General features: G+C 44.5%; 2 protein-coding genes, 1 long non-coding RNA gene and 2 pseudogenes across 5 annotated transcripts; 4 read left to right on the forward strand and 1 right to left on the reverse strand.

The window, feature by feature from the left end:
- Window positions 1-6,378: 6,378 nt before the first annotated feature.
- Window positions 6,379-95,339, reverse strand: C5H10orf67 (chromosome 5 C10orf67 homolog). Of its 2 annotated transcripts, none has more exons than XM_090047321.1 (16): window positions 94,317-94,518; window positions 88,796-88,916; window positions 86,355-86,498; window positions 84,456-84,530; window positions 73,571-73,717; window positions 65,250-65,394; window positions 63,962-64,020; window positions 52,275-52,340; window positions 46,564-46,632; window positions 32,615-32,791; window positions 30,650-30,741; window positions 30,480-30,545; window positions 20,187-20,274; window positions 18,133-18,213; window positions 14,917-15,022; window positions 6,379-10,978 (listed from the first exon to the last, which is right to left on the reverse strand). In XM_090047321.1, exons 1-16 carry the CDS (start codon window positions 94,439-94,441, stop codon window positions 10,812-10,814), a joined length of 1,728 nt encoding a protein of 575 aa, XP_089903447.1. In that variant the 5' UTR covers window positions 94,442-94,518; the 3' UTR covers window positions 6,379-10,811. The 2 variants fall into 2 exon arrangements, with proteins under 2 accessions (XP_089903447.1, XP_089903448.1); XM_090047322.1 differs by lacking the exon at window positions 94,317-94,518 and adding an exon at window positions 94,786-95,339 and having other exon boundaries at window positions 10,836-11,153.
- LOC149864991 (uncharacterized) lies at window positions 94,998-97,543 on the forward strand. The gene is made up of 3 exons (XR_016442334.1): window positions 94,998-95,118; window positions 95,527-95,573; window positions 97,158-97,543. It is a non-coding gene; the product is annotated as an uncharacterized LOC149864991 (long non-coding RNA).
- A 16,573-nt stretch (window positions 97,544-114,116) lies between these two features.
- LOC149864992 (syncytin-2-like) lies at window positions 114,117-122,011 on the forward strand (annotated as a pseudogene). Its single transcript, XR_016442694.1, has 2 exons — window positions 114,117-115,382; window positions 118,010-122,011. The product of XR_016442694.1 is annotated as a syncytin-2-like (transcript).
- Window positions 122,012-124,291: 2,280 nt separating this feature from the next.
- On the forward strand, window positions 124,292-127,139 carry OTUD1 (OTU deubiquitinase 1). The gene has a single exon (XM_090047323.1). The coding sequence runs from the start codon at window positions 124,746-124,748 to the stop codon at window positions 125,916-125,918; it is 1,173 nt and encodes a 390-aa protein (XP_089903449.1). The 5' UTR covers window positions 124,292-124,745; the 3' UTR covers window positions 125,919-127,139.
- Window positions 127,140-134,161: 7,022 nt separating this feature from the next.
- LOC149864994 (U2 spliceosomal RNA) lies at window positions 134,162-134,285 on the forward strand (annotated as a pseudogene).
- The last annotated feature ends 9,894 nt before the right edge of the window (window positions 134,286-144,179 follow it).

Below are 144,179 nucleotides of genomic sequence, written 5' to 3' on the forward strand. Positions count from 1 at the left end.
GGAGACCCGGCCGCGCCCGTCACGCATCTGGGGGCGGCGGACGCGGGCGCAGGGCAGGGGAAGCCCGTCGGGGGGCGGCGGAGCTCCCCCAGCAAGTGCCTCGGGAGACGAGCGGGGGCTGCGGGAGCGGCCAGCCCGGGCTGCCCCGCTCCGTCCTGGGGGCTCGGGGCGCGCTACAGGCGGGGGCGGGGGCGCCGGGCCGCGCTCCGGCCGTGGGGGCGGCAGCGGCCTTCCCGCGGGGGGAGCGCGGCTGCGGCCGGGGCAGCCCGAGGGGCGCGGCCGGCGCCCTGCGCCCCTCCAGCCCGGCCCGCGGCCGCCGCCCCGTCAGGGCTCCCCGTGACAGGCCCCGCCGATGCGTCACTGTCAGGGCCGCCGTGATGGATGAGCGGGAGGCGCCGGGCCCTCTCCCAAGGTCAAGTTGAAGAGTCTCGCGTGCTGGTGAAGCGGCGCTGCTGAAAGCGCGCACAAAGCCCGCCCGCGGCCGGGGCGCTCGGGGGGCAGCGGCGCGGGGCCGGCCCGATGCGGGGGTCCCCCGTGCGCCTCCACCGCGGCCGGCCGAGGCGGGCGGGGGCGGGGGCGTCGCGGGGCGGGCAGCGCCCTCCCGCCCGGGACCCGCTGTCGCCCGCGCTCTGGGGCCGAAACTTTCCGGGGGGAAAAAAGCTGAATTTGGGGCCGAGCCGCCTGCTCACATGGAGTCTGGCTTCAGCAAGCAGGTTCCTCCCGCTCTCCACGATGATTGATATTTTTTATTCAGGCAACTTTTATTTACCTTGCAAAAATGTTCGGGACAAATGTGATAAATTACAGATATGCAAATTTCTTTGAATGGCGTTGTAAGTGTGTCTCGCTGGAGCTGAATAACTCCTTGCAAGCCGGTCTGTGCGCACTCAGGACCCCAGGGAGCTGATCAAAGCACCCATTCTCTTTCATCCCCGGTATTCTCCTCCAAACTATTTCGATACAATATGTTTCCATGATGCACTTCATGTGCCGCGGACACAGAACTCATTACAACCTAGCTAGTTCTGCCGACCCCTTTGTTCGGGAGCAAAACGTTCAAAAAAAAAAAAACCCTAGGGGCGGGGGGGCCCTGCCAGTTGCCAGCTTTCTGAAATGCTAAAGCATGCGTCATTTTTCACCAGGTCTCGTCTCGATATCCTCAAAAGACAAACTATGAAACCGGCCTCAGCCCTTTCTGGCATTAATTACGCTGCTGTCCAGCCGATCTGTTTTTCCTATTATATGCATTTCTCAGCGGGGATTTTTTTTTTTTGCAAGACTAATGCAGCTGCGAGTCAAACTATGAATGCATTTTTATCAGGACAGAAAAATAAGTGCAAAGGCTGCGAAGTAGGAAGAGAGGGGGATTTTCTCGCCTTAATGCCACGCTTTAGGGCAGTGGGTTTGGGGAAGAGCTTTGCAAGCTGCTGGCTGTTAAGCTCTTGTCCCTGCCTCGCGCGAGGAGCGGTACGGACAGGGGTCCCCTCTGTGGGAGCCGGGGCTGCTCTTCAGCCGCGAGCTGGCGGAGCCGGCGAAGGGGCTCTGGCGGGGCTTGCCGAGTTTGGACATGAGCAGCCCTCAGTTCAAAGCCGCGGGCTGCGGTGGGAGGGCGCCGCCGCCGCTCTCGGGGCAGATCGCTGGGGAGGGATGACAGTAAGAATATAAACTCTATTTCCCTCCGCAGCGCATTTGTTTATGGGCTTGATTGGTTGACGGAAATGGCTGGCAGCCAGTTCTGGGAAAGATTCCAGACCTGACTCCGATTAACCCTCTCTGGTGAAACTCTGCTGGAAACCAACTCACCAGCAATTGCCATTAATCTACTTACTAATTAAGCCAATTCATTTCTAAAGGAGAAAAATTCCTTTCTTTGGCCAAACTGATGGGAGGAAATTTGAAAGAAGCGCCAAACTGTGTCACTGTAATTCAGCCAAGGACTGCTAAAACAAGGTGTTGATATATAGCGGGAGGCTTAAAACAAGTTTCTAGGGCAACAATCCTTTGCAGGCGGTGGTACATAGTGCCTAGGAGATGAAGCTCGAATAATGGTGGGCTGCCGTGTGCGCTTCCCAGCGCAGCGCCCGCCTCAGGCGCTGGCCGCGGGCTCGGCCCCACGGAACAGCCCTGCGCGGCGGCCTCCGCGCGGCCGGGACGAGGAGCGCGCTGAGCCCGCGGCTCGGGGCGGAGCCGGGCGCGGCACTTGCTCCCTCGCGGGCGGGGCTCGGTCCTTAGTCGCTCTTTAAAGCCCTGGGCTGGAGCGCTGCGTTTGCGCTCGGGCCCTGCCGGCTCCCTGCGGGGGTTAAGCTGGGAGGGGAGGGCGGGGGTCGGTTTCTGGGCCCCGGGCTCGGGAAAGCCCCGCTGCTCTGAGAGCCTCGCGCCCCGGACTGGCCCGAGGGCGCAGCGCCCGGGCAGCGGAGGCCCCGCTGCAGGCGGCGGCGCCCGGGAGGGCTCGGAAAGGGCGGCCGCCCCTCGCCAGGCTTTATTGCGGGAGCCCCGCGCGCACGGGCAGGGCGCCGGGCCATCCACTCGGCCGGGCCCTGTCAGCTCCGCGGGACGGAGGCGGAGGCGGAGGCGGAGGAGGCGCCTCGGCGAAGCCTTGTCTGTCCCCGGGCACTGGGAGAGAGAAGACACAGGCGTGAGGCCTGGGCCGGGCCGGGCCTGGCTGCGCTCCCCCGCCCGCGCCTCCCGCACCCCGGGGCCCGGTGCTTTCCTCGCCCCGGCCGCCCCGTGGAGCGAGCGCTGCCGGGCCGAGGGGCTGTGACACGGGGAGCTGGCAGGATGTGCCGCGCCCGCGCTGGCGAGCATGGGAGCTTGCAGGCAGGGCCCCCGAAGGCGGCAGCAGCCCCTCGCCCTGCCCCCGCCCCCGGCCCAGCTCCGCGCCGGCGCTGGTGGGGCGGCAGCCTCAGCCGGTTTGACAAAGGCGCGGCCGGGCCCGGGCCAGCGAAGGCGAGAGCGCCTCCCGCAGGCAGCCTGCCTCGGCCCGAGCTAAGGCCGGGGCCGGGGCCGGGGCCGGGGCCCGGGCCGGGGCAGGGGCCCAGCTCAGCGCGGGAGGAAAGCACGCGAGATCCAGGGGAGGCCCAGGAGCGGGAGGGACCTGCCCAGGCCCGGGCCGGCCCCGCACGGCCCCGTGGAGGGGCCCTTCCCCGGCCCCCGAGCAAGTGGTTACGCAGCTGCAGAGAGCCGCTGAAAAACACCCGGGAAAGATGGCCCCAAATATCCGAGAGCAGAACGGGCTCCGCCACAGGCCCCGGCACGATTTTTATTCCCCTCACAACGCGGCACCGAGTATCTTCACATTTAGTCTCCCTCTCTCAGATCATAAAAAATAGGATGTGAGGCTCCTGGAAAGACTAATGACATTTCACAGGTAATGCAATTTAGAAAGCAACACTTCCATGTTTTCTTTTCCAACAATGTGCATTTTTGTAAACTGCTATAAATTGCAATTCAAAAGCACTGATCTCGCCATCCCCAATCATTTTTTATACTGATCAAATGAATGCAGATACTCCCATTTGGGAGGGGCGACATGACATTTCACTTGGCAGTTCTAAACAGGTCACGGACCTTTCACAGACCCTAAGGCAGTGGGAGGGAGCTCTTTACGAAACCGTGTAACCAAATCAAACCAATGGTTACCCCTTTTCAATACCATTGGAATGGTTTGCACAATGCTATTCACATCGCAGCAGAGGAACTGAAAGGATGGTCATCCAATGGAAATTTCTTTTCCTTTGTTTAAACTTGCAGCGCTCAAAAATACTAGAAAACAATTACATTTGGTGTGACAAAAAGAGCAACGCTCCATCTAGATGCGCGTTTGTATATCACGGGCCGCCTTGCGCCGAGGAGTTTATATGCATGCAGGCACACACATGGGTGTGCATGTGCACGTTTATTGGAGATGGTGCTTTGTTTGAAGCCATCGGCACAAAGACACAACATGGCTGCCCTGGAGATGACCTATAGCTTTCAAGTTGCTTGAACACATCAGAATTTCTATTGTTAAGGTTGATTAATTGAAACTGATAAGTTACCATGAATAAAGATTGTTTTTCTGTTTAATGTGGTGGGCCTGATTTGGTAAATGCTTCATTCATGTAGCCTTGCAGTGCAGCATATGCGCCAGATTCATTCAGGATCGCAAACATATACAATTCATTCCGGCCACAACCAAAGGGCCTTTCTATTTTAATGACAACGTTTGAATGAAAAATCCCACTTAAAGAGTCACTAACATTACACGTGATGGTATAATTTATTCTCGCCTTTGGCTCCCAGCGGATTAAACCGATTGGAAAAGTAGGGGCGTTTCATTCAGCGACACAACTGCGTGCGCGGGAGCGGGCGAGAGGCTCCGCGCACGACCCGCCGCCGCCGGGCAGAGGCGCTCCGGGCCGGTGCCCCGCGTGTCGCGCCCGCCCACAGACGTCTCCCACCACGCTTCCCCGCGGCGCGGGGGCTGCGCGGCGGCGGAAACCCCCTCACCCCAGCCACGGGCCCCCGCGTTATACACCTGCACTGAGCGCCTGGCCGCGCCGTGGCAAAGGGCACGCCCGGCTCCCCGCCCCAGGCAGCCGCGCCGGGCGCCGCGCTGCACTCAGCCCCGTGCCCCGCAGGTCCCGCGGAGCCCCCGCCGCGGGCCGCCCCTCGCCTCGCCCTGCCGCCGGACGCTGCGCAAGGGCCCGCTCGGGCCCCTCACCCCGCCCGGCCGTGCCCTCGGGGCCGCAGCCCGCACTCGCGCGGGACACGGGGCTGCGCCCGGGCGGATTCGAGTTCAGCGGCTCCAGCGCCGGGACACAGGAGGGAGCCGCGCCCCGCCCGGCGCTCACCCCCGCGCGCAGGCCCAGGGCCCAGGCCCGACTCGGCCCCGCCGGGTCCAGTCCGAAGCCGCTAGGTTGCGTGGCCTGGGCAGGGGCAGCAAGCCCAGGCTGCCAGGGGAAGGCGGGCTTCGGGGAGGCCGCCTTTCCTCGGGTCAGGGCCCGGAGCCTGCTCTCCAAGGGCTGCGCTGAGCCTCCCCCCGGCGGAGCTTCGTGCTGCGCGGGGCCGAGGTGGGCACTGCCAGCCGTGAGCAAGTGGAACAAGGTTGTGGGATCTGGGCCGGGAAGGGGCTCTGGCCGTGCGGAGATCCTCAGCCCCCTCCACACTTCGTCCCCGGGCTCTGCATGAGGGAAAATACCAGCTATCCCGTGTGTGCCCTGGGTGTGGGCATGTCTGGCACTACATGGGTGCCCTTGCTAGCACCCTTACGGCAGGGATCCGCCTCGGGCAGTGCTGGCGGCAGCTCTGGCAGCCCCCCGGGGCACCCCAGGGTGCGGCTCACAAGAGGTGCGGACAGCTGCACTGCGGGGCGGGGTGGGGAGTGCAGAGGCTGGCAGCTGCCCGCACCTCGCACTTGACTGCAGGGTTCAGCCAAGAAAGAGCAAGTTCACTCCACACGCTCTGGCCCCGCAGAGCTCCTCGCTGGGCGCTGTGTATAGGGAAGGAAGGGCTGGGGAGGAAACACAAAATAAGCAAACATGACATGTCTCCGAAGTGCTCAAGAATGTATTGATACATCAATAAGGCCCAGTCTTGAGGAGGCCGAGCATCTCAAAGTGGCTCCGAGCCCATACCTGCTGAAGTCAATGGGAGAGGTTTTGTTGCCTGAAGTCGGTGAAGGATCAAACCCTTGGATTTCAAGGGCCTGTGGCACTCCAAAAACTTTTCACAGGGTGCTAAAGCACCTCGCAGGATCTGCCCCCCTAGTGTATGAGTGTGCGCGGATGTGATTGTTGTAGGGCTTAGGGCACAGCCCCATGGCTGGCAGGAATTCCCAGCAGCCTTGAGCTTCTAGTTAGGCACAAGATAACCAGGGTCATGGGGTAAGAGACCAGAGCTCCCCCTCCCTGTAAGATCTGAAAATCATAAAGGGGGGCGGTGTCCTTCGACGTGATTGCTCCTTCCAATGAACTGGTTTAATTATTTTTTTTGCAGACCCCCCCCTTTCCTCCAAGAGTCAAAGTGTAATTCTAGCCCTGAAGATGACCATACTTTCCTCCTGTGCTTGGGCATTTACAAGTACATTAACCTACTCAGATTCCAAATTTGAAAGGTCCTCTTCCTAATATCTGTTTCCCGAAGTCTACACAGTTTTCTGTTTTTCCCCATTCCCCCCAAGAGGAAAGCAAGCAAACCTTTACCACGAAAGCTTAAAAAATAATAAATTACAGGAATGTAACAGAAACATGCAACAGTAAACTTGGCTACTTGGTTTTAGTTCAACATGCAAGGATCCTACTCCTATAAACATTAATAGAGATATTGAACTGGTGTTAACAGAAACAGGATAAGTCTTTTATTCTGATAGGGAAACAGTGGTTTTATGTATCTAAAATACTGTTACAAATATAGATTTGAAATTTATGAAAAATTCCTTGACAGTGCCCTTTCAACCACTTTTTAAACTGACCTCTTAACCCCTTCATCCTGGATTGACAGAGTAATTTGAAACAGAAACAAACAATGTAATCTAGCAGAATAATTTGCGCTGCTTCTGTAAATCAGATATTTATGTTTGCGCTTTCTCTTGCTGACAAGTCCTAAAGAATCACTGTTATTCCGAGTTTTTATCTTTGAGATTCATGTCTTTTCTACTCATTAAGAATGTGTCCAGAGATTACAAAGTCAATAGTATCCAAATACCAGACTGTGAGAAAAGTCTTCTTGAGTACATAAAATCAACTCCAGTGCATGTCATACAATGGAAGGTAAAGATGTTCTTAGCTACCCAATTTTATCACTGTTAAACAAGAAATAGAATAAATATCCTTGCAAAATTTTACTTATGAATGTCTTATCCCTGCTCATGCAAACTTTTAAATGCTGACAAACATTCTTTCTTTCACTATACTTACTACTGCAAATTTATCTAATGATCTAGTTAATTTAAATATAATGTCCATAATGCAGAGCTTTAATGCTTTTGAAATAAAATTTTTTTTCTCATATGTCTATTCCTTTGGTGTATTCTTATTCAATATAGATAATTACTATCTTATTGTTAGATTAAAGTATAATTGTTAGAACATTATTGCTTCTTCATTTTCCAAATATCAAAATATTAGTCTTTGAGAGAAGTTACATTATTCATTTGACTGAAGTGCAAGCTACCAAACCAATGCAGCACTGGCCACACTGACTTTACAGTTATCTTAATGCAGTAGTGCCCAAGCAGTTCTTTTGGTTCCATTGGCCAGATGGGTGGTGTGGGGTTGGCTCATGGGCCAGATCCATTCTGTCATAATGTCCAATCCTGCACACTATATTGCAGATGTGGCCACAGCCCCAGCACTATGCTGGATCAGGCCTGCCACCCCAGCCCCAGCCCCAGCCCCGGCATGCCACATTAGGCCCCTCTGCTCCAGCCTTGTCCCTACGTGCACCTAATTGGTTCTCTACTGCCCTAGCCCCAGTCCTGTGCATACGGCATCAGTCCCGCATCTCCAGCCCTAGCCTCAGATCCAGCCCCATGTGCATTGGATTGGGCCCTGCTGTCTTGGTCCCAACTCCCTGCATGCTAGTGGAATCTAGTTATTTGGCCTGTGGGGCTTGGAAATCTGGCAGTGGGGGAATGGTGACAGCATTAATTGCCCACACTCGCCCCCACCAAATTTACAGACCTATGGGAAGCCATGAGGGCTGGATCACATGACTCTGTGGGCCGGGGGTTGAGCACCCCTGTCTTCATGGGTCATTCTCTAGAAATCTAAAAAAAATTACTTAGTGAAGTCAATTAATTTAAATTTCTGGATATGGTCCTATGGATCTTACTCATGCAGAACAGTCCTATAAAAGACAGAGATCCCTGAAACATGAATGGAAGTCCATCACTAATTATGAATGATGTGGAATCCTGGCTTCTGAAGCCTGGATAGGTTGTTACCAAGTACCATTCTTGCTAGGAGAGTCTACTTTGCTGACAGAATGCATGAACTATGTGCAGTGTCTATGGTGCTGAAAGGTAACAAGTGGGTGGAGATCAATACAGAAGTACGAATGAATCCTGCACCACCAAAACTAATAGAAACTTTGCAGTGGCTGTGGAATCAGGCACATAGAAGGGTGAACTAGTGATAAAAGAAGAATAAATATGTGATTGTCTGTTTGTGTGTCTGCCTAAAATTATCTGTCTTTTCTCTTGATGAGTCAGCCCTAATTGGAAATCATTCTAATTTTAGAACTATTAATTTGCAGAAAAATGTGCAGAACATTCTAAAATATACATTTTAATGAAAAATACGTTTCATGTTGTAGATCATGATGATTTTAATTTTGCATTTGTACAATAGGAACGCTTCCAATTACATGTGATAAAATTATAGTTAAGCTTTAGATATTATTGAAGTCAACAGTTTTTTCATGGTAATTCCTTGGTGCAACACCTTTTTTTGTTTTGATGTATCAATTTAGTTTCAGAACAGAAATGAGAGATTTCAAACAGGCTATTTCTTGGTAATAGCTGTCTTTCCGGCATAGTTATATTTCCTTTTTTTGTGGTGGATGCTTTGCAGCTGAGAGATAATTTAATACTTCTGAAATTTCTCCTTAAATTGTTTAATGCTGTTATTCACTATACTGTACATTCAATTATGCAGTGCTCTTCATCTTACTGTACAATAGTTAAGAGATAAATTAGTCATTACTCTAAAAACTGGAATACAGTCACTAGTGGGGCAGAACTTTTAAGCTGTAGCCAAGCACAGCAACACTGCAAAATGAGTGTTTATTAATTATTTGATTGCATTATACAAGAAGTTAGACTCTACAGTAATAATTATAATAATTTTTCCTAATTTTTCAAAGCCTAAATTTTAAACCAATCTTCATATTCAAATAAAGCACTTGTGCTTATTTATGGAAGGCAGTGCTTATTTCCATTGAAAACCATTTGTATTTCTAATTAGACTTCAAAAGTAAAATTGGGGGATTGAAATGACTTTTGCTTCCTGAACTTTAGGGACTCCAATAGTAAATAAAAGAAAAATGAGTTTGAGACAGAGGCTTTTTAATCTCATTTTGCTAAAAGTGAACAAATTTAGCCATGGCAAAAATCTACTTGTTAAAGTACTACTTTTTAAAACTTGAAAGGTTAGTTTTCAGATCTCAGAAAGTTCATCTTGGATGTCTTACTGTGAATTCTTCCAAATATGTCAGCTATAAGTAATCAGTTTTGCTCTTGTGTTCTTATAAAATCCTACACATGATTTTTCCATTGTGCATTACAGCCATGTATAATTACAACTACTCTCACGTACAGCAATGGCTGTCAGTGTCACCAAAGTAGTCGTTATCAATTTCACCACTTTGGAGAACATCTGACATTCAGTTTGGCTGAGTGAAGAGAAGTATTTATGAACTGACTTCAACCATTCTTTCTATAAGATGACACTTTACTTGCAATTAATACAGGTTAGTAATCAGATGATCATGAAATTGAAACCATAAACCCAACATGTATCTTGAAATTACATTTCTATTATGTCTGCAGTTTTTATGGATGTGTAAAGATTTTGGGGAAGTTTTGGAGTCTCTTCAAATTTTGGCTGAATATTGGCCACCACAAATCAATTCCTTCCAGTAGATGTACTTATGCAACTTCTTTGATGAATCTAGGTGTCCCTTATTTACATTTTCTTGGGACCTTTTTCATCCTTGGAAGCTCAGGCTTCTTGACATTCTCCAGTTTTAAACTTTTCTAATAGATTAGCTACCAGAATAGAGCAGAAGTTTTCATTGTATTGGATAGACTAAATTGTCTTTATTATAAGAGTTGTTTGCTGAAAAAGTTACTGTTACTGAAATATCCAACACCTACAGACAGGCTATGGTTAATACTTTAGCTTCCCGCAGTACCACAGAGAAAGTTAAACTTTTCATCTGAGCTGCTATATCCCAATTCAGCTGATCTATATCTTCTGCTGCATCATTTAAAACCTCCCAAGTTTCCCAGTGCACAAGTAAGCTCTCAGAAATGGATGCCAATGCATCTGCATTGAGGGTCCATCTTGTTGGACAGATACAGGTGCCTAGTAATGTACTTAAAACCCCATATATTATGCCCAGAAATATGGCATTTTGTTAATCTGATTTTAAAATTAAGGTTTCCTTTTTGTAAGCAAAAGCAGGAGTATAGTACCTTTTCATAAGGTACTGTCAAACGTAAAGCATGTCCATAGCAAAATGTAGTTGCTGTTGGTGGTTACTTCCATTACAGATTGACTGCTGTGCCTGGCTGTGTCAACACCAGATGTTTACTGTGCAGTACCTCATTACTGCTGTGGAATAGCTCATTCATACTGCACAGTAGCATTGTAGGGTATGAACTGTGATGCGATGCTACAGCGCAGTCATAACAAGCTACTGCGCAGACAGCATCTCCTCGAAGCCATGCAGAGATGCTACTGCCGGTTACTGCGCAGTCATTTAGTACTTGGTTACGCAAGCGTCTCACGTAGACACGGCCCCTGATACTAACCTTTACCTATTAGTGATCTTCATAGCATATCTGCAATAGTTGTCAATGCTTACATTTCAATGTTCTATTATAGCTTCACTTATTGATATGATTACATTTGCTTTACGTATGCAAAGCTACATTGCATAATCCAATGTGTAATTTATGAACATCCATGTCACCAAGATATCATGGTCATAAAAACACTCTATTTTTGGAGAAGCTCTTTTTTTCATTTATCATAATTATGTATCATTATCCAAATTTTTACTCAGAAATATTTTTCACAATTTTAAGAGGCATATTTTCCATTATTTCATTTTACATAGCTGGATTTGTGAATTTTTTCTATGTAAGGGCACATTTTCAATGTGTTCATGGCAGCGGCCTTGAAGTAGTGTTGTCCGGCAAAACAACATTTTCTTCTTTCTTGCTTTTGAATGTCACCATGGTTCTTGTAGTTTTTGAAGCACATCAAATGTTCTGTGGTGATAAGCAGCAACTTTCAAAATTTGTCTGAAGCCTTTTCCCGAGTTAACAATAACAATCTTATGGAAGTTTCACTTGCTGAGTTAAAATAGTTTGTTCCTTGAAGCAGTACAGCAACAGAAGCAAAATGTCTATATATGCTATCACTAGCTCCATCATAATGGGACCGCTGAAAAGCATCAAAGTAGCATGAGTAGAACAGCTTTGCAAGACTAGCCTTGTTTTTCAGTTATACATAGGGAAAAACTTAGTCATGGTTGATGATGTGCCTTAGAAATGCTGGCAGAATCAAATACTGATATTTAAATCCTATACAAGGCAATGGTGAACACCACTCAGTATTAAAACCAGCAGATTGAAGTTCCTCAATTATTAAATAGCCACATTTAAATTATTTAATTTTAGTACCTTGAAAAATGTCCATTTCGTTTTTGTACCTCATTCAGTCACTACTCAGTAAGAATGGCTTAAATTCAGTACATACACATGTATTCTATGGGAAACTGAAATATGTAGTTTGCCTTTTGGTTTTAAATATACTTGGTATTAGTATTAGTATTGGTATTCTTTGTGGAACAATGTAGATTGTGGAAGAATGAAGAAAGGGAACAGCCTGCATCTGATTTGTTGATTACACTTGGGAATGACTATTTTTATGATTTGCTTATGTAACTCTTTGACTTCTCTTTTACTTAGACAAAGAAAAGGCTAAAAGTAAGATGGCAGTGGGAGGCCTGCTAGCCCCCAAGCATGATGGAGTGGTGTCAGAGTTTGAAAAGAGACAGCCAAAGAATCATGGTTCTGTGATATCTGTCTCCCCACTCCCCACACACACCCTTTGTAATAACAGCACATAGAATTTGTGTATGAATGGAGGAAGAAAGAAGAAAAGACCAGTCATGAGGCTTTGGGAGTCAGTCCCAGGTGAGAAGAAGCAGAATAGACCTGTCATTGGTCCCATGAGATAGAGGGGATCAGAAGTCCTTCTGTAGAGATAGAGGAGGAGGCTCCATGACAGGGGGTCGGACTAGATGATCTGTCTAGGTCCCTTCCGACTCGTTGATTCTATGATTTGATGATTCTAGTCTCTCAAAATGTCCTATGCCTCTTTTTTAAAGTCCATTTAGTTGTGCCTCATTAAGGTTCCCAACTGCTTCTTTGCATTTAAACATTATCTGTTGAGTATGCCAAGTGGACTCAAATGTCACTTCGTGCACGTTTAACAGTTTTACAAATAGCATGCAGGCCTGCTATTCAGAAAGTTTTGTCTCTAATGTGATATGTGAGGCATTATGCTTGTTTCTTGCAGTGAGGAAATTCCCTCTTTGGCCAAAGCAATTTCTAAAGTTGGCAGAGTTGCACAGAAACATGGGTGTTTACTAATAAATAATGTTACTAACCGATCAATAAAGTTACGGATGCTATGGAGACCATCAGTTTCCTGCTTCATCAGTATCTGAGAAATGTCTGTACATATCTCAGATAGTCTGTGATCAAGTGCACAGAAATGAAACTAATTCTCTTTTCTGAGTGAAATTTTTGGGCTCCTTGCTGGTGCATGCTGTTTCAGTTTGCTCTAACCAGCATTTCATCTCTGTGGTACGTAGCACACAGAGAATTACTTGCAACTACAGAGGAATGCATACCCACATACACACACATGCACCCACCAACTTACCCCCTCACCCTGTGCAAAATGTCTGTACACAAGGATTCCTCAAAGGTTCTTGATCTTATACTCAGGGATAATAGACTTCATTCCCTCTGGGATAATGACTTCTGAATTTAAGAACTAGGGATATTGAGTTCAGTTCCTCCAGGAGGAAGAAAAATAGTTCTCTGGGTCAGACCTGATTGAGAATCACCACCAAAAGGAAGCCAGATTCAAGCCTGCACAGATTCAAGTCCTCTTGAATACAGCACTTCTTAGGTTCAGAGTCTGGCATTTCCTTTACCCTCAGTCATGAAGAAAACCCTCTGGATAGTGATACTGCAAATCATGCTATAGAGATCATTAGCCATGAAGAGAGAAGTTAGTTATTTGAAAGTTTAGCATCAGTTCATAGGCCTGAAAGTTTAGCATCAGTTCATAGGCCTAATAGATGGTAGTATGTGAAATGGGACACAACACAGTTTTGAGTTACTACCTCCAGGGTACATAGTAATAACATGCTCAATGGTATTATTTCAGTAAATAACACAGAATAAGCTAATGCCAACACAAACAACAAAGGAGACAGGAGGTTTTCAGTGACAGGACTAGAAGCCTCTGAGAACAATGAGCATACTCATGTAAGTACTTTGCAGATCCTATGAAGTAATGTTCCACAGGCAAGCTGGCAACATTACTGACTTGGAAGCCTACAAAAGACTTGCAATGCCACTTCTACACAATTGACTTGACAAGATTAACTTCCAAAACCGTATGCAGGTTTTCTCTGCACTTACGAGCATCAAAGATGGAAACGGTGTGGAGTTATGAAAACATAATGAAAGAGCAGAACATTGCCAAATGTAAACGTTTTAATCAGGTTTTTTTTGTTTGTTAGTCTACTACCACCCAAACAACCAAATGACTGACTTATTTTCACAAACGGTAAGGGTGGTATCTAGTTTCAGTCTCCACACTATCAATGAGATGTATGCATACTGTGGCTTTGGTCTAACAAAGCATTTAAACGTGCTTAAGTTTAGACAAGTGAAGTTTCTGGATTTCAGTGGTGTTACCATATTTACCCAAATCCAAGATGACTTCTAATTTAAGATGACCCCTCCACATAGTTAGATGCTAGACAATGGAAAATTATATCTGTGATTTATAATTTATAATTTTTCATGTCTTGAATCCAATTATTGGAAAATTGTCTTAAATTCATCCCACCTCAGCCACGGTAGCAGGGAAAGCAGAAGCAAGGGGGGTGGGTGGTGGTGGTGCAGGTGGCAAGGGAGTTAAGTGACCTGATCCGTGCCCTGTCTCCTTTGTACCTTGGCCCCAGCACTTGTCCCTTCTGCCACCTTCCCCCCCATGCCTGTACCCCCTGGCTCCAGCTGCAGCCTGTGCCCACCCAGGCAGCAGTGGTTGTGGTGGTGACAGCTCCAACCACTGCCTGCCTGGTCAGGGCCTGGAGCCACAATGTCTTCCTTGTCTCTAGCTGGAGTGGACTAGAGCAAGAGCCACAACTGCGTGATGGGGGGAGGAGGGGGAGGGCGGGAGTTGAGAAGGTGGTGTCGGGGCAGAAGCAGCTGCAAGGGGCAAAGAAGTGATGGAGCTTGGCAGTGGCTGTGGCTCCAACTCCTATCCTGAGGCCAGGGTTGGGGTCAGAGCTGGAACCACAGCAGCTGCTTGCCACCCTGCTTTTTACTGAAATCCAAGACAAGGGGCTTTCCCTCCTATGTTGACTGGGGTAAAAACCTTGTCTGAGATTTGATAAAATACAGTACTGACCTGTATAACATTAGGGACATGCTTAAATGCCTTACTAGATAAAGGACCCTGAGATTTCATTAAACAAACTGTTAAATTAGATAATAAATACAATTCATAATTCTCCTAATGCTTATAAAAGAATTAAAAGTGTTTTGCCTTTCATCAGACTGTTGCATTACTTTTAAAATATCACATATTCACACTTGTCTGATAATAAGGTGTGCTCATAAAAACACTATGGAAGCCCTTCAGGTGTATCTTTTCAGAAGAGTATGGATGGAATTAAATACAGGGTTCTTACATATTAAGAATCCTGTACTCATAAATGTTACTGAAAATGTACCACTGACTATTGGCTAATGGGATAAACTGGATTTCAGATTCATGCCATATCAAAGACAGAATATAGAAATAAAAAGGTTCACACTAAACTGTAAGCTATGCAGCTAGAAATACATAACGAAATAACAAAGTACATTATTTCCCCCCCAAATTTTGTACTCACCATCTTCATACAAATTGTACATTTCTGTTCCAACTGTAATCTGAACATCTGTAACTCCCCCTTTCTTTTCTTTTCTCTCTGTAGATGATTGGGAAGGTATCTGTGGCTAGTAGGGGAACATTTTCTGGTTAAGGCTGATCATAAGCTGATTAAGTTGATTTCATTCAATTCAATTTCTTAGGGATTCTGGCTGAAAGCCATTCTCCCAAAAACAACATAACATAGCAACATAACAGACACATAAGCATAATATAAATTTAAACAAAATTAATAGAAATGCAAATGTAATAATAAAACAGGGCCAATCATTATAAAAGCATTATTCCTACTCCTAGAATTAACATAACCAAGTACAAATACGGTGATAAATCAGATCATGAAGTTATAAAAATATTATGCATAGTCCACAATTAACACAGTAAAAAACAAATATAGTGATAAAGTTTATTGGTCATATCAACAGTAAAGGTTGTTTAGCTTTGATTGCTTCAGCCTTGTAAGCAAAAACTGCAAGATGGTTTACTAAATATGGATCTGTTTCCTGGAGGAGCCATATTAATTTCTCTCTGTTTGAAAAGTATGCCAATTTCTGCAAGAACCGTGATAAATGCTTTCTCCTTAATTCATTATATAAAGGACATTCTAAAACATAATGAATAGTATCTTCCAAAACTCCTAGACAGGCTGGGTAACATCTTTTAGCCCTTGGAATAGAAAATCTACGAACAGCCAAAACAGCTGTGGGCATCTGTTTGGTCCTAAGTCTAGTCAAAGAGGTTTGCCATTTATTGTTGAGATGCAGCTGTAAATACCTTTCTCCACCCCCAGTCTCCCCAATCTAATTTCCAAAGAATATACAGAGGGGCAATGCGAGTAGTCCTAGCCACTGCAAAATCATTCTGCCTGGCAACATCTTGGGACCTCTGGAAAACCTGAATCTTTTCTATGGGGGAGAAGAGTCTTTCATTGTCTTTGACATAGTGTCCTATTCTGGAAAATGCAAAAGTGTGGGGAGAAAAGCTAGCCAGGGAGGTTGAAGAGAAGGGGGATTATTGATATCTTCTATATAGCATAATTTGAGCAAGCAAGACAGTAGAAGAGGCAGGATTTTAAACCAGAATCCTGCCATTCTAATAATAATATTAGTTAAAATGGAATCTAATCCCATCTCTAATCTCAAGAAGGATGTGGGAGTTGAAGAAGGAAGACCTAAAAGAGCCCTAAGAAACTTATTCTGAGGTATGTCTACATCACTACTGGTGGCATAGCCCCACACATCAGCACCATACAGGTTCTGGGACGCAACTTTGGCTTTATATGTTAATATGAGAGCTTGGACTGATTGTCCTGCTGTGGTGTCATAAAATTTCTTTCTAGCCACTGCTGATTGGGCTGCCTTAGTTTTAACCAACTGAACGTGGTGTTTCCATGATGGAAAAGCTGTAAACATCACACCCAGGTACCTATAGGTTTTAACAACTTCGAGTTTGATTCTCTCCATATTCCATGGGTATTTCATCAAACATTATTTTGGATTTATCATGATTTAACTTTGTTATTTTGTACACAAAGATGCTTAAAAGTTGTAATTGATCTATGTAATCCGATGGGAGTTCTTGACAGTATGATGGTGTCACCTGTGTACATTAAAATAGGGATTGGGGTTGCTAGTAATTTTGGAGAATGAAAACAAGCATCCTGCATGTTTCCAATAATATCATTCATATAAAGTTTAAATAGCAAGGGGGCCAAAATATATCTTTTGTCTAGCCCCTTTTTGTATCTGAAATTTCTGTGGAAGTGCGCCCTCTCAGGCCCCACCTAACTTGGGCCCATATATCTCTATAATATTCTATCAGCAGATGCAAAAGAGAAGGGTCAATCCCATAATTTAACAATTTTTCCCAAAGTTTACTTCTATCTATACCATCAAAAGCTCTTGATAGGTCAACAAATGCAACATACAATGCTGATTTGTACATTTGCATGTATTTGTGTCTGAAAAACCAAAGGATAAATATGGTATCAATAGCGGAATATCCCTAAATCCAGTCTGATGTTCATATAATATGTTTTCTCTTTTTACCCATGCTATGAGATGGTGTAACAAGTGGTGCCCAAAGATTTTAGCTGAGACATCTATTAAATTTATTATATTATTTGATTTGGTAGAATAGATATAATTCTATGGAAGAACAGATCATTCACAATCTCTGTATAAATGTGATTAAGGTGTTTATATTTTCACATACAGCTTTCTGAGAGAAAGCTATGTGACAGATGGATACCATTCAGACTTTTTTTACTTATTGCTAATCTTTTCTTTTTCTTTTAAAAATTTGTGTAAGCTAATTGCATTTTTAGATGGAGAGCTAGAGTTGTTTTTATAACCTTGATGTGTATTCTCTTGAATTCCATACAACAACTCTAACAAAATGTTTGGTATTACTTTTTCATTTTTTTTAAAAGGCATCAACAATGTTTTATTTTCATTAAACTTCAATACCATGCTGGTCCCGGCTCTTAATATTCCATTTCACTCTGTTTAACTACATCTATTTTATTGTCATCTTAAGTTTTAATGTTTAAATGTCTGTCATCCGGAAGTCTAATCAACAAACCCACGGAACTGACAGAAACATTTGCCAAAAAACAGTTACTGTGGTCCCAAATTAAGTGCATGATTCCTATCTATTTTAGTCAGAGCTGACCCTTATCAGGCTCATACAGTTCTTGTTTCATACTGTTTATGACAGTTATATCAATTCATACTCAGAAGGCAATATCTCCAACCATAAAAGCCTAGAATTGTTTGTAAATAATACCTTATAGTTAAAACAGAATCTTGTATTTATTATCAAATGCATACAATAACAAGACAATATAAGAGTAGCCCTATTACACAGTCACTATTTAACACTGAAAATTTTGTATTGTAAAAATCCCTGCATTCATGTAAAAGTAAACAGTGCTTGTAAAGGACTATTAGCGTGTAGACCAGCACAGAGAATTTTCAGATTTGTACAACAAAGCATTGGCCACTATTAAAAAAAAAAAATCAGCAAATCAGTCTTTCATTGTACAAACCATAGATTTTGATTCTTACATAAAATCTGATCCCATACTTTTCAAAATTGTCAAAAATTGTACTATGCACATTAATCACAGAAAAAATTAGAACATAATTTACATTTAGTGAAAAATTAGGTTGCATACCAAATGTGAGGGCACATATAAACCACCTCTATCCATCTTCATTTCGCTTGAACCAGTTTCAATACAGAGAGGAACAGCAACCTGAAAGTAACATATCAACTACAAATTAAATATGTTTAAAACAGTCTTTGCTCAAGACCCTATATACTGGCATATAAGTAAGTAATATTAATAAAATACTGAAATGGTATATGTCTTATTCATCTGATTACATAGGGAATACGTAGAATAATGACACAGACAACTGACACACTTAAAAAATATGTGGTTTCATATATGGTTGAATTAAAACATCTCTTTCATAACTAGGAGAATGGAATATATCCAGAGCTGCATTTGGTGTGAACTTAGTAAAAAGTATGGATTAATACAAAAATATGTAAATGCAACATTAATATTTTAATTTAATTTCATCATTATCAAGAAATTCTACATTTGATTCTGCAACAAATGGACATTTTCTGCAGCATATATTCTGCTTTTATGCATTAAAAGTCTGTTCTGCAAGGCATTCAAATACATGCTTAAATTTAAGCAAAGGGGTAGCTCTCTTGATGATATTTTTTCTTTGCAGGTACAATCAGAATTAGAATAATAAAATCATAGAACATTAGGGTTGGAAAGGACCTCAGGAGGTCATCTAGTGCAACCCCTTGCTCAAAGCAAGACCAGCCCCAACTATATCATCGCAGCCAGGCCTTTGTCTCCCCAGGTCTTAAACTGTTTATCTGGGTCTTAAATTGCTATATCACTTCTTGAATGACCTCTCAATCTGGAATGATTTTACTGACTTTCCTTTTGAACTATAAGTTAGGGGAATGTAGGGTATTTTATGACTTCACTCATTTCCTTGGAGCCAACTGAGTGTGGATGTATATCTTTATTCCTTAGGATAGGCATCTGCAGTTAAAATAAGTTAGATCCAACAGAAGTACTCTTTGACACAGTCTTTGAATTGGAAGCATTCAACTGCAGGTTTTATAGACTTCTTTTGTTATGTCAAGTTCTATTGTGCAGGTGATAAAAGTCTAGTAGATAGAAGAACTGTGGCCCACTACAGCTGTGACCAACCTGAAGCAAAAGGACATCAAAACACTGCCCTGACATCAAAATGCAAGCACCTCTGCTAATAAAAGTTTTTTTTTCTCTGGATAAACTCAACTGCCATGTAATAAATATGTTTAATAAACTCTCAAGTTCTATTTTACCAAAATTTCCACCTTAAGTGCTCGTCTAAATAGAATGTATCTATCCAATTCCCTAGAGTTACATTGTAAGAATACAATTTGTCTTGAATATAGGGCAGTAAGTATTTGTGCCAGGGCAGAAGTGGACCAGGGATTGAACTGTGATTCTTCTGAAATCTAGAGAATTGAGATTTAATTTAAGACTCAAAGGACTCATAAGATTGACCCTCTCAGTCTTTTTTTAATCCAAAGGCGAATTATCTGTGTGGGTACCTAGCTTAGATTACTTCCTCCTTAAGACATCTCAGCTGTAATGGCAGCTGTTTTGGAGGAGAAGAAAAGGCCAGAATTAAAACTTCTCTCACTCTGTCATCCCACCCACTTCTGTAAGAAGTTAATGGAGACTTAATGGCTCCTTGAAGACTGCTGTTCCTTAATGTGTTGTGACACAATGCAAATAACTCCCTGAGCAAAGGAGCTCCTTACCACCCCTTTCTTTCCTATATGGGTACCTTGGGCAAACTACAGTCATGCTCTTAGTTCTCAGATTAATTGAAGATTTTAAAATAGTATTATTTGTGGTGTACAAGACACTGTGATTTGCCTAAACTTGCCTCCCAACAAGAGCACCCATCCCTGAATTTCACCTACAATTATGTACATAATTAGTGTAAGCAACACGGAATTGTGAACGTGCAGATAAATATACACTATATTTCAAGCACTGCCTCATAAATTTTATACTGCTTACTTTCAAATTTGTCTGACTTTATGCTGTATTTAAAAAGTTGAAAGAATTTCCAACCCTCCCATCCTCTCCCAAACCACTAAAAGGAACAAAACAATTGCCTAGTTGTCTTTACATACTGTTTGACTGACGGTCGCATGGTTAAATGATGCTGACTGACGGTGTAGAGATTGCCTAAGAAACATCTCATTCTTAATGGCATGGAGGCTAAAAAAAAGGGACAATGTGTTAATTCAAATCATAAATATGCTTTTATAGAGATTATAAAATGTAGTGATTTAATATATTTTTGAATCGTTACAATGAATTAATTTTAAAATATTGTTATTGATTTTCAAAATATTAACTAGGAAAAAAATGAAGTAAAGTAACCTTTTTCTGACATAAGAAACTGGTTGCTACTTAATCTAGAGTTAAGCTGTACACAAAATATAGACCTTACAAGAGCCTCAACTTCTGGATTGTTTAAAAACATGGATTATAATTCCATGGCCACTGACTGGTAACTTGAACTATCTCATATATTTTGTAGGACTATTAAGATTACAGCTTGAGTTTTAAGGCATGTTCTTTAAAATCCTACTTATATCTGTAAGCACTCAGCACAACTCAGGTCTTCAGTTCAACTCTTTTCTTTTAAATTACATTTTAAAACTCTATTCTTTTAAATTTTGACCAGGAGTTCAAAAATACTGTGGCTAAGCTTCTCTCATTTAAGGGAACTGAGCAAGCCCCTTATTTGTATTTGTTGTCCTTCAGTGACTTCCTCCTCATCTCTGGACTCAGTTCAAAACTATTATTTCTCCTTTTCAAAAGTTGCTTGTCCTCTCTAATTTCATGTCCATTGACTTTTTAGCTAATTTACTCAGGTTACAAACAGATACTGCATTTGTCCTGGGAGGGAACTATTTTATCCTGGGACAAAGTTCAATCTTTCAGACATATGCCTGTTATTCAAGGACAACCCCACAAAAGAGTTCTTGGAATAAGAAGTGCTAACAGCTTGTACCACAACATTGTGAAGTGCATCTGAACAGTTGCTCCAAGATTGCATAATTAAATCAATGGCAGAAAAGCAGCAGTGTATGTAGCTGCTCACTAAACCCTGACTGGAAGACTGCTGTGTATATATGCCAATCCCGGGACAAACACAGGCACAACTTAACCCAAGACAAATGCAACATCTAGTTCCTCTAATTTTTTCTCTCTTGACCTTCTTCCTCAAATCATTACATAACCACTTCTCAGTGGTTTTGCATTCCAAAATTTTCATTTTGTTGTAGACTACAAATGACAGACTAAGAATGGCTTTATGTTTTACATTAAAGGTATAATGATGAATAAAAGTATAAATACAGTAACTTTTTTCTAGTATCTTAAGTCTTGTTTCATAAAAGAAAAAAACAACAATTCATAAAGAACATTTGATGATGATGAAAGACATCTTATTTTACTGATATAACCTATGATAGACTTTCAGGAACACAAATGAAAACAATAAAGGAAAGAAAAAAACTAGGTTGAAAGCAGCAATGAAAAGCTTCTGTGCATCCTATATTACTGAAGAAATAAACTACTGCATTTACTTGAATCTCAGACTACAATGAATTTAAGATGACCCCCCCAGTAATAAATCTTATAATTTTCTGTGTATACAATCTAATTATTGGAGGGTCATCTTTAATTTATCTCCCCATTGCTGCAGTGGGGTAGGCAGTGGGGGGTGGGAGGTATCAAGCATCTTGTCCCCTTCTTGTGCCTGCCCCCCCTTTACATTTCTGCCTCCTGCCTGTCCCTCGTTTCAGGCCCCTCCTTCCCTCATTGCTCCCCCTCCGTGCCCCTTCCCTCTCCTCTCTTTCCCTGCAGCCTCTGCTTCCCATCCCCACTGCTCCTTCTCCCAGCCTAGCTGGAACCCAAGGGGCACTTTTACATTTGTTCCTACTCAATTAATTGAGGCTGCTGGAGTGTTCTAATCAGAACGCTCCAACATGCTGCAGTGTCTCATGTATTCAGTGTCTCCACATTTTAAAATGGCTTGTTGAACAAGCTTTAGTTAAAGCACCCCTCCTGTGATTTTGAAATTTGGGATGCAGGATGCATGAGATGCTGCAGGTGTTTTAATTAGAGCGACTTCTGACAGCTGCTCTAATTAAAATGTCCCTCCTCCCCATCCCAGAGCACATGTACAGATGCCCCAAGAGTTTCCCTAACCTGTTGGTTAGGGCACTTTCCTGGGAAGTGGGTTTTAATACCCTCAAAATGAGGAGGGCCTAGACCCCAGGTCTCCTACTTCCCAAATTAGTACTCTAGCTATTAGGATATCAGACAAAAGGCAGATACTTCCACTTCCTGCTCCTCCTCTGCTACTGAACGGCAGGTATGTTTCCAGTGACTTTAGGTGCCTCCCCAACTGATTCAGGTTACAAAAGCACTTACGCAGGAATTAGTCACATTGCCAACTGATCTGGATCACTTCTGAGTATGTGCAGTTGCCCAAGCATAGGCACTTAGGGATGTTTCCAGGACAAAATGGAATCAATAATTAATCTATGCACATAGCCAGTTTTGCAGCTGCTGGAGTGGGGTTGATCTTAATCATTTTTTGTGGCTTGTTCCTCAGTATTCTGTTTAAATCCTATTTATGTGCCCACAAGGCCAGTCTGGTTTGGCATCCATGGCACTGATACTGTAATCGTGTAGAACTGAAAAATCTTTGAGGAATGCAACACTTGCACAGCTTCGTAATACAGCTCTTCACCTGTTTGAAATCTACTGAATTTTAACTCCAGTGTTCTAACACTCTATTTTAGCAGTGAAAACTGCCAGCTAATTTCTCAAAGTCCAGCTCAGTGCTGTACTTCAAACAGCTGTTAGGATTTTCAGTTTTTTTGCAAGGACTGCGTGCTACAGAAAAAAAACTTTTGAGATCTAAACATCCTAAAACGGTTCACATTTTAGAGTAAAAGAGGAGAAATTTACAATATTTTTCATTCTTCCTTCTGCATTTTCCTTCTTTCCTTCTGGTATTTATAAGTTTCTCCCTTTGATTATAAACTCTTGGGACTTGGGATTGTATCCTTAAATCAAAGGGATACATGCTATTTATATTTAGACACATATATTCCACTACTTAGGAACTAGTGTGTTAAGGTGATTAGAAAGGAGTACTAATTTGGTTGGAGTTTTAGGAAACAAACTTCAGTCAAACTGCTAGTCTGAGGAAAGGCTGTACAAATGGTGGCTCATGGGTTGCATGTAGCTCATGAGGGTTTAAATTGCATCAGATAACTTTTGAATTATGAACTTTTTGAGAGAGTTTTAAAAAAATGAAAACTTTGGAGATCTTCAGGCAGAGTCACAGAAGTGCTAAAATATTTTAACTATTTTAGAAATCAGGCCTAGTCAGCTCTGGGCTATTGCAACCAGCCAGTTTTGAAGCCTGATTAGATTGTTAGTAGCAGAAGAAATGTAAATAACCTCTCATCTACTGTGAAAATTAAGTGGAGAGATCTGTAAGAACAGCTTTATTAAATGAGGAAATTAAATGAGATGTGTAGGGCTAATTTGACTACCTTTTGCTAAGACCCATAAAACCACAAACAGAATTCTGAATGGGGTGGAGTAGAAAGAATCAAGTAAGCAATATACTACAGTCTGACTGTCTCAGTAGTCTTACCCTTTTCTGAATATACACCAACTGATTTTTAATGAATGTTAAGAATTATATATTTAGATGGGTTTTCAATTGGCTTTTATTACTTGCAAAAAGTTCTGCTTCAAGTTTTTTTTTCCCCTTTCCTTCTCGGGATATAGAGTCTTCAGTCCCAAAATCACCAGTCACGATCTTGCCCCAAGTCCTAGTGTCTGAAAAACCATTCTCTCTGATAACTATTTGGTGGGTTAATCAAAATAAAGTGTTGGTCCAATGATAGTTTCTAATGACGTAAAAGTGTCCTCATCTAAAAAATCTGCATCACAATTAATGCTATCTGGTTTCTTTCATGGCAGTCCTAGCAAATGGGTAAGGAAGTCTGTATTGCTATGTTGCTTGTGTCTGTAAATTAAACAGGTTTTCAGTTTCTAGTATTATGGTGACACTTTTCATGAGCATGAAAGTCACAAAATTGAAAAAGAATAAGACAACTGATAAGACTTAATATATAATTTATTTGATGGAAAAAAGTTAAAAAGTAACTACAAGTACAAATATGATAGATATTAATATTCGCAAAATACTTGCAGATACTTCATCCATTATAGGAATTAATTTGGCCACAAGAGGGCTCCCATATTTTACAGTTAAATGCAACAGAAACAGGAGCGTTATAAAGAATAATTGTAATTTATAAAATTAACAACATTGTGAAACTAAAACAAAGTGTGCTTTCCAGGCAGTCACATTTCCATGGGAAACAAAACAACATAAGGTTTCACTATGTGCAATACTTCAGTAAATTCAGAAGAAACTGAGGCAAAACAAGAAATTTCCTACAATCTGGCTATACAGCTCGCCATAAACAGAACATTTCATCAAACCAAATTAGTCTTTATGGTCTGAAAATAATTAGATTTAGATAAAAAGATAACACATTTACCTTCAACTGATTTAGATGCAATTTACTTTACTTTAATTGCCTCTGGTAGTTAGCCATATTATCCAGGCAGTAAGTGAAATTGCACCTCAAGTCAAATTTGAGATTGCACTCTTCTCTCTTTAACATAGCTTGGGTTATTAAAGAAAGACTTCAAAATGTTGGTAATACTGCCTTTATATCACCATTCTCGCAGGGTCTGTGGCTTTGGGGCAAGGCCCCTATACAGGCTGCCCATGCTGGGGAAGCCAGAATTTCTCAACTCCCAAGGCCAGGCCAGGGAGTTCCCAGCTCTTGGCTCAAGGCTCTAAATTGTGGCTCCACAGCAGGGAGTTTGGACATCTAAGAGCCCTGGTTAGTTGGATTCCCAGGCTACCTAATGCACAGCTAAGAAATCCTGGTGTGGCTGGCTGCCTAAGAATTGCAAATATGGAAGAAACCCTGGTCCTGGGGCAGCTCACACTGTGGGGATACTATTGAGTCAAAGACTTTTGGATCCAGTCCCTGGACTTCCAATTTCTAAATCACAGCTCCATAGGAGGAATCCTAGAGGCCTTGAGAGCCCAGTTAAGGGGTTCCTGGTTCCCAGGTTCCCTGCAGGAGACTGAGAATCTACTTTTGATTACTGGTGTGACTCTCTGGGAGTTCAGATTCCCAGCTTCATGGCAATGGGTCTGTTGAAAGTTTCTGGGTTAAGGTTAGAGGGGATAGCAACAAGGGTGATGCCGTAGTGGGTGTCTGCCATAGATCACCAGGCCAGTAGGATGAGGTAGATAAGGCTTTCTTCAGACAACTAGCAGAAGTTTCTAGATTACAGGCCCTGCTTCTCATGGGGGACTTCAATCACCCTGACATCTTCTGGGAGAGCAGTACAGCAGTGCGCAGGCAATCTAGAAAGTTTTTGGAGAGTGTTGGAGACAACTTCCTGGTGCAAGTGTTGGAGAGACCAGCTAGGGGCCATGTTATTCTTGATCTGATGCTCACAAACAGGGAAAAAATGGTGGGGGATGTAGAAGCAGATGGCAAGTTGGGCAGCAGTGGCCATGAGATGACTGAGTTCAGGATCCTGACAAAAGGGAAAAAGGAGAGCAGCAGAGTATGAAACCTGGACTTCAGAAAAGTTGACTTTGACTCCCTCATGGAACTGATGGGTAGAATCTCTTGGGAGACCAGTTTGAAGGGGAAAGGAGTCCAGGTGAGCTGGCTGTAGTTTAAAGCAACCTTACTGAGGGTGCAGGAACAAACCATCCCAATGTTTAGGAAGAAGAGCAAATATGGCAGGTGGCCAACTTGGCTTAGCAGAGAACTCTTCAGTGAGCTGAACCACAAAAGGGAAGCTTACAAGAAGTGGAAACTTGGACAGATGACTAGGGAGGAGTATAATAATATTGCTTGGGCATGCTGGGATGAAATCAGGGAGTGTTTATACTCGTGCTCCAGGGGTGAGGAGGAGGTGCTTTAATTAGAACGGCTCTAAGAGCTGCCGTAATTAAAGTGCCCAGAGTGTCACATATACCAGTGTCCCCACACTGAAAAATGGCAGCGGGGTGCTTTAACTAAAGCTCATCAAATGAGAAGAATTAACCAAGTCTGCTTCAATGTGCTGTAATTACAGCATGTCACAGCAGCCTTATTGCACATGTATAGGTGCCCAGAAAGACCAAAGCGGAACCGGAGTTACAGCTAAGCAGGGACATGAAAGGTAACAAGAAGGGTTTCTGTAAGTATATCAGCAACAAGAGGAAGATAGGGAAAGTGTGGGTCCCTTACTGAATGGGGGAGGCAGCTTAGTGACGGATGATGAGGAAAAGGCTGAAGTACTCTATGCCTTTTTTATCTCAGTCTTCACAGGCAAGGTCAGCTCCCAGACTGTTACACCAGGCAGCACAGTTTTGGGTGGAGGTGAGCAGCCCTCAGTGGTAAAATACCAGGTTCGGGACTATTTAGAAAAGATGAATGTGTACAAATTCATGGGGCTGGATGCAATGCTTCCAAGGGTGCTGAGGAAGTTGGCTGATGTCACTGTAGGGCTTTCAAAGACAATGGTCTTTGAAAACTTGCGGCGACTGGGGGGAGTCCTGGACAATGGGAAAATATAGTGCCCATCTTGAAGGAAGGGAAGGAGGAGGATCCATGGAACTAGGCACTCCCCTCATCTCAGTCCCTGGAAAAATCATGAAGCAGGTCCTTAAGCAATCCATTTTTAAGCAGTTGGAGGAGAAGAAAGTGATCAGGAACAGTCAACATGAATTCACCATGGGCAAGTCATGCCTGACGAACCTGACTGCCTTCCATGACTGGCTCTGGGGAAAGTAGTGGATGCGATATACCTTGACTTAAGTAAGGTTTTTGATACCATCTCTCAAGCATTCTTGCAAGCAAGTTAAAGAAATATGGGTTGGATGAATGGACTGTAAGGTGGATAGAAAACTGGTGGATTGTCAGGCTCAACAGGTAGTGGTCAATGGCTCTAAGTCTATTTGGCAGCCAGTATCAAGTGGAGTGCCCCAGGGGCCAGCCCTAGGGCTGGTTTTGTTCAATATCTACATTAATGATCTGGAAGATGGGATGCAGTACACCCTCAGCAAGTTCTCAGATGACACCAAGCTGGGGGGAGTAGTAAATATGTTGGAGGGTAGGGCTAGGATTCAGAGTGACCTCGACAAATTGGAGGATTGGGTCAAAAGAAATCTCATGAGGTTCAGCAAGGACAAGTTCTAAGTCCTGCACTTAGGATGGAAGAATCCCATGTACTTGAGGAAGGCCTTTGACATGGTTTCCCACCACATTCCCTAAAAAAAAACTTGGTGACTGAGGCATTGATGCCTACACAGTCAGATGGGTGGCAAATTGGCTAGATGGCTGTACCCAGAGAGTGGTGGTGGATGGGTCATTTTCAACTTGGAGGGATGTGGGCAGTGGAGTGAGTCCCCAAGGTCTCTGTCATGGGGCCTGTACTGTTCAAAATCTTTATCAGTGATCTGGATGTGGGTGTGGAATGCACGCTGTCCATATTCACTGATGACACCAAGTTGTGGGGTGAGGTGGGCACACTTGAGGGAAGGGATAGGATCCAGCTAGATCTAGACAAATTACAGAGGTGAGTGGATGAGAATAGGATGGAATTCAATGCAGACAAGTGCAAGGTGCTGCATCTAGGAAAAAGGAACCAGCAACCAACCTATAGGCTGGGGAACACCCTTCTTGTCAACACGGTGGCAGAAAGGGATCTTGGAGTCATTGTTGACTCCAGGATGAACATGAACCGCCGAAGTGAGGAAGCAGTCAGTAAGGCTAACTGCAACTTGTTATGCATCTACAGATGCATCACAAGCAGGTCCAGGGAGGTGATCCTTCCCCTATATTCAGCATTGATCAGGTCATGGTTGGAGTACTGTGTCCAGTTCTGGGTGCTGCACTTCAAAAGGGATGTAGCTAGCATTGAGAGGGTCCAGAGAAGGGCCACTTGCATGGTCAAGGGGCAGCGGGGTAGGCCCTACAAAGAGAGGCTAAAGGCCCTGAACCTATTCAGCCTCCACAAGAGAAGGATGAGAGGGGATCTGGTGGCCATTTACAAACTCACCAGAGGGGACCAGCGGGAATTGGGGGAGGCTCTGTTCCCCCGGGCACCACCGGGGGTTACTAGGAATAACGGCTACAAACTGTTAGAGAGAAGGTTCAGGCTGGACATCAGGAGACATTACTTTACAGTTAGGGCTGCCAGGATCTGGAATGGGCTCCCAACTGAGGTGGTACTCTCTCCTTCCTTGGGGGTCTTTAAGAGGAGGCTGGACAGGTATTTGGCTGGGGTGATATGACCCTGGCACCTGTTCCTGGCCAGGCAGGGGGTCGGACCTGATGATCTGTTAAGGTCCCTTCTGACCCTAAGTACTATGATACTATGATGTATCCCTACAGGCTTGGGACCAACTGGTTAAGCAGCAGCTCTGCAGAAAAGGATCTGGGGGTTATAGTGGACAATAAGCTGAAGGTAAGTCAACAGTGTGCCCTTGTTACCAAGAAGGAAAACAGCATACTGGGCTTCATTAGTAGAATTGTTGCCACCATAGGTGATGCATAGGAGGAGCATGGAGGGGCACGTGCCCCCCTGAGATTGACCCCCGATGGCCAGTGCCCCCCCTGAGATTGTGGGGGTGCTGAGAGAAGTGCTGGTGGGTCTTCCAGGTTTGCCACTGGTACTGCCACGGGCAGTGGTGATCGGCTGCTGCAGGACCCCCCCAGTTGGTGATCAGTTGCTGGTGCCCCGCCAGTATCAGGAGGCATCAGTTGCCCATAGTTACCAGCAGATCGAGAGAAGTAATTATTTCCCTCTATTCTGCACTGTTGAGGCCAAATCTGGAGTACTGTGTCCAGTTTTGGGCCCCTCACTATAGAAAGGATGTGGACAAGTTGGAGAGAGTCCAGCAGAGGGGCAATGAAATGGTTAGGGGTCTGGGGCACATGACTTATGAGGAGAGGCAGAAGGGACTGGGTTTATTTAGTCTTCAGAAGAGAGGACTGAGGAGGGATATGATAGCAGCCTTTAACTACCTGAAGAGTGGTTTCAAAAAGGATGGAGATAGTCTGTTCTCAGAAGTAGTAGATAACAGAACAAGGAGCAATGATCTCAAGTTTCATCAAGGGAAGTTTAAGTTGGATATTAGGAAAAGCCTTCTCAGTAGGAGGGTGGTGAAGCACTGGAACAGGTTATCTAGAGAGGTGGTAGAATCTCCTTTCTTGGAGGTTTAAGATCCGGCTCGGCAAAGTCTCGTCTGGAATGATCTAGTGGGGGATGGTCCTGCTTTTTGCAGGGGGTTGGACTAAATAACCACCTGAGGTCCCTTCCAACCCTAATTTTCTATGATTCTATGATATAATTAGAGGAGATTAAATTAATCTTTGGAATAATATTTATATCCCTAGTCCATAAGTTATGAAAATATAGCCAGATTAGATATTTAGATATCAGACGAGGCATTTTCCATGTTTAACCCCAATGCTGAGTGGATAGGGCATATATGCTCAGGAAGTGGGAGGCATGACTTTCCAGCACAGTGTTATAACCAGAAACTACCTTAGGTACTATCCAGTTTCTTCTCCAGTCCTTTTTTCGAAGCTGAGCCAATGCACCTTATATTTAATAGTCATTGGCTAAAATGGATACAGAGCAATGCAGAGATGAAATCTCTACCATATTGGGAATCAGAAAGTCCCCGATTTACACATGTGCATCCACAATGAGTCCACATATATGCCTTGCCAGTGTGCAACTTACTGTGCATAATCAGAGTATGTGGGCATGTTTACATACCAACACCACAGGGTTAACAGAATTTCAACTTGTGCATAGGTGCCAAAAAACACTCGTGGCCAGAAAAATGCCATCTGGGCACCAAAGAGAAACAGAAATATACCCTAAGATTCTGTAATAGGCTTAATAATGTAATATGACAGACAGTGGTAAATAATGCATATCTTAATGACAATGATTTTAGAAACAGATTATTATTATTATTATATCTTCATGGTTCCTCAACTGTCTTGATTAATATTAAACTAATTATAAAAATTTGCCTGCCTCTAAAGAGGGCTGGCAAATTACAACCAGGTCAGCATTATGTTATCCAAACAGTTACTTATTTCTTTTTATTCAGTTTCTGTTCATTTCAAGACCACTCCATGCAAGGCAAATGTCTGGGTAACCATATTAAATTATACTTTGCTATACGTGAAATAGATATATACCTTTATTTTTTAACTTACAGTGTAGGCAAAATTAAGAACTATTTTATTAATATGATTAATGCTGTAATACTATACCTTTTCTTTAGGATTTCAAATTTCTTTGCCCAACTTCGGTTGACTTGTTCAACTTCCTTTTTAAGACTGAAATGCAAAAGGAGAGAAAGAGAAAGAAAATAAAAAGGAAAAAAGGTTAAAATATGTGCAGAATTCCTAAACGAGTATGTCTGAAAATTTCTGACCAATACCTTTCTATGTGTTGCCTCTCTCGACCTTCAGACTTTCTCAGCTTCTCAATTTCAGCAAGCAATGCTCTCTTTTCATCTCCCTTTTCAATTATCTTTTCAATATGTTACAAAAAATAAATAGAAGTATTATTCATTTTGTATGTATAATATGAAAAAAAAAAAGTATAAAGTTTTGTTCTTGGTATCAGTTTTCCTATTTTTGGTTAGTCAAAAGGCAGGGCAGTGACCCTAAATAGACCCTAAATATCTACAGACACCTTATAGACTGTGTCTATAACCTTGGGCTAATGTAGCTAACTACTTCTCTCTATTTTTGGTTGTTAGGGTCAGAAAATAATGTGTTTCAAGAAATTAGTTCAAGATACAAAATCTTCTAACTCTGTAAGTCGGTAGTTCAGAGTTATCCCTGGTCTGGAGTACCCAAGAATAATTAATGTTTGACAGCTGTTTGGTGGCCTATACTGTATAATACAGATCACAGAACAAACAAGAATATCTTACTCTTATCCTATATGTCATATGTATTGATCATGCTTGACTGTGAGGGATCGCCATTGTCAATGTGCCATATTTGCCAGATTCTGATTCCACTGATATCAAAATGGTAAAGTACCTATTGCCTTGAAAGACAGATCAAGACCCCAAATCTTAAATTCTTCAGGGGAAGGATGGTGTTGTCCAGTCACAAATGTATGGTCTAGTAATAGAGTACAGAACTGAATTAATGATTCTTAACTCTACTCCTGATTCTGAAAGGCGCTGCTACTGTGGAGGAGAGCACTGAGCCCCGCGCAGCGCAGGGGCTGTGTGACCTGGCAGAAGCTTGTGCAGGGAGGCTCCACTGAGGAATAAAAAAAAGTCGTGAGGAGCCTGATATATATATATATTTCCTCCCAGAGCCTGCCTGCCCACCTGAGCTGCGCAGGACCCGGTGCTTCACTATGTGGCAGTGGCAACCCCTGGGTACCACCCAGCCACTAGCAGCCCACCCAGGTGGTCCCAGGGGATGCTGCAGCTATGGAGGGAAGCACCAGGCTCTACGCAGCTCAGGCAGGCAGGCAGGCAGACTCTGGGAGAAAAATAAAAATCAGGCTCCTTGCCACTTTTTTCCACGCCCCCCCAGTGAAGGCTGACTGCACAAGATACCACTGGGTTGCACAGCCCCTGAGCTGCGCAGGATCTGGTACCCTTTGGGGTAGTGGTACCCTCTGGGACTGCCCGGGCCGGTGCTAGTGACTGAGTACCATCTGGGGGGTGCTGCTGACATGGAGGGAAGGACTGGGTTCCTTGCAGCTCAGAGACCACTCGGCCCAACAGCAGCTTGTCACCCCCACCACGAGAAAGGTAGGTAGGCTACAACACCATCCCCACTGCCTTCTTGCCGCTTGGGCCTGCCTGGGAACAAGCTGGCTTGCCCCTGGGGCAGAGCAGCAAGGTGGCAGAAAGGTGTCTTGTGTGCTGGCAGTGGGAGAAGGTGGCAGGGACAGCACATGGGCACTGGAAACCTGCCAAGCCTGAGCTTCCCCGAGCACGTTGGCTTCTTGTGCTCTGTGCACTGTTGCGCTTTGTTACATAGCAAACTAAAATACCTCAGATGGGTTTTTCCTTTCTACATAACAAAGCCATTTAAAGAGAAATATGCCACCAAACATGAACATCATCATAAAATTAAAGCGGAATATGTCACCAAACGTGTAAATAGCAATGCCATTAAAGCGGTGCAAAATGGCAATTGAGGTGCTTTAAAGGCCAATTTTATCGCATGTACAAGCACCTTTTGTATTTAAAGTACTGAGAGATCCTTGGATGAAAGTGGCCACCAAAATGCAAAATATTATTATTATAGCAACTGAAAGCTTAAATAGGCAATCATTCTGTTTGGTCCATACACTGGCATCAAAGGACTGGACATGACAATCCAATGTTTACAGAGAATTTGTTGGATTACAATAATAAAAACTCTACCTTCTCACTAGGAGTCTTCTTTGGTTTCTTGCTTATTAGCCCCTTTTGAGATTCTCCTTTTTGTGGTTCTCTCTTTTGCAGTTCTTTTTTCTCAAGAGACACTATATTTTCATGTTCACTTTCCACTACTTCCTTCAGCTGTTTTGTGTCTTTTTCTTCTACTTGCAATGCTGCAGTCTGAGAAGTAAAGAAACTGACATGAATATACACACTATAAAAACCAGTTTTACTTGCACTATATCACAGTAACTGCTACAGCTACTGAACAACATACAAAAAACTAGAACTCTTGGTTCCAAAATGATGCCTTTTATTAGACCAACTGGAAAATGACAAGAAAACTGTCCTTTTCTGCAAGCTTTCAGGATCGAAGTCCCTTCATCAGGCTCTGGGAAGACTGTAGATGGTACAAGATGGTAAAAAGTCCCCATAGGTAGGAAATAAACTTCATTTTTGCACACAGGGAGCTGAAGATGGAATTCTGTCCCTTTGGGTCCAGCTACTGAACATGCATTCACATATTCATTGTACTTTATACATTTATAGTATATTCTCAGGTAAACAAAATACTAGCTTCAAAATCATTAAATGGTATACCTAAATTGAAACAACGCTAACCTGTTCTTCCCCACTTTTTGCAAAAGTTTATCTATATTACAATATTTACGTCTGTAAATTAATATTATATTAATACAGTGGCAGTGCAGCTTAACAAAGACCAAACAGTTTTATGAAAATGCATACATACAAATCCCAGGAAACAATTCATTTCTGTTATACCACTGCAAAAGTCTATATACCTATACAAGAGATGACTCTAGTCCACCAGGTGTATTATCTGACCTGTTTAAATTGAACTTTCAGCTACCATTTGCATATTATACTGATGTGGAGAGGGAACTTTTCCCTTTCAACATCAGGCTATTATTTTGTTTTGTCAGCTGCTGATACATTCCACGTTCTCTGGAATACACATATGTGGTATCTATGTGGTTCACTGATAGATATAAATACTAGAAAGATAAAGAATAGATAGTGAAGATAAATTGCAATATCAGGTTCTTTTTAAATAAAGAAAAACAGTTTAATGAAAATATTGTAAAAAATTGCAAATTAAATTAACTGTAAAGATTAATTATAAAATGACTGATCAACAATTGTAGGTTCTGCCTGCACTGGCTTTTTACTTATGCAACCCTCAGCCTCACTGCAGCTAAACTACAGTAAATGAAGAATCGGTAAAAAAAAAAAAAAAAGTATCAGGTTTGCTCTAATCAGAAACATACTGGACCAGGTCTTGGGCTTTGCTGCATTGGAGGAAAGTGGCTTTAAAGCCAAGGGGTTTGGCCTCCAAAAGATTTCTCTTATTCAGGTGAATTCTCTTGTACTAATCCTCTTTCTGTCAGCAACAACGAACATAGCTGGATAAAAAAGAAGATGGCTATAGATTCTCTGCTTGATAAAGGGAACTGTTAGGACCTTAACTAGTAGAACATTCCCTATGGAGAAGCAGTGTCCAGGACACCCTAGCAGCCGTAAAAATGGTTGAATGGCTATGGCTGTGCCACCTTATCTAATCTTGGGAGACGAAAGTCAAGATTTTCATGCAAAGTCATGGAGTCTGTTTTTAAGAAACTTTTGTTATTTTAAGTCACTTAGATTTCATACATTTCTTTTTTTAAAACTTCCTTTTTTAAATAAGTCTATTCATTCCACCTCCATAATATAATATACAACCACCTGCACCAGGTGTTAATTTATATTCCTTTTACCTTTGACACTTTCTTTCTCCTGATCTTATTGCTTTTACCAAAATCTCTTCACGTCTATGCCTCACAGACAACCTTCTGGCCAAAGAGGATTGGAACAAACCTCTCTGAAGTGTGTGAAAGTCAATCGTAAACTGATTAAAAGTATAACTTTTGATTTATTTGTGAAACTCCCTCTTTATCCATAGTAAAGTTGATTAGGGAAGTAGTCGTGGTCAATACACTTTGACCAGAAAGAATTAAGAAAAAATTTCACTAACACTAGACACATGATTGACAATTGTTCCAAGAAGCAGCCACCACTTGGTGTAACCATTCACAATCCTATTATCTTGTCTTCCCATTTTGTTCTCCTAAAATTCCCAAATGTATCATTTCTACTAATTACTTTCGGTCCCATATGTCATTAAAAAAATTATGTACACAAGCAAACAAACAAGCAAACAAACAAACAGATAAATGTCATGACCTCCTTAGGTTAAAGTTAACAAAGAAGTTTCTGCCTCCTAATGATCTATTCAACTGAACCCTGGTCAGCAGCATAACTAAGAGTGGGCTAAATGGGCACTCACCCTAGACGCCAAGTTAGGATGGGTACCAGAATTGCCTCCCACCCACCTAGAGTCCATGCCCTGGCAGCAAGAGCAGCCCTATGGCTTTACCCATGCCAGGAACTCCAAAACAATTGCTGGTGGCTGCTGCTATTTTAAGAGCAACAGCCAGGGTGGGCACAGCACATGGTGGCAATGGCGGCTGCAGCTCAGTCGGGGACTGATTTGGAGCTCCCAATATGTGTAAACCACAGGGCTGCTGTTGTTGTCACAGCACGCCCTGCCTCTCAGAACATGTGCATACCCCCTGCTCTCCCACAGGGTTTGCCTAGGGCTCCATCTCTACTTATTTTGACTCTAACACTGACTAGTTGTTTGATAGCTTTTAACCACAGAATCATAATAAGGTTGGAAGGGAGGTCATCTAGTCCAAACCCTACTCAAGGCAGGAGCATCCCTGACTAAACCTTCTCAAATGTTTGTCTAACCTGCACTCAAAAATGTCCAAGGATGGAGATTCCTCTCTGGGTAGTCTATTCAAATATTTAACCACCCTCACAGTGAGAAAGTTCTTCCTAATATTCAACCTAAATTTCTTTTTCTGCAATTTAAAACTTGCTCTTTGTCTGGTACACTGCACCCTACTACTGAAAGCAGTCTATCTCCACCCCCATATAATGGCCGTTTAGGTATTTGAAGCCAGTTATCAAATCCCCACTCAGTCATTTCTTCTCCAAACTAAATAATCTTAATTTTTTTTCAGCTTGCCCTCAGAAGTCACATTTTCCAGGCCCACGATTATGCTTATTCCTGTCTATTGGACTTTGTCCACATTTTTTTTGAAGTGCTAAATACAGCGGGAAAATCACTTCTCTTGATTTACTAGTGATGATCCTGTTAAGGCCACCCACAATGTTACTGGCCTTTTTTTGCAACAAGAACACACTGTTGGCTCATATTTAGTTTATAGTCCATGATGACTACTGGGTCGTTTTCTGCAGATCATCCAGACTGTATTTGTGTATGTGATCATTCTGTCCCAAGTGCAAGACTTTGTAATCCTCCATGCTGAATTCCATCCAATCAATTCTGGACCATTCTTAATCCTACCTTGACCAGAGCATCTATGACACCACCCAACTTGGTGCCATTTGCTAAATGGGCATGCGGCCTCATCATCCAAATCATTAATGAAGATATTAAACAATACCAGGACAGACCAACTTGCCTTTTTCTTTCTACCCAGTGTAAGTAGGGCAAAAGTTTTATGTGCCTACAATTTTGTTTTATATTAAATATTATTATATTAAGTATTGTTCAAATGAGGGAACATCCCTTACTGAAGGAACATCCCTTAACCATAAGCTATTTGAAGGTTCTCTACTGGGAGCAATCAACAACAGTACTTGGTACAGATGCATGGTCTTTAGACTACCTAGACACACAACCATCTGTCATGATAGCATGGTGCTTCTTTGCAAATGGGTCGGATCCTTGCCTGAGGGCATTAGGTTCCACACAGTGTTAGTTTAGATGAACAGTTTGGATAACACTACAAGGGCCATCTGTTCTACGGAAATCCTTTCTGTGTCTCAACAATGAAGTATTGGCAGCACATAACTCAATATACTTGTCTATTTATGAGTCTTTATGCAGTAGGATTTGTTAAGGGCATGTTACTTCACACTTGTAGAGAAGGGTTAGCAGAAATACCATATTTTATTCAAATACTTTTATTTAATAGGCTACTGAATTATTACAGATAAAAATCAGTTCAGTATTTAGCAGAGGAAATAATTCATTGCAGATTAGATAAGCATGGTCAAAACAACTCTGCATCTCAGGCAATATATAAAGACACTGAATCTTCCTTTAAAGCTTTCTAAGGAAGTCTATCATCTCCTGGAAATGGAATTATTTATCCTACAGACCAAGATCACAAAATGTAACTACGGTGAGAGAATCTGGACTATCAAGAACCAAAAAAGCCCCTCCTGTTCTTTACCACAATGCACACCAACTTCCTCCTTTGCAACAACACTCCTATTTTTAGAAAAGTGGTTTTATACATTTTGGGCATGTCTACATGTGACACTACACTGTTGTAGCAATGTGCTATGGAGACATTACGTCCACGGGTGTCTACATGTGACCGGCAGCTACTTTGCCGTAATGGTGCACTTTCCCATTGTGGTGTGCTCCTCCATTATAGTGTGCCACTACGGCAAAGTATCTGCTAGAAATAACCATGCGCCAAGCATATGGCACAGTATGGTCAGTTACTGCACCATGCTTTAGTACTTCCAAAAGAAAGTACTAAAGCACAGAGCAGTAATATTGCCATAGGGCCCTTCAATTATTTAATTACTAATAAAAACTTTTAACAACTAAAATATGGCCCATGGGCAGATCCAGGATGTTGAAATGGGGGGAGTATGGAGGCAGTGACTGATAATACAGGGGTGACTCCACCTTCAATCCTACCTTCCCCCTTCTTAGAATGAGCAGACCATGCCATGGGAGCAGCAGCTGGAGACTTTTTAAAGTTCTTGAGTCAGGTAAGAATCCCCCTACCCCATTGCACACTCTTCACACCTCTTTTTTTCCTCTCTGTGTTCAGTAGCACATCTCCTCCCTCTTCCCTCCTATTCGCCCCCTCACCTGCCTACCACTGCTGTAGTCCCTGCTATTTCCAGCTGCCAAAGGGGCAGGACAGAGCTCTAGAGCCATTCTTGTCCTGCTGCAGCCAGGCTATGTAAGAAGCTGGGCTCAACGGCAGCAATAGGCAGCATAGGCACTGACTCTGTAGGTGCTCTAAGGCTCAAGCACTCACAGAAGATTTAGCATGTGCTCAGCACCCATGGAGCTGCTTCCAGATGTTTAAAAACAAAAAAAAGTGCTTTACTGGAAGAAGCAGTGCATGACTTCAACCAAGCTCTGCAGCACCTGTAAAGATTAGGCACTTCAGCAGGGCTTTTTGGCACTTTTAGCTAAACCTTATTCAATCAGCTATTAGATAAAAGCGACAAAAAAGCCCAGCTAAAATGCCTGATCTTTATAGATGCTGCAGAGCCGGGTAGCAGTAACGTGTTACCTCTTCTGGGAATGCACAGGGCTTGGCATGGGAACACAATGAGTTAAAGGAAAAGTGATGTTTCATTATTTATTTATTTTTATGCCTGCAAGCATCCACCAGCAAGAAAAAAAAGTTGGCATCTATGGCAGGCCCCCTGCCTGTTCCTCCCCGAGCAGGGGGAACAGGCAGGGAGGAAGAACACACCCATTGCCAATGCTGTCCCCAGATGAGCCTGGCTCTTCATGCAGCCAAGCTGGAGTAGAAAAGGAGTGGCTCTGGAGCTCCTATCCATTGCCAGAGCAGATGGAGACAGTGGGGATAGTGACACCAGTAGGTGTGGGAGGGGAAGAGATGTGCTGCTGAGCCTGGAAGGGAAAGAGGATGGAATTCTTTACCTGCCTCAGAGACTTAAAAAGTCTCCAGCTTCTGTTTCTATGGCATGGTCTGAAAGGAGCATACAACCATGCCAATGTACTCTCTCTGGATATTCCCCTGGTGTGACCAAAGGCATTATATAGTTTTGTAGTTGACTGTGATTTCCCACACAGACAGATACACACACAACTACTCCTCTCTACAGCAGCAGTAAAACTAGTTTTTAGGCATTTGGTGTCATTACCAGAAAGAGAAAGGCAGTTAACTGAGTTACAATGAAGTCGGGCAGGAGGCGGGGCAGGGTGACACCTTAGAGACTAACTGGTTCAGGGAGACATAAACTTCCATAGGCAACAACTTACTTTTATCAGGTGCATACTTCTGAATACCTCAGATGATGAACTAGAGTGTCACCGATGAATACTTAAACCTCTCTGAACCAGTTAGTCTCTACGATGCCGTTCTGTCTTGCCTTGTGCCTGAGTTACCTGAAAAGAGGTGGGAAAAAAGAGAGAGAAGAAAGGCCATGCAAAAATCCAAGTTTTTTTGTAGCCCAAAAAGAAGGAATTAAATACTTGGCTCCTTTTGCTCCATCCTGCCCTGAATGGACAAAATACCACAAAATATTCCATAACATAAAATCTTTTATTGGCAAAAAAGACTAAAGAAACTGGTCTTTCCATATACAATTAAATGTGTGCAATGCTATTCTTCTTTCATATATCTCTAATTGTCTATGCTAGGACCTGATTTTGAGTAAAACTAATTTGCCTATACAGTATCACTGTAACACAGGAATCCTATTATTTTCAATATCTTCTTCCATAACAAAGGAGATTTTCTTGTGTAAATATTATTCCTATATATACACACATCTTTAGAAAATCTATGAAATGAACACAGGTGTCCAGAGCTTGTTCTCCCTAGAATAAATTACTCAACCAAATTTCAGCCATAGTGTAAACACTGGACAAAATATCAGCTAACATTTTGTGTGTGCTTAACGCTGATAGTAGATTGTTTCCTTTAAGTTTACTGAATGTACTACAGTATATGTCCGTCATTTCACCTAAAAATTAATAGAAAATCCCAGCTCCTGTTATTTACTGTTTTTTAAACCATAGGCAGATTATATCTCGAGTAAACTTGAATTTTGCTTATCACAAATTGAACTACCCTCAACCAGGACTACATGGCTGAGGGTAGTTCGACTTCTGAGAAGCATAATTCTTTCTTGAACTCCAGAGTACTGGATGTATACTAATTTAGGAATGCACAAATAGGCACCTCTGATCTCTGATGGCAGTGAGGAGGGATCAGTGAGACAGAATAGTCTTTTTTCTGTCTGATGGGCTTGCTCAGTGAAATGAAGGGACTGTATTTGTGCCTGGGTCTTGTGTTGGAGGTTAGGGAGATGAATGTTCTTGTACTCTCCCCTCTTCTATATACACAGGTAGGATCAGGCAAAAATACAGCCCTAATAGCTTAAATTTTCAATTCAGTACATTGAATACTGATGTCCTTGCTCTGTTTTGAATCACAACAGAGAAAATGAGGGGCTACAAGCATTGGATATTAAGTTATCACAAAGAGAACCATGTGAAAGATAATAGAAGCATTAAGGAATTATAACTATTATGGATGGGATCATAGGAAAGTAGTGTAGGAAGGGATCTCATAAGGTCATTTAGTTCAGCCCCCCACACTCAAGGCAGAATCATCTCTGATTAAACAATCCTAGCTATCCAACTAGAATGATCCATCCAACCTGATCTTGACGTTTTCTGGGGATGGAGATTCCACAATTTCTCTAAGTGGCCTGTTCTAATGCTTGACCACCCTCACAGTCAGAAAGTTCCTCCTAGTCTCTGACCTAAATTTCATCTATGTTGATTGAGTTCATTTCTCCTAGCCCTGCCCCCTATAGCCACACAGATAAGCCCATCTCCATTCTTTGTAACTGCCCTGCAGGTATTTGAAGACTGTTATCAAATCCACCTCAGTCTTCTGCAGACTAAATTCTGGAATAATTCTGGAAATACAGCAAATAGAAGAAGAGAAGGTGGAATAGCAATAAAATGTCAAAAACAGGATATAGTCAGGCACAATAGAACAGTAAAGCAATAAAGGTTGCAAGTAGAATGAATAAATAAGAGATTATTGCTAAAATCCATTGCAGACAAACAAATCTGAGCAAAGGAGGTGTGTTTAATGAAGAGAGGCCTCAGAGTACTAATGTGGTGACTACAATAATCAGACCTCCAACTATCCTGATATTGGCTGGATTTCAGAGAGGATAGCAACTTGACTATGATTCCAAAGTTAATACCTTTTTAATAGAAAAATTCTGAGCAACTAAACTTAGAGACCTGTGAGGAAATGCTAAAACAAGGGAAAAGAAACACTTCAGGGGAACAGCGACTACACAGAATTACATGAATGAAACTGAAATGCTTGTTTTTAAGGTTTCAATTTTAATAATGTGCTGTTTTATAATCTTATCCTTCAACTCATTAGCATCACCTGTTACTTCATAAGTGAGGTTTATGATAAGTGGAAAATGTAAATAGATAAAAAGAACTGAATTAATTTTTAGTACCCCTCCCTTCCATAGCCACTGACCTTCTTTTTTAAAGCCTGCAGTTCTGCCCTTTCTTAGATGCACCAGTTTTATACTAGAAAAGTTTTGGTAGTCTTCCATGAACAAATTTCCCAAATTAAATAAGCTAGACCATAAAAAGCACTTTTATACTGGTACAACTGCATCTACTCTTGACCTTTTGCCAATATAGCAAATGTCACAGAAGTCATATCTCTAAATTATATTATTCTACTGGAAAAACAGTTCCTGATGTAGACCTAGTTTCCAACACTTTCATCATCATTATTAGGTCACTATGGCATTATCTATTCAACTAAACCTTGGTCATCAGTGTAACTATGGCATTATCTATTTAGGTTGAAGATCTGTACTTCCTTCCTCAAAATACAATGTGGTGAGGTGCGCAAAAGATCCTTCCCTGTTTACACAAAGAGGAGAGAAATGTAGAGCTATCCTCCTGTGGGAGGACTCATAGACTGTACTGTGCCTGACACTTTTAGTGTAGGTGCAAAGGGTTCAAAGGGTCTTACCCAAATTCACAGCAGATCCAAAGTTTTCACTGACATTTTAACCCTCCATGATTTCAGTGGGAGTTTTGTCAAAGTCTAAAAAGGCTGTTCTTTAAATCTTTTTTCAGATTTTGTTTGGAGATTGGAAACTATGGTTTAAAACTGGTGTGAAGGACAGCCTATTATCTCCTGTGCTTTGCAATTAGGGCTCAAAGCTTCTGTTAGAGAAAGGGACCTTTTTAATAGTCCATCCTTAGAAATTAATGGAACAAGAAAGTTTTTGAAGAGCCATGTGAGAGACTCTAGATACACTATAGGACCACTTTCTTGGTGATTTGTAGGGCATTATCATTCTCTTTTGCTCTTCATTTCTGAAGAAGTGGATCTGCAGCATCATTTTCATTCTCCCAGGTCACCCTAGCTTGTGGAAGACCAGTGGTAAATGAAGAGGAAAGATGGCTATAGCACCAATCCTAGGTAGCTTGTGGCCCAAGTATAGATTTTTTAGACCATTCTGCTAAGGCAGAGAAAAAACATTATTTTCCTTCACTATCAAATCCACAAAATCTCAGACAGCAGGTTAATTTTGTTAGTCTGGTAAATCTGATAGCTGATCAGAATATTTCCTGCTGTGAAGAAATTGCCTGTTGTTTTGTGCACTGGCTTGATCATATTTAAGCAGGGTTGTCTGTTTCTGTTTTGACAGATCAAGAATGAGGGAACCCAACCTTGTTAAAGTAATGATATTCACTGAAATACTGGAAATGTTAAGAGAAGTTTATCCAGTAAGTGAAGTTTTGGATCAGTGTCCTTTTAAACTGATAAACACCACTGGAAAAAATAACCTGCCTTGTAGAGGTTATAAGGCATTGTGTAAAGCAGGTTGTCTATTACTTTGAAGGAAACATTAGTGCACCCTTTGCTGAAGAACTTGTTCTTTGCTTATATAATCTAAATATTATCTGTAAACATCATATCTTTCCTTCTTGGATGACACTGTGGAGAAGGTTGTGGCATAATACAACTAACAGGGCATGTCTACATGAGCACTTTAATGTGCATTAGTTTATTTTAATGTGCATTAAAGTGTCAATAAAAATGTGCAATTAATGCACATTAAAGTCACCTAATGCACATTAAACATTACTTAAAAACTATGCTTTTTAGTTAATGTGCATTAAGACAGGCTAATGTGCCTTTTGCTAGTACCTGACAATGAAGGGTATTTTTACACATGCTCTGGGAGTTGGTAAGGTGGGGGAGGGCTTTAATTAGGATGGCTCCAAAAGCCACCCTAATTAAAGCCCCTGAAGCATCTCGTGTATCATCATCCCTGCACTTCAAAATGGTGGCAGGGGTGCTTTATCTAAAGCTTGTTAAACAAGATTTAGTTAAAGTGCCCCCGCCACCATTTTGAAGCACTGGGACTCTGGTACACAACACATGGAGGCTGGCTGAAACGTAGTAATTACCACATTCCAGCAGACTCGATTAATCAAGTCTGCTCCAATGTGCAGCACATTGGAACAGCCCCCCGACTTGTATATAGGCACCCGGAGGTACTAGATTTAATGTGCATTAACTAAAGTGTGTTAATGCACATGTAGACATGCCCACAAGTATCCAAATGATTTTGATCTCCCTTGCTTCTTAGTCTGGCTTGTAGACTTGGTTGTGGTAAGAAAACTGCCTTGGATAATGAATTCCTGGAAACAGATGAAGATCACATGTCTATGCTACTATTATTAATTATTTTTGATGCTGGTGATCCTGAGGCTTTTTTGACTATTCTGTATATCCTGCCAGGAGTGGATAGGGCAAGTCTTCAGTGGTTTCATTCTTTTCTTTTAGAAAGATGGCAACAGCTTGTCGTCTCTTTTCCTAAGGAATTCTCAAGTGTGGGGTCCTGTAGAATGACAGACTGTACCATTCAGGCTACTGAGAGGAGCTGTTAAGGGACACCAATTTAAATATTTTCAGCATGCAGATTATACCCAGTGTCCAAGTTGTATGAGAGGGAAAATGCAGTTCAGTACTGTAGTCGATGTCTAGATGAAACTGGGACGTGGACAAAAGTGATCTAGGTGAACAATCCACACAAGATAGGAGCAGTAATCAGAGGAGATGGCAAATGTAATATCAGGCCCTCTAACTAAAGGCACATGCCCCTCTTGACTTGAATTTGCAACTTAGTTGTGATTTTAGACCTTAAGATGTTGTTTGACAATTATATTGCAGCAATAATCTGGCTAGGGGCTGTCATAATTACAGGGCTATCTGCATCTTCCACATAAGTCAGGCCTCTCTCTGAGTTCACCTTCTCAGCTATTAGGCTTCATGCTTTTTTTTTCTTGGGTGATTTTCCTATTCTCAGACTAGACTTTTGGTTACAGTATGCTGTGAATCCATTGTCAATACTCCACTAGGCCCAATGATGATCTGCACAGTGAACAGAAAGCTTTCTTAAACCAGAGTAATTCTTCATCCTAACAACAGAATTAAAGCATGAGGCTAAAAACAAGATTTTAAATGTAAACAGTTTATACAGATGTCTATCATACATAATGGCTTATTAGCCCCTTATGCTGGAAACTTAGGCCTAACTCCTTCAGACCCTATTTATGTATGTGTGCATACCCATCTGTTATTTACTGTCTTTTGGTCTACTGATGGAGTATAAGATAGTCATTCTGACTTATTAAAAAAACCAACAAATAAACTGTCTGGGACCAACCTATCTGGTGGGTCATATGGCAAATGGTCACAGCTGTGGTCAGTAAAGGTACTCTCCCTTCCTTCTTGCATCTTCTTTAGTCTAAAATAGTCCAAATTTGGTGACCTTATGAGTACACTACAAAAGACATCTGTTTGATAGGATTTTTTAGGGGACTCACAGTAGTCTTCTTGACTGACTGAAATGTGGAAAGGCAATTTTGTAGGTGGCAGGTTAACGGAATTTCTGTTGAAATTGCCATTTTGATGCTGCTGCTGGTGTTTCAACACGTGAAATAGTGCACTATAGCAGCCAGAGCGTGGACAAGTGTCTTAATTAGTATTATCTTTCAGATGTAAACAGCAATACTTGAACAACAGTATTCTGCTACTGCAGCTCTTTTCTTATGTGTTATATAATGCTGCCTATCATTTCTTTGCGTTATAATTAAGGATAGTAAACACCAAACTCCTAAGCAAACACCAAACTGCTAACAATATTCTGTATCACATGTTTTAAAACAAACACATACTACTTTGAAACAGTTTATATATTTTAAATAACTGGTAGAATTTTTATCCTTCCTTTCAGACATGCTTCAGGTTCAGTTTATCTCATCAGCATGTGTGCTGTTCCCACCACATGCCATGGATTGCCAAATGTAAGTATGATTAATAAGAAATGTCAAATAACTGTTGTAAGAAATACAAGTTCAAAAAGGCAGGGTGATTAATACATTGATTTAGATATTAACTTCTAAGTACTTGCTTGCCGTCTGATAATATTTGAAGCTTCAGGAAGATCAAGGATTAAAGCAACTTTTAGTTAAACAAAACTTCTGTCAATTCTAAACTCTGTCTTTCTTTAGAAAGGATACAAGAAAAACAAACCCTTTATTCTAAAGTATTTTAAGGTATTTTCAGTATTGAACACAATGCTCTGAAAAAGTTAATGATTGTTTTATTAATTCAGCCATTTTTTCCTACAAATGAATGTAAATAGAAATATTATTCACTTTTAGTTCCAGAAGCCAAACCTTTATTATACAGCAGAAACTGGTGACTGGTACAGAAGATACACTAAAAACATTATATTTGCCTCTAATGCATTCAGAAATCTTGTATTAGACTGTTTACCTATTTATAGTTAGGTTGAATAATTCAAATAACTAATCTGTTCAAGTTACAGAGTCATAATTGCTAACTATTGGAACACTATATTTTAGAGAAACATTTACCATATATGTAATTCAAAAATCATTCCTAGACTAGCATATAAAAGATATATCTATATTTTTCACCTAATTTCCTCCTATTTATAGCATTCAAATGCTAGATGTAAAGAAAGACTTAATGACCACTATCAGCCTTGTGATAGTGGGCAGACTTATGTAAGTGGCACCACACTTTCTTTCTCACTAATATCACGCAGCCATAAATACTTAAGACGTATCTATATTTTTTACACTGCATGTCCTCCTATTATAGTTAGGGCTCCTCCAAATTCGTGACAGAAGTGGCATGAACTGCAGCTCCTTTAATCTTGCAGGGCCCCCCAAGCACGCTCCCTGCCACTGAGTGGTAGAGGGGCCCCACTTGCAGCTCACTCCTGATCAGCAGGGAAGCAAAAACTGCAGTTTTAAACATGGCCCTAATTACAGAATTCAAATGTTACCTCATGAAAAGACTAAGAAAAACTAAGAAAGCTGGACTAAGACTAAATTCATCAAGACCTGTTCATTTCACACCCATAATGCTGCTTTTAGTCTTAAAGTGTCTGGGTTCTGTATCATCCAGTAAGTGACATAATCTTTTTCACATTTTGTTTTACACTGTTTCTGTGTTAACCATTGCTATTTGTGGAGAAGTAAGCATGGGGTGGGGCTGAGGGTCTAGGATGGCAATGTTTTCATTGTTTATACAACTGATAATGTACAACATTTCAAAAAAAGGTAATCTGCTGCATTGAGGGCTGCCATATTTCACCTAGACAAAACTCAGCTATGCTTACTTGGTAGCGCCCCCTTCCTAGTCTTTGACTCCTATAGTTCACTATACTCCTTCCAACCAGATGAAATGACAAGGAATGGTCATCTTATACAAAGGATTAGTGAGTGGAAGATGAAGGTTGTGCCATGTCATCTAGAAATACATGGATGAAAATCAGAAAATGACACTATCTTAGTTAATAGTGAATACAGGGACATTAACTGCTTACTGAATTAGAACCACATAGAATGAGGAGAGACCATCCACCATGTGGCAAACAAATTACAGGTACTGTGTAAATAGTGCATTCATAGTATCAGGTAATAACTTTTTACCTTACATATGTAATAAAGATGAGTTACATACCTTTGTCTCTGTGCTAGTTACTTTATTTTCCACTTCAGTTTCAATGTCTTTCTTTGCTTCTTTGAATTGCTAAAGTGAACAACAAGAAAGTTGAACAAAAACTGCTATTTTTCGATGTATTTCCTACCCAACAAGCAAGAGTGGGAAACTGGAAATCAAATTTGTCTTCTTCCCAGTAGAGTTGAACATTAGATTATCCCAATACTATTACAATTTCCTATGACTTGTAGCAATGCTTTTTTGCATCATTTCCAAAACAAAAGAATTCTGCTTTTGAGGTTACTTCACGTTACTGAGGTAAACAGCAGCATTACTTATTCCTTTTGCATATTTCTTACCAGGTTGTATGGTATGGTGCTATGAAAAAATATGGCTATAAAACAAATCTATATTAATTTATAATAAAAGTTCCACCAGGTGCTACAGAACCACAGCAAAAAGGCAATCAAGGTATGTATCCTCTTTATTGTTCCTTTAGGGACTGAAGGCCAAAGAGTCAGTTTTAGGCACCTATGAATCCTGTCAGTTTGGTATCAGATGTGCTTAACTCAATGCTAAACTGAAGAGAAGTAAAGAAAGAGAGTGAGCTCAATTGTAAACGCCTTTTTTCAAAGCTGAAGAGCTATACGATGATTTTGATTCCTGTACACTACTATATATACTTCTCCATGGACTGAGACCTTGTAGCAGTGGAGAGGCTTGTGTGTCCCAATGATCCTTAGAGCTATATCACCTGGAGTCTCACACTCTTGGCAAGATCACCTATGGTGAATAGGCCTGACGGGAAGTTCCAGACAAACCACAGGCTCAGCTCTGTGGGGCTGAGGAGCCTCCCACTGCTGGGATGTGCTCACCAGGGCTGCGCTCCAAGTGGCGCCACCACTGACTTTCCTGCTGCCTTCCACCACTAGGCTGAGATCTGTGGGGCTGGCAAAGCCACTTGGAGCACACCCCTGGCTCTCCCTCACCCCCTGCCACCAGGCTGCACTCTGAGTGGCTCTGCCAGCTCCATGGAGCTGAGCCTGGTGGCGGAAAGCGGGGGATGCCACTGGCCGGGGCTGCACTTGGAGCATCTCACCACTGGCTCTCCCGCCACCTCTTGCCACTGGGCTGAGCTCCATGGGGCTGGAGCCACTCAAAGTGTGGAGCCAGTCAAAGTGTCCCCCTTGACTCCCCCAGGGTGCGTGCAGCAGTGGGAGCCCTCTGCGCCCTTGGACAATCTGCCTAGGTTCCGACAGTCCCACGACCTGCCCTAGGGCCCCTTTCACCCCAAGCCTGCCTCTACCTCTGCCCCACTCCTTCCTACACTGTGGGGACCTTGATCTGCTCCCCAACCCTTCCCCCAAGCCCCTTCGTCTTCACAGAGTAGGCTGAAACTTGCCTGGCTGCTGTGCTGGGCAGTAAGCCACATGCTGGGGCTGCGAGCCTGACTGCGTGTCTGAGTGTGTGCCCCCCCCCCCCACTGCAGCAGCCCAGAGCCTGTGACTGAGCTGCCCTGTGGCCCTACCCACTGCCCTGTGTTTGGGTGGGCTAAGCTCCGTTAGCCCTAGCCTTCCGCCACCTATGGCTCTCAGCTTATCTTAGCTTCAAGGCCCCTTTTCATTCCTTTTCAGAAGTTCACAGAATCCCAGTTGCAAATCGCTGAGACATCTCAAATTCAGAAAAGATATGGAGGGAGGCTGTCAGGCTAAAAAAAGTTCAGAATTATTGATCCATTTGGTGCCATTTCAAGATGGCAGGGGCAAGACCTCACCCTGCTATGCCCTGCTCTTTCCACTGTCTTACCTCTCTCAACCCTTGATCTATGCTGCAGGGAGCAAGGGCAGCCTCTGCTACTGAAGCTACTCCTGCAGGATCTCATATGCCCAGTGACCACTCCCACAGCTCCTCCTGCCACCCCTGGAAGTGTGGGAGGAGTGGAGGGGATGAACCAGATTAAAAAGTGCCACTCTGTCCGTACATCTGTCCACCTGCTCACAGCAGAGTCCATTGCTGGAAGCCTGGGGGTAGTAAGGGGAAAGAACAGGTGCTGCCTGGACGTGAGGAAGGGCTGGGGAAGGTGGCAGCAGAGGCAGCAGTCTGTAGAGGAGCAGCTACAAGTAGCTCACACAGACTCAGGGTGCTGGACAGGGGAGGAGAGCACATACCCCCCACACAGGGGGATAATGCAGCATGTTTCCTTTACTCTTGCAGCATACCCTTTGGGGATTAATGCTCTAGGCTGTATCTTAGAGGCACAATTTCGTTCTTACTGGGTGTGTCTACATGTGCACCTTAATGCACAGTACACTATTTTACTGTGCATTGAAGTGTCATGTAAAAAACCATGACATTATGCTAATGCACAGTAAAACAGTCTATTGTGCATGAAGTGTCACTAAAAAGCATGCAAATGTGCTACCGTGCATTAATGCACATTAATTTAGTACCTCACATTGGAGGGCATTCATACATGTACCTATGTCTGCTTCAATGTGCTGGAAATCCAGTGCATCGAAACAGACTTGATTAATCGAGTCTGCAGAGCATGCGAGCTAATATACATGGTGCTGCTTTGCACACATTTGTTTAAATGGCAAAATGCACATCAGCATGCAGAAAATGATGGCGGGGCGCTTTTGAACCAAAACACCTTTGATGCATTTAGTTTAAGAGCGCACCACCGCCATTTGCTGCATGCTTGCAAGTATTTCACCATTTATACAAATGTACCTGATGCAGCATTGAGGACTTTTAAAAGCACCCAGTGCTGCATTGCATGCATGTATACAAATGCCCAGAGGTACTAAATTTAATGCACATTAGAAAAGACACATAAATTCATGTGAAGACGTTAATGCATGTTTAGATTCATCCACTGGGTGCATCTACACATGCAATTAATGCACCTAAATTTTCTTTGCAGAAAGTTCAGGCTTATTAAAGTGCTAGCAGGTCTACACATGTGCACCTGTTGGGAACAAATTGCACTTGACAGAAGCAGTCCCAGTCCAATGTCCTTGCCAAGTCGGAATGGCTCTCCTAGCCACATGGGAATTGAGTTCTGACCTGATCTCCACATGGCTGGGACACAAATTCTAGCTGCTGGGACAGCTCTCCCAGCCACATGGGGATCAAGATGGGTCCCAATTCCCATGTGGCAGAGAGACAACTGACCTTGGAGCTGGCACAGCTCCCACCTCCCCACATCAGGGCTTAGCCAGGCAACAGTGGATCCCTGCTGTCTGGGCTGACCAGGAGCAAATTGCTGCCAGTCAGTGCCTGCATGTATGCTACTGCACAGTAGCTAATGTGTCTTTAATCTAGTACCTCTTTTTCCTGGTACTAGCAAACAGTGCATTAACCTAATTTACTGTGCAGTAAGTCCTCTGCACATATAGGTGGTGATGATTTACTGCGTATTAGAATAATCTAATGTGCAGTAAAGTGTCTCATGTAGATGTGCCCACTGGGTGCATCTACATTAGACATTTACTGCAAAGTAAACTAATTAGCTTTGCAGTCAAATTTCAGCCTCTACACACATGGTCCTATTCGGCTACAGTAAACTAATAAACATTGCCGTAGGTTAGTAACTGTCATCACAAGTACTATCCTGTGGTGGTGTTATTTAGTGTGCTGTGACACATGTGTAAATGCTGACACCAGTGCCCAGGGCACAAGGATGCTTCAATGCATGGGCTGCCTGCTGACTAGCCCCATACTGGAGCACCCTCTTGCCCCAGCCAGCCCCTCCATAGCACACTGAGGTAGGTCAGAGCAGCCCCAGGCTGGCAGGCTGACCCCTGTGACCCTACAAAATGAGCCTGCTCCAACCTGGCTCAACATGCTGCAGTCCCAGGCACACATGTAAACACAGCACCTGGGAGCAATAAACTTCCAACTGTACTGGAGTTTACTGAATCATGCTAATTGCATGGGTAGATGGGCCCACTGGGTGAATTAGTGCTACTTGCCCGGTGTGCTTTCAAAAAAAAAAAAAAAATCAAATCCTGTAGTTTACTTTGAAACTTAGAATAAACTTGAATTTTTTTACTTCCCTCAAGCTGCATCTTGTTTTAAATTACAGTAAATTCAAGAAAGATGAACTGCCTTTGACATGAAAGTGCCTATAAAAGAAGAGAGATAAAGCAGACAATGCTTCAAGTGCAGTTCAGCACTGAAAAGTGTCTTAGTAAAACTGATACCCTTAAACTTCGTGTTTACTTTCCCTGACAGATTTCTGTAGTCAACAAACTCAATTTACAAGTAAAAATCCTGTTTCAGCTGCAGCCCACTTCCCTAACCTTGACTGGAAAGTCAATCTGAGTTTTTCCTTGTCATACATCTTATGTGATAAATATTTGATGGGGACAAATCAGGTATTAATGACACCTTCTGGGACTTCCAATCTTGTCTGTACAAATTCACTGGTTGGGATTTTTCAAAGCAAGTATGAATCTGCATTTTATGGTAACCCAGTTGCTTTTGAAAGATCAGACTCTATACACAGATGTAGAGACATAACTTTAAAACGTGGTTCCCTAACATTGGACTTAATATATTTATAATCCCTAACTCACATATAATCTTATTTATATTTTAATCTTATTTATTAATCTTTTTACATCTTATTTATAATTTTATCTTATTTATACTTTAAATTAAAAAAGAGAAAAAAGAAATAAATGTAAAAAGCATTTTCAAGACAAAACTGTTTGTTGACACTATAGGCCTTCAAGTTAATTTATTCTTTGCTTTCTGTATTTACAAACTGGTTTCAAGAAGACTTCCTGCATAATCTTGAAATTTTGTTTTTTGTAGCTTTGTAAATACCCAATCCTGCAACACTTACTTAGGCAAAGGTCCCACTGAAGTCAAAGACTGAGTAAAAACTGCAAGATTTGGCCCATTGTCAAGACAGCCCAAGACACATGGGGCTGAGATTAACAAAACACAGTAACTAAAGGAGCTATGACTTGGCACAAAGTTTGACAAGCTGCAAAAAAGCAAATGTTTAAATAAGTGAAGTGGTACTGATTTTCTATTCACAACCTTTTCTCTTCTAAAACAGTATCATATTCTTTTCCGACACATTTAGATTGCAAGTCAAGCTGTGTTTTATTTTTTATTATAATAAACCCAGCCAGTTTACTGTAACAAAGACATATTAGTGGTGACCAGTGTGAAAGCAGTGCGAGATCAAGCTGGAAAAAAAGTCAAACGATAAAATAAAGGACCAGCCATCTGGAAAGTTCTTGAATCATGTAAAAAGAAAATAAAAGGCAGTGTTCTTATGAGACTAAGGCAGAATACAAAAATATTTAAGAGAGGGCTCTCTCTATCCTAAGACACTTATAATCACTGGTAGGAAATCTTTCCAAATAATCTTAAATTTGTTAAATGTTTTCTAAGTGCTTCCATTATATATACAAAATAATAAGTTCTTTAAAAAAGCTGTTAGCAGCGTTTTTGTGTATATTTCTTCCATAAGATCTCCACAAGATACAGCAAAATTAAAAGACTTTTTTTTTATTCTTTCTTTACTTCTGGGCAAGAAACATCCTAAAGTTTTTTTCTTCTCTCCTCCCCTCAAAAAATCAGTACCTTCATCTATATATACTCAACACTTGATATATATGCTTAAAATAGCAAATTGAATTTTAATCTATTTTTATGAAATTTGCAATAAATCTTGATCTCTAAAAATAATATAAGCACAAGAAGCTTACCAGACTCTTAACCAGTAATTTCTCATTTTGAAGTTCCTTCTTCATTTCTTCATGAGCTGTAATTAACTAAAAATGAACATATAAAAATTAATGTTGCATTTTAGATTAACAGTCTTCTAACATTCTTTTGAAATAGTGGGCACCTATACATGAGAAGTGAAGCTGTTCCAATGTGTTGTAATTACAGCACATCGGAGCAGGCTCGATTAATCGAGTGTGGTGGAGCATGGTAATTACTGCACTCCAGCTGACTCCACCACCTCACGTATCAGTGTCCCTGTACCTAAAGATGGTGGTGGGGGCACTTTAACTAAAACTTGTTTGATGAGCTGTAGTTGAAGTGACCTGCTGCCATTTTTTAGTACGGGGATGCTGATATACAAAATGTTCTGGGCACTTTAATTAGAGCAGCTCGCGGAGGTGCTCTAATTAAAGTGCTCCCCCCACCTCTCCCAGAGCACGTACCTAAACACCCATAGTTTTTCTAAGAAAACACAGTAGGTAAAAGTATAATGGATGATGGCCAGGCATCAATCTTGAAGCATGTGTGGTAGGTGCAAAAGAGGTGACAAACACTGATTATACAACTTAGACAGCAAATGTACACTTCAGTTTTGTGCTGAACACACAATGGATATGCATGCACAACACACACAAGCGGGTCTCAGGATAGCTATATGTAAAAATACAGCTGTCTCTGGACAACTGCATTCTGAAACAAATCCTACAGTCGAAGAAAGAGATGCAGAACACAGTGCAACTAATACTGCTTCATTGCTTGGTTTCAGGAATCTGTCCAGGAAAACTGTCACCTATGCAGCATACAGCACAGCCATGTAAGAAACCTCTAGTGCAGAGGGGGTATTGGAAATGCTAACTACAGTCAAAACATAAAAAAAGAAGTAAAATGTTGGGAAAGCAACCATAAGGGAACTATAAAAAGTTGCAGTGGCTGGTCAGGAGCAGTTCCATTGCCACTCTGTGGTTTTGTGGGGAGAACAGAATACATTTTCTTTCTTCTTTGACCTTTGAAGACCTCTTCAGTATTCAACTTGTTTATTTAGGCAGTGTACTTGGAAGATATTTTCCTTCTATTATCTACAAAATCAACATGGAAAATTAAGTTTAATGTAAAATGTATGCTTTATTTGTAATCACCCCTAATATAATAGTTGTAAAAGATAGATCTAAGATTATACTCTCAGGAAAGATCTGATCTCAAAATGGACAATGGAAAAGGCAACTAAGGGAAGCTGTGGAATCTTCTTCACTGGCAGTTTTCAAGAGGAGGGATAGGCATTTGTCTGGGATAATTTAGGGAACATGAATCCTGTGTCTGTACAGGGGATTGAGATAGATGACTACTAAGTCCCTTTCAACCCTGTAATTTTATATTATGAACCGTTTTGTCATACATGTCCACCTGAGGACCTGAGTCTAAACCCAAATCATTCTTGTCAGAACCTCCATTTAGGCAGTACAACACCTAATTTTCAGGTGCCTGGAGGGCAATCCAAACTGACAGGTTTAGATGTCTAGAATCATCATACAGAGAACAGGGAGAACTGGGTATTTCCAAAGGAGAACTGCCCATAGGCAATGCTAGGCACAGCATTTGTTTGTACTCCCTATTCTCTTGAGTTATTTAGTGCCTCCACCTATTTGGGATCTAGAGAAGAGGGGTTTTCAAACATTTCTGGTTGCATATCCCTTTACCTGGAAAATACTACCATTCATACCCCCAATACCCAACACATATCTGCATGTTCATTTCTCAGGAAAAACATTAACATGGACACCAACACACGGTACCGCTATTACTGCATGTTGACCAATCAGAAGCTCCACTTTCATTATTAAAATCTAGGGGCATACACATTGGAAAAATGCTACATAGTCCCAGGGGAATGTGCATCCCAGCTAGAAAACCACTGCACCAGGCTATAGGATACCCTTCCTGTTGAAGGCCAGTGGGCATCCAGGAATGCAAGATTCATAACCTCAGAAAGAGAGAAACCAAGAGAGCCTGACTCTGTACCCCAGTGATGAGTAGATCCTGTCAGAGGGAGGAGTCCTGAGTAGTGTTCCTTAGTCACTGGACCATATATGTATTCCACATGAGACAGCCATTGCTTTTTTTTCTTTTTTTTTAAACCAAAATAACCTCAGGAATAACCCTAACAGTAGGAACATAACCCTAGGATTCAACCTTCTCAGAGAAGTTCCCTCATCACTGTGGTTTGCCTTCCTGGCCCCCTGAATCCTACACTCATGACTGCCCAGCTGCCCCGCTTCTGCTTGCAGTCAGGGCACTTTCCTGAGAGGTGGGAGATATGCATTTGAATCCCCTCAAGCAGAGAAGGAATCTCTGACTTCCTGTGGAAATCTTCTAACTCTGGGCTACTTTGCAAAAAGTATATCTCTATCCCTACTATCCTGCTTTTCTCATCAGAATTCTTCTGTGAGAGGGCATCTCACACACTGGAGACCTAGACAGACGTATATGACTCCTAGCTTCAATCTGGATAAGCATGAAATTTAAGAAGGAATTAGATACCTAGTTGCTTGAGCTGGATTGTTTATAAAAATGCTCAGAAGCTAAAGTTTAGGCACCTAGGGAACTTTTAAGGCACAACTAGGGGCACCTAGCGATCCTAATTAGTGTGCAACTGCTAGAACACCATTGATCTGGATCATGTTTTCTATTACGCACCTAGGGCATTTGTACACAACATGGGGGTTTAATTCTCTCTAAATTGAAGTGGTAGTTTTCTAAAATCACTGCTTCAATTTAGGGTGAAGTAAACCCCCATGTCATGTTCAACCATGTCTGCCCAATCCTTACCTGCCAAGGAGAGGAGAGCAAGCTGCTGGCAGGCAGAATGGTCCCTGGGTTGCAGGCGGTGGTGGGAAGGATGGTGCTTCCCTTCGCAGCAGTGGTGGGTCACTCCCAGGCAGCACCTGCAGGCACCCGACTCGGGCAGTCCTGGGGGGCACTGCAGCCACAGAGGGAAGCACTGAGCCCCTGTGCAGCTCAGGCAGGCAGGCAGACTCCGGGGCAGGGGAAGGAAAAGATCAGTCTCACTCCACATTTTTTTTCTTCTGTGGAGCCTGCTATCCCAGGCTGCTGCCAGGCTGCCTGCATAGGCTATCTGCATAGCCCCTGAGCCACACAGAGTCCAATGCTTCCGTCCGTGACTATAGGGTAAGAAACTAAAAACACCTTGGAGGTGTTTTACTTTGCAGTGCCCCAAAGTCATTCGCGGCATCCCAAAGTTATTTAAGGCGCGTTATGCCACTGAATGTGCTACAGTGGTTGGAATTAACGTGTAATACACCATCAAATGTGCAAACAGCAATGCCATTAAAGCGGTGCAAAAGGTATTTAACCTGCTTTAAACCTGCTTAAAAATGTCATCTCAAATGCCCCTAGGGGCAAGTCCTTCAGGGGGAAGGGAAAGCAGTGCTTTTAATTTGAGTGGCTCTAAGAGCTGCTCTGATTAAGCACCACTCCTGTATCAGCATCCCTACACTTAAAAATGGCAGCCGGGCTGCTTGAACTAAAGCTCGTTCAATGAACTTTAGTTCACATGCCCTGCTGCCATTTTTAAGCATGGGGACTCTGATAGAAGAGACACAGGAGGTTGCTGAAGCACTGGCATAAAGATACCCCTAAATTCCATCTATGCCACATTCAGGGGTCAGCAGGGCAGGCCTTATGAGGAGAGGCTACGGGATCTGAACCTGTTTAGTCTCCACAAGAGAAGGTTAAGGGGGGACCTTGTGGCCTGCTACAAACTGGTCAGGGGGGATCAGCAGGTATTGGGGGAGTCCCTGTTCCCCCGTGCGCTCCCAGGAGTGACCAGGAATAACAGTCACAAGCTGGCGGAGGGTAAGTTTAGATTAGATATTAGGAGGCGCTACTTCACAGTCAGGGCGGCTAGGGCCTGGAACCGGCTTCCAGGGGAAGTGGTGCAGGCTCCTAGCCTGGGGATTTTTAAAAGGAAGTTAGATGAGCACCTTGCCGGGGTCATCTGACCCCGGTGCTCTTTCCTGCTAAGGCAGGGGGTCGGACTAGATGATCTACCTAGGTCCCTTCCGACTCTAGCTACTATGATACTATGATACTAAGTACCTATGGGAATTATTTGGATCTGCCCTCAGTCCATGCAAACTTGAATTTAAAAATCAACTCATTTTAAGTTATCCTAGCAGAAAATTATTTTAACTGGCCACCAAACAGAAGCAATTTTCTCAGTGGAATAGTTTTTAAGAAGTTCCCTGAGGAAGGTACCAATCAGCGTTTCTTTAAAAGCATACAAGTGTTTTTCCTAGTAAAGGGAAAATTTTGATATAAATCCTAACTATTTGATAAACAAGTTTAAAAACCTCAGCACCATTTCAGTCCTGAAGTTAGGCTGAGAAAAGATTAAGGAAGAACCTGTAATTGATTATGTGTACATGGATCTAGGCTGGAATGCTACTTTCCTCTGAGCATCTAAATGGCAGTTTTCTAGCCATGTAAGTGACATTTTTGCCATGGTCATACAGGTTGCAATTCTATTTCGCTTACACTGCGGATGCATGGACAGGCACATATGTAGAGTGAGCATGCACAGCTGGCTATACACTTTCCAAATAACTGTGTAGTCAGTGTGTAGTGTGCATATCTGAGTGTAAATCCCAGGAAAGGTCTGGGGGACTACTCACCCATGTTTTACTCTTAACAGCTGAGTGGCTAGGGCACTAATCTAGGAAGCTGAAGGATCTAATTCCCCCTTTATCAAGACAAGATTTGAACCCACATCACTCCAATATTTTGGCACAATTCCAATTACCATACTATCCAGTACCCCTGAAGCTGACCCCCTGGGCAGCCAAGAGAGAGACATAAATGAAAGGAAGAAAACAAAGTAAAAGGTGTATGGTTCAGTGCGATAGATGTTGGCTGAGAAGAGCAAAGGCCTGGGTTCTAGCCTGGGCCTATGCTCTCAAAGGGGCAAAAACTGCCCTATTGCACTGATCTCCATTCATTTTATTCATTGACTAGTAAATGCAAGAGGCAGTGATCCAGCTTCCAGCGGGACACTGGAAAAGGGGCTAGATAGTATCTCATCTATGGCTCCAGGGGAAGCGTGGCCTAAAACACAGCTCTGACTTCCTGGATGAGCACCCTAACCATTCAGCTACTGGGGCTAAAACCTAGGAGGGTCACCCTCCTTTATCTAACAGCTGTTAATCCCAGGTTGCTGGCCAGCTATATTTTCATGACTTAGATACAGGTGCATATCAAGAATGGCTATGTGTACATAACTACATAGTTGTGTGGCCAGTGTGCAGAATATTGAAAATGCTCATTCTACATGTGCACACTTAAGTATCCACACTGCATGTGTATTAGAATTGTGTCCTACGAGCACATGGCAAAAATGTCACTTACACAGCAAAAAGCGCTATCTAGATACACAAAGAGAATTATACCCACAGTCCCCAAACCATAAATTAAGTAATGTGTGTGAGGAGGTGCAAGGTGTGGGGTAGAAGGGGAGGCTGCATTCTGCAAGTTATTGCTACTGTCCTTAAGTTGAGCTAGTAGCCATGGGAGGGGCTGCAATGACAGGAATAAGGTACAGAAAGAGAAAAATTAGAATGAATGTCAGAAAAAATATTATTTTCTATCAGGGACATAAGGCCAGGGGCAGGCAATTATTTTGGGCAGAGGGCCACTTACTGAGTTCTGGCAAGCTGTTGAGCCCTGCATGGGTAGCCCCAACCCTTGACAGGTGCACTGCCCTCGGTCGCCATCTTGGGAAGTCCCATCCCTAAACTCTGACCTTTGCTACCGAAAGTCCCTCCCCTTGCCCCTGGAAGTACGCCTTTGGGGAAGAGGGTTTGCCATCTTAGGGGGAAAAAACCCAAATTACATACTAAAAATCAAACACTCATAATAATATATTTAATGAAAAAAAACATTTCCCCTGATTTGTGTGCACTTGTGCTGTATATGTAGAAGTGATTGCATATGGGGGTCTGTTGCAATGTGTGTGCGTGAGTATGGATGTGGGTATGGGAGCCATGTAGTGCAGAGCAGTTGACCGGTGGGCTGGCAGGAATGTGGGAAAAGTGGAGGGGAGGAGAGGAGGGAAGGGGACTGGAAGAGAGTGGAAGTGCGGGGCCTGCATCCATGTCCTGGGGCCAGTGCCGGCGGGGCCCAGAGTGGGGCAGTAGGAACGTGGGGTGTGGGCTGGTAGGGGTCTGTAGAGCCGGGCTGGGCTGCACCAGCAGGGAGAAGGGGGAGCTGACCCAGCTCCATAGAGCACCTGCTGTGCTCCTGCTGCCTGCTCTGGGCCCCGCCAGCACTGGCCCCAGGACACCAGCACAGGCCTCACGCTCCCGCCTGGCTGCCGCTGGCTCGTGTGCCCGTTCACTACCAGTGCCCCTGCCCCAGGCCCACGGTACACGTGAGGACAGGTGCACAGCCCTGACCCCACACATCCCACGCTGCCTGTCTGGACTGAGCAGCAGTGGCGGGGATGATGCTCAATGTGGGGGGAAAAGTGGTCCCTTCTTCCCTGTGGCTGGTGCCACATACTGCAGCCACTCACAGCCTGCACAGGGCTGCCATGTCTCTCTGCCACATTACCGCTGCCCCATGGGGCAGTGGTGGCAATGAAGAGCAGGGACAGGCAGCCCCATGCAGGCTCCAAGTGGCTGCAGCAGGGGGTGCTGGCCACGGGGAGGGGCAGGAAACAATTTTTTCCCCACGGTGAGCACCAGTTTGTTCCCCACTGCTGCCACTAGCCTGGGCACTGTGCCAGCTCTGCGCTTGCCCATTGGGCCTGAGCTGCAGCAGCAGCTGGGCACAAACTGCTGCTGAGTGCTAAGGAAAGCGGCCCCTCTGCTTGCTGCTGCTGGGCAGTGTTTGCTGTGGCTGCCAGTCTGCAGCTTGCACCTCGCTAGGCTGCAGCACAGCTGCTTTACCACTGCCTCTGCTGCCCTGTGACTGTTCCACAGGGCCACTCCTGCTACGCTGGGCACCACAGAGGTGGTGGTGAAGCAGCTGTGTTGCAACCTAGCACGATGCAAACTCCAGGCAGGCAGCTGCAGCAAACATTACCTGGCGGTGGTGAGCAGGGGAGTCGCTTTCCTTTGTGATGAGCAGCAGTTTGTGCCCAGCTGCTGCTGCCATGACTCAGCCCCAAAGGGTGAGCCTGGAGCTGGTGCAGGGCCCGGGCTAGCAGTGGTGGTAGGGAACAAATTGGTGTCGGGGAGAAGTGGCCACTCCTGCACCCCACGGCCGGCGCCCCATGATGTAGCTGATCGGAACCCACCTGGGTTCCTGCTTTTCATAGCTACCACCACCCCACGGGGTGGCAGTGAGATGGCAGAGGCAGGACAGCCCTGCAGGGGCTAAGCAGGGGCTTCTGGCTGGCAGGGTGGAGCTGGGCAGGCCCTGCTGTTGCAGGAACCTGCTGTGGCTTCCCCTGGGTCCTACTACCCTTGCCTCCTGTCATCTTTGACAGGAGCCAGGAGCAGATAACTATTAATTTTCTAAATTTTCTAGGGGCTCCGCAGACCAGATAGAATGGCCTGGCGGGCTGGATTTGGCCCCGGGCCGTATTTTGCCCATCCCTGCATTAGGCTATGGAATATATGCAAAGAGATGCGACAGAGGCCATATTGCTCAGGACTTTTGAAAATTAAAACTAGATTGATGGTAGGGTATAAGTTGCTTAGGACAGGGATTGTGTTTTCTATGTCACTTAGTACAACAGAGTACCAATCTTGATTTGGCCTTTAGGTAGTTCTACTACTGAAGTATGCTAGAAAATTTACTGCAGGAAACAACTCTCCTTTGTGATGTTGATGCAATGGACAGATTGATTCAAAGTTTTCCATTTCTAATTTCAGATTATAGGATTTCAATAGTTTGCTAATATTTTTAATACTTAGCTTTCCAATACCTCTCTCTTCCAATGCCTTTCTTTCCTCTTTACAAAGGGGAGGCACAGAAAATAATTACCCTGAAGTTGCAAGGCAAGTTCACAAAAGGGATGATTTTAGAATCCAAGTCTCACAGCTCCCATTCCTGTACTTCAGTCAGAACAATAAAGCTTTTTCATATAAGGTGAAAGCAAATTGTTAATAGGAAAATCTTTATCGTGGAAAGGATGACTACTTTCTACAGATTTCACTACAAAGATGAAAATACTGCAAAGAGGGCAATGCTTATTATACTTATGTTCTTAAAGATTATATATGACACACAGTATTCTTTCTATAGTGAAAGACTAGGCAAATAACTAATTTTAGAAAGAGAATAATGAACCAAGTAAAAGAAAATATAGCTATTTGAGCCAATAGGTATGCTGTCTAGACCAGAGGCAGGCAAAATACTTTTTATCTGCCCCTCACTGCCTGTCAAAGAGACAAGCAGCCAGTGACAGCAGAACCCAGCGTGAGCCTGTGGCTGAGCAGCAAGGGCAGCCTGGCTCCATCCTGCCCCCATCCCCCTCCCACCCTCAACCCCAAACCAGAAGCCTCTGTGGCTTCTGGCCTCGCCACCCTGGATCGGCTCCTCCCTCCCCCCTCCATCGAGTGAAAAGTAAGGTAAGATTGGACAGAGGGAGGTGGAGGGAATTGCTGGAACAGCCCAGTGGCCTGGAGCCCTGTGATGCTTTCTGGGTCAGGCTGGAAGTGGGGATCAGGGGGGTGGAGAGAAGCTGCTCTGGGGGTGGAGGGGGTGGGGAGCAGCATGGGCAGGGGCAGGGGCTCTGGGAAGTGGTGGGGGCTACGGGAAGTGGTGCTGCAAGCGGCAGGGTGCTCTTGGTGCGCAGCATGATGCATGGCATCCAGACCCTAGGAGCTATGTGAGGCGGCTTGAGTCTGCAACCTCTGGTGTGTGGCCAGAGACATGATGCCACACACCATAGGCCGCTGCACAGAGTGGGATCTTTGGAGCACTTGGGTGGCTTAGGTCCCCAACCCTGGTACAAGGTTGGGAGCTTGGTGCAGGAGGCACTGTATGGAGGGTCCGGGAGCAGACCGAGCCCGGTGCTGCACAAGGTGGCCAAGGCAGGGGCCACGGGGCTGCTTCTCCTCATTGGTGCTGACCCAGCAGGGCTCATCTTGTCCCAAGCGGCACGCAGTGAAGCAGAGGATGAGCCAACTTTGCTGCATGCTGCTTGGGATGGAACAGGATAGGCCTGGCCGGGTCAGCACCAGTGAGGAGAAGAGGAGGCTCAGCCAACTGAATTGAGTGCTGCTCAGGACCAGCCTGGCCCTTACCTCCGCCAGCCTGTCCAGCCCAGTCTCAAGTGGCACGTGGCTCAACCACCGCTTCCCCTAACCAGTACTGTCCTGGCTGGGCCCGGTGTGTCCTGAGTGGCACATGGGGAAGCAGCGGGTAGGCTGGCTTTGCTGTGTGCTGCTTGGGTCAGGACAGGCCCGGCTGAGTCAGCACCAGTGAAGAGAAGTGGTAGATGAGCCGCATGTCACTTAGGACCAGCTCAGCCATGGCTTCCCTTCCATGGTGCTGGCCTGGCCCATCCTTAGAGGCACGATGCAAAGCTGTGGCTCCTACTTACCTCTGCCAGCCTGTCCCGGCCAATCCCAAGTAGCACACAGCTCAGCCACACAGCTTCTCCTTGCCAAGGCCAACTCAGCTGGGCCTGTTGCATCCTGAGCAGCACGCAGAGAAGTGGTGGTTGGGCCAGCTTTGCTGTGTGCCACTTGGGACAGGACGGCCCAGCCAGTTGGCACTGTTGATGAGAAGCGGCGGCTGAGCCAGTTGAGCCATGTGCTGCTTCCTTGCACTGCTCGGAAAGGGATGGGACGGGCCCAGCCGGGTTGGCACCAGAGAGGCAAAGCTGTGTCTGAGCCTGTACTAAGCAGCATGCAAGGAAGTGGCACATGGCTCAGCTGGCTCAGCCACTGCTTCTCCATGCAATGCTGACTTGACTGGGCCCATCCCATCCCAAGCAGCATGCAGCAAAGCTGAACAAGATGCTGCTTCCCTGAGTGCCTCTCGGGATGCAGCGGCCCTGACCAAGTCAGCATTGGTGAGGAGAAGTGGCAGCTGAGCCATGTGCCACTTGGATCTGGCTGGAACAGGCCAACGGAAGCAAGCGTGCAGTTTTGCACAACTGTTCCCAGAGCCCTGGGGCCCCTGCCGTGCCTTGGGGGACTCCACCCCACTTGCGCTCTGCCCAGCATGCACAGAGGCCGAGCTGGGAGCCCCCCAAGCCCAGCGGCCTGCCCCTGCCAGTAAGCATCCTCTCGCAGGCAGGGCAGCTGTGCCCCATCCCATGGAGCTGTGTGGACCAGGCCGGGCTCCACCTTGGGTGCTGCTGGGAGCCCAGCTGCAGCCCAAGTTTGTGGAGCTCTAGGACAGTCCCCACCCACCTCCGGGGCTCCTTCTCTTCTGGCTGCCACCTTCCCAAGGGCCTGGCTGGGCCAGCCTACCCATGGTGCCTCCCCCTGCACCTGCTTCTCCCCACACTTCTCTCCCTCTCTCCGTCTTTCCTTCTCCCTGTGCCTCTCCCTCCTTCTTTCCCTCTCTCTTCTCTCACTCTTCCCTCTCTCCTCCCTTTCTTCTCTCTCTCTTCCCTCTCTCTTCTTTCATCTCTCTCTTTCTCTTCCCACTAGTCTCTCTTCCTTCTCTATAAAGTTTTATTTATTCTTACTAGGTTTAGAATTTTTAGAAAACTTGGTATTTACCATAAAAAGAAACATTAATGATTATTAACTATATTAATGTGCAGTGCATCCTGTCATATACCCCCTGCCCCAGTTTTGTTTTTTTGGCATGTCAGCACCATAGCACCTTACAAGGTAGACGTTGTGGTTTTTTCAGCACTCCAGCCAAAAACTGTTGCCTACCCCGACATAGACCATGTGTCAGAGTGTAACTTCCAGTTCCAAGGCCATACTACCCCCTCCCAAAAGGAGTACTTCTGGTGGCAAAAGGCAGGGTTTTGGGGGCAGGACTTCTGACCACAAGATGGCGACTAGGGGGTGGGGCAACTGTCAAGGGGCGGGCCTACCCATGCAGCCCTCGACAGCTCACCAAAATTCGTGAAACGATCCTCTAGCCGAAATAATTGCCCGCCCTGATCTGGACAAATCTCACTATTTCCCCACCTGCCACTGAGGTAGGTTTTTTAGCATACCTTCCTAATGTTGAAAAGTATTAACTTGCTATAGTTTTGTTGAACTATTGTCTTGTATTGAATGCCAATAATAACATTACCAAAAGTACAACAGCTATATAAATATACCATGGGTTATCAAGAATAGGATTTTTCTTCTCTTTAGTTGCATCCAAATTTGACTCTTCTTACTCACTCTCTAAACATTTACTGACACCCTTCTTTTTAATGAAAACAACTCACTTCACTCCAATAGAATATGCTGGGGTTCAGCAGTCAGAAAGCTTTCAACTCGTTTGTATTAAAATGCAACAAGAATACTGCTGATACAACATGACAAAGTTAATCTGATTCATTATATTCTAAAGAAGGGATGGATACTAGGTCATTGATAAGCAATAATGAGTTCCATAAACCTGCAAACAACTCAAGTGGTATAACCTACTTTTTCAGTTTTCTAACATTACTTGGCTGACACTGTCAAAAACCAAAACCTATGCTTAGAGAGTTATTCATCAATATCAAAAAGTACAGTACCTTTATAACAGTTTTCTCATCATTTTCCATTTTTAATTGCATATCTTGAACTTTCGTATCTGAAAGTAAAGGGGGAGAAAGACAGACCATGAAATTATATGCCTAGGTTGATGTATTCATATTGTATGCTTCAGGTCAGTCTATGAGCCCACTGGAATGCACACTGGTTGAAAATCCTGGCAGAACTGTGACCTTCACAACCGCCCTTGACATTCACAGCCTTCTTCCTGCTGTTCAGCCGGCTGGTCAGATAGAGATTAAGAAGTAAGTTCAAGAGCCAAGTGTGACTGAGTGCCCACAGCTTTTCATTAATACTAATTCTAGACATCCTTGCTGTTAGTCACAACCAATACAAAGTACTTTAGCAGGTGGTTCTTTACTGCTCAAACAAAACTATCAGAAGATAAGAAGCACCATTTGATGAGATAAGCAGCAGAAATAAGGAATATTGTTTATGTTAAATTCATCATTCTACCATAAACAGTATCACTGTGCTTAATCTGTTTGGACATACAGAAGTCAGAAGCCAACTTTACTGCACAAGTTCTGTTGTAATGTCATAGATGTCTAGTTTTCCACAAGAATGGTCTAGCACTGGTGCTACGCAAGAACTAACGTAAAAGTAAAGATTATAGTTATATTCTGTATGGATTATCTGAACTGGTTAGTGTGCACATAACATTTACTCACACATTTCAGAGCAGTCAAAACAAATTAATTTTTTAAGACTAATAAATTTATGCACTAGAAACAATGATAGTAACTTGACAAGAAACTGCTTCTTCTAAGAGACTTTTACACAAAAATAAAACTATTATTTTTCAAGAAAGCATGTGTTAACAGGTACATGCAAAACTGTTCTATGCAGAGTACATTTTCATCATGTTAAGACAATTAGATTGAGACTAGGAGTAAGTTACACCATTTACAAATGTTTACATACATATTTTCAAATTTCAGTAAGTTTACAAACTACAATATATTGGTATTATGATTGATTAATCTCCAGGTATATTAGTAACCTACATTAAAAGTCTCACAATCCATTAAGAAACATCCCTTTATTTTTAATTAAAATATGTAAATATATGTATTAACATAAGAGTAAATATATACACATTTCCCTGTAAATACATAGAAGTGTAGAACCACTAAAAAATATAAAGCAAGCAAATGGAGAGTCAAAGAATAGCTTGCCAGGACATTTTACCAATTGGCTTTGTATTTCAATGTTAACAAAATTTAATACATATCGTACTTTAATTTGTCTAATAACTCATAAGTTTACCTAATTTTTTATTTTCTTTTTCACTCAGTTTCAGAGAATTTTCAAGATGCAAAATCATATCATACAGTCTAGAAACCTCTTGCTTGAAATCCTCATTTTCTTTTTCAAGCATTTTTTTTTCCTGGTCATCATCTTCAAAGATAATCTGAAAGATTAAGAAGCTCTGTGTTTCTAAGCAAGCAATTAAGGATTCAAAATTGCTTCACAAGTATAATATTATATAAACACAGTATCATATAAATTCTGAATTCTATTACAAAGTTATGAATACCAAAAAGTCAAGAGACTAAATAAGATCCTGCTAGAAAAAAAGAATGCAGTACATTATACACAAAGACCATAACACATGGGGACATTTTATTGACAGGAATAATGCATATCATACTGTTTGTGTGCCCTCATCATTCAGGTCAATTTATTATGGAGGCTGTGTCCAGGAAGGCAGCTGGGGCCTATCCACCCACACTTCCCTCTGTGTTTATGAAGCGCTGTCCGTAACTAGGCAGGCAGGAGAGACTGTGGACAGGCAACACCAGGGGGTTGCAAAGTGCATGGCTAAGGAGGGGGGCTTGTTGCCTTTGTGCCATTTCTCAGTGACAGTGCTGCCAGTGTCATGAGGAGCACATCACATGTCAAAGTGGTGAAGTTTTCAGGCTGGGAGCCGCATGGAGTCCATCAGGCCTTCTGATATCAACACAGTTGGTTTTCTACTTGGTGTCGGAGCCACCCAGAGGCAATTCATATTCTGAACATTAACATGGCTTTGCATGCCTGTCACACATAGACCGTGCAGGGGTTTAATGCTATTGAAGACTACGGTTTAAATCTCTATGCAAACAGTGATTACCTTGTAAGAAGGTTCCAGGATAACATACAACAAAAGACTTTAAAGTTATAGTTTTAGTAAAGCAAACTCATTTACATTTTTATTATGCGTGTCCTTTGTTTAAATCTTGCCACGTCCATTATGGAAAAGACTTCTTATGCAACTGAAGCTTATTGGGACAGCTACTCTTTTTTTCTTGTCTGCTTCAAAGCTATTGAAAACATTTGAATATATTGTCTTATGGCTGTCTAGATTTTACTGCCACATATTTCTTTTAAAATTATAGAAAAGCTTTCAGAAATGTTATAGAAATACCAGAATATGAAACTAAATCCCGAAAGCTTTTAAACTATATGTATAAAAAAATAAAAAAGACAAAACAAAAAATCCCAAAGCACAGGATAGTAAGTTCTTTGCTTATTGAAAGAAATGTAAGTTATTATTTTCTGGTTTTCAGAAACAATCATCTGAAAAAGGAAGTTCTTTGTCTACCTTACCTGATGATGATAAGCAGAAATCTGGTGTCAAAAACTTTTGAAATAAAACTCCTGAGTTTTTTTTAAGACATGTCTACCAGAACTGAGAACTAGATTTGTGACTAATATTCAGTCCTTTCCTCATAAAACACACAGTCTCTTTGGCGCTCAAAATTTTAGGAACAAATGATAAAAATTCTAGCCAGAAAATTCTGAATGCTTCTATGGGAAAATCATGTAGTTAGATTGCATAGAGTTTTAAAAATTCATCCCTGTATTAATTTGTGACCCACTCTTTGTTTCCTATTAAAAAGCGGCTATTTATATGAGTTGAACATTATAAATAAATGTATGTTAAATTTGTATGATAGATTTTCAGGATGTATATATATCCTGAACGACTGGTATTTCACAACAAATTATTTTTAAAAAGGTTTTCTCCTAACTAAAGATATTGAATTATTCTTACCAGTTAGTAAGTACACTAGAATTAATTCAGTACTATTACCAAAACACTGGAAATTGTATTGGAAGTCTCTAACAAACTGCAGGGGGGTTGTTCATAAAACAGCAAATCCAATATTTGAGTGATTAGTTAGCATTCTCCTCTGACACTGCCCAACTCTAAACCATTACAAAACAAATTTACAATTTCAAAAGACCTTTTAAATAACTGTTACGGACCTTAATAGGCTTAGGCATTAGTCCTTTGCCCTGGCAGAATTTGAGCATCAACAGCTGATTACATGAGAAGCTGCCATTATCATAAAGAAAAAAACCCTAGAAACCATTTAATTAATCACGTGAATTGAAGTTAAAATATTTTAAGATGATGGCTTACGATCTAGGTACAGTCTTTTTTCATTCATTGTTTTAGATAAGTAATCTGGAAAAATATAGGAGAATTATTATTTGACTCAAAGATCAATTTATAGTTTGAGCTGGTTAGGTGGATAACCTTTAGCTCTAGCTCCACCATCTGTTAAAAACAAGAACTGCAAATAATTATCTATTCAGTCTCCTGCTGCAATGAGGACACTCATTAGCAAAATGAACAAAGGGACAGTTTTCTGCAGCTACAGTCATCTGTTACACTTTGAGTGGCAGGTTTTGTGGCAGTGTTCTCTCTACCATCTGCCCACTGCAATAGTGTTTGGCTGGCTTAAACTTTAAACTGAATCATGCAAGCAAAAAGAACAAGAAAGTGGAAGGCAATTATAATATGATTAAATATTGCTTAAATTCTCTCTATATATACAATTTCTGTTCTGTTTCATCCAGTCAATGATTTCCCTAATCATAAGTTTTAAGAAAACAACACATAGAACTTTTTATTTTAATGAATATAAATATACTGTTGCTAAAGGATCTGAACTGCAGATCTCTTTGAGTAAATTTCTAATGGATCTGAAGAAACAAATAGACCACAGCATTTTGGACTATGATATACAATTAGGTTAGACTTACTCAAACTGAATAGTGCCCTAGTCTGACTAGTTTTTCTGAGTAAGGGTAAAAGAATATACATTCCTACAGCTGAATATAAAAAGCTATATTCTTTTTATAGATGTACCAGTGTGAGAAACAATTAAAGTGCATTTTAAAGATCATTTGTAATTATTTATGTAGGCATACTGCAATTAAATGTCATGTAAAATAAAAACGTCAATTATAGTACCAAAGGCTAACATTTTAATATCTTGTAACTATATAATATAAAGATGGACAAGTTTGCTCCCTTCTGTGTATATTGCATGGTTAACCTAAAAAGAAAAATCATTTTTTTGAAAGCTGCCATTCAAATTATTATGCACCTTTCCCAGTTCAAGCTATAACTTGACTCTTATTTATACCACAAGAGGGTGCACTTGTACAAGATGTAATCTTGGAAAGAAAACACTTATTTAAAAACATAAACTTGAGTTAGCATTGATTATGAGAAAAAGACCTCCTTTTCACTTGTAATCATATGTTCAGCCTTCTGACATACCAGTGGTGTGTTTACAATTTTAACTCTTTTACAATTACTATATTTAGATACTCAATGTATTTATAGAGTTTAAAGCTAGAAAGTACCATAAGGAAATACATGACCTCCTGCGCATTACAGACCATTACATTTCACTCAATTTCCATAATACAGAGCCAAATAATGTTTTTTTGGCTTTCCTAATTCTTTTCCTTTTTCATTCTTTTTGTCTTCTCGAAACTCTAAAACGGGTAAAAGCTTCAGAGGATCCCAGCAAGAAGGCTGAACTTCCACTCTAACTGGAGGGGGGCACCTGTCCTGAACTGGATGACAGGAACTGCATGCATGCAGAATGACAAGAACTGAATGAACAGAGGTGGGCCCAGCACACTTCAGGAAAGTGTTTTATAGAGCACACAATGTATTTGTTTTTGCTTTAGAAAGAGTGAAGAAAGGGATTTGGGGAGAGGCCCATAGAGCCGGGCTGGCCTCATGTCCAGCTGCACGTGTCCTCACCTGTTCCACACCGCCACTGCCATGTCCAGACCCCTCACAGGCTGATTTGCCCCAGGCCCCACAATCTGCCATGGTCGTCTCTATAGACAGGCTATCATTTTGTTGACAAATGAAATTCAATTAATTTTGACACTTTTCTGTTATGAGATTGCACTTTTAAAATCTGTTACCATGAAACGTTTTTACAGCCATCAAGTCACTTTGTGGCTCTTTTCTGTGCCCTCTCCAAATTTTCAACATCCTATTTTAGGTGCTAACACTAGGATTTGATGCAGCATTCCAGTCTCACCAATGCTATGTATGGAAATAGAGCGAGTTTACAAATCCCCATTCTCTTCTGCTCATTTATTCAAGGATTGTACTCTGAATTCATGCTGAGTTTCTTGTCCACCCCCATAATCTCTGTCAGTCACTGCTTTCCTGGTCCCATCTAGAAGGTCTAGGCTGAGTTAACCAAGCAATTTGAAATGTTCTGTAATACTAGTGTGTCTTGGAGACAGTACCCTTTGCATCATTTACAAATGTTATCTACTAGATCAGCGGTTCTCAACCCAAAAGTGGGTCATAAATATACATGAAAATTTAGTGAACAGACTTTAAAAATGGAGAAACCATGGCTTTTCCCTTGCAGGCTGGCAGAGTTCCAGCCTGGAAGAGGCTGCTTTGGGCCCTCATGCCTCCCTCCCCAGCCCTACATGCTGGGGGGGCTGGGGCCTGGGGTTGGGGCACAGTAGGTCAGGAGTGAGGGGTACTGGGTTAGGACTAGCCATCAATGTTTACCAGTGGGTCCTGGTACAAAAAAGGTTGAGAACCACTGTGCTAGATTACAGATCAAAATATTGAATACTGTTTGACTTTGCATCGATCTCTGCAGAACCCCTAAAAAACAGCTATATTTAATGAAGATTCCTGATTGCTTTACTTTTCAATTTTTGACAATTCATAACTTCCAATGTATAGTGGCTGCTATCTATTTAATTATTGTATTTCTATTTCCTGTTTTCACACCATCTTTTAACTACGTGGGCTTTTAGCCAAAGTTGCCCTCTTTCTTGGATGTAGGCACTTGTTATTTTGCTGAAGAGCTTGCATTTTTTTCACATCTTTTTAAGTTTTCCTTCACAGTCAATCTTGCTCAGTTTTCTGCAACATTGTGAATTTAGCGCTTTTAAGGTACTAAGTACCTTTATTTCAGTGGAGATTGTTCTTTGTTTGCTCTGTATCAGGCCACAATCACTGCTCCATAGGCAATCACTAATTTCCAGCCTCATGATGAATTATGAGGTGCAAAATAGTGTTACGACATGTTGGATTCAATACCTTTTGAGTTAGAAAACGATCATCTGAATTTTTTAGAAATTTTAATGATAATTTATGACTGACTGCATGAAACATCCAATGTGTACCTCACAAGTTCAAGTTTTCCTTACCAGTCTATCTTTTCCTATCTTTCAAAAAAGTGTATAAGAAGCAACTCATGATGTTTGATAGAGTAAATAACAGACCCCACCACAGTGCTTGGTAAGGGCGGGGTGAGGGGGAACCAGGAGAGCCCTAGGGGGCAAAGGGGAAACCTGGAAAGGGATGGGGGGAATTTTTTCCTTTCAGTCCTCCAGGTCCCTGCTGGCCTGAAGTCTGACTGCTCCAAAGTTAGCCAGCATTAATACTGATCAACATTTGTACACCTCAACGTAATGCGTAACAAAACCCTTTGGTGTACCTGAATAACTGGGCAGGACTTATTTCATCAATGGCAGTTGCAGGCTTAGGAGACAGACTGTATACACATACCTTTTGCGTCTCTTTCCCTGAATTCTTTGTCTTTTTGTCTACATATGGCATTGTCACTGACACTGCTTACCTAATTAGGATGGTTGAAGAACCTTATTTGGCATGCATTATCAGGTTCTAAAAGACATTCATCTAGCCATCTGATTTAATCTAAGATTTCTAATACTGGTTTTAAGATAACTATAGAATTTTGCAACCAGAATCAAACAGTAATGATTCATCTGAGGCATCTCTTGAGGATAATTCACTAAGCAGAATTCCTAAGCATGCAAATCACTGTCTGCTGTCAATATATGTTAAATGTGTGCCTGAAGTCACAGGAACAAATAGAACGCACATTCAAAGAATTTTTTCTAAAAGGTCTCCTAAATTTACTACGCAGCATAACATATGTAATTCTCACAATAACAAGCTTATATTAGCTATAACTTTAGCATTAAACTCAGAGAGTGAGTCCAGACAAGCACAGTTGTGTGGTATATGGTGCCGCAAACATGTTTGCGGCACCATATGCTGCACAGTCCAGTGTTCTCCATGCTGCATGGGCACACTGCCCAAGCATGCATTGCACTGGGGTTTTTTTCCACGGGTTTTTTTGACCGCTGGATATCCAGGGGTCAAAGAAAAAAAAAATTGGAAAAAAACCCAGAGCAACACATGCTCGGCCAGTGCATGCTGCTGAAAAGCAGAGTTTGGCCACCTGGAGCTGCACTCTGCTGCTAGCCAAGATCTGCATGGCAGAATTGCTGTGACTGCAGCCCCAGGAAGCCCCTAGGACTCCAGGTAAGGCTGCAGGGGCCAGCCTAGTGTTGGCCCCTAGCCTCCCTTACCCCACCTGGGGCAACTTGCCATGTGCCAAAGCATGGGTGTTCCCCGGAATAAGTAGTGGCAGCACAAGGTGTTCCACCGCTACTTGTCCCCAGGGTACCAAACATCCACGCACATCTGGATGTGTCTACAGGGTTTTTATGTAAATTAGTCTGAGATTGGAGGATATATTCTTCAGATTTATTTAAACCTTTTATTGTACCTCCCAGCAAGTGCACTTTATGAAGCATCAAAAATATAAATAGCATAGGTATTGCATTCGTTCACATATGAGGTTCTGTATACACCTCCTTCGGTGTATATAGGACAGGTTGGTAACCCCCAGCCTGCATGCAAGAGCATGGCATTAGGCTATTTTGTTTGGCATGCCACAGCTGGCTGGCCAGGGCTCCTGGCAGCTGTTGCTGGCTGCAGAGCCTCAGTTGCCTACAGCAGGTGGCCAGGAGACTGCAAGCCCTGTGACAAGCAACTCAGGCTCCATGGCAGGCAGCAGCTACCCAGAGCCCAGGCCAGTGGTGGCAGACAGCTGGGAGGTTGGAAACTGGATTCCAAATCCCAGGCCAGGCCCTGTGGTGGAAGTGGTTGCAAGGATGTCTCCGGCACCTTCCCCACTGTCCACCTGGAGGAGCCCATGCAGTTACCATCACCACCACAGAGCCAGTGCCAGGGCTCCAGACACTTATGGAGCTGTTTGCACCCTTCCAACTGCTACTCCCACATCCCACCATGTCTGCATGCCCTAGCAGGGACCGCTGCATGGGTGGGCTGAATTGTGAGCCTCTCCACTTCTTAGAGCCAGCTGTCCATCCCATCCCAAAGGGGTGTGGGTTGGGCTGGAGTTTAGGTTTCAACCCAGGGCAGGTTGGGGGGGTGGTAGCCACTGAGGTTTCAGCCCTGCCCACTGCTTGCACTGGGCACTGCTGCTGCTGCCGCCTAGCCTTTCTGGCTCCCTCTGCAGGGGATGCAAGGGGAGCTAGGCTGCTCATTGGCTTGCACTATTAGACTGCGGGGTGAGAAGGTCAGGTCCACAAGGTGCCACACAGGCACTGTGGTGGGTGGGCTGGGTGGAAAGCTGCCCTCTCCCCCAGCCTCATCCTCCCTGGGAGGCACATGTAGTTGCTGCTGTCATGGAGCCAGTGCTCCGGACAATGGTGCAGCTGTTTGCATCCTGCACACTGCCTGCTGCAGCTGCCCAGAGCCCAGGCCAGCTGTGACAGGCAGCCAGGAAGCTGCAAACAGCTGCATCAGGGTCAGGAGCCCTGGCCAAGCTATGTGACAGCAGCTGCACACGCACCTCCAGGTGGACAGCGGGGGAGGGGCCAGGATTGCTGGGGCACTGGACACTGGTGCAACAGTTTGCAGCCTGAATGCTTCCTACACAGCTCAGGCTCCGCGGCTGGCAGCAGCTGCACACATACCTCGGGACACACGGCAGGGAAAGGGCTGGCTGCTCCCACACTGTGCACCCAGAGATGTACTTGCACCCACCGTCAGCAATGAGGATTGGGCCCCTTGCAGCTCCCCTGCTGTTTGCTCCTGGCATGCCAAGATTAGTGTGGGTCAAGGTTGGGATGTGTTTGGCACTCCAGCCAAATACATTGCTGACCCCTGATTTAGGAACTCTCCAACCACTTCACTATTTTAATGACAGTTTTAAAAAGACTACACAGAAAAGAATAGGGTATAATTGTCAATTTTTGGCTAAATCCTCAGCTGGTGTAAAATGGTGTAGCTTCAGATACACATGGACATTAACAGACACTGATTTATACTAGCTAAGACTGTAGCACTCTGAATTCAAGGAAAGCTTTGAATTTTCTAACATCTTTCCATGTTCCTGTCAAACCTCCTTTACCATTATAAAGACAATACTACAAGAAGTGATGGAATCAAGTAATATTTTAAAAAAACCTACCATTTTTACACATTCATGTTCATGATAGTCTTGTAATTCTGCTTCTAAATATTGAATTTTAGAGTCTCGTTCCAAGAGTTTATTCATTAAAACCTGCATGTGCTCTGCTACTGAGGAGTCTGTGTCTTCATTTATGAAGTAATGTTTCTGTTAGAAGAAAAGATATCTAATGAGACATTTAAAGATATAACAGTTTTTCTTAAATTTTTGTAGTCTTCAGTTTATGTAACTTAAGACACTATAATTTTTCATAAAATTACATTTAATTTAATTTACATTTAACTACACTTCAAATAACGGAACAAAATTAAATTTTAGAAAATACTGTACAGTACTATATGATGTTGAAACATAACAAAGAAAAAAAATCCCCAAATATGGACAACAGTACATTTGATGTATACTAAGTGTATATTTATCAAGAAACACTCATGAAATGGGAAGTACTATATACGCAAAACATAGAATATTAACATTGCTGAAAGAATTTTAACTTGCATTCCTAAGCTTTATTTTGCTTTTACAACTTTTTGATTGCATTAGTGGAGTTTTTTCCCCATTAAATTAAGGGAGTGGAAAGAGATAAAAATCTTCCTAGTAGCTTGCTTTAGGAGTAAAATACAACAAAAAATGTATTTAAACAAATGGTTATGAAAAACAAACAGAACATTGTTATTTAAAAAGAAACTATTTGTACATTATAAGATTTTGGTCAGTATTATAGACAGAGGGATAATCCACTTTTGTTTCCTGAAGCAATTTAAAATATGTAGCAACTGATTAAAAGTTTTTTCCTCATGTAATACAGATTATTTGTTCTAAAAGATACTATACTTTAGTTCTATGTATGGCTCAAGTGTAGGAGTCAATGTTCAGATTTCAATAGTTCAGAACAGGAGTGGTCAAAGGGGCAGTTTCTGTCTGTGGCATACGGTAAATGGAGAAAGAAGCAGGGAGAACAGTGCAGATACAGTAGCAAGCAGAAAGCAGAGCAGCAGCTAAGGCAGGGAGCACAGGGCAGGGAGCAGGGCAGCAGATTAGACAGGGGAAAGGGATTGGAGTGGTGCTCAGGGAGAGTGCAGGGCTTAGCTTGTGGCACACCTGCCAAAAGATTGGCTCCCACTGGTTTAGAATACCATTTTAAGTCAATACAAAGTTTAAGTACTTCTAAGGTTTCTTAGTGAAGTTATACCAGAGTTTATTTCTGACAGGCAAGTTTTGGATATGAAGAAAGTTTCAGAGATCAGGCTTACTCTCCACGTATTCCTCCGGAAGATGCAAATGAAAGGACAAAGCTAAGCTATAGAAGTTTTAAGACTGCCCATAATTACTTGGCGGAGGGGTAAACACCACAGAGGCTAGGTACAAATATTCAGGGAGGTTAGATGGTGTTAAAAATGGCCACCCAATCTAATTTGGTGCTGTCAGGTAGTCACTGGGTATGGGCGTGTGCCTCTATGTCCTGCTGACATCCACCGGTCCCCTCAGGGTGGCTGCAACCCTTTTGGTCAGTCTAGGTGGGGTCTTATGCTCTCTCTTCCTGCCTGCCATGACTTTGATGATAAAGTGCTGTTAATGAAAGGGAGGTGGTGACTACCCGCCTCCACCTGGACCGACTGCTGGGATTCGTCTCAGTTCCTGAAGCCTCCGAAAAGGGATGACTAAATGACCAGTCCGAAGCAATTCCTTTCTTTCCTTTTTTTTTAAAATTTTTTTTTTCTTCTTTTAGAAAGCCATAGAAGTTTGGTCCAGGATAACTGGGGTTCTAGGCACCCACTCAAGGCTTGTTGGTGGCTTCCCTTCTGCTCGGAGCTTTCCCCGTGCTTCCTTGGTAATTGCAGCTGTGCTTGGCTTAATTGACGGCACTTGACCACTTAATGAGGAGAGGAAATCCCTAATGAAAGTAAACAGCAGGAGGGATGGTCTTCCCTGTCCTTCTTTTCCTGACCTGTCTTGGCTTTCCCGCTCCTGGATCTGGCCATGGAGCAACTCAGGGAACCCGATGCTCTTCTCTCCATTTGGGAAGCTCCTGCTCTTGGTCAGAGTATTCTTCTAGCTGCTGCCACCTCCGGCTTACTTGGCATCCTGTGGCAACCAGTCCGCGGTTTCAAAGAAACGAAAGAACAGAAGAAAAGAAAAGGAAAAAAAAAAGGAACTGATGGGTTGGGAGCATCGACCTGGAAGGACGTGGGCAGTGGGGTTCCGCAGGGCTCGGTCCTCGGGCCCGCACTGTTCAACATCTTCATCAGTGACTTGGATGAGGGGGTAGAAAGCACCCTGTTCAAGTTTGCTGATGACACTAAGATGTGGGGGGATGTGGGTGCACTAGAAGGGTGCAATAGGCTACAAGCTGACCTTGACAGGTTGCAACGGTGGGCGGATGAGAATAGGATGGGGTTTAACACTGATAAGTGCAAGGTGTTGCACATGGGGAGGAAGAACCGGCACCACACTTACAGGTTGGGGAACTCCCCTCTTGCCAGCACGGAGACGGAAAAGGATCTTGGAGTCGTCATTGACTCCACGATGAACATGGGCCGGCAGTGTGGGGAGGCAGTCAAGAAGGCCAACCGTACCCTGTCATGCATCCACAGATGCATCTCGAGCAGGTCCAGGGAGGTGATCCTCCCCCTCTATGCGGCACTGGTCAGGCCGCAGCTGGAGTACTGCGTCCAGTTCTGGGCGCCACACTTCAAGAGGGACGTGGACGATATGGAAAGAGTCCAGAGGAGGGCCACTCGTATGATCAGGGGTCAGCAGGGCAGGCCTTATGAGGATAGGCTACGGGACCTGAACCTGTTTAGCCTCCACAAGAGAAGGTTAAGGGGGGACCTTGTGGCCTGCTACAAACTGGTCAGGGGGGATCAGCGGGTATTGGGGGAGTCCCTGTTCCCCCGTGCGCTGCCAGGAGTGACCAGGAATAACAGTCACAAGCTGGCGGAGGGTAAGTTTAGATTAGATATTAGGAGGCGCTACTTCACAGTCAGGGCAGCTAGGGCCTGGAACCGGCTTCCAGGGGAAGTGGTGCAGGCTCCTAGCCTGGGGATTTTTAAAAGGAAGTTAGATAAGCACCTTGCCGGGGTCATCTGACCCCGGTGCTCTTTCCTGCCAAGGCAGGGGGTCGGACTAGATGATCTACCTAGGTCCCTTCCGACTCTAGCTACTATGATACTATGATACTATGATCCGCCTCCTCCACCTTCTCCTGGGTCTTTCCTGTCCTTATCCTCCTCCTTCCACCCTCCTCTTCACTCCTGCAGTGCGGGTGTTACTGCCTCTTCAGAGCCCAACCAGATGCTTACCCTGCTCTCAGAGCATTCTCCTTGCATCTCTGGCTCCCAGGCTTCCTTCTCCTCTTCCTCTGCCATCTTCTCTCTTCCCCTGGCTCTGTTCCCAGCTCCCGGATACTGCCCTGGCGGATTTACACCAATCCGATTTGCCTGTCGAGGTGGTAAAGCTGGGCAGAGCCAGATGGGGAGCTCCCGCCGCAGCGTGGACACCCTGATCTGTGAGGTCTGTGCCCCTGGTTGGGGATGCGTCCCAGGTGAGAATCTTTCCGATCCTCAGAAGTGCACCCAGGTGCAGACCTTGCACTGTTAGGTAGATCTAAGTGCAAACTGTACAGAAATTCAGGACAGCTATATCTGTCTAAAAATGGCTGACCAGATCTAAGTAACCCTATCTCCAAGACAGACTAACATGAATGGCACGTGCTCCCGGTGGCTGGGGAGGCACGGCTACACTGGCGGCGGCAGGAGCATGGTGGTGGCAGTCAGAGCCTGGTGGTGGGGAGCTCCCGCAGATGCCACTGGTACTGTTGGCAGCGAGGGGAGGGGCAGGTGAGTACTGACCACGGGTCAGAGACCACCCACAGGACCCACTGGCAGCGTCAGCAGCAGCCAGGGGTGATCATGACCACCCACAGACTGGCAGCAGGGTAACAAGCTGCAACCGCCCCGCAGGTGCTGCTGACAGTGTTGGCAGCACCTTTTTGCAGGGGGTGCACATGACCCCACATGCATCCCCTACGCATCATCCCTGCAGACTAATATAGATTGGGTTGGCCATTTTTAGACTGATCCTGAATTTCTGAACAGTTCCAGCAGAGCCCCAGACCTGAGAAAGCCCAGCCACTGGTCCCACCTTTGGGGCTGTACTTTTCTTCCTTCCTGACTGGCACTGGGTTATTTTTAGCCCCTCTCTTCCACCCCCAGATGGACAATGCCCCCTGCTCCTGTGGGCCAGCCAGCCCCCCTTGAGCCCTGCAACCTCCCCCACATCCTGCTAGCCACTCATGGTGCTGGTTTTACTGGTGTTCATCAGTGCAAGGAGCCCAGCAAATAAGTTGGGGGGGGGTTGCTGGTTCAGTGGGGGTGCGGGTGTGGTCAGGGGGGAAATCAGGGGCATAAAAGTAGCCCCCTGTCTTGTGGGGTATGGAAGAGAGCTCCCATCCTTTCAAGACTAACTGTAGACTCTGTGAGTTCCCTTATTTCACAGATTTCGTAGACATTAGGGCTGGAAGGTACCTTGGAAGATCACTGAATCCAGTCCCCTGACCCAGGGGCAGGAAGTCAGCTGGGGTCACAGGATCCCAGGAAGATAAACGTCCAACTGACTCTTAAAGGAGTCCAGAGTAGGTGGTTGCACCACCTCTGGCGGCAGTTTGTTCCAGGCCTTGGGGGCTCGGAGAGTAAAGAAGTTCTTCCTCATGTCCAGCCTGAAATAGTTTTGGAGGAGTTTGTGACTGTTTGACCTTGTCATCCCATGGGGCACTCTGGTGAACAGGCGTTCCCCCAGATCCTGATGTACACTCCTTATATACTTATAGGCAACCACCAGGCCCCCCCGAGCCTGCACTTTTCCAGGCTGAAGAGTCCCATAGCTCTCGGCCTCTCATCATAAGTTCTGTTTTCCTGCCCTTTGATCATGTGTGTGGCTCTCCTCTGGACTCTCTCAAGCTTCTCCACATCCTTTTTAAATTGTGGAGCCCAGAATTGGATGCAGTACTCCAGCTGTGGCCTCACCAACGCCGAGTACAGTGGGAGAATGACATCCTGAGATTTGCTAGAGAAACATCTATGGATGCAAACCAGAGTTTTGCTCACTTTGCTGGCTGCAACATCACATTGGTGGCTCATATTCATCTTGTGGTCAATCATGACCTCAAGTCCCTTTGGTGTGTGATTCCACCGAAACATCCCAGACCTCATCAACGCACACACAAATGACATGTACCCTCCCCCTGATCCATCCCACAGACTCTGCTAGCTCCCCCTGAGCCCCAAATGCCTCCTCCAACCTCCCCACAGATGTCACTTGCCCCACCAATTCCACGACCCCCCACCGGGGTGTCCCCCTCCGATTCCCCTAATCCCTCCCATGGACCCCACTTGCCCCCCTGATCCTCCCAGTAGTTCCAACCTGTCCCCCAATCCCCTCTGAAGATCCTGCCTGCCTCATCAATTCCCCCAATCCCCCCCACAGATGCCATTTGTTTCCCTGATCTCCACTGTAGTCTCTGTCTGCCCCAGTTCCCAACCCCCCAGACACTGCTTGCCCCCCCAATCCCACTTGCTCCCACAATCACCCCAACCCTCTCTGTCCCCCCTCCCCACTAGCTGTCCCCATCCTGACTTTAGATGGGGTGGCCATTTTCAACTCAGTCTAACCTCCCCCTAACCTACTGGAATGTCTGTTTGCACTAAGAATAAATATATGCAAACACATATCTAACTGTGTATATTAACTTGGTCTAATTTAATTTCCTTTTAGAGAGAGTTTTTTGACTTATTTACTTATCTATAAGAAGTATGTCTTTTCTTTTTTTAAAAAGATCGTATCTTGCAATACAAACTATTACATTTCTAGAACATCTCTGCTGGGGAGAATAATGGTAAGGAATTTGAACAACAACTACTCAAGGTCATTTGGATTTTTCATTTGACCAATCTGAAAATGACGTTTCATGAAAACCAGAATTAAATATTTAATTTTACATTGGTTCACAGAAAATTTAATAATTTTGGTCATTTAAATGATTCAACATTCTTTTGCTGGAATTTCTGTTTTGCAGAAGAATTTAAAATTGACTTTGTCCTGATTGAGGATTAAAATAAAGATTTGTCATGTTTATTTTGCAAAATGTAATGGCTTGAAATATGTATCCTGGCCCCTCTGAAGCCAATGACAAAAAAACTCCCACTGACTTCAAGGTAGCCAAAAAAGCATCACCACTTTACAGCATATAAGGAAACTGCCATATGCAGACAGAGCCCCAACAGGAGCCTAATGATTTCTGAATTATTATATAATTTTCATTCAGACTCGATCTCAATTGTCAATGCTTCAGGCAGCAAGGTATTAATTCTGAGTAAATCAAAAGCAAATTTTGTATTAAAAAATAATGTAAATGTAAAAAATTAAAAACCAACACAAGAACATAAGTGAAACCTCTGTCTAGCTTGTAAAATAAAAGACTGAATTTCTATAGAAAAGCTGATTAGATAAAGGAAGGAGTCCAGAGTATTTGAACTATTGGAGGGAACAAGAACAATAGGATGTCCCAAGCTTTGCTACAAAGACACATGCAAGAGAGATACAAAGGTATTTGGAATCAATCCTGACCAATGGAAATTCTTGGCAAGTGATTGCAACAAGTGGCATCATAGTCTTCACTGCAGCATCAAGGTCCATGACAGAAACTGGCTCCAACAGCTTGAAGAGAAAAGAGCCTGCAGGAAGCAAGCAGCTCTCAAACTACCCAACTATGACATATACATTTGTAACCACTGCCACAGATAATGTAAATCTTGGATTGGACTATTCAGTCACATGAGAGATTGCAAACCATCTACATCATAGGTTGCAATATCCACTATCTCCCATAGATGAAACAATGTAAAAAAAAGAAGATTTGCACCTTATAGACTAACAACCAGAATGGCACAGCAACCTGGGGTACCTTGAGATCCTTTCAAAGGGTGTTGTGGGGTGCCACACAATGTTACTTTTACAAACATGGGATACTTGCAGATGTTAAAAACAAACAAACAAACTCTGCACTTTACTGAAACAAACAACATGTTACTTCAACCCAGCCCTGCAGTGTCTGTATATATCAGGTACTCCTTCCTTTATCTAATAGCTGATTCAATTAGCTATTAGATAAAAGCACCAAAAAAGCCCCACTAAAGTGTCCAATCTATACAGATTGTGGCAGGGCACTCCTTGTGCCAGCCACTTTAAGAGCCTGAAGCCAGCAACCGGCAGGTGTCCAATTAGGGCAGCCATTTTGGATTCAGGGCTGCCCATATAAAAAGGGCATTTTGCTGCTGGAATGGCAGGCAACAACATTGCCTGGTTGTGAGGCTTCATGGAACACCCTGGAGGTAAGGGAGGAGCTGCAGGGGATGGTCAGGAGGCTCCTGGTCCTGGGTATGACCTAAAACTGCACCTGTCAGGAGTGGGTGGCCTCGTGGGGCTCTCAGTGGCATGGGAGCCCCCAGGAAATGCTAGGCCACTTACCACCCCTGTGAAAGGCGGGTCAGAGTGCCTTAACCCCAGCTCCCACCTTTGGGTGGGTCAGGTGACACCGGAAGTAGTGGGGCCAGGCATGGCTATGGCCACCAGAGCCCACCCAAGGAGGGAAGCCCCGAGACCCTGAGTAGAGGGAGCGTTGTGGAGCCCCGAGTAGAGGGGAGAAGAAATAGAGAGCTGAGGGCCCAGTACACATACAGACCCTGAGTGTTACCCCAGCAGGGGCCTGAGTGTGCTTAGACCTAGTTGGGTAATGGGCTGGCCACTACCCCAGTGAGAGTCGCCGGAGAGACCCAACAGACGGTATATCTGCCACCCAAAGAATGGTCCAGCAAAGCCTATGGCCAAAGGTCGCCCGCTCCAAGAGGAAGCAAGGCTGCATAAGTTGTCGATGCGAGAAAGAGACCCTGTGAGAGAGGGTGGAGTGACTGAGGCCTGAGTGAGAGGCAGGCGGTATGAATGTGCGAGTGACTGAGGCCTGACGGCGTGGCCTAAGCATGCTCCGGCTGCAGGCCAGGGACACTGGAACATCTGGATGCCATCTGCGAGGCTTGGGCCACAGTGTATGGAAGGTACAGAGCTGGGGACACCCCCAAATATGGGGGTGCAGTAATGGGCAGCCTCCCACCTTATTTAACGGCATATTATTATTCCAACAAGGTGTGGCAGGGGAGCCAGGCAGGCACCATGCCCAGAGGCAGGTGGGGGGCTAGCTGCAGCTAGCGGGGATACCAACTTTGCCAGATGTTGGGTGAACTGCCTCTTCTGGCATGCACTGAGCTTGGCAGAGGAGCGTGCCAAGTTTAAAGTAAAGCGTAGTTCTTTGGTTTGTATTAACATCTACAAGCAGCCATGATTCACAAGATAAACCCAGTGATTTCAAATAGAAACCCAGAATTGTGGTCTTTGAGTTCCTTGCAACAGAAAAATGGCTGTATTATTCTTCTTCAGTCAAGAAAAAATAAAAGCTGGCATTTTCCAAAGGGTACTGCAAGTTTATCTATGCATACCTTGAGTCTAAAAAGGTTGGAGACCACTGGATTAACCAAAATAGATACAGATATATAGCAAAAGCTTTCATGAGCTGAAGTTCACTTCATCAGATACTGTGAAAAGATGTGCAAAACAGAGTACAAGAAGGACAGAGAAACTGAACAGACTGGATGATCCCCTATGTTACAGGATGAATGAACATCACTCTGGCATCAGGATGACATGGAAGCCTGGGGCAGAACACTTTAGTCTCTGTGGACACTCTGTCTCTGACTTGAGGTTAGATGTTTTCAGATGGCAAACTTTTGAAAACAGATGCGACCAGGAAATTTTGGCCAGAGTGTCCTGAGTATGGTTTAAACAAGGAATATGGATTCTTATTGCACTACCTGGGTATTATTCCTGCCAAAACTGTGTCCAGTTTATTCCATCTCCACAATGCCAGTGCCAAAAAATAACTTAACAACTATATGGGTGGTCAGAGACTAAAACATGATCCCTGCCCAACATTCTTTGGAGTGTTTTTAGACAGGACCCTGAGTTTCTGGGAACATCTAAAGAAAATAACAGCAAAGGTCAAATCCTGAAACAACTTGCTAGCTAAGCTTGCTGGATCAACATGGGGAGCTGCAGCCACAATAGTCCAGACTTCAGCTCTTGCCTTATCATACTTATCAGCAGAGTATTGTGCACCTGTCTGGCAAAGATCATCACATAAACATTTTGTTGACACAGCTGAATGCAACCATGAGTATCATAACTGAAACCCTCCACTCAACCTTCCTTGGCTTCCTGTCCTTGCAAATATCACTCCCCCACACATTTGTTGACTGAGGATGACTCAAAAGTTGGTAAAACCATCCATGCTGCACCTTACCTACCTAACCAATGACCTATTTAACCCACCCAAGGCCCACCTTCTTTCACAACACCCCTTATAAAGCAACCTCCCTGACCAGAATCTGTTTGGAGAAGCCCTCTGGATCAAGGAATGGGAATCACACAAGGTCACAAACAAGCTCTTTGTGAGAAACCCCACTTGTCAACAACATACTGGCCTTGAGCTATCACGGCGAGTAGTCCCTGCTAAACAGGTTCAAGACAGGCTAAGGCCCCTGTGCAGCCAACCTTTGTCACTGAGGCCTCAGTGCTAACCCACCGTGCATTTGTGGAGAGATGCAAACAATGCCACATATCACCAAGGAGTGCCTCCTCTACAAACTAAGAAGTGGATTAATAATTCTGAAAGAGAAGGCTATTGTTGGCTTTGTGGAATTGCATTTGCTAAATAAATAACCTGGGTTAACTTTGGTGCCTCCTCCTTTCTCTACCCACTTTTGTCTTTTGTATTTTAATTTTTCTCTCTCATACTCTGCTTTCTGCATGTCCTTTCACAGCATCTGATACAGTGAGCTGGGATTAAAGTACATCTGAGCAGTTAGTCAGCAAAGTGATCTCTCTTTATACCTCCTTTCTTACATGAAAAACCCTAACTGATATTTTGCAAATTGAAAGGTGGCAACCAAACAAGTGTACACTGCACAAATAATAAATATCTGCAGAATTGGACTGATCAGAGATTAGTAGAAAAAAAATTATGAGACAATTCTGTGGAAAAGCCAACTACTAGAAATGCACAAGGCTTCATAACAAATAATATTCCACTAGTTTGAACATTATTTAGAATGCTCAGAAATGGGATTTTATTTGCTTTAGAATATAAGTATTGAAAGGACTATTAATAATTACTTCAAAACAATGTTAAATATAATCATCAGCCCTCGACGCAGAGCAGACATTCTTTTTGTATAGTGCCAGAAACCTCCATAGAAAAGTTTTAAAGGCACTGACCATAGGTTGTGGCAAATATATGTGGGACAATAAGTAAATTCAAGCACTTCATAGAGTTTTAAAAGAAATCAGCAGGGTGACGGCAGCAACCTAAAAATGACAACAACAATGGCAAAACTCTGCTTCTTGATGACTGTTTAACTTAAAACTTCCATATGTAAAAAAGAAATACATTTATTGACTTGCTAGAATTAAAAATCATTCTATGAAAAAGGCAGAAGATGGTGACTAGAAACTAACATTTTAGGCAAATTGCTTTAACTTGCCTTAGCTGTGCATTTATTCATTTGTTTCTTTATTCAAAGAAACAAATGAAACAACTTTTTTCTATGTAGTGTATTTTTAAATACTTTATCCTTATGATAGATTTAAGACTTTTTTTTAGCATTTATAGTGCACTGCCATGCTGACTATTAAAAATTCTGTGGCTTGTAGAAAGCATAATGCAGCATCTTACTCGTGAAATAACTGCTCTACCAAAAAAGCAGTCATAATTAAAACCCACCTCAAAGTCCATTCTGGGAACAGCAAGTGCATCAGAGAGCTGCTGCTGATAGCTTTGTCGAATTTGGGCTTCTCTCTGAAATTTAAAATTTAACTGATTACTGAAATTGTTTTATTGGTTGCTTAAAAAATCCAGACTATTAAAAACCATCATTACTATTGTTTCTTCTTTTTCTCCACTGAAGAAAATCTAAAAGATGTCCAAATTCTTAAATTAAAAATGTATAAATACATAAAGTTACTAGATTAGTGTCCCTAGGATAATTTGTCACCTTTTTGCTTATAACATTGAAGTGCAAGAAACTCTTTTACAAGTTTAGCTAAATAATTCTACTACACACACCCATGTGCATGCACATGCATATACACTTTAGAGACCTGTATGCAAAAATTATTAAATTTTCCCTAACAAAAAAAATCTAACAATTCCCAACAAATTTAGATATGCACAAAGCTTATACGTGTGAAAATCGCTTATTTACAACATCTTACTATTTTAATTACTGGATGTGTCAAGTGTTTGAAAACTGGAACTTATAATTTAAAATGTTAGTCATGTCATTTATTTATTAGATTTGTATGCCACTTTTCCCAAAAAAGCCTCAGGCTGGCTTACAATAAAACACAAAAATAATTTATTAAAGCAGCTTAAAAATTAAATAATAGATTGAGGTATATAAAACATTTCCCCCAAACAATATCCCAACTTAATCTTGCTTGCTGAATGGCTATCCAAATGAAAGCATATTACAGCACATTTTGAAGATGTCCAGGTTCGCACTCTGAGGAACCACATAGGGGAGGGAGTTCCAGAGCTGAAGAGATACTACCAAAAATGGAATCCCACATTTTCATCAAGAGAATGTGGTGAACAGATTGTATTTGCAGGAGATTGATCTTGGCTGAACCTAGGGATCAAGGCAGAACATAAGAGAGAAGGTAGTTTCTTTGGTATATAGGACCCAGACTGTTCAAAGCAGTGATTCTCAACCAGGGTGCCTTGAGATCTCGTCAATGTTAGCACTGTTTGGTTTGCAAACATGATTCACAGAAGATAAATTCACAAGAGATTTCAAACAGAAACACATAGTTGTAGTTTGAGTTGTTTGCAACAGAAAAATTGCTATTATTTCCCCGTAGTCAAAAAAAAGAGCGAAAACTAAAAGCTGACATCTTATGAGGGGTACCATAAGTCTATCCAGGGATTCAAGTCTAAAAAGGTTGAGAACCACTTATTTAGAGCCGTACAGGTCAAAACCAGTACCCTGAGTTGCACCTGAAAAGCTACTGGGAGCCAGGGTGTGTTCTGAAGCACTGAAGTAAGGTGCCCTCATAAGGTGAGATAACTTGGAAACTTGAAACTGGATATAATTCCTTTATGGATGGGTTTGCTCTGATTGTTCCTGTGGGCTTGTATGCAAATACTAGGATATAGGCTATAATTGTCTTTGTTAACTAATAGATAATATAGCATTTGCTTTGGAAGATAATCCATTGCTTAAATAACTGTAAAGATTTTGTAAACACATAAGAAAAAAAGGTAGGTTAAAATTTAGGTCTATCAATTTCACTGTGCTTTTACTTTAAAATCCTCATTATTACAGTACATTTTTAGTATCAAATGTTGTTCTATTATTTAGGAGGTTTCTGTAGACAGCTTCCTAGATGTTTATATGTAGAGGACAGCATGGCCTGCTATTTGCCTGACAACAAATTTATGGAGAACCATTTTATATATTTGCAGTAGGAGTTTCCTTCATTTATTTATTGTCAGTACCTTTGATAAATAATAATACAAGATAAAATTAGTTCACAATCTAAACAAACAGGGAATAAATTCATGAGAATAGGTATCTTATAAATGTTATGCATATAACTGATTAATGGAGTTACTTTGTACCTTTTTATGAAAATCTTCAATGTCGTTCAGCCTGTCATTTATGTGTCTACAAAGATTTGAAGCATGCTCTTGTATTTTTTCTTCATATTGTGAACAAAGGACATTTTTGTAGATCAAAAAATCTTGCTGGAGGGAGTCAATCAGCTAAAAATTTAAAGACTGATGTTACATATACAACAAAGAATATTTTCTGCAATTCTTTCTACTGGTAATAAATAAGATAGCCTGAAAGCAATGTGCACCAGTTCTCATGATTTGTTCAAACACGGCAATAATTGGCCAAATTTGTTGACTCTTAAACCAAATTAAATACTTGCACATCTTTCTAAAAAGGAGGATTTTGGAAGAACTTCTTGCCAAAAAACAAGTTTTGTTTATACAAGGCAAAATGTCATCATTTTTGCAGAACAAAACAAATCATAAAAAGAAATTATGTGATGTAGTGCCAATGTCACACTTGACATATCTGTAATATGTTCTTTTTGAGCATGGCATGATCATTCCTGATGGATGATAAAAAGCTAAGTTTGGCATTCAGAGCAATAGGGTGTAGGCGTGAAAAGGCACTCACCTACTCAGCTCTATCAAAATAGTAGTCCTTCTGGGTATGACCAAAAGCAGAAATGTAGACCCCACACCATTAGGAAGCAGCTAATTTGGGGATTTAAGGGTAACTTTGTTTCACAGGGGAAGCAAGTGCTGAAAGTTGAGGTGTTGCCAGATTTTTAGGCACCCACACCGTTAGGAAGCAGCTAGTCTGGGGATTTGAGGGTCACAATTTTGGATGTGGGCAGGATTTAGACATCTAAATGCCATGTTAGGTACTTAAATAATTCTGTGGATCTGGGACTTAATCTCTCTGGAATTGGTTTTTATGCCACTAAGAGAATGTTGGGTGAGGCAAGTTATGCCCAATGCAATGCCTATACCTCCATACCAAATATAATATTATATAAATGGAAAGATAAAAAAGTAAAGAGAGAGAGAGAGAGATAAGGAAAAGCCTACTATTAAAGACAAGCCCAGTCAAGAGTTCTTAAGATATAGGCTCCTCTAAAGTCATACAATACTTTTGTTTTCCAAGGTAAACCTTTACCTTCTGTTTTAAAACTCGGAGAAGGAAGTAACCAACTGTCATACCACTTTTATTTTCATACATAATATTGTGCGAGTAAGGATATTGTCCTATTTTACAGTCCCCTTTCCCCTGTGTATTATGTACACAGTGTCAAATTCACAACAGGTGTTAACTGAGTTGGGCTAATCCCTTCCAGTGATAAATCATTAGATTCATGGCTAGAGTCCTAGGAGAAAAAAAAAAGACTTAGTGTCTGATGCTATTTCATCTAGTTGGCATCTGAGGAGCACCAAGCAACTTTTAAGCATGTAAGTATGATCCTATTTTGGTCTAAGAAACGGGCGGGCGTCCGTGGTGGCTGGGAGGTTCCGAGCGGCCGGCGCGTGGGACGGGGAGGGCCCGTCCGGGCGGGCGGCCCCAGCCGCGTCGGCCCCCAGGGAACCTAGCCGGGACCTGAGAGAAACCCCGGCCCCCCCGACGGGAAGGCGCTGGCCATGGCGGTGAGTCCTGGTCGCTGCCCTCCGGGTGGATGCTTCTCCCCCCTCGTGGGGTTCGCGGAGCCGGCTGGAGGGTGCCGGGCTCAGCTCCACGTCCTCCTCCGGCGCCTGTTCCTCGCCCGCCTGGTCGCGGGGGGCGAGGCGGTGTCCGGAAGGGGGGGTTGGGACCACCTGGAGTTCGGAACCGTTACTGCATCTATCTTGTAATTTCAGCTTAGACTTAAGCACCTAAATCACAAAAAATGGGGAAGAAGGACCTATCTATCTTTTGCCCAAAAGCTTAGTAATTGGCCAGGATTTGAGAACATGATTGCAGACCCTGTTCAGCCTGAGGGCATTTCCCACTTCCCAGAAAAGTGCTCTTACTTCCACGCAATGGGTAGGCAAAGGCTGATGGCATCCTATATTTCTTCAGACATTCTCCTGTTAGATGACTCATAGGTAGAATGGCATCTGGGCCTTAGACTATTTATTTACATATTTGTTGTTTGCCACGTTTAAACTTCTACTATTCTTTATACACTTGTTCAGAGTTTGTTTTTCCTTTTGTTGTTGGGGCTTTTTTGTTTTGTTTTTTACATAAGCATAACATTCTCTGATTAGGATAACAGGTTTTTCCAGCCCCTTACACAACTACTTCTTTTAATGGGAGTTATTAGCATATTCTATTAGGAGAACAAAGATTTGTGTAATTTAAATGGTAGTGTTAGAGTGGTGCTGTAATTTAAATGAAACATGCATGAGGGAAGAAGAAAAGTTAGATTAGATTTCCTAAATAGTTTAAAGAGTGCAAATTACTTTGACAGAGAATGCATTCTCCAACAAAACAGAGAATACCTTGACAGATATCTGAGAAACTATCTAACCTGTACTAAAGTTTGTGTAGTATTAGTCAGCTCCTTTAGTTCAGCTACTTCTGTGATATCTGTTTGAGTAGCATGGTCTGTGACAAAATAGCCTATTTTTAAGTCATCTGAAATGGAAGGCCTGAAAAAAAAAACAACAAAAATTATTGAATATGGGTTACTAATTAACTTATGTTCTTAATTAACAAACTGCCCTTAAGACCTGAATAGCTAACCAGCAACGATTAGCCAAAATATATTTCTTATTGCTTCTCTTAATGTACTTCTTTTAGAGAGATGGGTAATATTTGAAAGATCAGAATAAGAAGTGTGCTTACAGTCTCCATTGCCTATGTTTGTTTCCACAAAGGGAAATTTTCTAGTCATATATGCAAACTAAAATATTAGGTTTGTTCTGAAATGTAAGCCCTTAAAAGAGAACACACAACAGGGGAGAATGTATTTTGTGACTAATTATACTTGTGTATATATATATCATTTCTTTAAAATAATTATCAATCCAAGAGATACTAAATTTTAGAGCTGGGCATACTGGATTTTCTATTGATTGGTCACTGGGATAACAAACATAAAACATCTCAATGTATTGCATCTCAGAAAAGCCAAAAACCCAGCATCAAGGCACATGAGAGGTAACTGCTGCCTTCTATACAAACGGCTAACTACCATTTAAAAAAATTCCTAGGTGCACCAACTAATTTCCATGTCTAAATTGAGACTGAAAACTGGTATCTCATTTCATTTTCTTTTTAAATGCCATACAACTATAACAATAAACTATGCTTTCCTGTGCCATTCTTGGCCAAATTCCTCCTTTGACCTCACTCAGGTTGACTCAAACCTCTCAGAAATAGTGCATCTGGCTAGTTAGGCTAAACTTGAGGGGGAAAAATACAAAGTTTTGACAACACCCCCCTTAAAATATTAAGAGAGTATGGAGGGAAGATCAAGCTGAGATTTCACTTGCCACAGGACAGACACATCAGGTTAAACTTAAAGTTAAGGCGTCTACTCTTAACCGTAAAGCAGTTGGCAAAATGTGTTTTACACTGAGCTTGACCCTGCCAGCCCCTTTGTTAGGTGAAACAATGCTAGTGGACTAGAACGCTTTCAAAAGCTGCTCCACCATGAAACCCTCTGAAATACTCTGAATGCCAGTGTTATCATATCAAGAATTTTGATCTGTGATTTACAGATTACTGATAGATCACCAGGGACCTATGTGGCTAGTTCGTGCCTAGCACTATTTTCATGTTTGATAGCCAGAAACTCTATGTCTAATCCCAGATCTGTTACTGACTCATTTGACCACTGACAATTATAGTTTTCTCAGTCCCCACGTGATAGGAAGTTAAAACTCTGCTTCTGAACACAGCTCTGCCACTGACTCAGTGTCTAACCTGAAGCAAGTCAATTAACCTTTCTGGCTGCATCCATACAAGTGTGGATATACAGTTTGTGATGCCTACATATGCAAAGTGTGGCACTCTCCGCGTTGCTACCTTGCAGCATGGGGGGTTGGGTTGACCCCAGGAAATCCTGGGGTCAACAAAACCCATACCTTAAAAAAATGGAGTGGCACACATGGTGGTAGCACACACTGCTCAAAACCAGAGCCTGGCCTGCCAGAGCCATGTTCCAGCTGCTGGCGAGGCTCCCTGCTGCAGGAGTGCCATGGCTGCAGCTCCCTGAACCCCCTGGAATCCATCTGCAGCCTCACCTGGGGTAACCTGCTGTACACGAGAGGGTGCAAAACACAGGCTTTCCCCAGGGACACGTAGCAGCAGCACAAGGTGCGCTGCTGCTTCTTGTCTGCAGAGAAACAAACAGGGACACACGGCCTCTGTCTACTTTTTCATATCTGTAAAATGGGGCTACTTAGTCCTTAAATCCAACCATCCCGGGGGGTTAAGTGTACTAATTAAATATACCTTTGGAATAAATTTGATTCATCTGGTTAAGAACTCATTTCAAAACAAAACACTTCAAGAATATTTGTTCACTTTTACTCATTCAAAATGGGTGCCTGTTGAAACAGATATTCTTGCATTAAGCAGGAAGTGAGTCTTCAGAGTAGTATAAAATCTTGTTTTTATTTATACACTAATTCTTCAGGCTCAGCCATGACTCTTCATGACTACAGAAATTAGTAGAGTAACAATGGGTGGGCAAGTGAGGCATGAGTCCCAGGCACTGCCTAAGGGCAGCAGAATGAGCTAGAGGGGCACTTCATCCTCCTATTCCCAGCTCCTACAGCCCCTCCTGCACCCTTCACTTTCCCTTTAGTCACTCCAGATTCAAGCTCAGCAGCGGAGAGGACAGAGCAGCAATGGCAGCGTATGGTGGGGAAGCAGTAGCAGCCAGAGGTTTGCTGCTGTTGAGGATGGGGTGAATGTAATCTATTTTTGCTTCCAAAAACTAGGTGTTTAAATGGCTGTTCATCATGCATATCAATGGCAAAAAAGGAAGCAACATCTGCCCATTTCAGCAGTGAACCCCTGGCCTCCTTTCCCACACCATGAGCTGCCACCACCCAGGGTAAAGTACAGGCCAGTTCTGACTCTGACAAGAAAACACATTAGCCCTTAGTGTGTGCTGATAGAACTGAAGGCTTTGAACGGTATTTTCAAAGATTAACTAAATAGCTTATATGCAGAACTCCCTTTGATTTCAGGGTAAATTAGATGTCTGGTGGCTAAGAACCAGTACAAGACTTAGGAACCCATTAGGCATTACAGCACCTAACTTTACATTCCTGGCCATGAGTGAAACCCAAAACCCTGTGTTAAGCACTTAAGCTCTCTATACCAGTGATTCTCAGCCAAGATGGTGTGGCAGCCTGGGGTGCCTTGAAACCCTGTCAAGGGTGCCACACAGTGTTAGCACCAGTGTGTGCACAATGATTCACAAGATAAACCCAGAGATTTCAACTAGGAATCCATAGTATTAAATGCATTCTGACCTATTGTGTCTTCCTGAGATCTCGGCAATTAAAAAAAATTGCTCTACAATTTTTCTATAATAAAAATAAATGAGTGAAAATTAAGAGCTGGCATTTTCCAAGGGATGTCTTGAGTCTAAAAATGTTGAGGACCACTGCTCTATACACAGTGGGTAGAATTAAGTATCTTAGAAAGCATTTGTTTAGAACAGTAATTCTCAGTCATAGAATCATAGAAGTTGGGACGGAAGGGACCTTATAGATCTTCAAGTCCGACCCACTGCCAGGGCAGGGGAAAAAAAAAAACGGCTCAAATGATTCCAGCTAGGTAGGCATCAAGCCTCTTCTTAAATACCCCCAGGGTAGGAGCCAGCACCACTTCCCTTGGAAGTTGGTTCCAGATCCTAGCCGCCCTGTTCAGTTCTTACGGATGTCTAAACTAAACCTACTCTCCAACAACTTGTGGCCGTTATTCCTTGTTATATTCTCCCAAACCCTTCTGGTCCCCCCTAGTGAGTTTATAGATGGTCACAAGGTTGCCCCTCAGCCTTCTCTTGTGAAGGCTAAACAGGTTCAGGTCCCGTAGTCTTTCATTGTAGGGTCTGCCCTGTAGTCCCCAGATCATGCGGGTGGCCCTCCTCTGGACCCTCTTAATGTTGTCCACATCCCTCCTGAAATGGGGCGCACAGAACTGGACACAGTACCCCAGCTGTGGCCTGACCAGTGTTGCATAGAGGGGGAGGATCACCTCCTTGCCCCTGCTAGAGATGCACCTGTGGATGCACAACAAGGTGCAGTTAGCCCTTCCAACCGTGACCTCGCATTGTCAGCTCATGTTCATTTTGGAGTCAATAATGACTCCAAGATCCCTTTCTGCCTCCATGCTCTCAAGAAGGGAGTTTCCCATCCTGTAAATGTGCTGCTGGTTACTACTACCCAAGTGCAGCACCCTGCACTTGTCAGTGTTGAAGCGCATCTTGTTTTTGCTAGCCCACCCCTGTAACCTATCCAAGTCTTGCTGCAGCCTTTCCCTCCCTCCTAGCTTGCTCACCTTACCCCAAATTTTGGTATCATCAGTGAATTTAAACAGGGTGCTTTTCACCCCTTCGTCCAAATTGCTAATAAAGAGATTGAACAGCGCAGGCCCAAGGACCGAGCCCTGGGGACTCCACTGCCCACTTCTCCCCAGGTCAAATATGACCCATCCCCTACCACCCTCTGAGTGCGACCCTTCAGCCAATCTGCAATCCATCCGGCTGTGTAGGCATCAGTGCCACAGTCGCCCAATTTTTTAATGAGGATGGGGTGGGAGACGGTGTCAAAGACCTTGCTGAAGTCCAGAAAGACTACATCCAAGGCAACACCTGCATCCAAGGCTTTTGTGAACTTATCATAAAAGGCAATCAGGTTGGTCTGACATGACCTGCCCCTAAAACCGTGCTGATTGCCCTTGAACATCATCCCTGAAGCCGGCCCATCACAGATGTGCTCCATGATGATCTTCTCAAAGAGTTTCCCTAGGATTAAGGTAAGACTGATGGGCCTATAGTAGTCAAGGTGCTTTGAGAGCCTTTCAAGGGTACCATGGGGTGCCATGCAATATTAGCACTATGAGATATAAAAATGCGATTCACAAGATAAACCCAGAGATTTAAAATAAGAATCCATAATCATAAAAGCATTCTGACCTACTGTGGCCTTTCTAAGTTCTTTGCAACAGAAGAATTGCTCTCTTATTTTTCTGTAGTCAACAAACAAGTAAAAATTAAAAGCTAACATTTTGCTAGGAGTCTTAAGCATAAAAAGGTCGAGAATCACTGATGCAGAACCACTCTTACTCTTCAAACTTACCTTGTTTACAAAAGACCTATCAAGGCTCAACCTAACAATCAGTTTGCAAAGCCAGAAACATGAACGATTTGAAGCCCAGTTCCTTTCTGCTATTTTTCTACTATGTCAATAAACCTAGATCAACAACTTAGATTCTCAAGGACATAAGTCCCCTCATCAAGAACTTTAAACTAACAGGCTGGTTTCTGGTACTGGCCCAGCTCCGTTCGCTACTGCGCTCGCCTACCAGGAAAGCAGAGTTGCTGCCCCAGAGTTTTCCGAATGCAAAATAAGCAAGCAGATGCAGCTGCCGTATCAGAAGAATGCTGTTTATTTTAACTAAACGGTATCAAAGACGATGGCAGGGGAACGGAAAGAGAGCAGCACACACCTTTAAAGGAAGACATCTGAGAAGAACAGGAAGAGAGAGGCAGAGAGACTGACAGCCCCTAGAGAAAAGCTCCTGAGGACCCCTGGAGGGCTCAGGACGTAGCTTCCCAAACGCTTCCTCAGCATGACCCCACCTCTGGCCCCATCTCCCCACCTACAGCCCCCCATCCACTCATGCTGCAGCTGCATTTGGGGTTGTGACCAACAGCCTGGGAACTGCTGACTTAGGAACAGGCACGACCCCACACCGCAAGGGCCTCTCCCATTGCTCAGCACATTCAGGCCCGGGACGCCGCCCTGCACCAGCCGCGGCGGGAGGCGGGACTCGCGCGGGGGGCGGGGGGCAGGTGGGCTCGGTACCGGGCCGCAGCCTCCAGCTCCTCCAGGCAGCAGGGCAGCGCCAGGAGCTCCAGGGTCTGCTCGGACGGGCAGAGCTCCGGCCCCAGCCCCGGCCAGGCCCCGCGTCCGAAGGACAGGGCGCTCATGGCGGGCGCGCGGTGGGCACGGCCGCTGCCATGGCAACCAGCGCTGCCATCGCTCCGCAGGACGCAGCGGAGCGGAAATGACGTTGCACAGCAACCCACCTTCTGCTCCGGGCGCCTGGCGGTGGCCCCGCCCCCAGGAGTTGTAGCTAGAACGGCAGGGACTGGGGGCAGCGTGGCTGCGCGCGTCCGGGCGGCTCGCAAGGGCTGCTCCGCGGTACAAGCCGCAGTGACAGCGGAGCAGCCCGGTCGTCTGCCACGCACCAACCGTATGAGCGCCCTTAGCCCACTCCCAGCCGCCGCCCTGCCCGCCCCAGCAAACCCCGCACGTGCCGCGCGCTCCCCACCGCTCCCGGGAGCCCTCTCCAGCCTTTACAGCCGAAACACGTCGCGGCAGTGCCGACCCCGAGCCCGTCCTAAACCCTTCTACTTCCGCGGGCAGCACCAGCCCGGCCTTGGGCCCACTCCCTGCGGAGAGTGGGCGGGATGAGCAGGCCCAAAGGCTGTCGATACAGGCGGCGCGCGCAGGCCAGAGAGTGGATGCTAGGAGCATAACCCACCAGCCTTGCCCTTCTCCAGCCTTGGAAAATCAGGGCTAAGAGGGAGGATTGCAGCGAACAAGCAGGGATGGAAGAATCTGGGGAAAATATGGAAGGGGAAGACAAACGATGGGTTGCTGCGTAAGTGTTAAAGGAAACAGCCCAGCAGGTGTCCCAGGGTAAGCAGCAGCCAGACCTAGGAACAGAAAACCGGGAGGAGCAGGTGTAGGATACGCTGAGCAGGGCGGCTGGACTTGGAGCCTTTATACGCTCTGGGAGTTCCTGTGCCAGGTGCCGCATGAGCCGGTCACACTGGGGGCCTTGTAACAATTCTCAAATTGTCTGATAAAAATGACAAGTTAAAAACCCCAAATAAAAGTGTTTTTCTGTGATTAAAATGAAATGCTACTATACACATAGGTATCAGTTAAACAGGAATGTTTTATTGATATGCATACATTTTTAAAGCATTTTGGAAGCGTACCAGGGCCTCAGTCACTATAATGAAATAACTTCTTAATACCTGCGAATTTTGGCTTTTGATTTTAGGTTTTTCATCATGGAAAATGAATGCTCCTTTGCTCACCAAGACGCAGGTACACATCACTAATCCATATATCATACACACAATGACATTTTATTTATATATGTGTATGTGTAGGTCTGTGTGTGTAATAATTATGCATATATACACACACCCCACCTACACATAGGTAAGTTCCTAACTTGGATGGCATGGTATACATGTGTGCTTGGGATACCTGGGGGGGAACGTTAAGGTGAGAGAGAGAGAGTTAAAGTGTAGGGAGTGAAAGTTGCCAGAACTGAGATTAGAACCAGTAGACTAGAGAGAAGCTGACAGGAACTGAGGCTTGGGGTTACTTAAGGTAGATTGGGGCTGGAAACAGGCAGACAGCTGAGATGTTGGGGGGGGCAGATAAGTGGTGGAAAGGGGGAGACAGCCAGGAAAAAGAGAGAGGCAGAAATGTGGTTGCTCAGGGGAAAAGGAAAAGCAGTAGGGATAAGACAGTAGCAAAGAAATGGGGTTTGGAGGCAGAGAGGAGCTCAGGACAGGTGTTGGAGGTGGCAGAGAGCCAGAAGCAGAAGGGGGAGAAATAAGACAGAAGTTAGGGGAGCAGAGATTGGAGCAGGACCAAATCATAGTAAAGCAAAACCCAACTTAGGGGTCCAAATAACTGTTTTTATTAAACAGAAAACACATTACACAGCCCCATGAAGTTATTGGTTCACACACACAGGCAGCAGGAGAAAGGCTCAGTAGAAGGTTTGGAGTCCAGGTGGGGAAGAGAAGCAGAGTCCAAGTTCTTGGTTGAAGAGTGGGTGGGGGGGTAATAGCTACCTATCCAGGCTGGAAAGGGATCCTTGTCCAGTAGGTGTTGTTCAGAGCAGGGTCGCCATGGTGGATTGGTGGTATGGCATGGTGCTGGTCCTGATGGAGAGAACATCGCAAGGAGTCAGTTGTCACTACCCTTTTTATGGGGCAGACTACCTACCTCTGATCTCCTATGGGGAGGTCAGTCCTGTTCCAGATGGCTCCAGGTGTTCTTACCGAGCATGTGCAGCCTTGGCACAATGGTGGGTTGCTTCATCTTTTGTTTCTTGAATGCTGAGGGTAGTTCCAAGGGCTGGGTCATTGATCCAGGTATTGGTGTTGATGGTTTGGTCATTCAGAAGGAGCTATTTTTAGACCTACTGCCATGGTCTTTCAAATACCCTCATTCATCCCCATTCATTCAGGAACCAAGTTACATAGGAGGGGTAGGTGTGAATCATGGGTTACACAACTGGGCCTGGGGATAGGATGGAGACTTGACAAACAAAAGGGAAACTTGACGTGACTTATGCTAACTTACATATGTAGGCCTAAATCATATAGTACCAGTAAAACAGTAATATGGAACAGTAAAAATCAATATAAACATAATAATTATACGATATAAGGGAGGAGAAAAAACAAAACAAATGCAGCTTGTTACCAAAATAAAATGCTGAAGCTTATCCCATGTCTTAGCTCACATATACTTATCTATAGGGAATAGAGAGGGAAAGAAAAAGTCAGAAATGGTTGGGGAAGGGGAGGGAATGCATTTTAAAAGAAAAAAAAATGGGTTTTTGCTACAATACCAACCTCTGGCTTCTTTACTATTCATTCCATCCAGGAAGAGCACACACCAACTGCAGATGCTTTCTCAGCCTTATGAAGGGTTTTGAAACCTGAAAGCTCGCTAAGACATTTTTTTCCAACTACTCAGTTGGTCTAATAAAAGATACCAGGTTTACCCAAAGAACCTTGTCTACCAAGGACAGTTATATACCTTCCTTGACTTCTCAGGCCAGAGCATGATTTACTGATCTGGTTATATGATAATACTGACTATCCATGCAGGTGGAAGTAAACAAGAGTGAAGGTGCCAGTCTACCCTTCGTTCTGCCTGACTTGAGTCATAGCTTACTACCTGTCTCCACAGAATGATTGTGATTTATATAGTGCTCTGTGTTTATATATCTGGAAATATTAAAGAAAGAGATTCTAGGCAGCATACTTTTATGTGCAGTGGTGAGAACTTCTGCTTTGCTTGTCGGTTAAGGAAAATATAAGGATTTGGTACCAGGATTTCCCAAGTTAATAATGGACAAAATATTCCTATGTCAATTCAGCATTTAATGCAATTCTCATCAAAATGCCATGTTACCAGAAACTTTGGATGTATACACTGTTGCATTTTTACTTCAGCAGCTACTGTATGTTCTAGGTATTTATCAGGGGTGTGCTAAACAGGCCATATTCAATTCAGATTCGGCCCGAATTGGGGACAGTGATTCAATTCATTGATTTGGATCACTGTCCCCGATTTCATCCGGCCAAATCTGAAGATTCCATGCTGATTCAGAGAATCAGCTATTCGGCCATAGACACGGCTTGAAATGTTTTTTCTACATGCCTCAAAGTACTACGTGTGGCTCATGAATGCTGTGACGGTGGGTTGGATGGAGCATCCCATGGGGGGGGGGCGGGCCTTCCGCGTGTTTGGCGGTGAACCCAGAAGTGGACCGGGTGTACTTCTGGTCCACTTCCGGGTCTGTCAGGGGGCATGCTGGAGGGGCCTCCTGGCTCTGCGATCAGCCATGGGGGTGCCCCCTCCCCAGACCCAAGAGGCAGGCACCAGTCACTGAACCAGGGGAGAGGTGCACGGTGGGGCCCTCCTGCATGCTCCCTGGTGGACCCGGAAGTGCTTCTGGTCCACTTCCACGTCTGCTGCTGAGTGCACTGGGGAGTCCCCCACGCTCCTATAGGACACTCCATCTGCCCCAGCACCACAGCATTCACAAGCCGCCTGGTACCTCAAGGTATGTAGAAAAAACATTTAAAGCTGTGTCTATGTCCAAATCTCCAAACGATTCCAAATCTCTCTGAAATGATTTGGAGGGTTCCAATTTGATTCAGAGAGATTAAAGGGTCTCCTGATTCGATTTGGATTTGGAGATTTGGCGACCGAATAGAGCCGAACCTCTGCCAAATCAAATTGGGGACCAAAGCTTCGTACAACCCTAGTATTTATTTTCCCCTATTTTCCTTCAATGTATATATAAATAGATAGTGGTCTACTAGTGGAATTGTATTTCTGACTGTAAATGGCTACCTTTCCATCTTCTATAACTCCAATTCTAGATTCAACTTGGCTATTTCATATATTTGTACAGTCCAGAAGGACATTTAAATTATCCTTGTTAAATGTAAAAAGTACTGGAGCTCATGGCATTTATTTACAGCTGCATTTATATCTTTACTTCCCCTAAAAAAGAAGTAATGAGTTAGAACCATAAAGGGCCATCAGAACAGCCCCTATTTATGATAGAGGTATTCTTCTTTTTGTGTGGAACTGGAGTGGATGGGAGGGAATATTTGACTTATATTGTGATTTATGTTTGGATGTTCACTTAACAAGAGTTGGCACCTCTGACTGATGAGCAAACCTCTATATTTATCACCATGTACTCTCCTTTCCGTAAGACCAGGCCAAATGTTGCCATAGTGTGGATTACATCTGTGATGATTAATTCAGGCATACAGTAAATACTATTTTGACATTAACACTGTAGTAGAAGTGAAGCAGGGAGGGCCTTTCAGGGTGGCAGCAGCCTATCACACCAAGCTCCCCACCCCCAGTCTCCACCAGCAGCTCAGGAAGCCTGAGCCAGAGCCTGTTGCGACAGCTCTGCAGCCTCAGCCTCAGCCATGAGGCACAGCTGGCCATGTTACCTCCAGGCACCAGATATGCCAGCTCCTCCCCAGCAGGGGCTTATACCTGGTCAGCTGCACGCCATGTCTAGCTGCCTGATGAGTCCATCAGGAGCTGCATGCCATCATCACCAGTTACCTGTCAGCTGTGTTCTTGGGGAACCCTGGCACAGTACACAGCCTGTCTGACTCACAAAAGCCTCAGCCACCCCCCCCCCCAAGAACTGATTAGAGGAAGGACTTACAAAAGACAATGGAGATGCAGTGGGAGAGGCACCTAATGCCCTCCAGACAAGGGTGATGGGTGTGAAGCAACTCCCTTGGTCTCATTTACACTGGAGATGGAACCAGATGGCAACTCATTTACATGGGAGATAGGACAGGAAAGCACCTTCATTAGCATTCAGGATAGAGAAGAGAGATTCCAAGGCAAGGACTGCACTGAACCCTGGGACCAGAGAAGCAGGAGAGCACTGCATGATGAAGGATCCCTGCTCCAAATGCTAGTCAACCCACTCTGCACATACCCAGATCAGCTTCCATCAGACCAATTCTAGTAATGATTCCTTTATTGGTACCCGAAACACTGAATCTGCCTGTCTGCATTGTGAGCTTCTTCAGAGTAATGCCATCCATAGCTAGGAGTGATCAGTTCCTATTATCCAGCATATGAACCATCATTTACCCATAAAGAAACTTAGTGTTCTCCCTTAAGCTTGGGTCGGGGTTTTGGTAGAGAACTAACAATGGCTCAAGTTTCTGTCCTGGTGCTTGTATCCAAAAGCTGCACCAGTTCCACTCCTTTTCTGCCTAGAATCCCTTCATTGATCCTGCTGAGGGCTCTGCCTATCTGCAAGCTCCAACAAACACCTGGGAACCTCGACTGGTTCAAGCTTCGCTGAGTGGCAAGACCCCAACTCTCTCTCTGACTCCAGGCACCTGTCTTTTACTCTCTTAATCCAGGCACAGCTTTCTAAACCTGACTTTTGCTGATCAAACTTGAGCTAGACTTCCCCAAATATCTAACTGAAACTTTGTAATATTGTAACTATTTTATTTGTCTCTCTTGTATGGCTATTACTACCGGTATCATCATAAGTTCATATACCTGGCAGTAAATAATTTTTATGGTTTAGCTGGTTGCTATACTCTCTCTGTCTGAACCTCACTTACTCTTCCTTCCCCTTGATCCCCCCATTTGCTCTGCAACAACGCTTCTTTTACCTAAGCCAAAGATCCCTCTAATGTCCAAAACTATGGCAAAATCTGCTCATCAAGGGAGTTACTACTAGGACTACTGTGACAAGAAATTGAAATAGGCTGAGTCTGAGGCACATGAGGGTATTAGCTAAAAGTGCTGATCGACCCAGCCTGCTCAGACGTACTCTGTTAGCCTCTGTGTATGTGTGTCTAACTGCATTTATTATCGTCCTACTGAAATACGGTATGAACTGAGTTCAAGGCACATGAGGGTGTCAAGCCTGACAATGCTGAATAACTCAGTGTGACAACGTGGGGTCCTAGGGGTGGCCATGATCTCCCCTAGCGCCCCCAACTGTGCCAAGTTGGTGTTAAAGCACCCTCACGATCTTGCCCACCACGTCTTTGATGTTCTGTAGTTATGCAGGAAGGCTGCCCTTCATTCCCTTGGCTACGGTTCTGCTGGTTCCCCCTGCGGCTCAGTTCTATAATGGGATTCCAGGCCCCACGGCCTTATGGGCTACGCATGGCTCCAACCACCCCTATACCACACCCCAAGCCTTGCAGATGTACTGGACGTTGTTTGGTCGATTTCACGCTCCTGCACCCCACCGACACTTCTGGCTTGCCTCGCAACCGTGTTCCCTGGCACTCGTCAATCTCTGCCCCCCTTGCTCTGGGGCTTCTTGCTCCTCACAGCCCTCTCTCCAGGCTCCTCACTGGCCCCCTTGCTCTGGGGCTGTGGTCAATGCACCCCAAATGCTGCGCCTTCTCTGGCGCCAGGGTCCCCCCAATACTGTGGAGCCCCTATGAGGCCTCCTCAAACCCCTAATAGCCTCACCCAGTCCTCTGGTGTAATAACAGCAAAAGCAATAACACAAACCAATCAGCTATAACACAAATCTAAGCCTCCTGGATAAATGTTCTCCAAACCACACCACATCTCTCACCCATGTAACTAGCAGCTTGTACATCCAGGCCTTTTCCCTTTCCCACATTCAGGGCGGAGCTCTTTTCCTTAGTCAAACAGTACTCCTTTCTGGCTGCCAGTTGAGAGAACACTTGCAGCCTCCAGTCTGGGTCTTATAGTGGTCAGCCCTGCCCCTTCCAGTCAGCTGACTCACCAGGTGTGGGCCCTTAGCGCCTCCTGGTTGCCCCTAGTGACCAGCACCTGAGCCCATACTGCAGCTTTTAAAGTAGCAGGCATCTTAGTGTCCTGCTACAGTCGGCCTAACTCAAATGTGCTCTGTTCACCCATGTGCTTGTATCTGACTGCATTTTATTGTTGCCCTGATTAACTCAGTTCAAGGCATATGAGGGTGTTAGCCTGTCAATGCTAAATAACCCAGCCTGGCTCAGGCATGCTTTGTTGATCTGTATGTGTATGTGCATATATGTGCTTGATTGATTCGGTGGTTTGAGGAACCCAGCCCCATTGAAACAAGGTCCTGCAAAATAGCTCCACTGGGGGTGAGGACTTACACAAGGGGGAGATATGACTCTGTATAGAAACACAAGTAACACAAGCAGCACACTGATAGAATTACAGAGACCCCAGAAACGTACCCCTTATAAGTGAGCACACCCCAAGGTGATGGACAAATTTGGTAACACGCCAGCTGGGACTGACTGGAACCTCCAGGGTGTAGTGGGTTATGCATAGCTCGGTCAATGCAAACAGCTCCTCATGCAGCACCCAGGATGCATGCAATAGGGGCATACTCAGGGTGCAGTGCTGGCATGGGAGGGGGGACTGGCCCTGGGGCACCTTCCTGGAAAGGCCCCCCATGAGGTGGGTGGGGGCAGAGGCAGCTCCTCATCCCAGTCATCTGGGAGCCCCATGTCCCCCGAGCCTGGGCACTGTGGTCTTGGTGGCAGCGCAGGAGACTGGCTGGCCTGCAGGAGGAGAAGGGAGGGCAGTGGGGTCTGAAGCCATGGAAGCAGGTGCTGCTAGGAGACTGGCCTGTTCCCCCCCGGGAGTGGAGTGGAGGAGGCAGGTTGCCTGTGGCTATCACCCACTGGCCCCTAGGGAGTGAACAAAGATGGGGGGGAAGGGCTTGGCCAGTGGCCGCCTGGGCCCAGGCCTGTCTGACTGACTTACCATGGTCCATGGGTACCTGTGCACTCCCAACCCCTGATCTGAGGCCAGGTGGTGTATGGCTTCTGGTACAGAGCATTTTATCTCAAAAGATGTTGCCAACTCTCACAAACAGCTTCTTTCTCATAGCTCTGCTGGCCCTGCAGCTGCACACAGGGGAAAGGCCACATGTGGCAGAGTATAGTTATGGTCAGGGCGGTGCAGGCTATGAAGGACAACTGCCAGGTGCTAGACACCATCTTGGCCCTGTTGGTCACCTTTGTGCTGCCTGCTATCCTGCCCCTGCCCCAGCCCTGCTTGCCCCCTGGCAGCCACCCACTGCCAAGCAGCAGGTCCCCTCATGGGCCTGGGTGGAGGTCCAGCGCCCCCTCCATGAGCCAGGAGCCCCTGCCCCAGTCCCCTTCCAGGTCCCTTGACACCCACCGCACTGCCTCGGTCCAGTGCTGCCACTCGCCCCAGCTCCACATGGGCATGAGCCAGAGCTGTGTGCACTGGGGCCAGGACCATGTACCAGCTCTGCTGGCCTTGGCCACTGGCTGCCAGAGGGGGAGCCACCCATGCCAAGGGACCAGCAGCCACCATTGCTTCTGGCTAAGTCCCCCATCCACTGGGTATGCCATTGCATGCACACCTGTGGGGGACCAGCCAAAGGCTTGGGTGTTGGCTGCCTGTCCCTGACTGCCTCCTAAGTTTCCCCACCCTGTGGCCTCCCAGGAAGGCATACACACAAGCCACATTGTACATAGTTTGCAACAGGAAGTTGGTGTTTTATTGATGGTGGGTGGTGTGGGTGGTGGAGGAGCTCTGTTGTTGGGGAGGGAGCGGGGACAGGCTCTCTTGTGGGGGAGGGTGGGGGGAGGAGGGTCTGTTTGTTGTGAGGGCAGTAAAATGTTTTTCTGAGAAATGTCTGCATGCGAGTGTGGTGCTGGGGATGGAGTGTGGGGTAGGGGGTCTGTAAGCGGTTGTCCAGGTGGATTACAGTGGGGAGTGCAAAAGGAGGTGGTCGCACCTGGTACCCTGGCCCCCACTGGCAGTCGTACAGCTTGGTTGGGCCTTCAGCGGGGCCAGGGCTCCGCTGCTATTGCTGCTGCCTCTGAAGTTGGTGCTTGGAGTTGGTGCCACCAGCTGGTGCTCCAAAGCTGGTGCCAAGCTGGTGCCAAAGCTGGTGTTCCTGCTTCCAGGCATCCTTCATCTTCTGTGCTTCCTCCACTCAGGCCTCATGAAACAGCTCCCCCCAGGCCTCACAGATGTTATACAGCATGCAGGCTGTGATGATGACCTAGGGGATGTTGTCCTCAGTGAACTCAAGAAAGGCGGTGAGGGTGCACCAGTGTCCCTTGAGGAGGCCAAAGGTGCACTCCATCAGGGTGTGGGTCTGGCCCAGGCACTTGTTGAAGTGGGTCTGGTGGGGGTTCAGCTGGCTGGTGTAGGTCTGCATGAGCCAAGGGAGAAGCAGGTAAGGGGGGTCCCTGATAAGGAGGGGTGGGACTACCATGGTGCCCAGCTGGGGGTCTGGCACCCCCAGCTCAAACTGACCTCTTTGTACCAGAGTTGAAAAGATCAAGTTCTGGCAGATGTGGGTGCCATGGGCACTGCCCACTCACCTGGTGCTCAAGTTGGTGGAGGTGCCACTGGTTGACAACAGCTTGAAGCCCAACAGAGTGAAAGCCCCTCCAGCTGTAGTAGGGGTGGTCCCCATGGGGCAGGAAAGTGATGGGGATGTGGGCCCTGTCCAGGGCCCTGGCACACTGGGGGAATCTCAGGGTATGGAACCCCACTACCACCACCAGGGGGTAATGCACGTGGAGCATGGAGGGCACTGCACACCTCCAGGATGGCCTCCCCTGTGGTGGTGTTGCCCATGCCAAAGAGGTGGCCCACATAGGGAAGGCTGGCAGGTGTCAGGGGGGCCAGCCAGGTGTCAGGGGGAGGGCAGGCTACGGCTTGATGATGTCCTGCTGCTCCAGGTGCAGGCAGAGCTGCTCCAGAAGGTCCAAAAAGGTGGCCCAGGTCATGCAGAACACCTCCAGCCACTTGTTATCCCAGGTGGCCTGCACAGCGTTCAGCCACCAGTCCTGGCTGGCTTAGCAGGCCCAGAGGCTCCCATGTCCCTGCGCACTTAGATGCTTGCCTAAAAGCATTTACTTGTGTGTAGTTTACTCATGTGTAAACTGGTCCCACATCAAATGCACATGTTAACACACCCACTGGGTACATCTACACATGTGCTCTGCAAAAAAGCGTCTTTGTCTACAACCTACACCTTTGTCTACATGTGCACCAGTATTAGGGCACAGTAAATTAATTAGCTCAGATGTAAGATAGTACTGTTGGGGACAATACTATCTTACAGTAGAGTAATTAGCCATGATGAAACGCACATTTGGATGGTGACCACAGGCATAAATTGCGGTCCTGCCTGCCACCTAGCCCTGCACTTTCAGCACTCTAATGCCCCAGCCAGCACCTCTGCTGCCCAGCACCACCATCTGGAGCCTGAGGCTGACCCCTGGATCCTGCTACCAGCCTGGGCCTGCTCTGTCTCAACTCAAATTGCTGCTCTTCTGGGTGCACAGGTAGATGCTGTGCCTGGGAGCAGTGTACTCTGGCTCAAACAGCTGGAACACTCGAGTTTATTCCTTTATATTAATTGCATGTGTAGATGCACCACTGGGAACATCTACACAAGACATTTAGTTCGGAGTTGACTAATTAGTTCCACAGTAAAACATTGCTGTGTATATGTACAGTGCTATTAGGATGGGGTGAACTAATTAAGTCTATCATAGGATAGTACTGCCAGACACAAATACCATCCTATGGCAGAATTATTTATTCCACCCCAATTCATGTGTAGATGCTGATGGGCTTGCTGGGGCACAAGGATGCTTCAGTGCAGGGGCTGCCTACACTGCCCTACAGCCCTATACTGAAGCACACTCGTGCCCCTGCCAGCCTGTCTGCAGCATGTTGAGCTGGGCTGGAGCAGCTCTGACTTGGCAGGCAGACCCCCAGAGTCCCCTGCTAGCTGGGACTGCTCTTCCCTGGCTCAACATGCTGTGGTTTCAGGTGCACATACAAACACAATGCCCAGGAGCAATAAGCTAATGTTCAACCACGTTAATTGTACATGTAGATGTGGCCACTGAATATGTAATCCCTCTCCTCTGCTTTCTTTAAACTAGAAAGTAAGTTCTTAAACAATTTGGGCTGGCAGGAGCAACTTAAAGAGAAGACTTGACTAACAGTGGGTCTCTGTCTCTGTCTAAGAAAAAGTTTGGACTAATGAAAGATCCCCTTTTTCTGCATGATCATTTTCTTACTTAGAAGAAACTAAAGAAACAATGCTTGGAAGGAGTTGGATACATACTATGATTTTACTAGCATTCTGGCAGCAGTCAGTCAGACTGCATGCATTTTTCCCTTCTGTTTCCACAGTATAAAATTGAAGGGTACTGTCATAAAATTGTCATATCTCAGACAAAAATTTTAATTAAAAAATATTTTGTTGAGGCCAATAATTTCCAGTCTTAATGCACCCATGGCAGACCTCTATCTTTTGCACTGTATGAGCAAATCCATTGAGGCTTGTGCAGTCTAGCACTAAAGATGCAGAAGAGGGAAGAAGAAATGCTTGCTGTACCCAGCTGATTTTCCTGGAGATTTGAAATCTCAAACACAGCAAATCCCCTGTGGAAGACTTGATAGTCCTCTCCATGAGTCTTCAAAACAGAGACATGTTAAAAATATTTTGATAACTTCTAATGCACCCTTCTTCCTTTTTAAAGTTCTAGTTATTTTCTAACTTTCTTCCTGGCTTTGTGACATGACCTACTACTGCTCATCCCCTCAGGGCTGAATAAGCTTTTTAAGCAGAGGTCAGTTGCAGGAATAGTGTCCATACATTTTACTGCCTTTCTTTTTTGATCTCTTCATTCATTTTCCAGGTTTCTCTTATTTGTGTTTCTTTACCCCTGCAAAAATCCATAGATCTTTGTTCCCTGACTATAGCAATCCTACTCAAGACTTGTCTAGTGGTTGTCAAGTATTTGGGTACATATTAAACCTCAGCTGAACAGTAACTGCTACATGATGAACGGAGAACTCTAGGAATCTGTAACATGCCCCATTTCTTAGCTTCAGATATATTTGCCACTCTGAAGGAATAGGCCCTTCCACTGTGACTGCTGCTGTTAAGGGTGCCATACATTATGCTTCATAGCTGCTGTTTGGTTTTTCCCAAATACCCAGATACCCAGAGGTACTCTTACGAGTGTCACTTACTACCAACCTCTCTCCCCCACCCCAAAACCGCCCCCATGTTTGCAGCCGGGGCAGCACCCTGGACAGTCTCCTGCATGCACAGCCATGCCAGGGCCTATGAGTGGCACGAGGGTGCTGTGCTGGGAAAGTGGCTGGGGGCAGCACGAGCAAGTGCATTCCTGGCCAGGGGGCACAGAGAAAGGCACAGGATGCACCCAGGGGCTGCAGGGCATGCCAGTGGCACGTACAGAGTGCAGAGGCCATTGGATCACAGCCAGAGGTGGCTTCAGCTCCAAGTAAGCAGAGGGTGTGCCCAAGCCCCCAGACCATGTCTAGTAACTCAAGGCAGCTGCACTCAGTGCTGGGCCTGGCCACAGGGTATTGAGCTGCCTGCTAGTGTCCTGGAGCCCATGGCAGTGTAGCCAGACAGTACAGCCCAGTGCTGGCGGAGAGAGTGGGAGCCTGGCTGAGAGAGTGGATGCAACTGGCCTGGCCTCCGCCCCAGCTCTAACCCCCTCCCCATGTTCCTGCTTCCCCAGCATTGGTTGAGAGTGGACCAGATCCAAGCTTGAGAGGCCCTGCACTGCTGCTGGGAGCCTCCAAGAAGAAGAAGTGACAGATGTTGTTCTCCAAGACGCAGATACTGGAGCTGGAGTGGTGGTACCAGCAGTGTTAAGGTGCCTTAAGGCGTCTACACTTTCCTTAAGGCACCTTAACTATTCGCGCCTAAATTTTGATGGCATAAATTTGATGGCTTTATCAAATTTCGGTGCAATTAGCCTAAAATTAGCCTTACTAGACCCGTGCCCTTAATGCACCTTAAAAATGGCTAAAGCACCTTAAATCAGCATGTGTAGACATGCCTAGTAAGAGGGAAATATATTTTGTCCATATCTTCAAGGACCTTAGAAGTTAGCCTTTCCACCACTTCTCTGCATCAGTCTGTGACCACCCTGTACCCTTGACACTGGCACTTCTACTAGTATTTTTACACCTTTTTCCATGTTATTTCTTATGTGTAACATGGTCACCCCAAACTTTTCTGCAAAGTCATTATTGCAAGTATACCCTCCAGACCATTATCCCCATGATACAGGCCTATAGTAAACTCAACTGATAATGGCTGAGCAAGTGGATAGCTGGGATAACATACCTTTAAAAATACCCTGCAAATTATGACCATAGTAGGTCTATGCAATCATGTTCTTGTATTGTTACTTTTGCCCTTCCTTTGTCTATTTATTCCTGTGCACACTGTTGTTTTGTTTTAATCCAGACTACACAGTTTTTCAGGAGGGGGCCAGTCTCTTATGCAACTTGATAGTCTTTACAATAATGGGGCTTTACCTCCATTTGTACATTAGGGCCATAACCACACTATAAGTAACAAATGTATTGCTTATCTTTAGGACAACTTACGTTCGTAAAAATACTTACACATAATGACTCAGCACAAAAAACCCTCAGCAATAGTAAATTTATATCATATACCTGTCAGGGGAAACAACAGCAAATATACTCAGTAAGTTCATTAAGAATTAAACCCTGTCAAGCAGCTGTGTGTAGCAAAATGAAAGCTGAGAACGGACACAATTGCTCTCCATAAATAAGTCAGGAAGGTAAACACAAGGGAGAAAGAGGAGCTATTTAAGCTAGAGCACTATGTTGGCACAAGAATAAATAGATACAAGCTATTCATGAATAAATTCAGCAGAATTTTTGTAACTGTAAGAGCGATGAGGTTCTGAAACAGCTTTCCAGTAGGAATAGTGGGAGCAAGAAATGTTACTAGTTTCAGGATGGAATTGTCTTATTTATTAAGGGTATTTTAGGATGTGATTGCCTATGTTAGCAGAGGACTGAATTTGATCAAGCAAAAAGACCCTCCTAGTCCTCATTCCTGTGTTCTTCTTAAGTACAGGCTATAGTTCATATAAAAGCATCTTGGTTTAGGGGGGTTTTAATGATTCCACTGGCTTTTAAGTGTTGGTCTTTGGCAGGCTGGTTTAAATATTTAGTTTTTAATTTGTCACTGCTTAATTCAAGTAGTTTTTGGTATGTCAAGTATGTCAAACATAAATAGCAATTCTTCAGCCAAAGGTTATATAGAGATTTATATAAATATAAGATTTATAGGTTGTAGCAGTACTAAATCATATGGACATTTGACAAGTTTGCTTCCCCTCCCTTTTTTACTTGTAAATGTTTCAGCTAGCATGTTTCATTTTGTTCCTGTATCATTCATATAGCAAGAACCTTTTAAAATTAAAAGGAGCTTGTATATCAGCATCCAGGCTATCGTCAGTGGATATCAGTGGTATGCTGCCACTGTCCCTATGACTAGTTTGCTTTCTAAACAATCTGAAAACTCTCTACAATGTGCAGTGCCATCATTGATACGATATGTTGGGGGAACTTTAACTGTGGGAGAACATTACTCTTTTTACTACAGCTATATCTTTAATATATATTTTTACAATAACAAAGGGCTGAATGCTTCACTGGGCTGAATAAAGCAGAAAGGAATCCATCTATGTAAATCCTGTGAAAGATTGGTAAGGGCAGTTGAGTAACAATATGTACTCCTCACTTTGTAGATCCTCTTAGTCCTTGTATGACCACAATATGTAGGCTGAGCAATATGTAAGGGGAGAGGAGAGGGGAGAGAGTACATAGAAGCCCAGATGTAGGAAGACCCAGGATAAATTAATTTAGATGTCCTGTTCTCTCTCTAGGACTTGTAAGTTACACTGGGTGCATCTATACCAGCCATCTCCAACCTTTTTAAGCAGGAGATCACTTTTGGAATTTTAAAAGCAACTCAAGATGTACTGTGCCTCGCCACCACCGCCCCAGCCCTTGCCCCCCCGAGGAGGTAAGTCTGTGGGCAAAGGGTTGACGGGAGGGGAAAGGGCCATGGGGGAGAGAAGATTCAGGCCCCAGCCCTAGCCCCACTCCCTCCCTCACCACTGGGGCCTTGATCTGCCCCGCCCCAACAGTGGTGAGGGAGGAAGTGGGATTGGGACAGGGGCAACCAGGGTGGGTCAGGATGGAGCCACAGGTGGCTTTTCCAGGGGGCACAGGGAGGCGAGGTGCATGCACCCTGGGAGGGCACAGGGGGGCACATGCCCCCAGATCTGCATGCAGGGTGGGACAGGGTGGACTGCAGCCACTGGCTGGGGCTGAGCCATTCCCAGCAGAGGCTAGGCTGTGCTGTGCTCGGGCTGGGTAGCAGCATTGGTGGTGCTGGGAGGGAGGCTACCGGGGGGTGGGGCTGCAGCCAGCTGAAAATTTGCTGTAGTCCCTGCCACCCCAAACTCTACTCCCAGTGCCACCACCACCCAGCCCAAGTGTAACCCAGCCCAGGCTCTACTCCCCCAGCCCAGGATTGACTAAAAGAGGTTCCCTGATCATCTGGTCGATTGGGATCAACTGGTTAGGGACCACTGGTCTACACAAAATGCTATATAGCTGTAGTAACAAGCTATGGCAATGTAGCCCATCACTACAGCAACATAGTGTTGGAGGGCACTAAACATGACGCTGCTGCTACTGTGCAGTAACAATGAGCTCCTGTGCAGTTGTTCATTGCTACTGTGCAGTAGGGTCAAAAACAACCTTTGCACCACCAGGATTTTGCAATACCGGCAGGTACTGTGCAGTCATTTAGTACTAGCAAGTACTAAATGACTGTGTAGTACCAACTGCACAGTCAGGGGCATGTGTAGATGCATCCACTGAATGCTATAAGAAAACCTACTCTGCTGCAGGATTTAGTAACTCTTTCCTCTACAGTTTCTAAACCTCACAGAGAGGGTATGTTTGGCGAAGGGCTACAGTCAGTTAGAACTAGTGGGCCACTGCTTTGTGACAGACCATGCATAGTAACAACTCATGCGTAGGGAAGGTTATAGTAAAACTTTAGGTATTTTTTTACAATAAATGCTTAAAGTTGGTAACAAAAATTCTGGCCTGATCTTAGAATCACTGTGTCCCTAGAATTTCCATTATTGGCACTAAAACTGAAATGGAATTTTGTCTCCCCAGAACTTAGTGGGATTTTTGCCATTGCTTTTTTTGGAAACAAGATTTCTCCCTTGGACACTTTTGTAGAACACTTAACTTTAGGCACTAACCATTTGGGAAATGTTGGCCTTACTGTATTGTCTGGTCTTAATAACAAAAGTGACAATATCAAGGTTGGGGGAGTTGGTTGTAGCCATGTTGGTCTAAGGATATAGGCAGACAAGGTTCTTTGGGTAAACGTGACATATTTTATTAGACCAACTAAATTTGGGAAATGTTGGGTAAATGAAAAATATAGTAATACAAAAAGACTGATATAAATGGTTCTGTGAAATAACAAAATAGCTCTCTACTGTAGCCTAACTTTATTAGCAGGATTACTATGTAGATTTTATAAAAATGACCATGTGGGTAAATTGACAAGAAGTCATAGACTTATGAGAGGAAAGAGCAAAGGAATGCTCAGAACTTGAACTTAAATTGTAACAATTATAACTAAGCAGCCTACTATACCATCTTCCAAATGACTCATGGTTACTGGGAACAGAATAGTTCTTGAAGCCAGATGGCTTTTAGTGGCTAGGAGATTAAAGGAAGGACTCCAGAGCTGAGGAATATTTATAAAAAAGGAGTTTCTGCTCTGGTACAATAGCAAGTAGATGTATGACGCCTCTCTTCCTCTCTTAAGTACAGAACCATTTAAAACTTTAAGAGATTAATATTAGCACCTGAAATGTTATCAGTCACTGATGGCAAGTGCATCTCACTGTGCACCTCACTGAGCACTTGACATCATATGTCTTTATGTTAGTAGATAAGCTAATCATTGAGGACTGGGGATTGGGGGATTGGGGTTGTATTTTATTTGCAAGAAAACAAGCCAAGGAGGCAGTAGGTATAAGTTTTCATTATATAGTCAATTGTGTTATGGCTTGCTCCAGTAGAATAATAATTAACAAAAACAGAATGAAAATGTTCTAAGGTTACTCCTAGTGGTTTTGTATACTAAATAATTACTTAATCACTAGTGATGGAAATTCAAGTTTTTCAAGAACGTGGATGCTTTAACTTTGCTTAAAGCATTAATATACAGTACATGAGTTTTGCAATGTGGTACTGGACTGTTTGCTGGTGAAAGCAGTTGAAATGCTAATTTTCAGAGGTTTGAAGTATTGACTCCAATTATATTATAGTTCAGAAGTAAAACAGTATTTCTTCACTTGTAATTTGGACAAGTATAGTAACAATATAATCATGTAAGGAAGGACTTCAAACCTGGAAATTCCTTTTGTAAAGTTTTAATATAAAGTAGCATAGTGTAGAAGACATTTAAGGGTGATTCTTTCTTGCAGGGAAGACAGCTGTACACTGTGAGTGAGGAAAAATGATTTTAGAGTGCTGAAAGAAGAAATTCTAATATGCTTCATATCACTAGAAGACTAGGTCTTTATTGCTCTTTGACTGGAATTTTTTTCATGCATCATCACTGATTTATCCATGTATAAAGAACCTCAGCTGCTAGTGTCACTAGCTGTATTTAAAGGGGAGCTCAGAACATTCTCAGATACAGAAGTCATTCTGTAGCTTTCAGAGGTGTGATACTCTCTGCCCAAGTAGGCAGTTGCCAGCAGTGCTCCTAGCTTATTACGCATCATTCTAAAAGTATCACGTTTCCAGATATGCCAGGTCAATCAAGATATTTGGACAAGACCCATGCCTTACATTCCCATTATATTTCAACTTCTGAGGCAGTAATTGTGGGAAGATACTAACTCACTGTTCACTGAAAAGATCCCTACTGAAACACACAATTCCCTAAAACATTGTAGGGCTGGGGTGTTGTAGGAATGATGGTCCAGGGAAATATGTGAGAAGCAAGGGTGGTTGTTTTTGTAATTTAGTTTTTATGGACCAACTGTATAATTGGGAGAGATGTTAGGCAAGCTTTCAGGAACAATGTGCCCTTCCTCAGGTCTGGATGTGTGCTAAGTTTCCTCCAAATGAAAGATTCTGATGTACACAGAACAATTGCTTATTTTAAATACCCACTATTGTTTTTAATCAGCATGGTTTTTAACATTCTTCCTTCAGCTAGGTTCTTATCTTTGTACAAGGCAGTTAAGAAATGCAAAATATAGTTTCAAAATTTATCTTTGTCTAAAATTACCCATTAAATGCTATGTCGGATGATTCGAGTAGCTCTAACGTTGGTTATGTTGGGATACAGAAAATGGCTCCATGGAAACTGATATAAGGGGCAGTTGAAGAAGAAGGTTCTTTAAGACAAAGTGGTCATTGAAGTCCCTTAGCTTCATCATTTGTTTTAAAATAAGTTTATTTAAATAGAATAAAAAGGAAACGGTAAGTCCTAGTAGGCTTTACATTCCAGTGATGCAAAGTTTTTATTTTGTTTTGTTTTTTTAAGGGCTTTGCAACCTAATCAGATTATTGAAACTTTTCAAGAGGTATTTCAGACTTGTAGAATGAATTCCAAAGAAAGTTTTAGAATGTAGGAAATCAGTGTGTCTATCCAAGATAACTGACATACACCCAAAATTCATTCAGTAGTTCGTTAGGCTCAAAAGTGTCAACAATTTGATTTTACTTTAGACAGATGAATCTTTCTCAGTATATCTGTCCGAACAGAATCAGAGGTCAATGTATTGCGTCACCATCTGTGGACAGAGAATTACATATGTGTCTATTAATACCAAAGGGAAGGTAAACTGATGCAACTTGAGTCTAGGACATAATCCAGGACATCACAAACATAAATAAACCTACCATGAATCAACTTTTAGAGACGTAGTTTTTCAAATCATGTTTCTACTGTTGTTATTTGATGATTTGTAGCACAGCCTTTTCAATGAAGGAGTAAAGAAAGCCTGTTACAGCTGTTACAGAGTTGTGTATACAGCTAATGGTTGGACTAACAGCTGCATGAACAGAACATGTAGAAAACTAATTAATTCTCTGTGTGCATTCTATTTTGAATCTCCAGGTTTGACCCAAGTAGATCATAAACCTAAAAAGCTGTTAATGTTTGGTTAGAAAAAATGCTCCAACATGAGGCCCATAAAAGTTAGATAAAGTAAAGGAGACTAGACAAAAGAATAGCAGAAAAAAGTATTTAAAATAGGATGACAGTTAAAACAGATTTTAATGTATAAATTAAAAGCATTGATTGGAGATGGGGGTTCAATTTTAAGAGATGGAACAGTAGGTAATAATGTAGCAAAACCCCTGGTTTTTCATTTTTTTATTTCTTTTAAAATGCATTCCCTCCCCTTCTCCAACCATTTCTGACTTTTTCTCTCCCTTTCTATTCCCTATAGATAAGTATAAGTAAGCTAAGATGTAGGATAAGCTTTAACATTTTATTTTAGGTAGTAAGTTTTATTTTTCTCTCCCCTCTTTGCAAATAAGTGCCCTGCTATTTTGATGTAGATATCCACTGTTTTTGTATTGATTTTTTTTTACTGCTTTTATATTGTGTGATTACTGTTTTAGGCCTCTATATGTAAGTTAGCATAAATCATGTCAAGTTTCCATCTTATCCCCAGGCCCGGTTGTGTAACCTGTGACTCACACCTACCCCTCCTATGTAACTTGGTTCCTGAATGAATGGAGATGAATGAGGGTGCTTGGGAGACAATGGCAGTAGGTCTAAAAATAGCTCCCTCTGAATGACCAAACCATCAACACCAATACCTTGACCAAGCACCCAGCCCTTGGAACCACCTCAGCATTCAAGAAACAAAAGATGAGGCAACCCACCATTGTGCCAAGGCTGCACATGCTCAGTAAGAACACCTGGAGCCCTCTGGAACAGGACTAACCTTGCCTGGACAGGCCATCCCCAGAGGAGATCAGAGGTAGTCTGCCCCATAAAAGGGGTACTGAAAACTGACTCCTTGGGATGCCCTCTCCATCTGGATCAGCATCATACCACACCACCTATCCACCCAGAGACCCTGCTGGCAACCCCCACTCTGGATAACACCTACTGGACAAGGACCCCTTTATGAGGAATGGAAAAGTACTGAAAGAAGTGTATACATGTCAGGTCAGGATGGAGCGGGGAGATGTGGGTGAAGGCCGAGCAGGAATAATACAGCAGCCTTCAGGATAAGCTTATCAGAAAGCAGCTTGAGAAAACTCTCTTGTCTCAGCCAGACACCAAGATGAGTTGCTGTCAGAATGCCAAGACTATGTTACGGGGCGGGTTGATCTGTGTGTGATTTATCAGTAAATAAGTTAGCCTGTGCTTTGTTCTCATCGAGAACGAGCAGCCCCTTGCTGTTCTCCCGTGGCCATGAAAAATAAAGCGCTTCTGTTAGCCAAACAGTGATCCCATCTGAATTTCACCATCATCCAGGGGCTCGGCCGGGATGTGTCCTTACACAGATGGCCCCAAGTAGGACCCTTGTCTCGGCTCTTCGACTCCGTTGCTCTGAGAAGGCTCTCCTCAACTGAGTTCTTCGACTCTGCAGCTCTGACACTCCAGTCTCTGATTTACCATCCATCTGTTTGGCTCTGGAAAAATCCCTGGCCAGGGTGAGTACCTGCCTGTTTCGGTGGCAGTAAGTCCTAGGCATGACAATGGGTAGCAGGACCTCTAAGGTCCCGCTGCGGAATCCCACCCAGTTTGTTTCTAAAATATGGGCCCCGGACAATGCAGTACTTAATTAAATGGAACCTGTATACCGATGGTGACCCCAAATTGCGCTGGCCCTTAGATGGGTTGTGGGATCATCATATCCTCAAACACCTCTGAGACAATTTGGAAAGTAAGCACCCTGTTCAAATGGAAGCCTGGTACGTATGGGAAGACGAGTCCGAAAAGCACCATAAGTGCACCCTTGTGGCTTCCTATAAGGATAATGAAGAAAAATTTAAGAAGCAAATTGATCACCTTCAAAATCAAGTTACAGATCTCCAGTGTCAGGGGCCGACCCCATCTGCCCCTTGTTCTTCATGTCTGGCTAGGCTTTACCCAGCCTTGCCCCCGCCACCAGACAATCCACTCCGAGATGATTTGTTGGATCACTGGGTCCCATTTCCATCACTGCCTACTGGTCCCACGGCCTCAGGTGCTGTTGTGTCTGCCACATTGGCTTCGCCGGCAACTCCACCAACCCTTACCCCTGGTCCTTTGTCTCCCATTACCACCATCACCTTTGATTCTCCCACGGGGGACTGGTTCAAAATTGATGTCCCCCTGGACCCCCAAGAGGAGTGGACAGTACATTCAGCTTCCCTAGACCAGCAGAATACCCCAGTCAAATTGACCCTCTGGAACTGAAATAACGTTACCACTGAGGTAGATTGCCAGAGGACGCTTGTAAGGAAGGTGGCTCACTAGGGCAGAAAGCTTGCCGGGGCACAGTATTCCCTCTGAGAATACCTTGTGGCAGGGGGGCAACCCATGGTGGTTCATGTCCCCTTCTCACCATCAGAAATTGTCTCTTGGTCAACCACCTTCCCTAAACTCCGTGATGACCCTACCGGGTTTGCTCAAAAACTTCAAATACTCTTTGAGGTTTGTAAGCCGACCCATGGCGATATTCAGATGCTCCTCAATGGTCTTCTTCCTGGAGACCAGAAAGACACCCTCCTTAAAGCGGCCAACTGGCCTCCTCAAGACCCCAGCAAAGCCAAACCTCTATAAACAGGTTCTTGAGGCCGTCCCCAGGGTCTCCCCACAAAAGACAGACTGGTCCAATATTTCCACCTGTAAGCAAAAGCCAGAGGAACATCTTGCCGACTACTATTCTCACCTGGTTCAAGCCTTTAAGGCACATTCTGGCAATCAGGACCCAGAAACTAGCCTCCCTGCCATGGTTATTCAGACCTTTGTTTTAGGGCTGTTACCCAGGATCTCCAAGTCCCTGGAAAGCACTGTGATCAGGTGGGAAGCCAAACCCCTCACCGAAATTTTGGCTGCTGCCACTCATTTCTATACTAAAGCCCAGCAGCAAAAATCAAAGGCTCAGGACAAGCTGATGGCTTTGCAAATCAGAGCTCTCCAGGGTAGCACCAGACCACGGCGCCCTGGAGTACCGTTTTGCTCGACCCGACCACCCAGTCCTTCTGACATTCCCAATGATGTCTGCCACTACTGTAAGCAAAGAGGCCATTGGAACAAACCCTGGGGGCCCCCGGTCTCAGCTAGCGCCCCTCCATTTCAGCCAGGTACCCAACGAGCTCCACCGCCCAGACCAGCTCCTCTCCAGTCCCTTGAAGGTGAAAATCAGTATTAGGACAGCCGAGAAGACCCAGAGACTCTGGCCCTTTTAGTTTCAGCCTTTTCCGATGCTACAATACCTGTTACTGTGGGAGGACGAACCGTTCCCTTTCTTGTCGACACTGGTGCTTCTTTGTTTATGCTTAGCTCTGATTTTGTTTCTAAGGTTCCCTTTTCTGATAGAGTAATCACTGCTGTAGGTATTGGGGATCAATCCATTGGCCACCCCATTACACAACCGCTCTCGTTTACCTTGGGTCCCCTTACTGAGCAACATGCCTTTTTGCTGAGTCCTTGTGCTGCTGTAAATCTGTTGGGGCGAGACCTCCTTTGCAAATTGCAGGCAACAGTTCACTGTTCTCCAGATGGGGTTTTCCTCACATTACCCCAGACTCAAATTCCTGCCTTGATGATGACACTGATGGAACAGGAACCGGAGTCCAATTCTTCCTCATAGCAACAGGAATTATTGGCTCACCTTCCTGAGTACTTTAGGTCCCACTCCACAACCGATGTGAGACTCCTCAAGGGTGCCATCCCAGTTTCTATCAAGGTTAAAACAGGAGTGTCTTCCCTATTGATCCCGCAATACCCACTATCAGTTGCTGCCTCCAGAGGCATTACTCCTGTAGTACAAGATCTCCTAGAACAGGATGTCCTTGTACCTGCCTGTTCCTGTTGTAATACCTCGATCCTTCCAGTCCGAAAGAAGGAGAAGTGCACACCTGAGGGGTTGCCTGTTTATCTTTTTGTTCAAGATTTGCATGCTATTAACAATTTTGTGATTCCCTTGACAGCTGTGGTACCCAACCCCGCCACTGTGCTTTCTCAAATACCTGCTTCTACTCTTTATTTTTGTGTGGTGGATCTCTGTAATGCTTTCTTTTCTATACCAGTTCACCCTGACTCTCAATATTTATTTGCTTTTACTTATCAGGGCCGGCAATACACCTTCACCCATCTGCCTCAAGGATTCCGTGATTCACCCACCATACATAGCCAGCTTCTCAAGTCTGACCTCGATACAGTCCAGCTGCCTCATGATTCTGTGCTGGTTCGATATGTAGATGATTTGCTTCTCTGTTCTGATACTCTCCCTCATTGCCAAGCTGACTCTGTCGCTCTTTTAGAAAAACTTGCAGCACGGGGCCACAAAGCCTCCCACTCTAAGCTCCAGTTCTGTCAGACTTCTGTTACCTATCTGGGGTACACTATTTCTCACAGTACCTGTCACCTGTCTCCTGACTGTCTTTCAGCTGTTCTTTCTCTCCCTCGCCCACAGACTAAACACCAGCTCTGTGGTTTTCTAGGTGCTGCCAACTACTGCCGACAGTGGATTCCTAATTATTCTGCACTTTCTAAACCTCTCACCCTTCTCACCTGTGATTCTTTCCCTGACCCACTACCCTGGGAAGACGTCCATGAATCTGCCTTCTGTCAGCTCAAGCAAGCCCTTTCTTCTTCCCCCACTCTTGGTCTGCCTGACTACTCTAAGCCTTTCACTTTCTTCTGCCATGAACACCAAGGCACTGCCTCTGGTGTCTTAACCCAGCCTTTCGGACCCTCCCCACACCGTCCCGTTGCTTACTATAGTGCCTCCCTTGACCCAGTCGCTTCTGGGTTTCCTCCTTGCCTCCATGCTGTTGCTGCCACCGCTCTGTTGGTTTCTAAAACCGATAAGCTTGTCCTCGGGCACCCCCTTACTGTTGCTGTCCCACATGCTGTCCTTGCCCTTCTCCAGCATGGCAGAACTTAGCACTTGTCCTCTGGCCGTCTAACCCGCTACGAGGTAGTTCTCCTGGCTGCGGACCACGTAACCCTTGTCCACTGCGATCCCCTCAATCCTGCCTCTCTTTTTCCTTCAACCTCAGATGGTCAACCCCATGACTGCACTCAGCTTGTGGATTTTGTTTCCTTTCCCAGTCCTGATCTTTCCGATACGCTTCTGACTAACCCTTACCTCATCTTTTACATTGATGGCTCCTGTTTTCGAGATGATCATGGAATTCTCCGAGCTGGCTATGCTGTCTGCTCCGATTATGCCGTTGTTGAATCTGCTCCTCTTTCTGTTACTATTGCTCAAGCTGCTGAACTCATTGCTCTCACTCGTGTCTGTCACCTTGCCGCTGAACAATCCACTAATATCTATACAGACTCTCGCTATGTCTTTGGTGTCTGCCATTCCTTTGGACAGATCTGGAAACAGCAAGGGTTTCTTACTTCTGCTGGGACTCCCAACTCTCACAAACACCTTATTACTGCTCTCCTGGATGCTATCCTCCTTCCCTCCACCCTTGCTGTCCTATGGTTCAAAGCGCACACTACTACTGATGATCCTGTGTCTCTGGGAAATGATAGGGCAGACGCTGCAGCCAAAACTCTCCCTGTTCTTCCCTGTCAGAACTCTCAGCTCCGGTCCTTCAGGCTGCTCTCTTTCTTCCCCTGTCTTCCCTGACCTTCCCTTTCTCCAGGATGCTGGCCCGGACGCCAAAAAGGACTCCTGGATCTCCATGGGCTGCTTTCTCCACTCTGACTCCTTGTGGCAGCACCCGTCTGGTCACCTTGTAGCCCCCAGGGCCCTGTTATCCCTATTGGCTCAAATGGCACACTCAGTGGCCCATTCGGCCAAAGGGGGGGATGATAGCCGAAGTTGACCGCCATTGGTATGCCCCCGGTTTTTCCACCGTAGCTGTCCATTTTTGCCGCCAGTGTCCACAGTGTCAGCGACACAATCCTGGCTGGCCACCCCACCAACCACATGCATTTCACAGACTTTTAGGTCTCTACCCTTTTTCCCACCTCCAGATGGACTTAATTGAGTTGCCCAGGTCGGGACCCTGGAAGTTTGCGTTGGTCACGGTCTGCCTTTTTAGCAGCTGGCCTGAGGCATCCCTTGCTGACGGGCTGATGCCCTCACTGTGGCCAAAAAGCTTCTTTTTGACCTGCTGCCCTGCTTTGGTCTACCCCTTTCCCTGGACTCAGAATGTGGCTCACATTTTGTTGGCCAGGTGGTCCAACATATTTGCAAGGTCCTTTCCATCCGATACCAGCTCCACACCCCAAATCATCCTCAGAGTGGGGGTAAAGTGGAACAGAAAAACTTTGATATTAAGCTGAGTGAAGATCAAACAATGAAATCTCAAAGAGGTTCCTTGTGAATGAAGGCAGACAACAAAGTCTTGAAGAATAGCCTACATGGCTAGCCAAGTTTTACTTGTGGCTATGAACTTTTGTTTTATGTATTGAATTGCTTTTAGTATTTTAGTATGAATCACACTAACCCTTGGGAAGTTGCAGATAATTACGTAGATTTAGAAACTCCCCAGGGGTTAACACTGTTCTGTATTCTTGTAGTCAGTATTTTATTGGTGGTAGTGTGCTGGAGGCTGAAGTTTTAGTCATGGGTGGCCCCTCGAAGTTCCAAGGGATAGCAGCATTTGGGATACCGCTTGAGAAGACCCTGAGATGTTGCCTTTTCTTTTATACTGCTTCATGCCCAGGGTTTTAGTCAGGGCATGGGAGGAGAACAGTATTATGCTCTTGGGACACAGCATTGCTAGTGCAAGCAACCTTATGAATTGCTGGGTGTGCATACATGGGCCTACACACCCAGCCAGAGGAATCCCAGTGCTTGGGGTACCGATTCCCCTTGAGGACTGGGGAAACAGTACCAATACCAGCTTCATCAGATTTTCCTCCCACTCTAGTAGAACACAGCAGTGGATCCCTGAATGGTGGAAAAAGACTCGGGATAGCTGGAAACCATCTTTCACACTTGAAGCAGCCCTCTGTTATAGGTCCAATGGGTAGGACGGGTGAAGCTGGTTACTCAGTGGGGCATTACCCCAAATGTCAAGTAACCTTCGATTATCACTCCCATAATACATCTGGGATTCTGCTGGGAAACACGTCCCTTCAGTGCACCAACGGGTCTCTCACTATTCATAGAACCCTAGAGGACACCCATAGTTTGGTAATGAACGGGTCTGAATTTTATGTGTTGTTAGGTTCTACTTCTTGTAACCAATAAATATCTCAATGCAGATGGGTGCGGAGCACACGTGCCCCTTCCTATACCTTACAGGCCAATCGAAAATGCCGAATTGGGAGCACAACCTGTAGGGACCTCAACACTATAGCCGCTCCAGGCTTTTTCTGGCTATGCCGGAATGATGCCCGCAAGATTCTGCCCTGGCATTGGGTTGGCACCTGCACCCTGGGGAGACTCATCCTGGAATTTAACTTATACCCAAGTCTCTCTCTGCATGAGGTATCTAATCTCCCACCTGGCTTGCCCAGATCTAGGCGAGCCATTGAAAACCCACTGGTTCGCCGACCCACAGGATTCCTTCAATTTACTAAGGCATTTCTCCCTTCATTGGGGGTAGCTGAATTAGAAAGAACTATTGTAAACATTTTGAGAGTTATGGAGAAATTTTTTAATGTCAGTGCCAATGCTTTAGGAGCTCTTAATGATGTAATTACCCAGATAGGCCAGGTGGCTATCAAAAACCAAATGGCTTTGGATTATCTCTTAACTGCTCAGGGTGGGGTTTGTACTGTTATTAATCACACTTGCTGTACCTGGATTGATCAGCACCAACGAGTGGAAAAAGACCTCCGCACCATAAGAAGGCAGTTGTAGGTGATCCATACGGTTGCAGAGGAGAAACGCTTCAATTGCTGGGGGTGGCTACCAGCTGTAGGGGGCTGGTTGAAATCCCTGCTAAAATGGTGTATTCTGAGTTTCTTATGGATTTTGGCCGTTTTCATTATTATCCAAATGATTCTGTGTTGCTTACGCTGTTGTCTATCAAAAACTGCTGAGAGTGTTTCTAGGCTCGCTAGGACCAAGTTACAGATGATGGGGCTCAACGAGGTGGCCTATGAGTGTGAACGACAAGAAAATGTCAAAGGCCTTATGAATATAGAGGTGTAAGCACAAGCGCTTACAAGGGGGGAATAATAAGGAATGGAAAAGTACTGAAGGAAGTATGTATGTGTCGGGTCAGGATGGAGGGGGGAGATGTGGGTGAAGGCCAAGCAGGAATAACACAGTGGCGTTCAGGATAAGCTTATCAGAAAGCAGCTCGAGAAAACTCGCTTGGCTCAGCCAGACACCGAGATGAGTTGCTGTCAGATTGCCAAGACTGTTATGGGGCGGGTTGATCTGTGCGTGATTTATCAGTATATAAGTTAGGCTGTGTTTTATTCTCGTCGAGAACAAGTTGCCCCTTGCTGTTCTCTCGTGGCCATGCAAAATAAAGCGCTTCTGTTAGCCAAACAGTGATCCTGTCTGAATTTCACCACCACCCTTTCCAGCCTGGAGAGGCAGCTATCACCCCCCACCCTCTCTTGCATTGCGAGTGCCTGTGTGTATGTGTAGGTGGGTTGTATGTGTGTGAACTGGTGAGTGTGTGTGTATATGTCACTGTGTGCATATGAATTAGTGATCTGTGTATGTCTACTGAGTGTGCGGGTATGGATAATTGATTTTTGTTTAACTTTTGGGGTGTATAGTGTATGTGCTTGACTTGGTGATAGGTATGCATGTGCCTAGGCTGGTTTGGATGTGTATGTGCCTGAGTTGGTAGTGTGTGTATGTGTGTATGCACTTAACTGATTTGCGTCTTTGTATATGTGCAATTGTGTCGCACCAGTAGAAAAGGGAGAGTCAGAAGGAGCCAAGAGGATCATAGATGACAACCAAATTCGGATGCAAGAGAGAGAAGGAAGTGACAAGTTGTCTAAACACACTAGTTAAACAACACTTATTTCAGGTGAAGAGTGTGAGTTATTCTAGTTTAGCTTAACTAGCTTTGAATGTAATTTTAAAATAATTTAAATACAGTGGGTTTAGCTGCAACCAGAACCAGAGCCAGGAGTCAGAACAAGGACACATGCAGGATCTGGAGCCAGCGATTAAGCCAGAGTCTAGATGTGAAAGAATGGTCAGTGCCCAGGAGTGGTTCAGCAACAAGCCAATGCCAAGGGCCCAGAAACAGGAAGCTGGAAGTTAAGCCAGGGTTGGGAAGTGAAGAGTCGTAATCAAATGCAAGCCAAAGGTCAGGAGTCAGACACAAATACCAGGAATAAGGGAAGAGGGACCAGAGTCACTACCCTGATCAAAGCCCCTTGTTTTGATCAAGCTCCCCAATTGCCTTGTGCAGACAGCTCACCACTACCTGCCCTGCTGGTGCCAGGCTGCTCAGGGTGGGGTCTGCCTCCTGCCAGCGCAACAGCCACTGAATGGCTACCAGAAGGATGTCTTGGAGCATCTGTTGCAGACCTTGAATTGGATGGGCTGAGGCAGGTGGGCTTTGGGGTCTGCCCCATGCTCAGGGGCCTCCCGCCTACAGAAGAGGGTGGGCAGATCTAAACTAGTGGTAGCCCTGCACAGGGATGGGTTTCATCTCCCCTTCCCCTGTACCCCCAAGCTAGAAAGACTCCCTGATGCCAGGGAAGTGCCACAGCACCACGGGTCCAGGCCCAGCAGCGCTTGGTGGCACAACAGTGAAAGAGGAGGGAAAGGGGGTGGCAGTCCCTCCCAGGTTTGCAATGGGGAAATGCAGAGTGGAGTCTGGGTGCAGCAGCAGCTGCCCAGCTCAGGCTGTTCAGCGGGTCCCCTGGCCACATCTTTCAAAGCATGGTACTCTGCCAAGGCAGCCCAAGCAGTGTTGCTAGGTCTTAAATACGAAATGATTCTATTGGAAGCTCAAAATGATCATATTTGCTAAAAATCTATCATGTACTGAAAAATTATGTGAATAAATATTCAAATAAGCATGCAAACAAATCTTATTTACTTTTATTGCTTACTGTAAGTTGCCACTGAGCGAGATTTGGGTTATCAAAGTTGAAGCAGTTTATTTTGAGGCAAGCAGTCCTAAGAAAGTGCTGACAGCAAGCCTGAAAGTCAATTAAGACTCCCTGAAAGCTTTGCATGTGCTACAACAAGGAGTTGCCTCAAAATTATCCTAGATTTCGAACACTTTTACTATTATTGATTGCTTGCCCATGGTACAAGGGTTGAAATTATGGTTCCATTTTTTTTTTTGGTATAACAAAAAAGAAATGATCGTAGAAATACGATAATTACTGGGCACCCGACAACACTGACCCCAAGTCACCGTAGCCCAGCGCGACATCCCTCTGCTAGGCGGGTGGGGGAGAAACACGGTCCGAATCCCGAGCACTGACGGGTCGGAGGCGGGGCTTGCTCGCCGCTACGTCACGGAGGCGCCGCGACTCAGCCCCGCCTCTAGCAGCCGGCGGGGCGATGTAGTGGACCCTGATCTCCCGGCCTCTGACGGGTCAGGGCCCGCGCTGCGACGTCACTGGCGTCGCGTCATTCGGCCCCACCCCCACATTCCAACGTGCTGAGCGGGTGAGGTAAACAAGGCCCTGCCCCGCCCCGCCCCGCCCCGCCCCGCCCCCTCCAGCAGCTTCCAGAAGGCCGTGCGGGCTGCGCTGTGGCGCAGCAGGAATTGGCGCCTCCCGCCAGTCCGGGGCCGCGGCACGAGCTGGCTGGCGGGGGCGGGGCGGTGATGCCCTGGTTTATTTTTACCCGGGCGGCTCATCCGCTGCGGTTGCCCGAGCACCGCCGCCCCCCGCCCCGGCCCCGGCCCCGGCCCCGGCCCCGCCTATAAAGCGCCGCCCGCGGGGAGGCGAGGATGCAGCTGTACAGCTCCGTGGTCACTCACTACCCGGCGGCCGGGGCAGCGGCGGGTGGCGGCGGAGCGGGCGTCTTCAAGGTCTCGGTGCCGGTGGCGGACGCAGCGAGCCCGAGTGCGAGCGCGGCGGCGGCCGACAGCGGCGGGCAGGAGGGCGCGGCGGGCGGTAGCAGCGGCGCAGCGGCCATGACCGCCTTCTCCAGTTGCCTGGAGGCCATGCCCGGCGGCCCCGCCAAGACGGCGGCGGCGGCGGCGGCGGCCCCGCACTACAGCTCCAGCGCGCACATCGCGCTGAGCCGCCGCCGCCCGCTGGAGCGCGTTGTGCCCGTGCGCTTGGAGCTAGAGCTGGCGTCCGTCGCGCCGCCCAGCCGCGCCTGGCTCGGGGACCTGCTGAGTGGCAGCGTGCGGCCCGCGGCCGGGGAGGCGGAGGCCGGGCCGCGCCCGCCGTCGGAGCCCAGTAACCGCGGCCTGCGCCTGAGCGAGCATTGCCAGGCCCTGCAGGCGGCTGCTGCCCAGGTCCTGCCTGGCGCGGCGGGGGGCGAGGTGGCAGCTGGGAGTGCGGGGCCAGTAGGAGGTGCGGAGCGTGGAGAGAAGCTGGCGCTGTACCTGGCTGAGGTGGAGAAGCAGGACAAGTACCTGCGGCAGAAAGGCCGCTTCCGCTTCCACATTATCCCCGATGGCAACTGCTTGTACCGCGCTGTGTGCAGGGCTGTGTACGGGGAGCAGCGGCTGCACGGAGAGCTGCGTGAGGAAACCGTGCACTACATTGCTGACCACCTGGACCACTTCAGCCCCATTATTGAGGGTGATGTGGGTGAGTTCCTCATCGGTGCTGCGCAGGATGGGGCCTGGGCCGGCTATCCAGAGCTGTTGGCCATGGGGCAGATGCTGAACGTCAACATCCACCTCACCACTGGTGGGCGGCCCGAGAGCCCCACTGTCTCCACCATGGTGCACTACTTGGGCCCTGAGGACCCCACACGGCCCAGCATCTGGCTGAGCTGGCTCAGCAACGGGCACTATGACGCTGTGCTGGACCGCGCCTGCCCCAACCCCGAGTATGAGGCCTGGTGCCGGCAGACTCAGATGCAGCGCAGGCGGGATGAGGAGTTGGCCAAGTCCATGGCTGTGTCCCTGTCCAAGATGTATATCGAGCAGAACGCCTGCTCCTGAGCCCTCCTGGGGCCCGCACTAGAAACAAACTGCGTACTAGTGCCCAGGTGGCAATGCCTTAATGCTTCAGGAAGTGGCCACGGTGCCATGGTGGGAGCCTCTGCAGTACTGAACTCTTGGCACGGGCATGACTTAAGCCCAAGCTGGTATTTGTAATACTCCCTTTGCATAAAGTGACCCCTGGATTACTTGCGAGTGGATTCACCATGTATATTTGTGTTGGGTTTTTCCAGTTCTCTTTTTTCTATAAGAATGTATTTTTTGCACAGTATTTTTAAACTGTTACCTCCTTCTCTAACATCTCATCTTAGCATTTGGTTTTCAGCTGTACAGCCAAAAAAGAGTTTGTAAACACTTCGTTTTGTAAATAAGGCTTATGAATGATGTAACAGCTTTTGCTGTAATTTTTACTAGTACGTCTATATTTCTACCAAATGAAACTGATGTCAGGCTCATCTTCCTTGACTGATGAAGGTAAACTTTTTTTCAGTTAAAACCTTGTTATTGTAAAAGTGCAGCAAACTTCATAGTGACTACTTTTCAAAGAAGCCGCTTTCCCATTTGCCTCTAATGTAGAACAGGTTCTCTGAGCCAGTTGGAAGGCATCTACTTATGAATGGTACAGGGAGTGATTGTAACTCTTCTGTATTTAATTACTGTTTAGAGTAAACTGGCCTCTTGTTGCCTGGTTGGCTTGTCCTTTGTTCTATTAACTTGTTCAGTTGTAATAGCAGAAATTTAATTTGCAATACAATGTTGTGACAAGATACTAGTCTGCTGCTTCAGCAAAAAAAAATCCTGGCTGGACCTTGCTGTTTGCCGCCTTGTTTCTGGGGTTTGTTTCTTATATGTAAATGCCCCCATTTTGTTTCTTGGCACTTTGCATTGCAGCAGTAAGCCATTATCTTTCCAGAATGTTTTATTCCTTTTGATATTCTAATAAAAAAAAAAAAATAGGACTCCACTGCATTATGTTAAACAAGGAAGTATTTAAGCTAAGACTTGTGAATGTTTGACCCAGCAAACTATACTGTTTCCAACCTGAAAGCTTTCTCTCTAATTTCTGGTTAACTTTAACTTGTTAGATATATTTATTAAGTAATGCAGTTTGTACTTTTTTATTTTGTAATATTTTGTGATTTTTTTTTTAAATCTATACTGTATTTGTATAATAGGAATATTATCAGCTAAGATGGAATGAATAAAAAAAGTATAATTTTACGTGGATTTTTTAAATTCATTTTTTGCATTCCTCTTTGTATAGTGTAGTATACAGTAGGGCTCTTTTTTTCCCCCTGTCCACTAAGAATAGATGCACAGTGCTGTCTAAGTAGCTGTAAAAGAATGGCTTTCATTTGTTTTGGGTAGTCATTATTTGAGAAAACAAAGTAAAGACATTTTAACCCTCTAGGGATGTGTAAAATGGGAATATAAGAATTTTCAGGTTTTACATAAATACTTGTGACTCTTTTTAAAAAATCAAAAAGTTCTGCACATGCACTAATGCTGTAAGTGCAACCTCAGTAAGTTTGTGGTAAATTTTAAAGTTGAGATCTTAAGTGTATGAAGTCCTAAGCAATGGTATCTTTTAAACTCTTTCCATTTGGGCAACTTCTATTTTCAGGGAACCTTTCTTAGGTCTGCTTTGGTAGTTGTAGCAGTTGCAGCAAACTTGGACTGCCAAAAGTGGAGTAAAACCAAACCAAGGCAAAGTGAACATTCTAGAGTGTGGATTTTTGAGGTATAATTCCTAGTAAGGTATAAAACATGCATTGAATAATAGAAATGATATCCCCATGGTCCAACTGCAGCTGGGTTTCTTAGTATTTTTAATATCACATCCTGATGCATGCTGCAATCAATGCCTGTAGCTTTTGAGACCTGGAGTAGGAAAGGTCACTTTCAGATAGTTGGATATTCAGCACATGGCTGCTTATTTCTGTAGTTCATTAACTGCCTGCTAATTCCTGCCTATAGAGCCCCACTGAGGATGTTGGTGGGGTTGGGGGAACAGGAGGGTGAATGATGACTGTATTGAGCTCTGGATTGCTCCTGTATACCTTGCCAATGTCACTGCCACTGCATCTGGCCTGTGAAACTCTTGTTCTAGATTCAGCTTGTGAGGAGTCCTTCCATCTAGATCTAGCACTGGGGCTGTGGATGAGTTTGACACCCCAGGCCAATGCTAAAAGCAACTGCGAATATAGCGTGGGGGCCCATCATCAAACCAAATGGAATTGACAAGGTACAGGAAAGTAACTTGTTAACTCTTGTATTAGATATGTATAGGATATACCTGTTTTAAGATTTTTTTTTTTTATATCTATAAAACCATTTAGATTAATCTTATGTACAGAATAAACTAATGAAAATGTCATCACACTAGAGCTGAACTTCTCTCTTCCTCCTTCTGCTGTCTATTTGCTCTGATCTATCTAATATATCCAAAATTCATAAGCCTGCCTTTCTTGTTTTGAGGTGTCTGGCACCTACATAATAGTAGGCTATTTCAAATAGGCAAAGGTTGGATAATGCCAAAGATCAGTATGTTCACTAATCTAGAGTGTTTTCTCATTTGCTTGAAATTGTTTGTCTCCTGATGCAGCATGAGGGTTCTTGCCCTTGCTGACCTAGAGGCAGGGGAAGTCCCAGGGCTGCTCTTGTCCCAGGGGCTTCTGTGAACAGCAGTAGAGGGTGCCAGGCTTGGCTGGGGACAGCAGCAGCAGTAGCTGGGTCCTCTGTTTCAGGCATTTCTGCTATCTGCTCAGTCCCCTGGGTGTACTCTGCTGACTGGGAGCAGGTGCTGGAAGGGGGAACTGCCTGCTGCTGGTGCCATCCCTGGTCCAGCCCAGCATGAGAGACAGTTTGTCCCTGTAGCTGGAGCCCCCAGGAAATATGGAGAGATAAGGAGCAGGGGGGCTCATCTGCTGCTGCCAAGCCTTGTACCCTGTACTGCAGCCAAGGGCTGGAGCACCTAGGGATAGCAGCTGCAGTAGTCAGGTCCTCCCTTCCTCACGTTCGCCCTGCTTTCTCTTCCAGGTGTCATATGCCACACTGAGGCTTCAGCATTGCCTCAGACTCTGCAGGGGACCCAGGCATTGGGGTTGTGGAGAACTCAGGCTGCAGTTATATGCCTTATGTTGCAGATGGGGCACGTGACTGTGACATTGCAACCTCTTCCCCACAGCTGCTAGCACATATGCATATAGGCATGCATCCCTAAAGATGGATTTTTGAGAACTAAATTTCAGTACCTTAATTTGGAGCAGAATAATTAATGGGTAAAAAAAACTTAAGGTAGGATTTTCAAAGCAACTACATGATCTAGGAGCATAAGTCCATGTGATAATCTATTTATCAGGGGTAGCATTTTCAAGTGAGTTGTGGAGGCCTGGGGCACAGTAAAGGTATTTAAATGTTGAAGCATGTTGTTTTTTTAGTTCAATGTTTAAATCATGTATGTAGTTCAGACTAAAAATGCCACAAAACTGTTGCTGTTGAATGGAACACTACCAGTTTTTAAACTATGTTTTATTTTGGCTCATTCAGGGCTGTCTGACTCTTACGCTGATATTTTATTATCTGGCTCATGTTCTTTCTGCCATACTTTTCTTGAGCATATCTTTGAGGCTTTCTCTGCTGCATACAAGTCTATTCACTTTCAGCTGGATATCTAACCAATCATTATGGGCAGTAAAATGCCTAGTTTCAGATCTATGCCCTGGGTGGGATTTAGAGCTTTACTATACTTGGCCAATAATACAGCCAAGAGCAGCCCTTTCTTTTCCCATAGCTGATGTGTGCATTCTTTCAGTTAGATGTTTTTAGAACTACTGCAGAATAATTTCTGGCACTCCAACAGTACTCACTTTTTTTATTTTAAAAATCAAAACTTAATGATTTTTATAAGTAATAAAATCTGAAATGTCTTACATTCTATATGATTTGAAGATTGACCTTTGAATGTAAGCAGATAACTGGTTTACATGCATTGTGCTCCACCAAGGCAAACTTTAGGTGCATTGAATTAGGTTGTGCTTGCATTTTGGTTTCAACTAGAAATGGTGGAAAAGCTTTGTGAGACTGGCAGTTATTTCAAATACCATATAATGCTTAGTTAACTTAGTCACTTTAAAGTAGTTTACTTCTTAACTTAGTAGTTGGCTGTTGGGCTACTTAATACAGTAACATCCCTGTTATCTGGCATTTTATTAATCAGAATTCTGGCTGGACGCAGGAGAAGTGGTGGGGAAAGGTTGCACGTGGCAGCCATCACATTGTGCTGCCACTGCTCTGCATCTGGCTGAGTAAAAACTTATAGTAACTTATCTTGGGAATAATCACATTGACATGATATCTCTGCATCTGGCTGAAATGTCCATGCTGCGCTGCTGTTGCTCTGGCCAGCTCCTCTCCCCCCCCCCACACACACACTTTCTGTGTCTGACTGAAAACAGCTGGCCTCAGGTAACTGGAATTTTTAGATACCTGGCACCCCCATTCCCCACTCAGGCCAAATTACAGGGCTTTTACTGTATATCATTAGGAAGGAAGGTGGTGCATGCCCAGTGGGAAGAGATGCACTAACGTTATTGTTCTGTCTTGAGCAAACACCACAAACATTGAGGCGATGATCATCTGACATCAACTTTATTGGGCTTGTCATGTCACCCAGATGTCCAACTCCAGGGTCACGAAGCAAGTTTTATTCTCCCAGCATCAATATCAATTCATGGGAGACTGTCTCCCAGAACCATCCCAAATGAGGGAAGAGTTTGCTGCAAGGATCTTATGAGCACAGTAGAAGATGGAAAAGTGAGTGGCAGAAACTGTGAAATCAAGAACAGAGCCACCCACACCACACAGTAACACTTGCCCGAGTTGCAGCAGAACCTGTTGGCCTTGTCAGCCAACTTCAGACCTACAAGTAAGGCAATCTTGGAAAACAGTCATCCTTGACTGCACAGGATTTCCAATGAAGATGGTGCCCAAAATAAAACTATTATCAAAGAACTTGTTTAGATTTGGAAGAGAATTACCCCGCTGACATTCCCTCTTACAGCTCCTATAAGAGAGTTACCTCTTATAACTCTTACAACACCAGAACTGCCAATTTCAAGACCTTAATGGAAGTTTTCTGTTTATTGTTAACACTTGCAAAAGTAGTTTTATTTTTTATGAGACATTGTTTGTATTGTAAATAAATTGGTCATAGTGACTTATGCTGGTGAATTGGTGAAGAATAAAAAAAGTTGCTGCTGAGTTCTGGGACTGAATTGCTTTTTCACTTTACCTCTCTTATACCTTACCTTACTTTGTAGAATACTACAAGCAAATATCACTTTCAAAAAATTGAATGCAGATAAGGGATGTCTGTGGACTTAGCTTGGATTTATACTGGGCTAACTGTAATACCCTTCTGTGTAGTGTAAGTGCTTTTTACTACAAAGTCATAACCAACCAACTACTGAATGAAGAGTTCCTTGGGGCATGTCTGTATAGCATCTAGTACAATGAAGCCTCAATTTTGATTGGGGCTTCTACACAAAATAAAAATATTGAAATAAATACAATACTCTTGTCTGAAACTTTTATACAACTGGTTGCTCATCATGGGCACATCTACATAAGATGCTGTCTGCGCAGTAGCTCAAGACTTGCTCAGTAGTGTTGTGTGGCAGGAACTTTGATGTGACACTACTGTGCAGTAGTCTCACAAAAAAGCTGTTCAGTGGCCCTATTGCACAGTAACTTGGGTTACAATGCAGTCATTAAGTACTTGTTTATACAATTACTTAATGACTGCACAGTCAGTGTTTTGTGTAGATGAAGCCACAATGTTAGAAGTAAAATATTATGCTTGCTTTTCCAGGTGACAGACCATCAAGGCTGATTCTTCTGTAGAAACTCGTAGTAACTTACCTTGGGAATAATTACATTAGCATGATATCTAGTGGTCTTCTGCTTTAAAAGGTAATCATTATGAAATAAAGTTTTGAATGACTTATTAATAGACATATCCAATAACTGAAGCTATGATATGAGACTCTTAGATATGGCCAGATTGCGGGGGGTGACTTTTGGAGGGGGGATTTTTTCTTGATTGTTGTCACATGCACAGTAAATGAACATAGATCAATAAGAGTTTATTCATAAAGGCTCCAATATGGTGACATTATAATTTGTTGATCCACAATCCCATTTTATTTTTCATGGACATTGACAAAACATCACAAGGACTTTTATCTTTTGGCATCATTTTCCATATGTGAATCATCCTCACCTGCAATTTTGTGCTGCTTGGCTGGCTGCCCCCACATAGCTTCCTTTTTGTCCTGAATTTTGAGCAAATGTTTATTTTTTTGATGATTGGATAATTTTTTTCTGTAGGTGGAGGACAACCATGTCTGCACTTTATGCATTTTACTTTCTTTAATTTGAAACCTGCTTTATAAGAACTTCCTGTTTGTAGTCCATGTTGGTCGCTTATGTACTGTTGACAAACTACAGTATCTTCTAAGTTATCAGTATTTGTGATAATACTACTTTCTGTATTCATCTCTCACTCAATCACGTGATCTCTTATACTCTAGTGCAGGGGTGTCCAACCTTTTTGAATGTGGGGCCAGATCACAAACTTTTTATCACCCAGTGGGCTGGTGAGCCATAGTCAAAGACCTCACAGGAAGTGGTATCACATCAGGAAGTGATGTCACGTGACCTTTGACACCAATGAAATGTGTCTGGAAATGTGGTTTAAAATCCAAAATAAAAACAATATAAAAGCAAGAATGAAATAATACCAACCACTTGACTAAAATAAACACGTTCGCTTCTACTCACTTCTCAATGAATGAAAGAAGCATAATGCAAGTTGACAGATCAAATGTGGAAAAGATGTCAGCCAGAGTGGAAACTAATCAAAGCAACAAAATATGGACATTTTTGAGAATAATTGTCAAGAAGATGTACTTTTATTGAATTAATAACTTGTTAGTAACACATCTTTAACAAGTAGTAACAAGTTGAACTCCCAATCCTGCACAAAGAGAAACAGAAGCAAACAAAATCCGAACACTGGACAGTATTTTAACAAAGATTTTTACCTGCTCTAAATGTATGTTGGAGCCCAGATCATTCATGCTTTATTCTTGAGCATATTGTTCAGTTTTAAAAGAGCATACAGTACAGCTGCAGGGGGCTCAGCCATAGCTTTCCCTCCTTGGTGCACCATCCCATCCCCTGTCAAGCAGTGGCTTCCCCACGTGCTGCTGCACTTTCCCCCTACCTGCGCCAGCTGATCCCAAAAGGCAGAAGGCTCCACCGCAGCTTCTGCTGGCCAGTGCCAACTCAGCCAGGCATCCCCAGCAGCACGTGGCAAGCCAGCTTCAGCCGCACACTGCCCCGGATGGGAATGGCCCAGCCAGGTTAGCACTGGCTAGGAAAAGCAGCATGAAGCTGAAGCTGGCTTCCCGCATGCTGCTGGGGACGGGAGGAGGCTGGCCAGGTTGGCACTGGCCAGCAGAAGTGGCAATGGAGCCGTGTTCCTCTTGGGACTGACCGGTGCAGGCAAGGGGAAAATGCAGCTGAGCCCCTACCACTCTGGCCGGGCTCGTCCCGTCCTGAGCGGGGCACGGCTCCACTGCTGCTTCTGCTGGCCAGTGCAGACCCGGCCAGGCTCCTCCCATCCCCAGCAGCACGTGGGAAGCCGGCTTCAGCCGCATGGTGCTCTGGATGGGATGGACCAAGCCAGGTCAGCACCAGCCAGGAAAAGTGGCATGCACCTGAAGCGGCCTGCGGGCCATATGCTGGACAAGCCTGCTCTAGTGTATTGAGAGTACCAAGACAAGACTGGTTTCACCTTCCAGTTACTAGTATCTAAGTTCAGTTATTTTTTCTGTTGTATCACTTTGGTGTATGAAGCACACCTTACTTAGAGTTCCCCCATTCTGGGGGAGAGGGGAACCACCATATCTTATACATCAGAAAATATGGTAGATATCAAGTTAATTTTGGATCTTAAATTGTCCCCTCTGACAACTCAATGCCTTGAGTTTCAGAATGATTATTGTGAATACTGTAACTTGGGTTGGCAACATTTTTGGCTGGAGTGCCAAAAACATCCCAACCTTCACCCATACCTCAGTTTGGCATGCCAGAGGCAGATGCTGAGGGAAGCTGTGAGGGGCTCAGTCCTGGTTGCTGGTGGTGGGTGCATGTGTGTTTCCAGTTGCCCAGGACAGATATCTCTGTTTGAATGAGACGCATTTGATTCTTTTTGGTATTGGGTGGTGGAACCGGAGCGTGCTCCATCCACTCCATGCATTGACCTGGTATTGCAGTGCTTCCAGGACCAATGCAAAAAAACAGAAAAAAAAAAAAAAAAAGTGTGTTTCCAGTTGGGTGGCGGGGGAGGCTCCAGACCCCTTCCCCACCATGTGCCCCAAGACACACTTGTAGCCACTACTGCCGTGGAGCCCATGCTGGTGCTTTGGGCCTCAGTGCAGCTGTTTGCAGCCTGCCTGCTGGCTGCAGCTGCCCAGAGCCTGGGCCAGCTGTGCAGGCAGCCAGGAAGCTGCAGATAGCTGTACTGGGCTCTGTGGTGCCAGTGGCTGCATGTATGCATGGCCAAGAAGGAGCCTGAGGCAGTGTAACTCTGGCCCCCGCCGTCCACCCAGAGGCACGTATGCAGCTGCCCCCATGAAGCCCAGCCGGAGCTCTGGAGCCAAGTCTCCTGGCTGCCTGCCATACCTGGCTGCTTATAGGAGGCCTTGAAGCCACCTGGCTGCCTACTGTGAGCACCCTGGGCTCCATGACTGGTGGCAACTCACTACAGCCTGGGTCAGCTGTGGCATGTTGAGGAAAATGGTTTTGCCTGCTGACCCCTGCGTAACTCATTTGGCCAAGCCATTCTTTCTCTTAACAGATTGCATCTGTTACTCAAAGGTGTAAGTGAATGCATTTGAGGTCATTATTAGTAACATCACTTTCATTTTTGTGAAATGCATAAAGCAAAATAACAGTGATATTAAAAATTAGTAGTAACATGGAGACTGAATAAAAACAACATACCACATGAATATAGTGCTTTCTAAAAAAATCCTTTGCCTTTATTTTTCTCTCCTGTATTTCTTATTTTCCTTGTATCCAATGTCATGAAAACAAGCTGTCAGAGATAATCTGCTCCTGTTACATACTCCTCAGCTAAGGTAATTTTATTTAAACTTGTTAAGTTCCTAGGCTGACCATTGGAGGATATATAAAAATATAAAAATATAATCAGCAATATCTTTGACCACATTCCCATGGCCAAAAAGCACAATGAATTTATGTCCAATTACTTATAGACCTTTAGATTTTAGATGTGAACAGAAGAAACATCAATACACAGCAATGAAATCCTGAAAGCCCTAATCACCCCTGTCCTAGAAAAAGCTTGTGAAAATGAGTGAACAGTGTAATATTTTGAATAATATCAATTTAGGATTTTTCAGGCTAACTAGCAAAGCAAATGGTAGACTCAAGAGTTCTTCAGAAAGCTGGCCTCAGCCCCATTGTTTTAAATAACAACACTATCAGCTCAGTCAGCTGCCAAGGTAGAACAGGCGTGGGAGGGAAGCTCTTGGAAGTGGTGGAAGATCCGTAACTTCTGCTTTTATGCATCAACAACATTATTCTAAAATTAACAGGCAGTCAGAGCATATCTTGGCATACTAGTGCAAATTGCTGTCCATGACACATTGGTTAATAGGCAGGCAGCTGTCTCTGTACTAGCCAATTTTGTCTGTTTTTTAATCTGCAGCTCCATGCAGGGTATTGCAGTAAGCTAATCTTTAGGTGAGAGAATTCTGTATAATGGCAGTCAGGTTTGACCTGGAAGGAGCAGTTACATACCCATTCCAGGCGCAAATAAAAAATAGTTTGGGCAACAGATTTTATCTGAGGATCTAGCAGCAATTATTTCTTTAATCAGACTTTTAGATTATGAACCTCAGTAACCAATGATAGAAGTACAACATTAGTCAAAGGGATTGACATAATCTCTGCTAAGACTTTCAGTCACTTCCTCCAACCTTTGAGCATTAACTCAGTGCTCTCTGCACTGAGCTCTAGCCAGCTTTTCTATTCACAACCCAATCCCTTTCAGTCACTGTATACTGAGAGATGAAATTGCCATAAGGCCAGGTACCTTAATGCATAAAGAATGCTGTACCTTATGCTTTCTCATTAGTAACTTATATCATACATGTATGATGTTAGGTGCAAAGAAATGCAAGTCAAGATCCTTTGGAGCAGATAAACATTTTCTGTCAGTGCCCTGGGTTCTCCCAACAAATAGTCAAAAGCTGTTCCTAACAAGGTTTGCTAATCTCTGCCGGGGAACAGAAATACATTTATGATCAACAGTGTTGAAGGCATTTTACAAATTTGAAAATGCCATGGGTACTTGATCATTCTCTGTCAGGAGGAGTTTATCAGCCAATGTCATTAATGTAGTTGTTCTACCAAATCCAGATTGAATTAGAATCAAGTAGGCAAGCATAGTTTAGATATTGCTCTTCATCTATTTTAGGTTCTTAAAAGGGCCTAATTACCATGGAATGTGATTAGCCCCAAGTTATTTTTATTTGTTGAGTAATACTCCTCTACTGTGGAATGCTTCATTTGTTGTAAAGGGTTGTTGTAAGAAGGTCACAAACCTAATGCTGTGGTTCTCCTTAACTTTTTGTTGGTCATCTTGTGTCAGCTACAAAGAGGAAGAAGCAGCTCTGTGAAAAAAGAAATAGCTAAGATCCTATTTGTAATCTTTTCTCTGCAGGGCAGTCCCCTTGCACATGTGTGGAGTCCCATTGACTTCAGTCAGGCTCTGTGTGGGGACCGGCATTCACTGATAAAAGGCAGCTTGCAGGATAGAAGCCCAGTACATTACTATGGAATGAGTATCCTTTATTTCTAACTGACAGATGTGGAGTTGCTATGTAATCTAAGAATACTGAGAAATAATAATGTTAGGAACATTTTATGTGACCCAGTCAGTGAAATAGTTATTGTATATTGGGTTTTAAGACATTGGCATTTGAATTTGCTGGAGCTTAATAGGGGCTGTGAAAACAAGAATCAGGAGAACAACACATTAGCTATAGACAAGTAACCTCCCAGAGTCAATATTTAAACTGGGGAACAATTAAAGGACACTGGCATTAAAGGACTCCTGGGCTTAAGCTAAAGCAACACAGCTATTCTGCCCAGTGCTGAGAATTAAAAGATCCAGTAATGCCGTGCAACACACACACAAAATGAAAGTCAGATTTTGAACATCATGTGATTTCCTTAAAACGATGATCTAAACCAATATATTAGTGAGGTTTTTTATTTAATTTTTAAAAAAGATTTAGGGGATGCTGCCTTCTCTGCTTCCCCCTACCATTACTCCCCTACCGAGATGGGGGAGCTGTCATCTGATCTTCATCTCTCATCCCATTTCTATCTTCTGTACCCTTCAGACCTCTTCCTGATCACACCCCCATTATGTGGTACCCCTACATTTACCTCCTGTCCCCTTTCATTTGTCACATGCACCTTTCTGTTGTGTCTTGCAGGCGCTTGTACATGTGATGCCATTACCATGTACATGTGCCAAAAAAGTCAGTGTGTGTGGCTTAATGGTGTCACACTACACGTGCAAGGGTTTGGGGGATTTTAAATGAGTTTGCATTGTTGCAAACTAAACTACATCCTGATGCAACGATGTGTTGCAGCTATTGGTCAGCTCACCCCCAGCTGTGGGAGAGGTGGGAAGGCTCCTCGGAAAAAAAGGTTTGGGCCCCTCACTGCTTCTGCCTTCAGCAGGCTTCTGCTGATGGCAGAAGCAGCAAGGGACCCAATCCTATTTTTGTTTATTATTTTGGCGGAGCCTGCCTGCTTCTCCCATGGCTGGGGGGCAAGCTGCTGGTGGGCTGAGTGGCCCCTGAGCTGCACCCTGGTCCTTCCCTCCATGGTGATGGCAATCCCCATAGCCGCTCAGGCAGGCTGCTAGCCGGGCAGGTGCTGCCCCAGCTTGGGATCAGTGAAGGGTTGGATCAGGCCAGGTGCTGCTTCCAAGCTGGGAAGCACCCAGCCTGCTAGCAGTCCACTCAAGTGGCCCTGGGGGGCACTGCCACTGTGGAGGGAAGGACCAGGGCCCCCACAGCTCAAGGGCCATTTGGCCCACTGACAGCTTGCCTCCCGACTGCAGGCAGGCTCCACCAAAAAAAAAAAAAGGATCGGGCCCCTTGCAATAAGTGACAGAAAAATAAAACCCCACTGTTTCAATTAAACACCCACCATTTAAATTCAGGGGCCATAGAATACAACTCTAAGGACTAAACCCCTGTCATGTGTACAAGCAGTCCCAGTGCTCTGTCTAGCCTTTTGACAAGTGGCAGCCGTTTTATTTGGGGGCTTGGTTTTAATGTTACGAAAGAGTGGCAGGAGGCAGCCACCTTTACTACGGGCAGCCTTACTGCCAGGTGCAAAGACTGTAGGGAAATGGCAGCCATCGTGCTGGCTTCAGTCTCCTGGATAGTAATAGGAAATGGCAGTCACTTTGAATAAGGAAGTATTCAAGTGACCAGGGGAGCAGCAGTCAGGGAGAAACAAATGGGACAGTTTGCAAACAGTTCACTAGGAGCAAGAGGAAGAAGCGGATGAGGAACCAGGCACCAAGCACCAGATTCTGCTCTGGGAAGGTAAGTGAGCCAGGGCTGCCTGCTCAGTTTGCTGAGGGTTGTTTGGTGGGTTGTGTGCTTGGGTGTGTGCTATAAGCACCTGAGTGGGCTGATTGCTAATTGATTGCTGCCTGGGTGTAACAAAGAAGCCTAGTTAGTCCAGGCCCAGGAGAGATATATAAAGAAATACCCTAAACACCCAGGGAGAAGCAAACAAGACAGTTTGCAGGTCACTTGGCTAATCCCATCTTTTAAAGGGAATCTGTAAGGTCAGATTATTTTTGTTAATATGTAATTAAACCTGACTAGCCTACATATTTTATTTTAAGCCGCTAAAAAAATCAGTAGTTAGATCCATACTTAAGTCCCTTGTTTAACTAGAGTCCAGAGTGAGGGGGGGTTTTCTTGGAAAAATCTCTCTCTCATTCCTTCATTGTAAACTTGCTAAGAGGATAGAGGTTTGCAGGGAAAGGGGAACCCTTCAGGATCAAGGAACAGCAAACAGGTCAGCTACAGAGCAGTTTGCTAGGGAAGATTTGATTGGAAAGAAAGGCAGGAAGTGAGAGACAGCAGATTAGAAGACCCAGAGGAATGGCTGGAGAATGTTGCAATCCCAGCGCCACTGCCACTTCCAGCTCTTCCTCTTCTTGTGCCCACGAGGTGTCTGTCCAGGCAGGACTGCACACCATCCAGGCTTCCACACAGGTGCTGGTTTGGTGCTGTGCAGACTGCAGCTTGCCGATTCTTTCCAGTGTCAGCCGAGTGGGGGAGTGCCTGCAGCGTGAGCGGTGCCTTCTGGTACTGCCGTAGTCAAGACAGCTATGAGAGGGGGTAGCAATGCTCCGAAGCATCCTCCTCCATGGGGACTTCATCGTAGTTTCGTAGTTAGTAGGGTTGGAAGGGACTTGAGCAGATCATCAAGTCTGACCCCCTGCCACGGCAGGAAAGAGTACTGGGGTCTAACGACTCCAGCAAGGTGATTGTCAAGCCTTGTCTTAAAGACCCCCAGCGTAGGAGCCAGCACCAATTCCAGGCTGGAGGAAACCTCTAGGACTGTGGAGGGAGGACTGCTTTAGGCGGTTCTAGAAAAGGAAGAGGGCATGGACCCCTAGGAAGGTAGAAGATGAGAAACTTGTGACCTCTGGCAGCAAGAAGTTGTTATCCCCACCTGTAGTGGTTTGCCTGGAGAACAGTTATGGAGCGCTAGCAACAGAGGAGGAGGAGCACATTCTATTGGTGGAAGAGGCCAGACCAGGAATCCTCAAGGTGGGGAGGATTGAGACCACTGCCAGAAAGAAGAAGTGATGAGTAGATGTGGCTGGAGATGCCCTTCTACAGGAGATGGAAGGATCCATCTACCAGACTGGTCTGTTGTCAGGGGAGGTCTGCTGCTTGCAGAGGTTTACCAAGACTTGTCTGACCCTCTGACCACAACCCCATGCTGCTCGTCTACGTGGGCAACAGTGATATTGCCGGGGTGACCCTGAGCAGAACAAGAGTGACTGCAGGGCTCTGGGTGCAAGAATGAAGGGGACTGGAGCACAGGGGTTGTTCTTGATCCTTCCAGTTGAGGGGAAGGGCCTAGGCAGGAGTGGATGCATCCCATAGATTAATGCATGGCTGCGCAGGTGTGCGGGGAGGGAGCACAACAATAGGGGAGGCCTTCTCATCTCAGAAATCAGGGCAATCGGCTAGTTACCTCAGATGCCAGTACACCAGGGGTGGGCAATTATTTCAGTTGGAGGGACCCTTAACAAGTTTTGGTGAGCCATCAAGGGCTGCAAGGATAACCCTGCCCCTTGACAGGTGCTCTGCCCCCTGGTCACCTTGGATGTCTTGCCCCCTAACCCCTGACCTTTGCCACTGGAAGTCCCTCTCCTTGCCCTGGACATATTCCTTCTGGCAAGAGATTTGTTATCTTGGAACTGGAAAAAAAACACCAAAGTGTATTCTAAAAAGCAAACGTCTACTACAACATACATTCATTTGATTTCAAAAAATATTTGTCCTGATATTACGTGTTTGCATAGTGTGCATAGAGTTCATTGCATAATAGCTTAAAGTAAGTCTTACCTTTGTATACTGTAGGGGGTATGGGTGGATGCATGCAGGGTTTGTAGAGGGCTGTGAGTGTGTGTGGGAGGGTGTGGATGTATGCGTGGTGTTTGTAGCAGGTGGAGAAGTGTGGGTGGGTATGGGGTTTGTGGGGATGTGTAGCTGGGCATGGGACATGTGGGGGGGCTGTGAGTGTGGAGGTAGAGTGGCTGGGGGGGTTGTGGCATGTATGGAGGGGGAGGGTGGCTGGGGTGTGCATGGGAGGGTATGGGTGTATGGTGATGTGAGGTGGGCAGTATGGGTATATGTGTATGGCAGGATATGTGTGTGTGTGTGTGTGGGACCCCCCCCTACAAACATGCCCCTCTCCTTCATTGCGCACAGCGCCTGCCAACAGCAGGAACAGCAGGGGGAAAGGCCTTGGGATGCTTATGGCCTGTGGCAGGTGGAGACCCCTAGTGGTGTGCAGTCCTGGCATGCCCCAGGATTGCAAGCAGCCAAGCTACCAGCAGGGAGAGGGGTGGAGCCAGCCCAGCTCCATACAGCCCCTGCCAGCTCAGGTTCCTGCTGCCCCACCCTGGGACCCCACTGGCCCTGGCCCTGGGGCATTGGTACGGGCCCTGTGCTCCCACCCTGCTGATGCTGTACTTCCACCTGCCCATTCACTGCCACTTCCCTCCCCTGCCTGCAGCTGCTGCCACCACCCTTCCTCTGCCACTTCCCTACCTTCCCACCTGCTGCCACCACTCTGGATATCACCCAACTGATGCTCCAGCAGTGCGCGGTTCCCAGCTGCATGGCTGGGACTGCAGAACGCAGCAGGAGCCAGCTCGGCCCCCATGATTCCTGGCTGGCTCCTGCTGCACTGTGCATGTTTTTTACTTTTAAAGTCAGACGGCTATACATTTCTTGATGAAATTAAGAATGTTTAATAAGACATTAATAGACTGGCCTCTCAATGCTTTTTGCTTTTATGTACTTATTTTAGAATTTAAAGTCAGAAGCAGCATTGTTATTTTATCCAGTAGTGTATCCAGAGGGGGTGATCACAGTGATGTGATCACACCCTGCTTTCTGACCACGCCATAAGTCCCTCAAGCAGGTAAAAAAATTTCCCCTCCCTTCCTCTCCATGCTCAAAGGCATATCCTCTACCCTCTCCTCTCCTTCTCTCACCTCCACTCCACTTCCTCTGCCTGCTACTGTTACTGTCCAAGGCCAGGGGGAGGTTCCAGAACCAGGCTGTACAGGGGCTGGGCTCAGCCCAGGACATCAGGGGCAGTAGGCAAGTTTCCCCTCCCTGCTGGGTCCCACTGTGTATTCCCAGCCAGTTTGGGAACAGACACAGGGAGGGAGAATGCTTCTCACTACCACTACTATCCCAAGCTGAGCCAGCCAGCTGGAGTGGGCAGAAGTGGCTCTGGAGCTTCCCTCACCCAGTGGACAGTAGGGACAGTGGCAGCAGATAAGGGGAGAGAAGGGGACCTGCTTCTGAGCCAGGAGGAAAAGGGGGTGTGGATTTTTACCAGCTTTGAGGACTTAGTCACAGATCACTGCTCCTGTGGTGTGGTCTGCTCACCCTGGTATGGGGAGGAAGTCTGGGAAGGGTGTGCAGCCCCCTCTGCTGTGCCAGTCGCTGCTTCTGCACTCCCCTTTGCAGAATCCTGCATCTGTTTCTATTTGTATTTAGTCCAGCAGAGGTGCCAAAGCTATGGTCCAGGGGCCATATCTGGGCTATGGAGCTGTTGTATCTAGACTACCAGTGGGTTACCAGAAGTTATGAGGGCAAGGTAGGGGGTAGGCCCTGCTGTAGAATCCAGGGCCCTTGGGTCCTCATGGACATGGCTATTGGTGGCAAGGGGGTGAGCAAGGGATGGTCAGATACAGTACTCACTTGCCTTTGACCACTGGATCCTTGCTACCCCACCACCACTACTTGGCCCTGCTACCACCACCATATCCACCACAGCTGCTTCTGGCCCTACAGATTCAGTCCATGGGAACCCTGTGTTTGGATCCAGCTCGGGGCCCCAGGTGAGTTTGACACCCAGCCTAAAATGTATAACCCTCACTCAAATAATTAATACCAATATGCAGAAAGAGTTCTCATCTGTCAAAATCCTTTTTTTTATTTTTATCTGTCTATTTATTTATTTGTATCATGAGTTTTTTCTGCAGTGTACAAAAGATTCTATGTTTATCACACTCAGGATCAGGGATAGACAGATTTACTGAGTGTTGGTCAAATACTGCTTTAGCTTGGGCGTTGTGGATTAGTGTGCTTCTAAATTTCAAATGAGTAACACTAAATTTTGCTAATGGATAGATTAGACTTCAGTGTGTTAATACTCTCTTGTAAAATGCTGTAAGTTTTATTCTTTCTGGCTTAAACATTTTGCAGGAAAAGAGCATTACCATTTGCTAACTTGAATTATGTTATATAGGTATTGTCTTTATTTTAAGCAATTAATATATAAATATTCATCAAGAAAAATGTGTGAAAGTGGAGATGTATGTCAGTAGTTCTGACTGTTGGCTCTGCCACAGGAATAGATACTTCTGTATCTGTGTATTTGCCCTGCTGCGCTAGTGATCATTATTATTATTTTAATTAGAACTCCTCAGTGGGGTTGCCTCTTCACTGTGAGGTCGATCCCTTATAAAATAGGCTGATATACTGGTTTAATCTATTAATAAATAATTATACTATAAATATAATAACTGACTGCTTATCCACTGTACAGACCTCTTGATTCTCTTAACAGTATTAGGGTTTAAATAAGTTTCTTAGAAGTATGCATAATGTGAATTGGAATCTCTTACCATTATTGCACTGTTGGGGAATACTTCTGAAGTTTCATTACTTTTCCCTTTGCCTTGCAGGCTTATGAGAAGCAAAAGCCTAGCTCAGTTTTCAAAGCCAGTGTGAGCTAAATGTAAGCTTTCTTTTTCATTTCTTTTTGGTTATTGTGGCAGAAAAGCTAATATGTTTTTAATAAGGGGTGCTTACTGAATTTATTGGATATGCCACTGTTAACGGTTGCTAACGATAGAAGAATTCAGGAGGTTTTTAAAGAAATTAACAGATTACAATTTGGAGAGTACTATTAAAGGGTTCTCTTAACTGCTGAGAATTAAAGTGATAAAAATCTCATATATATCCACTGCTTAACCAACTACGTATGTGGGCTAATTCCTTGAAAAGGCATTTTTCCAATCTGGAAGGCAGTGTTGAAGTCAGAACTCTAACATACACTGCACATTAATTATCAATAGAAAGAATGTGTTTCAAAAGTTAACGTTAGAGCTCATTTAAATTAAGAGGCTAGCATTGAGTTAACTATTTTAAATGTATAATGCTTGCCCTCCAACAAAAATTTATACTTTAAGTGTATGTCCAGATGAGTGCACATGTGTGCTTTGTGACACCTCAGAGGCTTTTGAGATTCTGTAAAACGTATGTGGCATATGGGAAAAGGTTCTCTGCACTGCATATTTGC

Source organism: Crocodylus siamensis, chromosome 5, assembly GCF_052110815.1.
Source record: "Crocodylus siamensis isolate JL-2025a chromosome 5, ASM5211081v1, whole genome shotgun sequence".
Classification (NCBI taxonomy): Eukaryota; Metazoa; Chordata; order Crocodylia; family Crocodylidae; genus Crocodylus; species Crocodylus siamensis.

Excerpts from the sequence above, each read along its gene's own strand:
- OTUD1 (XM_090047323.1), top strand. The coding sequence starts at position 124,746 with ATGCAGCTGTACAGCTCCGTGGTCACTCACTACCCGGCGGCCGGGGCA.
- C5H10orf67 (XM_090047321.1), bottom strand. The coding sequence starts at position 94,441 with ATGAGCGCCCTGTCCTTCGGACGCGGGGCCTGGCCGGGGCTGGGGCCG. Across the intron at positions 88,917-94,316 it reads GAGCTGGAGGCTGCGGCCCG|GCCTTCCATTTCAGATGACT; the intron begins GTACCGAGCCCA and ends TTTTTTTTTCAG. Across the intron at positions 46,633-52,274 it reads AATTACTGGTTAAGAGTCTG|CAATTCAAAGAAGCAAAGAA; the intron begins GTAAGCTTCTTG and ends TGTTCACTTTAG.